The 144,179-nt window shown below is 40.2% G+C and overlaps 2 protein-coding genes across 2 annotated transcripts; both read left to right on the top strand.

Annotated features, from left to right (window-relative positions):
• The first annotated feature begins 37,969 nt into the window (after positions 1-37,969).
• LOC150088253 (uncharacterized) lies at positions 37,970-38,806 on the top strand. Its single transcript, XM_090370084.1, has one exon. It carries the CDS (start codon positions 37,970-37,972, stop codon positions 38,804-38,806), a length of 837 nt encoding a protein of 278 aa, XP_090226210.1.
• A 23,756-nt stretch (positions 38,807-62,562) lies between these two features.
• LOC150088252 (terminal nucleotidyltransferase 5C-like) lies at positions 62,563-143,561 on the top strand. The gene is made up of 2 exons (XM_090369406.1): positions 62,563-62,824; positions 141,173-143,561. Exons 1-2 carry the CDS (start codon positions 62,789-62,791, stop codon positions 142,397-142,399), a joined length of 1,263 nt encoding a protein of 420 aa, XP_090225532.1. The 5' UTR covers positions 62,563-62,788; the 3' UTR covers positions 142,400-143,561.
• Positions 143,562-144,179: the final 618 nt, after the last annotated feature.

Below are 144,179 nucleotides of genomic sequence, written 5' to 3'. Positions count from 1 at the left end.
ATAAAACCATCTACTATCACTCGCAAGTAAGCAGTCAGAGATAAAACTGGATGTCCAATAACAAAAATACATTTGTAAAACGATAAGATGGAAGCTTATTTAGAAGGTCGTTATGCGAAACACGATCAAAAGTCTGAAAAATTAAGAGCAACTGCTTGAGTTTCATCAAACTTTTCCATTGAATTTGTCCCCATTTGGATAACATAAACCACAATATCACCAGTAGATCAATATTGACGGAATCCATACTACCGATCGTTAATCGTATGGAAGGTTTCCAGATAGTTTAAGATTTGGCGGTTAACTGATTTCTCCATTACTTTAAAAAGAGTACAAGTGCAATAGGACGATAATTGGATGGGAGAGACTTGTCACCCTGTTTTAGGATCCTGCTGGATATGACCAAATTTCCAAGCAGAAGGAAACATATTTGGAATAAGAAAGCGAAAAAAAAAGGCGACACAGAATAGGAGTAGGTTCAGGAGCACACGGTTTAAGAACTAGTGGAAAAATACAATGGAGCTTTCTTAGCATCAAGATTGTTCAAAATTCTTCTTACATCCTTTTGATAGAAGGCCACAGGAGGCATTGAACAGAGTGTACCGAGAATGGTAGGAGGTGGTTGACCAAGATCATTAGTACACGAGTTGGAAGAAAAATAGGATGCTAGCAGGTCCGCTTTATCTTTGGCTGAAGTGGCAACAGAACCATCTGCTTTTGACAGAGGTGAGAACAAAGATGGACAAAAGTTGCGGCCAATAGTTTTGGCAGGAGACCGGAATGCTCCACTACCATTTAGGACAAGAAGCAAATTTTATACTCTTAGCCTGTTCAAAATCTAGTTTGGACTGACTAATAACTGCTCTACAATTGTTGCGAGCTATGGTGTAGGCAGAAAATGAACCTGAAGATTTGGAGGAAAGTCAGTTGCGATTTACAACATTCTTCATTTGACCAGCCTTAGCACATTTATTGGAAAACCAAGGTACAGGAAACGGTTACTGAATAGTGTTAGATAGATAAAGGACGAGATTTTCCGGTGGAATGTGGAATAAAGAATTTCAGCCCTACAAGAATAATTTCAGTGAGCAAACGTTGACATCAGAAGATTAAGTTCTGAACATTAAAATCACCAAGGAAAATTATCTCACTGTTAGCAAAGTTGGACTAGAGAAAGTCAAATTCCAAAGAGAGAAAGTCAAAGAGTTCCAAATGATTAGTGGAGTTGGGAGAAAGATAGAGGCAACACATGAATTTCAGCCAGAGAAGAACAAAAAGAGGAGATTCCAAATTACTGTCTCTAACATGGAATATCAGAACGGACATATGCACAAGTACCAACTTTGAAGCGAAAGGCGAAAGAAATCATACAGAGAATAATTCGGACACGGTCAAGGTATATTTGTTTAATTGCGGTCTCCAGGGTCTCCTCTATATACCGCTGGAGCATCTGAAAAGGCAAAAGGCCAAGGCCGGCAAGCGTGTGTATGTAGGTGTGAAAGTATGTGTGTTGTTATATTGAGTGTTGAGTGCCAGCACCTAGCAACTTCGCAGCTAGGGGACAGGGGACACCAGGTCCCCTACCCCTTGACTCCCAACCTTGGCTACGAGGAGGCGCGCCAGGGTCCACTTTATATCTGAGACACTTAATGGGGCTATCAGGTAAGCCTGGGAGCCCCGAATTTTGAACTGAAAGGAAGATAGGAAATAGAAGGTTTAGTTAGGGAAATGGGAGGGGAGGGAAAGCAGAGAGAAGGATGGGAAGAAAGAAGAAGACATCCCTGAAAATGAAGAAGTTAGACAAGAAAGTTTAAAGTACAAGACAGAGAAACAATCAAAATAATTATTTACATTGGCATCATTTCACACTTAAGTTTTTGTAAAAACAAAACAATACCATTAACACAGCAGGGCCCAACCAGTTTACCAATACACAGCAATTAGTCATAAAAAAAACAGTACATGCCAAATACATAACAATATTTACATTTATACAAGCATCATTAACACTTAGCAGAGTCAAAATCACAAACCCGCAGAACAGATAATTATACACCAAAGCAGTACACATAGTTGCAATAGGCACAGCGTAAAAAACAAAATGTAAAAAGAAAATAATAATAATAAAAATAATAAATAAAACTGTACATACCAAATACATAAAACTATTTACATTTATACAAGCATGATTAACACTCCGCGGAGTGAAAATTACCAACAGCCAAATCCACAGCCAAACCTACAATCTAGACGCTGGCCATAAGTAACAAAGCTCCATCATTTCGACAAACCCGCAGAACAGAAAGTTCTACACCATAACAGTATACTTAGTTGCAATAGGCACAGAGTGAAAAACAAAATGTCATTACACCAATGTGCTAATTGTCAATAACTTAGGTTTAGTTATTATGATTTCCGATATTCAGTAACCGTTTCCACCGCTTCAACAATTTCTCTGCGAAGTCAGAAAACGCCATGAAGTTCTCTACAAACAATAAACCTTGACACATTATCAGGCATGTAAATACTTGTTAACAATTGCAATTCATTCCTAATATCAGAATAAGTTACACAGTCGAAAATGAGGTGCTCCACCGTTTCAGGAGCACCACAATGACAAAGAGGAGAGTTAGCCAAACCTAATGAATATAATTTATAATTCAGGCTCCCGTGACCTGTAATTAGGAAGGTTACAAAAAGACCTGGATTAAACCAGACAAGCTGGTTTTCATATTCAGAGACAACAGGAAGAAATTTGTTGGTGATTCTACCAAGATTTGAATCAGTCCAAGAACTTTGCCATTCATTAACATATGCAATTCTTTTAATGTCCTCTTCCTCCTGCAGCTCCAAATTATGTGTATAATCACCCACACTAGCAGGGAGAGCTTTCCGACGATGATATAGTAAATATTGAAGAATTGCTTCAAACTGAATGGGAACTCTATGACATAGGACCTGCAATGCAGCGGTAGACACGGTTCTACATGATCGACTTACAGCAAGCAGGAAAAAACGCCGCGCGTGAACAAGATATTTTTGACCATATAATGATTAACTCTGGAGCCCCAAGCTCCAGCAGCATAACAAACAGTGGGCATAAAAATACATGAATAATACATTAAGTATGGAGGGTTTAATACCCCACACAGTGCCAGTAATTCTGATGATTTTGCTAGTCAGAATTTTAATTTTCCGTAAAACGTATTTGACATGCCCAATAAAGTTAATACAATGATGTATTAACTTTAATACATCATTGTATTAAAGCAAAAATAAACAAAGGTATTTATTTATAAGATTTTGTAATTTTGATTGACTCCCCCCCATCAAGTCATATAGTAGGAAGTCTGTTAAAATTTAATTGTCCCTTTAGTAACATCTGCTTAATCTTGTTAATAGATAATTTTAATTTGTGTATCCTACACCAGGAATTTAAATTGTAAAGGAACTCATTAGCTCTGCATTCCAACTCCAACCTGGATTGACCAGAAATCAACATAGCCACGTCATCGGCATAAGCGACCTGAAGAATATTGTCACAGTCCATAGCGAGCCAACCATCACGGACCACATTCCAGTACACAGAGCCAAGAACAGATCCCTGAGGGCAGTCCCTAGTAACGGACGTAGAGACCAAACAGAAACCAGAAGCGACTGAAGTAGAACGGTCACAGAAGTAATCTACTATAAGGTGGTAAATAGGAGCGGAAACCCCGGATTCTCGGAACCTGGCCAGGACACTCTGCCACCATACGGTGTCAAAGGCCCCTTTGAAGTCCACAAAGAGGCCTAGGACATATTTAGAAGTAGAAGAACCAACAGAGTCCAGAACCAAACGAATACATCTACAATAGACTTTACACGAGTGAAACTACACTGTGTATTTGCCTGTAGATTTTTAGAATGATAATAATTTTGAAACAGAGAAACAATTAATATTTCCAACACCTTCCCAATAATTGGAAGCAGAGCAATGGGTCTATAAGAAGATGGGTCATTTGTATGTTTAAATAATTCGGACAACTGAGTGAGTAGTGGTTGAATCCAGTAAAGTAAAGTGTGTTTGTGTCTTCTGGTTTACATCAGAAATGGTTTCTGGTTTACATTAGAAATGAAGACACGTTGCTATTTTGCTTCCAATCCTTTTCAGAAAATTTTGTGTTGACATTGAAAAAGTCACAATGTTTAGAAACGGTGCAATCCTAGCCATTCGACACCAGACGAGTGGCCAGTTTTGTGGTAACATCTTTGTTTTTTAAATATTGTAATTTTATTAATTTTTTATCTCATATTATACATATGTTTTGTTACCTTCAATCGCTATTTCTCTCATTTTTTTTTTGTTTTTTTCCCTTCCACTTTATATATAGATATATATATATATATTTTTTTTTTTTTTTTTTTTTTTTTCTTTCTGGTCCAGTTTTCTTTCTGGTCGCTCCCTGAAGGTAATGGTAGATGGCTCTCTGTTTTTTAACTTCTCCACTAATGCCGGTGTTCACCAACGTTCTTTACCCCACTCTTTTCCTCTTGTATATTAATGACCTTCTTCCATTGACTGGAAATCCTATCCATAGTTTTGCCGATGATAGCACATTGCATTCCACTTTCCATTTTGAGAAACCTTGCCCTGCTCAATCAGTGTCAACTTCCTTGCCCTGTGACAATCAGTGTCAACTTCTTGAATATCTGCTACCAATTCCTTAAATGCCGATCTCCAGGTAATTCTCCAGTGGGGCAAAGACAACTTAGTTGGTTTCAATCCTTCTAAAACTCAGCTTGTCTTATATCTCGCAAAAAGGATTCTTCTGCTCCTATGCTTATCTTTGGTGACACTCCAATTTCTAGGCAAGTTGATATATCTCTTTTGGGGATTACCCTGATTATCTTTCTTGGCACAAGCACATTACAAATATTGCTTCCTCTGCATCTAAAAAACTTGGTTTTCTCTTTCGCTGTCGGCGTCTTCCAAACAGCTGCTCACTCTGTAGAAATCGCAAATCCGCCCTGCCATGGAATATTGTTCCTACATCTGGGGTGGTGCCCCAAAACCTCTCTCGGGCTTCTTGATTCCATTCAGAAGAGGGCAGTTAGATTAATTAATGATTCATCTCTAACAGAGTCTCTCCACTCACTGTCTCATAGACGTACTGTTTCTGCTGCATGCCTTTTCTATAGATACTTCCATGGGCACAGTTCTTCTGAATTGGCTTCTTTAATTCCCGCTCTCTCTCTCTTTCAAAACAGTCCGAACACGTGCAGCCACCAGCCAACATCCATTTACTGTCCAACTTCAAACTCACAGAACCAACTTTTCAACTTCCTCGTCTATTCATTCAACTGCCGTTTTCTGGAACAACCTTCCTTCATACGTATTTCTTGAAAATTACAGTCTACAGAAGTTCAAGTCCAATGTCAACAAATATCTTCTTTCGTCTTCTCAACCTCCAACCCAAGCACGGTACTAAGTACTATCGGTTCTAATATCTCACGTGTTTGGGATTTACATAAAAAAAAACCGAAATTTTCTAGAATACAAAGAAAAATAACAGACGTGTTTGTGTAGCGTCAGCTACTAAGTAGTTCTCTCTAAAAACAACTTAGTAGCTGAATCTAAATATATATATTAGCATACATCTTCTCGTCTTAAAACCAACTTAGTAGCTGGAGCTAAACAAACACGTCTCTTATTTCTCCCTAAACTTGTATTAAGGAAAAGTTTCGTTAGCCCAGAAACGAGGAATGGGCAACATAATAATAATAATATTATTATTATTATTATTTCTCCCTGACTGGGGGTTCCACCCCGTGACTGGTACACCTACCATGTATACAAGGTGGGTGGTTGTTATTTCTGGTGTTACTGTCGGTCGAAGAACTCCCTGACTACGCTACAGATGTTCAGGATTGTGACCTTCTGGAGTTCCTTGTAGCTGTTCGCTGAGAGAGCTATTGCTGCTAGGCTGTTTTGTAGAGTCTTTGGCATCATACCTGTCAGAGCTGTGCCGATGGTGAGGCGAACGAGGCTCTTGCCTCAGATTAAAAGCCGAAAGGGGCGCCAAAAGAAATATTAAATAATTGCCAACGTTACCATGATTAACAATAGGGCACAATTTTTCATTCTTGCCTCAGGTACTAAAATGGCTTGGCACGGCCATGGTACACCACCGTCCCGACACGATGATCGGGACGGTCGTAACTTGTTGCATATGCCACATCTCTTTAACCTCCTGTCTTAGGTTCGTGTATTTCCTGATTTTGTTTCCCCATGGGTTTTCTGCAGGTTGCCAGTGGCCGGTGTTGGGTACCACTATATCAATCAGATAGGTAGACTTTTCCTTCTTGTGCACAAGAGTTATGTCCCGGACATAATAATCTGTTGTGCGGGATTGTCCTATCTGTTATTATGGCGCGGTCCCAGTACAGCTTGTGGGTTGGGATCTCTAGTACTGCCTGGGATTCGTACTTGTAGTACGGTACACTTTCTTCGATCAACTGGTAGGTATTATTATTATTATTTATTCTACTTAAGTTGAAATCATACATTACTATATCTTATTAAGCAAGACAAATCATACTATCATAAGGCAGCAGGATTGTATTGTTTACAATATGCATATTATTATTGTAATTAAAATTATTATTGTAATATTATGAATACTATTATTGTAATGCTTACAATAATAATATACTGCGTGCATAAGAATTGTAAAGATATTCTTATATATTATTAAAAAAAATTACAAAAAAATTATTCTTATAAACAAATTCTTATTGTAACATTTACTCGACTTCCACAGAAGCTACTAGAACCAAAGTTGGTGTAGCTTTCTCTTTCTTTCTTTCAAAGGGAGGTTGTGGATTGCCTTGATCCCAAATTCTTGCCTCCTTGGGTACTTAGATTGCCTGACAAACAAACTGTCATCATTCTTAGGTATGCAAATATATGCATACCTAAGAATTATATACACTCGAAATAATTCGAGTGTATCTCTAATTTGATCCCCGAGAGCAATTAATGCCACCCGTGTTGACATGCCTGGTCAAATTCAAGATTCGTTAGACAGGAATTACTTTTAGAATACTGTGCCAACCTTCCTAGGTAGTACTGGCACTCACAGAGCATCGATCGTACGAAATATGGGCTATAACGAAAAACAAGAAATTAAGAAAAACGGTTTGGAAATGCTTTTAGATAAATAACATCCCGATGTCCTTATCCAGAAACAAAAGTAACAGACGAGTGACGTCATAAAAATTATCAGTTGCTCTTGCAAACGTTCTATTATCTTATCTTATCCTTAAATGATGCCATCTCTTTTCGTTGGACGTTGCCATAATGTGCAACGGGTAATGGAACGAAGGGGCTAACATCTTAAACAGAAACTATTACAGATTCTTACTATTAGAAACACGGGTATAATATTATCACTCGTCACCCCCCAAAAAAGATATCCTAATCAATTTATCTTGCTACCCTTTATCAGTACACGAACAGCAATTTTCGATTTTTGCCGAAACACATCCACATACATCAAACTATTACAGAATTGCAATCCGTGTTAGAAGAGTGAGATGATACAAGTATATAGAATAAAACTGTCAGTCATATGTTCTTTATTAGACCTGACGTGGCCGAGCCGTCGGGTACAAGAGTGCAGGTACACAGGCTTTGAGTGGAAGGTGGTTCAAGCTAGCGTGGCTGCTAAATACAGTTGGCGATTGTATTTATGATTTTTTGTAAACCTCTGACGTAACGAAGTGTAAAGAATAACATTTACTCGGCTTCCACAGAAGCTACTAGAACCAAAGTTGGTGTAGCTTTCTCTTTCTTTCTTTCAAAGGGAGGTTGTGGATTGCTTGGATCCTAAATTCTTGCCTCCTTGGGTACTTTGATTGCCTGACAAACAAACTGTCATCAGTCTCATCTGAGTCTATCTTTTCTCTTCGATTAAGCTTCGACTGCTTTATTTTGCTATTTTGCATGGATGAAAACAGATGAGACTCATTTGTTTCTTGGGCATGTATTAATAATAACTATTTTCACTCGTATTCTCTTCCGGTAACTTCTATGACCTTCACCTTATATTATTTTTTTCTTTGAAGAATTTTTTCAAAATGCAAACTGTACAAATATTAATAAAATGTCCTAAAGCATAAATAAGGAATAAATACGAAGGGCAGGCAGTAAGAGTCACAAAGTAAGGAGAAAAAAGTAAGCAGGAAACTAATGTGAACGTGGCCCTTATTTTTAAACATAACGCAAAAATGCATACATTGTCTTATCGCTAATACCAATTTCTGGAAATTTCCTGCGCAAGGTGTCAACTGCTAACGTAAGCCGTGACATTATCTCACAGCATTTTCAAACGTCTAGCCAACAGAAAAAAGTCTGCCACCTAGCCGTTGATTACACCTGCAGCAGGTCTGGCAGTCCCGCTGCACAGCATCAACCAAAGGGGAAATCACTCGTAAATTCCTTCCGGACATCAACAAAGTATATCCCAAACACCCTCACTGGCTATCTCCAAGACTTCTGACAGTTCTTAGTAAGAATATTCCATTGTGCCACCTCTTTTTGCTTTTTTCTACCCTTTCCAACGGATCTATGTCCGTCCTAAATTAAAATTTTTAAACCTGTTTCTTGTTAGACTACATATGAAGTGTTTCATATGTAGTCTAACCATTGGCTTATCAAAAGGGAAATTCATATGTTTACCCCTGCTGTAAAAAGTTCTTGTTTATCATTGCCAAAGCCCCATCAGCTGTTCTGTTTAACTAATTAGTTAGATAACTAATTACTATTAATAAGATATATATATATATAACGAGTTATTATTAGTAAACTTAGACATCAAACCTGAAATTTCTACAGTAATATATTAATAAATATTAAAAACAGCAAGTGCGCGGTCAACACCGACCAGGAATTACGTTAGCCCATAAAGAACAGTGCCATTAACAACCATTCTCTCTATCTTACCACTGAACCAACCGTTTTTGCCTATAGTAGTAAGAGCGTTTGTTTATTATCATTATTATTATTATTATTATTATTATTAATAATAACAGCTACAAAAAAAAAACAATAAAACATGCCTGAGGGTGCAGCAGTACTGCAGCTACAGCTTTTGCCGCCCCTCTCAATACACACCTAAAATACTACAAAAAGTCAAAACGACGTATAGCGAAATAAATTAAAACACTATGTTTATTTTTGAAGTAAAACTTTAATTCCAACATTCTAAAATGTTATTTTTCTTGCTTTCTCTGTTGCTGAGACGCAGCCGCCAGGGTATAAGCAAAAAACCAATCGTCGTGCCATGCGTTTTATTGTTTTATTTTTAAGAATTTGAATTATAGTATAATAGGGAAATGTAACGGTTTTGTTATATTTATATTTTATTTATTTTAGTTGTAAGTATAGTTGTTAAAAACTAATTATTAATTAAGTAATAAAAATTACTAAGTTAACACAAATAAAAGAATCGTAGAAAAATAAAATTGTGTCTCACGCGAAAAGTGCCGCCCCCAAAAAAATGTCTCCCGGTGTGGAATTCCCCCCTCCCTAGCTACGCCACTGGGGTGCAGCTACAAATCATTATTACACAGCTCCAGAGCAGTATAAATTTCAACAATAAATGTGCATAAAGAGAACACCGAAGAGTAAATTGAAATCTACAGATAAAACTAAATAAATAAAAAGAGGTGAGATCAACCAGATTTAAGTGAACAGATAGGAGAAAGATTGAGCGCTGGTATTTCTTCACACACATTACAGAATCAATTTTAGAGCTTGCAAGAAGAGTCAATTTTAAGGTTCAGGTTACTGATGAGGTTAGCAATTTCATTTTTCCTCATGAAGTGTTCAGGGGTGTCACATATCTCCAGATTTGCTTTGTTGATTGACCCTGCAGTCTTGCTATAGAAGTTGTAGTATCCATAATTTGTTCTTGCATAGGATGGTTTTAGCAGTGGACGGTTTCTTAAAGCTGTTCACTGCTATTAACCCTGGAGACACTGCTGACTACACAGATGCCTTAATCCTGCAGAAAATCCAGAACCTCGAGGCCTTCCTCTCCGGTTTCGGCCTTCACATCAATCCTGAGAAGTCGAAACAGTTGACTTTATCGCTCAAACGGAACCCAACAATGGTGCAACCCAATCTAAGAGGATCTGCACTCTCTGCTGTTCAGCAACACACCCATCTGGGCATTATTTTTGACCAGAAGCTCTTCTTTCTACCACATATGGACCACCTACAAATAAAGTTCAGTCGACTCCGGTGGATGCTTAAGCAACAACTTATGCACGTCCACGACCAGGCTGTTGGGTGTAAATATATTAAGACATGTGTCTATCCGGTCATACTTTATGGCGCAGAAGTCTGGACCGCAATTGCCACAATGCATCTGAGAAGGATTTTCGCGAGCGAATTTTGACTACTGAAGTGGGGGCCATATGAAAATTTCGGCTTCCCCCTGCATCAAGGACCACCCAGATGGCGACAGCTCTAAACATCAGATATCTTCCTGCTATTATTCATGAGACAAGACTCGTCTTTGCTGTAAAAATGATGGTTGGCATTATTTCGGAACCCGACTTCTTGGCTAGCTGCGGATGAAGAATCCCGGTACCAAGCCTGAAGGTCAATCCAGTCCTTCAGGCCACCCCAAACCGTTTAAAGTTATCCGATCAGTTCTTACCGGTGCAAATGCTGCAGTTCGTACACTCCTTAGACGGCGACCTTTACAAGTTCACAGTCGATAAAAAATATAGACAGAAATTACTCCATCGACTTCCTTTTCAGGATCACGTCACAGCACATTAGAACCTGCTCCCGAGGACCTGTCCATCGCTGCCATGGATCCCTCACTACATTGTTCCAACTTTCTGACTACAGCACTGCAAAAGGATTGCTCCCTCGAGAAATAATTTAACTTGATAACATGCTGTTGTGAATATATTTTCATATGCAGATTTGCCATTTTTTTCTCTGATGTTTAATCCTACACTTGTATAATTAGTAATACTATTGTTTTTCCTCCCCTATCTGATCCTTGTTTTTTTTTTTAAATTGTACACTGGTGTGGAAAACTTAAGGACCAACACTATTTCTAAAGGTTACAACCACAAAATCTTTACTTAAGGTACTCTTTACTGATGAGAGTAGATTCAGTCTCACCAGCGATTCTGGACGTCAGCTAATCTGGCGAGAGGTTGGCACACGGTACCATCCCGTAAACATCACTGAAAGGGAGCGATATGGCAGTCGAGGTGACCTCGTCTGGGGAGGCGTTATCTTGGATGGACGTATACAACTCCAGATACTGGAAGGCAGTACTGTAACCGGTATACGCTACTGTACTGAGGTAATTCTTCCCCATATGCGTCCGTTCCGAGGTGCCATTGGCCCCGAATTCGTGTTTATGGATGATAACGCCACACCCCATCTCACTGCGACTGTAGATATGCTTTTGGAAAGTTAGGACATTGTTCGTATGAATTGGCCTGCCCGTTTCAACCGACCTAAATCCCATCTAACACATATGGGACGCTCTGGGGAGACGCCTAGCGGCACGTCCACATCCACCAGAAAATGTTCACCAGCTGAAGATGGCGTTGACAGAGGAATGGACGATGTTACCGCAAGAACTTATCAACAACATTGTTCTAAGTATGGACAGGCGGTGCAAAGCCTGCATTGACATTAGGAGTGGCCATATCTCTTACTGAGGACCAACTCTTCCACTTGTTCCATCTTTGGCAGTGACGCATCTTTATCATGGCAGCCAGTACTATGTTGCCCTTTTTGAATAAAGTCCCTCTGTACCATTTTGTTTCCGTTGTTGTGTCTGTGTTGTTTCCTTCATCATTTCTGTACTTCACGAGGGTCCTTTGATATGCTTTTCCCATATCCAGGTCACTCCTGTGAGAAGCTACAGGTGAAAACCTGACTGGTCCTTAAATTTTGCACACCAGTGTATTATCCTTTACTGCAAACCCCTGGCTTGTAGCCGTGACGGGCATTGCGTACAGCGTGTACCTGTTGTATGCAATAAAGAGTTCTTCTTCTTCTTCTTCTTCTGAAGCTCTTGTCGGTGCGTTGAAATTTGTTTGTGAGACGAAATGAGGACAATTCAGGGAACCATTTAACAGCTGGTTAAAAAGGAGTAAGTCGGCTTTACATTTTATTTCTTCGTGTTTCCAGTCCAAAGAATAAACACCACTCTTGGCAAGATTTCTCATTATATTCAAGGCCACTTTTAAAGCAAATGTACCGTATTGCTCTTTTTTGAATATTTTCAATTTCTAATATTTGGTAAGCTGCATGTGAGGACTAGACTTGTGAGGCAAATTCTGGGGGTGGCCTAATAGAAATTTTGTAGAGAAAGATGAAAAGTAGCAATTGATTGAAGTCTCGGTTAATTTTTTAAGGAAACCTAGTTTTAAGAGAAGTAACATGCTCTTAATACAATAACGCTGTAATTTACATAACATGTGGTAGAGAATCAAAAGCTTAAATGAAATCTATGAACATTAATCTATAAAAAAGTATTCGATTCAATTGCGTTTCGGTACCACTTTGGCGCCTATGGCACACTCGACCCTCATAGATGGGCTTAGCAAAGACAGACTGCAGTGGTTATAGTCCTCCATTCCTCCTAGAGAATAATAACCAGTTGAGCTGACACCAGCTGTATCGACTTATCTCTGGACTTCATACTTACTGCATTTCCCACACGCCCGGATGTGGCACCTACTAGATTGACCCTATCTCCGGACTTGCTTTCTTACTCCAGGAGTTGCAAACCACAAATCTCTGCTAACCCTGTTTCCCAGGATGGGATGTTGCTGACCCAGTCCTCGGACTTGGTAGGATCCGTGGCTTAAATCCACACCAACGCCAAAGCCAATCACATCCAGCACCCCCGTGTGTGGCTTTTCATCCCCTTCCCTGGGGTTACTCCCCTTTCGCCTGGTGGAGCTTATGTTTCACCTTTAATTAAGGAGTGCTGCCTTCATCTACATCTCCTCACTCTTATTGTCACCTCCCTTCCTGTGTTACACTCTACTCCCACACACTACCTCGCTCTCTCTCTTTTTTCTTTTTTTTTTTTAACTTGGTCTCCATCCAGAAAACTCAGGCAATTCTGGCGGAGGCCAGCCAGAGAATAATGGGCTGCCTAGCTTACCTCCTAGCAGTGTATATGTACGGACAACGTAAGGTTCCAACCAGGTGTCCTGCGGCCAAAAGCCTGAACACAACAACAGAACCCAACACAACATTTTGCATATACAACACACATCACTTTTCGCGCATTTACAGTGTCACTATTTCTTCACAAGACTACTTATGGCGCAGATGCAGGAAACCACTGGTGGTGCCTGACCCCCTAAAAACTATGACCAGTTGAGCTATTCGTTTTGGGATGTGGCCCCACACACCAATTCTGTTGAAACAAAGAGAATGAAACTGTCCACAACGCTAAAGTTGGTGATGGCGTTCATGGACCTCACACAACTACCAAAGTAAGATCCTAGGCCATACCATGAGAAACAGCACCACATCATTCTCCACCTTATCCAAACTTCAATATTACCACACAGTACAATCCAGCAGTAATTCTCCAGCCATGCTCCACGATCCCCATCTGAGGGAGATGGTGCATGGCCGAATTGAATACGTGCTAGCATTATGCTGAATAATGCTAGTACGTATTATTGTACAGTTAATTATTTAAGAATTGTACAATTGAATGGTCAAAAATTGAGAAATGTCATGGATGAAATAAAAGTTGGTATGATTGAAGGAGGTTATAGTACATTTGCACGCTCTTTTAAGGTCACTGGATTTCCAATAACTGGTCATGTTATACACAATACTGTGATTAAACTATTATGTAGGGTTTTTGGCACCATACCGATGGTTCGGGATGGTGGTTACTTGTTACATATGCACCATCTCTTTGATATCCTGTCTTAGGTTCGTGTATTTCCTGATCTTTTCCTGGTGGGTTTTCTGGAGGTTGCCAGTATTGGGAACCGCTATGTCAATCAGATAGGTAGCCTTTTTCTTTCTTATCGACAATGGTTATATCCGGTCTGTTGTGCGGGATTGTCTTGTCCGTTATTATGGCACGGTCTCTATAGAGCTTCTAGGTGGTCTCTAGTACTGCCTATGGTTCATGCTTGTAATACGGTACACTTTCTTCGATCAACTGGTATTTCCTTGCTAGCTTCTGATGTATTATCCTAGCAACCTGGTCGTGTTTATGAGTGTACTCAGTCTGGGTGATAACGCTGCATCTAGCGGCGATGTGTTGGATCGTTTCTGAGAGAAGGTAGCATCGACGACATGTGTCATCTGACACTCCGGGCTCCTTGGTGATGTATTTTTTTATAGTTTCAGGTGTCTGCTCGCGTAGCACAATGGTCGTCACCGTCTTCCCCACACCGGGTGGAAAAGGCTCGGGTTCGAATCCCGTCGATGACGCCAAGAACTTTAATGGGCTTTTTTCCCTCCGTGGCTGTGTTAGTCGGTCTCAGGCGTATATAGCAAGGTTTTCCCCCAGAAACTGGGATTTTTCGTTCAGTAAAACAGACAAATCGATCATAGAACACACGCAATTAACGGACATAAGATACAAAGCACGGCAGATGAATTTCATTATTCGAGTGGCCTAAAAATAATAGTTTAGTTTGTTTTTTTTTATAGTTTCTGGTGTTGATTACCTGGTCTTGGATGGCGAGCATGAATCGTTAAGTCTCGGGAAAGAGCGACCCCCTCGTGAGCCGTGCATTGGAACTTGGAAGTCATTTTATCTGTGACCTTGATGGAGGTCATTGTAATGTCTACTATGGAGTGTTTTCTTTGCCCATGATTCTCGCTTCATTAGTGGCGTCTGGGGGGGGGGGAGACTCCTCGCCTAGGTTGAGTGGGGTATGCCGCTTTTCTATCATCCTTATGGCCTGGAAGAGTACTGCTGTGTTTTTCTGGAAATAATTCTTTATGTTAACTATCGCTGAGGCCTATCGGCCCCCTTTCTCCCTCTTTCGAAACTATTGTCAGTTTCTCCACAGCTGACTTCGGATGCTGTTGGAGGCTCTTAGTCATCACTGTCCTTGTCTTTCTCATGATATCCTCCAGCTCAGTGTTAGTTCAATCTATGACCCCGAAGGAGTATGTTAGCACGGGGACTGCATAGGTGTTTATGGATTTAACTGTGTTCCCTCCGTTCGGCTTTGCTTTGAGCAGGCTTCTCATCATGGGTCTGTGATAGTATTTTTCGGTCAGGCAGGCCTTGATCCTGCCTGCATCATCCCTAGGTATTTGTAGGTCTCTCCTTCTGTCATAGCTTCGATCTCCTTACCAGTCTGCAGCTGGTAGTTCGCCGAATGATTTCCTCTGATGCAATCCATGGGTCTTCCATTTGTTTCGACAAAATTCCATCTGATATCATTGCTGAATCTTTCGGTGAGCAGAAGTTAGTTGCTGGAGTTGCTTCGAGGTTTCCGCGTAGAGCTTTGTGGAGGGGGAGGTCTTTTTTTTTGTTGTATTACTATTGATTTGTTTACTCAATTATATGAGATAATTAATAATAAAAAGAGAAGTGCCCTGAAACCTCTGATACCCACTTACGCTACCTGACTGCAGTATCTAAATCAGAATTTTCCCGGTCCAGAGGGCGTTGTGATTTCCCTCGGGCCTGATAGAACCTAATTATGTCGGCAAGCCAGTGTCTGAATCTATGAATAATTACAAACAATTATAATATCTTTGAAACAACTTTAATACACATGTCATAATATATACAAGTACACTATAATACATATTATAATTTCATAAGTATAATATCTACAATTTCTTCTCAAAGTGAAGACAGTTCAAACAGATTCTAATCTGGTTATAACATTGGGTTTACCTTCTCTTGGTGAACAACATAGGCATACTTTAACAATTCCACTATTTATTCTTGCCCTATTCAGGGCTACTTTACCTAATATACATATAATTCACTCTAACACTATGGGAATCTTCTACTCTTGAAGCCATTCCAATTCAGTTTAATACAAAACCCACTTATCCTATTTCTAAATACCCTTAAGATATTGGTTAGATGTGTGTAACGAGCCGTGATCTACACTAATTTCTACCTTCGGTACGAAATACATTCTATAAGTGTCAGGTTTCTTATTTTACGTAAAATTTCCCTGCTATAAAGCATTAACTGTCTCTGCTCTCCCTAACGTTTGTCGCAACTTTACCTTATCCTTTTAATTAACACAAATTCATTGGGTTATGCTCAGATGCCTCACATAACCTTCCCCTTTTTCATAGTAAATATCTTAGCTGTTCCACCTTATTTTAGGGTATGATGCCCTTTTGTGTAAACCTGGGTTTAATCGTTTTCTCTTAACATCTCATTCACCTAAAGCATTCAATCTATTACTCAGGGATACAAGAGCCCTAATATATGCATATATATAAACATACAAGTACTTTAGTTCTAGTGCATTCACTTATGCTGTCTTACAATTTCCATTTTCGCTGCCACACTCCTTTTTACTATACTGCCCAATTACAGGCCTACACACACACACACACACACACACACACACACACACACACACACACACACACACACACACACACACACATATATATGTACATTTATATATATATATATGCAATCCGTGGGTCTTGCATTTGTTTAGACCAAATTCCATCTGATATCATTGCTGAATCTTTCGGTGACCAGAAGAGATGGCCTTCATTCCAGTTTAGTAGGTTGTACTGCTGGCGGATTGTGGTAGACAAATAAGGGCCGAGTCCTCACTTCTCCCATGGATTCCATCTCTCCGTAGGGATATCACTTTACTTGGAGATTCTTTCTCACTGTAAGGCACATCATTATCTTAGCTTTACGCTCACTATCAATATGTTCGTTTACTTCTCTCGCATCACTGATCTTGTTCCGACCTACACTCAGACTACGACTTCGATTGCGCTCCGACTTCTCTATGTCTCTCCCTTTCTCTTTTTCCCCCAAAATCACATGTTAATTTCTCTCTCATCTATTCGTTCGTCAGTCCTCGCCTGATCTCTTCCACCAATCACGTCGAATTCCTTTTTCTTAACTTTTATTTCCCGCCTATTTTCTTGCAAAGAATAGCGTATTCTTTATTGCTATTTCTTATTGTTTTTAGAATTCTTTGCCCTACAGCCCTCTCAGAGAATCGCTTACAGCCGCCCTCTTCCAGAATTTGTCACGGGCCTTCACTTATTCGGCGTGACCTCTAAGCCTTTCCTGTTATGCCAGGCTCCTTACTTGCCCTGGTTTCTGACGTCCCTTTGTTAGTGTAAGGACCCTTTCCGTTGCCATTATCTAACACTGAGCTCTTAATCGTCCCTTTGTCAAACTTAGTGTTGTTCTAAGTGACACTGTCACTTAGAACAACACAAAATGTTAAATTAAACCTTCTTTATTTACACTTTCATTCGCCGAGACTCAATTACACTTAATCATGTAAGGTCTCTTACAACTTGATGTCATCAGTGCACATCAGGTGGGGGGAGGTGTACTGGAGTTCGCCACTTGTGGGACTTCCTTCTCAGTTACTAGGTAGCCAGGATAATAGAATCAGAAGTAAGCGAGGAAATACCACTTGATCTCGGTTATTATTATTATATGGAAAGAATTTATTATTATTATTGCTCTTATAGACTATAAGACAATATCAGATATAACCAAAACGATGTCAATTTAATTAATTAATTTAATTTAATTAATTTAACTACTTTGGTAGATAGCTATGTTAAAATAAATGCATTTGCACTAACCTACATATTGCTCTTATATTATTTCTCCCTGATTGGGGGTTCCACTTCGTGCCGAGTATCGCTACCAAGTTCATAGGGTGGTTGTTGTTCTGTCTGGTGTTACTGTTGGTTGAGAAACTTTGATTATCCTACAGGTATTGGGGATTGAGACTTTCTGGAGTTCCTTGTAGGTGTTCGCTGGGAGACCTATTGCTGCTAGGCTGTTATGTAGGGTCTTTGGCATCATACCTATGGTTGACACGATGATCGGGATGGTCGTTACTTGTTGCATATGCCACATCTCTTTGATCTCCTGTCTAAGGTTCGTGTACTTCCTGATTTTTTCCCCATGAGTTTTCTGCCACTGTTGGATACCGCTATGTCAATCAGATAGGTAGCCTTTTCCTTCTTATCCACAAGGGTTATGTCCGGTCTGTTGTGAGGAATTGTCCTATCCGTTATTATGGCGCGGTCCCAGTACAGATTGTGGGTTGGGGTCTCTAGTACTGCCTGGGGTTCTTACTTAGTGGTGTGGTACACTTTCTTCGATCAACTGGTATTTCCTCGCTAGCTTCTGATGTATTATCCTGGCTACCTGGTTGTGTCTATCAGTGTACTCAGTCTGGGTGATCACCTTGCAACTCGCGGTGATGTGTTGGATTGTTTCTGAGGCCAGGCGGCATCGTCGACATGTGTCATCGGACACTCCAGGCTGCTTGGCGATGTATTTTTTATAGTTCCTGGTGTTGATTACCTGGTCTTGGATGGCGAGCATGAATCCTTCAGTCTCGGGCAAGAGCGTCCCGCTCGCGAGTCATGCATTGAAAGCAATTTTATCTATGTGATCTTGATGGAGATCATTATTATTATTCAAAAGCGCGATGAATTTTCGTTAATTTTTAAAAGGCTTTTTTGCACAACGTGGCTGATTTTTTCGATTTTACATGAGGGTTGCTCGGTTTTATTTTCCAGAAATTCCGCTTTATCTTCCAACGAAGAGCAAAATCGACTACACGATACAAGCGACTTACAAACACAATATCTGAGGCATCACAGCCTTAGTTGCTTTGCCTCTTGACAGGTTTGAAATTTATGTCTTTAACGTAGTATGCTTTCTGGAAAATGTGAAAGCACCAGTGGAAGAGAACTAAAAATATGTGATTGTTTCGAAAAATACAGACAATGCTGAATGCTATATCGGCGAAACGGCATGACATTTAAGAGATATAGTGGGAATACTCCACTAATATCACTTTCTCCAATGTAACGGTGTTCGTTTTGTCCGCAAATGTGTGCATTCATTTGAAACCTGAAGAAAGTTATATTACAGACACATGTATATTCGATGGAGTAGTGGAAGAGACATTAGTTTAACCATTTTTATATTAGGGTGGAATATAGATGTAACAGGCACGGTGGAATTCGAATTCATCCAGTAGCTGAGAGTTTGAGATTCTGGTTGCATGAAAATTGAACCGACTTCATCTACTTCCCACTCTAGTGGGTATGTGATACGTTGTACATATTCGCATGGTTTAGCACGCAGTGAGCCTGTTTAGTAATGTGTAACGTGTACATAACTGAGGCCACTTTATTATGTATAACAGTTTTTTTTTTTTTTTTATAAGAACGCTGTGTCGGGGCCAATGTAATTTATTTATTTATTTATCGAATAAATAATAATAATAATAATAAATTGATTATGAGGAAGAGTGCATAACAACATCACTCAAAATCTTTATGTTCAAGTGATTTTAATTATTTATGCATACAATTTTGATTTATCACGTTTTACCAGCTTCATGTAAATATACTCGCAGTTTTAATGCAGTCTTCCTGATATTAACCATTTTATTTATGTAAATATAATTTTAGCTATTCAACGTTATCAGATTTATGTAAATACAGTTTTCATGGTTTATGTACAAGACTGGCGCATATTATTAAAGTACATAATATATTAAAACATTAAAATACATAATAAAACAAATTGAATATCATTCAGTTTGTGTTATTTTATGAAAACCACACTTCAAAGACGCATGTCCAAGATGTTATCATTAATACTATACTGTACTGTATATTATGAGCGGCCCAGATTCAGAGGCTTGTTTAACCACATTAATATTGGAACTGAATTGAAATAACGTCCTTGAAAGTACGAAAAATCTCAGAGATATTTTTCCTTTTGAATTGTGTGAGTAGAAAAAAGAATACTGGAAAAACTCGGTGGTCATTCACAACTGCTTACATATGGGATATTCGCACAACGAAAATGAATCATACCTTCCAGTCAAGCTGGATTCACAACGAAATTATTAAAAGCACAATTTGCCAGTAGGCTTTCTATCTCTAGAAATAAAAATAAGGAATTTCAATATGACTCTCTCTCAACACACACACACACACACACAAAATATCGTAGTAATATATAATTTCCTACGTTCAAAAAGCGTAGGTTACTTTTAGCTCTCTTTATATTTCTAAGAATAACAGCTTCCTTTATCAAGTCTCAGGCACTAATGCAACCGCAGAGTTGTAAACACACTATTGCCAGCCAGTAGTTCACTTCCGTAAACACTTTCTGCATACGATCTTTTTTATTTTCTTATTGTTTTTCCCCACTATGTTCAGATGAGTAAGCAGAGAATACGGAAAGCAATTAGGCTACTTACTCTAGACTTTTTAAAGATCTTTAAAAACTACAGAAAAGCGATGGATCGGGTACAGAGTACCCATCACAAAATGATAAGGAAACTTTTTTTTTTTTTTTTTTATCCGAAAGCTTTTTAGCGTACTGCTTACAAACAAGCTGTTTGAAATGCATGCTTTAATTAGCCAACATGTCTCTCAACTACTTCCATATCTGCTCTCTTAAAACTTGAAACAATCCCTTCAAAATGAATGGTAAACAAACAAGCTGAGCCAGAGAGGATGTCCCATGTTTCCTTGTATTCGGTATAGCCAAATATTCTGGGTAGAAACGATTCTCAAAATGATAGGCGAACTGATTTCTGTTAAAACAAATTCAGGCAGAGGTATAGCAGAGCACTGCTGAAGCTCAATCTGTCCTTTAGCTCAGTAGTTGCGCGCTTCGAATAGTACTTCAAGTGGGCTGCGGTGTTGTTGAGAAGAGGGGCATCAAGAGCTAACGCGTGTCACGGTAAAAAGTGCCCGACAGCCCCCGTGTTTGCAGGTGTAACACGGATGCAAAATGCAAAGGAATACTGGAAAAACTCGGTAGTCATTCACAACTGCTTACATATGGGATATTCGCACAACGAAAATGAATCATGTCTTCCAGTGTAGGTCAGCTGAACTCACAATGAAATTATTAAAACCACATTTTGCCAATAGGCTTGCTATCTCTAGATATAAAAATAGGGAATTTCAATATGATTCTCTCTCTCTCAACACACACTTGTGCTTGTATGCGTAACACGGATCGTGGTGCGTAATTTCCCGCTTGTGTTTTTTCGCGTTCTTGTGTTCAGCAAGAAAAAATAAATAAAAGAATTTTCATTATTTTTTCAGAATTTTTCAAATTTAATTTAATTACTTAAATGTAATATGTGTATGTTATGTCTGGGCAGCACCTGGAACGGTAGTTCAACTCAACCTCGTTTCACTGTTAAGATATACAGTACTTAAAAAGGCTAGATATAGGTGTAATGGGGTGTTTGTGTGAGTAGTGTATGTCACGTTGTTCTGACCATTTGGATACCCAGAAGTAGCGATCACCTGGATGGCCACTTCTGGTAGGTAGGCCAAGTCTACTATTTACAAAGCCGGTTGCAAAAGAGACGAGGACCCACACCCACTAGAGGAAGTGCAATACTGGTGGGTGCAGGAGGAATCCTTGGTGGCCTAAGTCAGGTAGAGAGAGGAAGAAAAAAAACTATAGCGGAGAAAATTCACTTACCAAAATTTTAGAAAACTATGAACACATATTTACATGCATGCAATTAAGCGAACATCAGATAAACACTAAAGTGAATTTCAACACCAGCTCAAAGTCATAATAATAATACACATTTTGTTGAAAAGCTAGAAGCCACAGTAGAGTGTAATGTAGAATCCCTGGAGTTAAAATTAAGGTTGATACTCGGCGCATGTAGAATATTTGATGATAAGATTACAGTTGAGAATAATTCCATATAAGCAGCAAGAGCGGCATGAGCGAAGAGAGGACAGTAAGAGCAGATGAAGTCAAGCTGCAGTTAAGTTTTTGGTAGCAACAGGTGAATCCGAAGATAAAACTCATTAAAGTATCAACATATTGTTAAAATATAAACATATGTACATCAATTTCACAAAGCAGTAACAAAAGAAAATCGCCAAAACATTTTTCATACTTTGAAGGTAGTAAAAAGTAATGGTGATTAGAACTAGAGTTAATAAGAAGTTTAAGTTAAAATTGCAAAGGAAACTGTTGAACAAGTTACTAGTATAGGTTACTGAGGTAGGTCTTAAATGTAATATTAAGGTCTATGCCAGCCCCTCGAAGAATTGAGGACGCGGGTATACTGTAGCCCCCTTATCATTTCCCCTCTCGTGGGCCTGGCTGAAAATCTTCATCAGTAAAAAATGGAGATTTCCACTCAGATATTCACATTCGTAAAAATCACGATTTTACTGATGTAAAAATCTGAGTGGAGAGTTGCCATTAATGGCTGTGTGAGTGTGGTGGATTAACACTTTTGGGGAACACTGATAAAAAAAGGGTCGGGTGTGTTCGGAATTTCTTCGAGTCAACTAAGTTTCGTGTCTATAAATTATGTGTAATCTACGGTCTGTTCGCTTGTTTGGATGAAAAACCTAGTTACCGAAAAAAGAAGTCATGCAATCCTCATCGGAGATCAACTAACTCAACTATAGAGTGAAAAATTTCATAAAAAACTTTCTCCTGTTCAGATGGCATTCGAAACCATCTATTTTCTAAATAGTGCCGAAGAACAGCGATTAGAATAACCATGTTAATCGCCAGGTTCAATGACAAATATAGTGCGCCTGCTGGGTTATTAAGGAAAAGAAGGAAATTAAAGTCCCACATCCTCACCTGAGATTGACTAATGCGGTATGAAGTGCTGCTTTTGTTAAAGCTACAACACTGGCAGCTTTTTTTCAAGCGTCAACATATGACAGCATGATTACATAAAATAAAAAGCAAATTATTTTTGGGGGACTTTAGCTCCCTCAGCTTTTCCACGATCGATGGATCAATGAACAGGCATTTTGTCTTAACGCGTCATTACCTAGTAAAATCTGGAGGCTGCAGAGAAGGCAAAGGAATTATCACGCAACGCCCACTATGTTTATAAGGAGAATTAAAGGAGTTTTCATTAATGTTTATTATTATTATTATTGATCTTATATTATTTCTCCCCGATTGAGGAATCCACCTCGTGACGGGTATTGCTACCAAGTACGCAGGGTGGTTATTGTTATGTCTGGTGCTACTGTTAGTCCAGGAACTCTCGGACTGTCCAACAGGTGTTCAGGATTGCGACTTTCTGGAGTTTCTTGTGGGTGTTCGCTGGAAGACCTATTGCTGCTAGGCTGTTATGTAGGGTCTTTGACACCATACTTGTGGTTGACACGATGATCGGGATGGTCGTTACTTGTTGCATATGCCACATCTCTTTGATCTCCTGTTTTAGGTTCGTGTAATTCCTGATTTTTTCCTCATGGGTTTTCTGCAGTTTGCCACTGTTGGGTACCGCTATGTCAATCAGATAGGTAGCCTTTTCCTTCTTGCCCACAAGGGTTATGTCCGGTCTGTTGTGCGAGATTGTCCTATACATTATTATGGCGCGGTCCCAGTACAGCTTGTGGGTTGGTGTCTCTAGTACTGACTGGGGTTCATACTTCTAGTACGGTACACTTTCTTCGATCAACTGGTATTTCCTTGTTCTGATGCATTATCCTGGCTACTTGGTCGTGTCTATGAGTGTACTCAGTCTGGGTGATCACCTTGCATCCCGCGGTGATGTGTTGGATCGTTTCTGAGGCCAGGTGGCATCGTCGACATGTGTCATCGAACACTCCGGGCTCCTTGGCGATATCCAGTTTCGGTTTGAGTGACACCCCTCTCTGCAATTGTGGACAGCCAGAGATGTGGGAGCACCTCATGTACCACTGCCAACTATGTTCACTATGGCCGTCATTCAGTGTAGCCACGTGTTCTGGGGCTCCTGAATGTTGAGTTATATTAATGTGTTTAAAGTATTTTCTTCCACTGGAAAAGTGTGCCAGCTAAAAGAACTTCGCAAGTGGATTAAGTGGGTAAAAAAAATTTTGTTATTACGAGGGTTATCTGGTCTGTACTCTCTCGTCATAGACCAAATCCCTTTAGGCTTAGCATTCTGCTAACGCTTTGCTGTAGTCAAACACGCATTGTTGGCAGTTAGGCCTAATGGATATTGCTGGGAATACGATACGTACAGTACATAAAGTTTTGGTATCAGTGGGTAGCTCTCTTCTCCAGCTTCTGAAACAAGTACCAACAGAAGACTGAAGCATACAGATGGTGTTGGAAGAAAGAGGAAATTGGACTGGATGTACAGGTGACCTTTTGTGACTTTTCGTTAACTATATTTAGAGATATGAACGTTTTTATGAAATTTTCCTATGTAAACCAGTACAGCAATATGCTGGCAGTATATGTTTAGAATAATCGTTTTGATTAGAGCGGACCAAATTTTGGAAGCCCTAAAAACCTACAAAATAATCTCTTTGACCTGTATGCGTGTAGCGGGTATTGTTCACCAGCATATTACAGCCACAAACTGATATAAAGATTGACAACCCCGATAATCCGCACGTCCGAATATCCGGAACCTTTGCTGATATGGATAGCAAAAATCACAAACTGAAAGAAACCCAGCCAAAAGGGCAGGACGACGAGATAACCCCCCTAGAACAACAAGAGAACACAGAAGACGCCTGTCCTGGGACCCCCCAAACACAAAGCAAGCGTAAAAACAAAAAGCTGTTAACAGCGAAAATAGAGCGGGGAACACGCTCCCAAACTGAGAATAAGGACACTCAGGAAAATGTCAATGCGAACGAAGAAACAAACAATGAAAAGCAGCAGGAATCTCCCCCCATAGATCCCTCCCTACCGGTGGGCACTGTCTATGAAAAGTCACTGGCACTCAAAACAGCACTGGAATCAATATTTAAAGAACCGAATAATAGAATAACCACCCTTGTGAGGTCGCAAATCGTCACAATCTTTAACAAGATGGAGACTATCCTTTTCAAGACATATGTTGAAAATGAAAAGGTCACCGCGAGGCTGCAGGCCTATAAAGAATGTGGGACAAATAAAATGCAACAGCGTGCTCCCACTTTTGCTGAAACGCTGAGGAGTAATCAAAATCAGGGAAAACAAACTCAGCCCGGGCCCCCAAAAAGGAAGCAACCTCTCTTGATGACACCCAACTTGGTTGTGCTTAGACCTGTGACCACAGATGGCCCCCAGGAAAAGAGAACTAGTGAAGAAATAAAGACAACTGTGATGAAGGAACTAAGGGATGACCTCAAAGCTACTAAGATAAAGTCCATTCGGAAAACGAGGAATGTAGGACTCGTTATTGAAACGGAGGGAAACGAAGACATACAGACGATAATGGATAACCCAAAAATTGCCACCTTGGGTTTGACTGCAGAATTGCCAAAAAAGAGAGGACCTGCTATCATTGTCTTTGACATTGACAAAGACCTAACCCCGGAACAGTTAGCCACAGAGATAATAAACAGAAATCTGAGACCGACCCCCCAGCAACTACAGGAACAGCGAACCCTGGTGCAGCCTAGGTACTCCACCAGATCTAGGGCAGGACCAAACAGAAACTGGGTTCTAGAGCTGGCCCCGACTGTCTGGCAGCAATTAAAGAATCAAGAGAGAATCTACATTGAATGGGGATCCCACCGATTCCGGGAGCATGTGGCAGTCCCGAAATGCTTCCGGTGTTGTAAATACGGCCACACAACTCATACATGTACACAAACAGAATCAACCTGCGGTCACTGCTCTGGCAGGGGACATGAATATAAAACATGTCCAAACAAGGAGCAAGATCCAATCTGTACAAACTGCAAGGCAGGGAAAATGGACCATTCGCATTCTATCAGAGACCCGAACTGTCCAGTTTATCTTAAAGTAAAAGGGTTATACCAGTCACGAACCGACTATGGAGAGACGCCCTAAAGAGTACAATAGATCCAAAATTGCAATAATACAGCATAACGCGCAGAGAGCTAGAGCAGTGGCCCAGCAACTTAGGGTCATAGCGGACGAGGAAGCAGCTGACGTCTTACTACTACAGGAACCATATACCCACTCAAAACGAGTGTGCGGATATCCGGCTGCATACAAAATAGTCCATGACGAGAGTGACACCCCTTGGGCTGCAGTTGTGGTGCGCAATCCCAATTATACTGTGACTAAAGTAACACAGCTTTGTGCACCCTGGGCGGCGTGTGCCCACATCTTAACGCCATTGGGCCAAATCTATGCTGTGGCCCTTTACAGCAGGCCGGGCGAGGACATCGCACCCATCACCAGGTACTTGCAGGCCTTGACCGACATGCTCCCTGATCAAAGGATCATAATTGGGGCAGATGTAAACTGCCGCTCACCAGCCTGGCACAGTCTGACCCCAGACAGGAGAGGTACCAGAAATGGACAGATTTTAGAGGACTTTCTCTCGAACTCCCGGTTCACTATCCTGAACAGACCACACCAGATGCCTACATTTTGTAATACCCTGTGGGAGGCGACTATTGATGTCACATTGTCCACGAGAAACCTTGCAGGTTACGTTGATGATTGGATCGTCAGAGACTCGTGGACGACTTCCGACCACAGGGTGATTACCTGCCAAATCAGAAGATCATTAAACAGGCTACTGATACCTAAACAAACACTAAATCGCTTCGCCATCCGCTGGGCGAACTGGGAAAGGTTCAGAGAGGTTTTAATGCCCGCTGCAGCCCTACACCTGGAAACAACAAACCAGAATGGGGATCCAGACGAGAATCAAAAGAGGGTAACGGAAATAATACTTGCGGCGAGTGAAGCATCAATGAAGAGGAGAAATCCCAAACCGGGAGCAGTCCCGTGGTGGACTCACGAGATCCAGCAACTCAGAAGGGAGACCATGAGAAGAAGAAAACTCTTTCAACGGGCAAGACGCACATGGCCTGCTGCTAAGGTCCAGATACTAAAGGAGCACTATAGAGAAGCAAGAAACAGATATACGGATGCGATAAATAAGAGCAAACAAAGAGCCTGGGAAAACTTGGCAGGCATAACAGGAAATAATGAGCCATGGGGGGTAGTCTATAGGATAATCACAAACAAACTCCCCAGGGGGGAAGTTATTTCTACCACATTGACACCACAGGGGAGCCAAACCACCACATGGCAACAGTCAATCACAAATATTCTGGGCACTATTTTCCCGGAGACTGCCATGCCTGCTTCACCTGAACAGCATAGAATATGTCAAGAAAATGACATATACACCACTGACTCCCGTGAACCACCGTTCACGCTAGATGACATCAAATCCGCGGCAAATCACGTAAGAAATAATACGTGCCCTGGCCTCGATTATCTCGAACCGGAAATTGTCAAAAAAGTAACGGATCTGACCCCCGAACTTCTTCTAAATCTGTTTAACAACTGTTTGCATCAAGGCATCTTCCCAAGAAACTGGAAGACTGCGGGACTGAAGCTGATCCCAAAAACACCCACGAAGCCTCCACAACAGCCAACCACTTACAGACCGATAGCTTTGCTACCAGTGATCAGCAAACTATTTGAGAGAATGCTATATGCCCGAATTGACACACATTACAAGAGTGCTGAACTGCACATGTCTACCCAGTTCGGCTTTAAGCCTGAGTCTTCGACAGTAGAGGCACTTAGACATCTGCTGCACGGTGTGGCCAGTTGCAACAGTAAATACTACCTAATCATCTCCATAGATTTTGCCGGGGCTTTCGACACCATTTGGTGGCCAAGTGTCCTGGCAAGGCTAAGGCGGGCCAACCTTCCCTGCAATTTGTATCTCACTATCAAGTCTTACCTTACCGACAGGAGTATTAGTGTCGTGGCACCCTATGGTAGGGTAAACCGCCGTGTCTGCAGGGGTTGCCCCCAGGGTTCTGTCCTGGGGCCGCTGTTGTGGAACATTGTCTTGGATGAGTTCCTGGCCATGGACCTTGGTGACGTCCAAACCCAAGCTTTTGCCGACGACTTAATCTTGAAAATTGCTGCCGACAATAGAACCCAGTTGGAGGTAAAAGCAAACCATGCCATCAGGATACTACAGGACTGGACCATCTTACACTGCCTAAAAATCTCACCAACTAAGACATCCTCAATCTTACTGAAAGGCTCCCTTGACCTGCACAGGCCACCTCAAATAAAGGTGAACAACACCACAGTGAAACTCCAAAGCCAGCTTAAGTACCTGGGGGTGATATTAGATTGTAATCTTTCCTTCAAGCAGCATCTCACACATTTAAGAACAAAGATAAGGAAGTACTCTGCACTGTTAGCACGTGTGGTTCGTCGGGACTGGGGACTTAAACGTCGCGTGCTCTCCTTATATTATAAAACGACATTCCTACCAGCTATAACATACGCCTCTGCGGTTTGGTATCACAAGGCATCAACCGCCGTAAATAGACGCATAATCGACTCAATCCATAGAACTATCCTGTTAACCATTACCAGAGCCTGTAGCACCACTAGCACTGTTGCCCTACAGGTCTTGGCCGGAGCCCTTCCCCTTGACCTGGACATCATACGTATTGGAATAGCCTATTATATAACCAAAGGAATGCCTTGCACCCACCAAGACTACACAGTGGATAACAATGCAACCCACAAGGCTGAAAAGAACAGGCTGCAGAAATACCTAAAAGAAACCTGGCAATACCGCTGGACAAACACAACAAAAGGGAACATCACCAAAAAGTTCATCCCGGACGTAGACAGAGTATACCCCATTCTTCCAACCTGGCTGCAACCCGGACTTTACACGACCTACCTCCTTATGGGTCATGGGGCTTTCAATGCAAAGCTTACAGCATTGGGAATAGTGGAGGATCCGCGTTGTACTTGCGGGGAATAAGAAAGCTGGGTGCACATTATGTTTGAGTGTGTCCAATACGAAGACCTTAGATGCAGACTAATAACTAGAGTTCACTATTTAAGTGTAAAGTGTAAAGTGTGTTTAGGGTCAAGCGGCACCAGGGGTTTCCCCCATCTCCGCGTAGGTTACATTGTATGTGAACCAGTTTACTGGAAAAGCCAGAGATTTAAAAGTGTATGGACTTTGTATATGTGTGATGCCTTGTACCGTTGTTCATCTGGTCATTTAGCCGCCAGACCTCTACTGAGGCCCGACGTTGCCCCACTTTCGCCCCGTGGAGGCAGACCAGGTATCCACTTGAATGTAGTTCACTCTGGCAGGTCCTGCCACCTAATTTCCTGAGATTTCAGTGGCTAGGACCTTAAAAAAAATAAATAAATAAATAAAAAAAAATAAATAAATAAAAATAAATGAAATAAAATAAAATAAAATAAAATAAATAAATAAAAATGTGATCACGTTGAGGAGGAAGTGCTAGGAGGTCAAAAGAAATGGTGGGCGAAATTTATTTTCACTTGTGGAATTTAGATTGTGTGGGGCGTTCACTAGCGTGCAGGTAGAGTGGGGAGGGAGACTGAAGACTGGGGGGGGAGATAGATAGAAGTATGGAGCCGATAGGGAAGACAACTCCAGTTTACAGTGGGGCATGCCCATGCCCCACCAGAAGGAAAAGAAGGGGTGGCGAGAAGGGGAGGTGACAGCAGGGCTGTCCCCTCATCCCCCGCCAGGGAAGGGTAGAAAGTAGGCCAGGCAAGGGAGCTGGCCTATTCGCCAACAGGGCATACATGTGGGGTGGCTTCAGTCGGGTGCCAAGGCGTCAGGGCTGCCCCATTTGATATTCCCAGGAGTGGAGTGAAGATATCTCTGTCCAGGTTTTCAGTCCAGGTCTGTCTGACATTTGTGCAGATCATGCTTGGTCTTTTATTAAGTAGTTACTCGTGGGATCCAGGTCCATCCACTGGTGGATATTCAGTAGGATAGGCTTCAGTCACAGTCAGGGTGGACTCCCGAAGGTCCGATTGTAGTCAATGCGTTTGGTTAACAGTTCTCAAATGGAATCGGTGTCCTCCATCGGTCAGTATTTGGGAGAGTGCAGTTCAGGCACAGTCCAGTTTTATCTTGGTTCATCATTTGTTGTGATTGTTGTTGTATTTATCCTAGTTGTCCTAGATTTTCCGGCAAAGGAAGAGTCTGGCGTCTTTCAAAGAGGCACTGAGCAAAGTTGGTTAGGGCATTGTAGGTTCCTTCGTCCTCCAGTAGGTAGTGCTCCTGATTTTTGGGGTTGAACTGGACTTGTGTGATGAGGTGTCCACGCAGATCTTCGTACAGTTCACACTCGTGTAGCAGGTGGTCCCAGGTCTCGAGGGAACCACATGCGCAGGCTGGGTTATCTGTCAGTCCAAAGAGGTTTAGCTTGTGGCGGATAGCTCCATGTCCTGTGAGAAGGTAGGTGACGTGGAGACCAGGGCAGAGCCATGTCGGATATTTTGGGTACACCTTTTGCAAGTTTGGAAAGAACCTTCGCGTGATGTCTCCTTTGTCAGAAATCGTCCAGCGTTATTGCCATATCGATGTCAAGTACGTTTGCAGCCTGTATTTCTCAACTTTACAGTTATTAGCCGGGTCCGTAGTGTGGTCCTGGAAGGTTGTGACTTTGCCACGTCTGAGTTGCTGAAGCATGCCATTGCGAATCACCTCAAGATCAAGAGGGAGAGCGCCCGTGATCACTTGTAGTGCATGAGTAGAGACTGTCTTGCATGCTCGGGTGAGGGTCAATAGGATGGGTCTATGTATGATATCCAGTCGTCTGCGGTTTACCGCTGTTGAGGCTTTGTGGAACCAGACACCGGAGGCGTATGCGATTGCCGGGATAATGGCTGCTTTATAAAGGATCGTAAGTGTGCGCCTTTTCAGGCCCCATTCGCAGCGTGTGACTCTGGCAAGCATGCCAGCGTATTTTTTCATCTTAGCCTGTATATATTTTAGGTGTGGGGTGAAAGACCGATTACGGTCCAGGATAACTCCCAGGTACTTTAGTTCTGTGACTAGCTTAATTGTCCTATTGTTGATTCTTATTTGCGGCGGTCTAGTTGGGGTTAGGTAGCCCTTAAGTAAGATGGATTTAGTCTTGGTGGCCGAAATGGTGAGCCGATGCCTTTCCGTCCATTCTTGCAGTGTGGTTACTGCTGCATTCGCGAGAGTTTCTAGTTGGGCTCTTGAATCTGCAGTAAGGGCTAGGGATAGGTCGTCTGCATAGGCCAATGCCTGTACACCCCCTAAGTCGAGGGAGAGGAACTCGTCCAGTACATAGTTCCACAGGAGGGGGCCTAATACTGAGCCCTGGGGGCATCCTCGGTGTATCTGTCGATCTACCTTGCAGTAAGGGGCCTGTACCAGGATCCGTCTGTTTGTTAGGTAGCTTCTTATGCAGCTGAATAGATTTGATGGCAGTTGGGCTGCTCTGAGTCTTGCGAGGACGCTCGGCCACCAGAGGGTGTCGAACGCCCCTGCAAAGTCTATAGAGATGAGGAGAAAGTATTTTTGTCGGCAGCTCTCCGCCATGTTAAGGATACATTCCAGTGCGTCGAGGGTTGAGTTTCCAGGTTTAAAGCCAAACTGTTTGTTTGCTGTTAAGCTAGCTGTGAGGTAGTGTGATTCAATCCTATGTCTGAGCAGCTGCTCCAACACTTTGCTGAGCACAGTCAGGAGTGCTATTGGCCGATAGGAGTCCGGCTTGTGCTGTGGTTTTGAAGGGTTTTTAAGGATCAATTTAATGTTTGCCACCTTCCAGTCCGTAGGGAACCAGCCTGAGTGGAGACAGTGGTTGTAAAGGTCCAGGAGCAGATTCGGGTGTACTCAGCCACTTTCCTTACTATTTCCGGCTCGAGCATATCTAATCCTGGGGTTTTCCTGTTTCTTATCTTGTTAATAGCAATTTGGAGTTCTACTTGGGTGAAGGGCTCCTCCGTCCTGGGGGATTTGTATGCATCGTTGGCTTGGCATAGCAGTTGCTGTTCAGGAGTGTTGTCTCCTTCAATGGATTTAAAAGTGGCGTCTAGTATATTGTTTACAGTATCGTGCCAGTTGTTGGTCATGGCACCCTGGGGAGTGATGGTGGAAGGGGTTACCTCCCCCCTTGGCAGCTTATTTGTGACTATCCGATAGATGATACTCCAGGGGTCAGAGTTGCCGACAGTAGAGACCAGATGCTCCCAGGACAGCTTTTTCCGCTGCCTGATCGTCGCAGTATAGGTGTTCCTGGCCTCCCTCTACTGTTGCCTGAGTGGTTCCACCTCAGGGGCCGGCCAGGTCCGTCTGGCTCTTTGGAAGGCGCGTCTCTTCTGGTTCATTTCTCTTCTTAAAATATCAAGTTCTTGCGACCACCACGGAACGGCTCCTGGCCGAGGGGTCCTTTTCCTGATTGCTTGATTAGCCGCATTTACAATGGCATTGGTGGCAGCGCGTTGGTGTTGGTCCGGAGTTTGTTTGTGGAGCTGGTTGGATGGCAAGTTTTGTGCATTTCTAGTGATGGCTTCTTTGAATTTTCCCCAGTCTGCTTTGTTGACAGCATATCTATTCTGTTTGTAACAGTTTATCTGAGTACGGTGGAGTGACCTATACATAGTAAAGGTGATAGCCCTGTGGTCGGAGGAGGTCCAATCCTCCTGCACTTTCCAGTCATTGAGGTGACCGGCTAGGGATCTAGTTGCCATGGTGGCATCTAGTGTGGCCTCCCAGAGAGTTGAACTGAATGTTGGTAGATTATTAGAGCGATTTATGACAACAAAGCTGCTATTGGCCAGGAACTCCTCCATGTGTTGCCCATTTCTGGAGCCTCTACGCTCTGGGGTCTCACTGTGCCACAAAGGTGAGCGGCAGTTTAAGTCGGCGGATACAAGGATCTTGGCTCCTGCTAGTTCAGTTTGCACTTTATGCAGATATTGAATGTACGGGAGGATATCTGCTTCTGGACGACAGTACAGGGAAATGATGTAGAGTTCCCCTAGAGATTTACCGAGGGATCTCGAGTCACATCTACTAGATACACAAGAAGAATATTTAGCCTTAACTGATTTTGCCCAGGGATTATTTAGCAGGCGCCAAACACTAGCCGCGATATACCGAAGACCTTAACGGAATGAGACAAAACAAAACTGCAAATAGCAGCGAGACGACACAGAGGAACCGACTATACAGACCTTGGACTGACTACAAAATGCACTAGGAAAAGACAAGTGACAATAGATTGTCGAACTACAAGAGTCATGATTACCGCCAATAGAAGCGAAAAAACACCTTTAAATAGCCGTGACATCAGAACAAAGGGACACTGCCCCAAGACCTTGCAGCATAGCCCCACTACATAATGACAAAAGGTAGTGTAAGGACTAGCAAACATCACGGAAGGGATAAAACCCAATAATGACAGCCAGTAGACTTGATTATGACCCCAAGATAATGACCAGAAAATAAGCCCCAGACCACATGCAGTCTGGAAGGATGACATCCAGATTTAACCCCCTATTAGTGTCCCACCTAGATGAGACTCAACGGCCAATTTTTTAGGGCCTGCAAACTGATGGAGACGACATACGTGGCACTCTTCCGCCGGAACAGCCTATTGGCGACCCAAATCCGCACTCTCTTGAGCGGATCTTTCTTTCCAAACTCCTGGGGAGGAGAGGCTTGCCTCTCCTTGCCTCCCCAATTTTTTCACTCTGGTGGGGCACGGGCATGCCTCACTACCTGCAGGGGCCATCTACTCTGTCGGCCCCTTATTTCCAATTTCTTCCCCCCAGTCTTCATCCTCCCCCCAAACTTTTGTCTTGCACAGCGTTTAGCCCTACATGTCAAAATCAAAAGAGAACATCAAAATTCTTGCCCGAACCTATTTGGTTTTTAAAACTCACTTTCACCGCACAGCCCCACGTCGCGCACTATTAATACTAACTTGTAAAGTATCACTAATATCAACCTCGATTTTTTTTTTTTTTTTTTTTTTTTGGTCCTAGCCACTAAAATCCCAGGAAAGTAAGTGGCAAGACCAGCCAGAGTACAAATATTGGTAACACCCGGCCGGCCTCCCTGTGGCAGGTATTGGTAACGTCGGGTCTCACTAGGGGCCCGGCGGCTAACAGGCCGGACGAACAATGGGCACAACAAACTACACAGTACATATCCCACACACTTTTAAATCTCTGGCTTGTCCGATACAGAGAACATACGCGGAGATGGGAGAAATCCCAGGTGCCGTCAGACCCCGAACATACCTAATACCTAATACCTAATATACGAAGACCTCCTACCCCCTCACACCTGTCTGGTTTTCACCAGGACTCTATGCAACCTACCTCCTCACTGGACATGGCTCCTTCCAGAAAAAACTACATGACTTCAGAATTTCAGACTCACCCCGCTGCCACTGTGGAGAGGATCAGACGTGGGAGCACCTTGCCCACAGCTGTGAAATCTACGAGGACTTCAGGGGGATCCTAATAACAAAACTACGCTTCAACTACCAAAATCAAGAACACCTCACCCTACAGAATGAAGAAACTTACCGAGCTCTGACTCAATTTGCAATGGACTTATTTACCAGGCAGAAAGCGCTACCACCACCTTAGTATCTGAATCAATAGGTCATAACAACCATGACTGCCAATTGTTGCTACGCATCATTGAGCCATGGATGCTAACGCCTTGGACCAACTTGCACAAGACTTGACCAGCAGTGCAATAAAAGACAGGGTCCGCACATACCTTGACAAATTCCTCATCATTGATTTCTGGACAAACTTCTCTCGACCAGATGTGACACATCTCATCAAGAAGAGGCCTAGCATCGACCCATGGACTTGACCATCAATCTTGGACTCCCGGTTTTGACCACCCCCACTGTTCGTTCTGATGGACTACTGGACCAGCCTTCACTCTGGATGCGACACAGACTCACCAAATGGAGTCCCAATGACGGCACCTGAACTAGACCTTACTGAACAGGACCCATCCACCATAGCAGCACTCACACTGCTGGATTTCCAGCAAGTTGTCGGCTCCAACTGACTGGCCGTGCTAGCTGTACCTACCCTGAACTTGCGGAGTATATCTCTCTCTCATTTTTTTTTTTTTTTTTTTTCGGCTTCTTTCTTCTGTTTCCTGCCATCCGTTCTTTTACTCCCCCATCCCTATTTTTCTCTTACAGAATGATTTTTTTTTTTTTTTTGTGGGGTGGTGGTTTTCGTCCACCCGCCACCCCACTCCTCTCTCTGGTGAGGCACTGGGCATGCCACACTGTCATCAGGGGCCATCTTCCCTATTGGCCCCTTTCTTCTGTTTCCTACCCTCCAGTCTTCTGCCTTCCTCCCTTACTTTTCTCTTGCACAACGTTTTTTTTTTTTTTTCTTTAATTTGTTTATATATATATGTGTGCGTGTGTGTGTATATACATATATTTATATATACACACACACACGCATTCCCCACAGGTCTAAATCTAAAAACATCAAAATTACTGCCCGACCTATTTGGCCCTAGAACAAGTTATCAGCGAACAACCCTACGCTCTGTTAAAATTACAACCGTTGCTCAAGAAACAGCGATCATCTCATTCTCAAATCTGGTCCTAGCCACTGAAATCCCAGGAAAGTAGGTGGCAGGACCTGCCAGAGTACTCTAGCTACAGTGGTACACCCGGTCAGCCTCCCCGCGGCATGGTGTGGTAACGTCGGGTCCCACTAGGGGCTCGGCGGCTAATAGACCGGAGGAACAAAGGGCACAACACAATATACAGCACATGACCCCCACACACTTCAAATCTCTGGCCCCGATACAATGTACACCCGCGGAGATGGGAGAAATCCCTGGAGCCGTTAGACACTAACATACCTTATACCTTATACCTTATATTATACGAAGACCTGATGTCGAATATGGCGGCCTTAGTGTCCGGGCACGTTTTATCGCGCTCCTGATTTTTAATGGAATTTAGTAGTTTAAAATGTGCATATAGTTCAAAAAAGTGTTCAAGCTGAAAGAACTTAATCGGAGGATTCCCTAGGTGAGACTATTTTTATATTCTACTGGGAATTTAGTAAACTACCAGCGTTTTTCATCTGTGTCCTTTGTTGCCAGACCTGCAATGGTCACCATGTGGCAGGCGGCAAGGCCATAGAGAGGCACTGATATAAAGCAGTGGCCACGTCGGTAGTTTGTACTTGACTGGGGAGGTTCCCAAACCGTGTTAAAACCGAGTAGGAAGTTTGCTCCACCAAACTGTGCTGATAACTGCTGTATGTACATTAAACCAAAAGTAATGAATTCAGTGACTCCCCCCCCTTGCCATAAACTTTGCCTGGCTGACTGTAAACTATTTACGTATGTATTCCACGGAATTACTAATTCCACTATTGCCTCCGGCGCCCCAGGAAGCCCTTATGAGAAGTAATCCTGCTCTTCTGGGAGCATTTTCACACTAGGCTATTCCCCCCCCCCTTCCTTAGTGACCGAAGGGGATAGCACAAAACTTCAATAACCACCTGTGTACCTTCAAATTCAACCACAGATTTGTGGAGGACATCGTCCGACAGCATTTTCAGTGCCCTACCAGATCAGCCCAACATACGCCCGATAAACCGAACTGTCCCGGTTATCCGGAATTCGCTAAATGGAAGGAAACACAGAAAAAATTATGGAATCCTTGATGCAGTCACAAAGTGACCACCTCGACATTATTGACGAGACAGAAGATATGGAGGACACCCGATCAGGGGCCTCTCAAGCCAAGCGAAAAAATAAGCGAGTGACCCGCTCCTAGACCGAGTCTAGAGAGCAGCCCGACCACACAGCATCTCAAAGGGAAACAAACAACGATGACAAACAACAGGAACCACCCGTGAACCACGCTCTTCCAGAGGGCTCCGTCTATGAGAAAACATTCATTTTAAAAACGGCCCTTGAAAATATATTCAAAGAGAACCCTAACAGGATCTCCTCCGGACTGAGGTCTCAAATTGTGACAATATTTCAGAAAATGGAGACAATTCTCCATGGTACATACTTATAAAGTGAGAGAATATCTACACGGCTACAAACCTATATGGAATGTGGGGCAAACAAAATGCCACAGCGCGCCCCCACATATGCCCAAGCGCTGAGGAATATACCAAACGAGGCAGAGAAAACAAACAAAGTGGAAATCCAACAAAAGAAAGTATTATTGAAAACCCCGATCATCGTCATACTGAGACCCACGGGAGAAGAGCGACCCTCCAGTGAACAAATAAAGCAAAAAGTCATAAACAATCTCAAAGAGGACTTCGAAGACACTAGGATAAAGTCTATCCGGAAAACAAGAAGTCCTTGTATCATAATTGAGACGGAAAGCAAGGAGGAAGCCGAGGGGATAATAACGAACCCCAAGCTAAATACCCTGGGACTCATGGCAGAGACCCCAAAAAAGAAAGGCCCATCAATAGTTATTTTCAATGTGGACCAAAATCTACAACCACAACAACTCACGGAAGAAATATATAGAAGAAACCTAAAAAGCCACCTACCGAATCAAGAAGGGGCTACACTGCTGACCCCAAAATACAGAACCCAGTCCAAACCATATGGAGGATATAACTGGACAGTTGAGCTGACTCCGCCTGCCTGGCAGGTCCTAAAAAAACCAAAGCAGGATTTTTGTCGAGTGGAGCTGCCTCCGTTTTAGAGAGCATGTGGCCATACCGACGTGCTTTAGATGTTGCAAATATGGCCACACCACTCACACCTGTGCCCAAAAGGAACTAACCTGCGGCCACTGCTCAGAGAGAGAACATGATTTTAATACCTGCCCCAACAAAACTAAGGAACCCATCTGCACCAATTGCAAAAGCCTCAGAATGGATCACAACCACTCCATCCGAGACTCAAACTGTCCCACTTACTTTCAGGGTAAAAGGCACCTACCAACAAAGAATTGATTATGGGAATACAACATAAAAAATACAATTGCGGCGTACTAAAGATACACCAACTAAACGCCCACCGAGCTCGAGCGGTTGTTGAGCAGGTACGACTCCAAGCAGATGAGGATAATGCCGACATTATCATAGTCCTAGAACCGTATACCAATCAGAAACAAGTAAGGGGATACCCGCTCAATTATAAAATTATTCAAAACAACGAAGACACCCCCTGGGCAGTAGTACTAGTAAGAAATCCAGAGATAACGGTTACAAAGATACCACAACTTTGCACGCCCTGGGCAGCCTGTGCCCGTATAATATGCTCCATAGGCAGTTACTACATAATAGCCCTCTACTGGAGTAGAAATCGACTTTGCCACAACATATCTACAATCAGTACAGACAACCCTGGTAGGGCGGACGTTAACTGCCGATCACCTGTCTGGTATAGTGCCAAACCGGACCGCAGGGGAACCTCAAACGGACGGAAACTAGAAGGCTTCCTAGCAAATTCAATATTTACAGTCATAAACCAGCCGTTCTGCCTCCCAACGTATTGTAACGTGCTATGGGAAGAAACGATCGACATAACTTTAACGTCCAGAAATATAGATACAAACGTAACCCACTGGACTGTGCAAAACGCGTGGACTACGTCTGACCACCGAACCATCACTTACAGCATACAAAGGAATCAGGCTAGAACAGTCGCCACTAAATACCCGCCAAACAGATTCGCAATCGGGAAAGCAAATTGGGACGCCTACTGCAATTTCTTATCCACCCAAGGGAGACAGTACATGGAGGACTTGGACAGACGGGAGACCGAAGGTGAAAGGATAGACCCCAGCTAGTTCGCACAAGATATAACCTGCATAATCACCAATGCAGCGGAAGCGTCCATGAAAAGGAAAACTCCGATGACGGGAGCAATGCCATGGTGGACCCCGGAGCTGCAAAGAATGAGAAGACAAGTACAGGATAAAAGAAAGCAGTATCAAAGGGCACGAAGAACATGGCCCCGGGCGGAAGTCGCGGAACTGAGACAACAGTATAGACAGATCCGAAACTTTTATACAGAAACTATTAAGAAAAACAAGAAAACATCCTGGGAACGACTTGTCCAAGTAACAGGAAATACTGAACCCTGGGGAGTGATGTATAAAGTCACCGCAAACAAGAGGCGAAGTGATGACCGCAACAAAGACGGCACAAGGAACACTCACTGCAACATGGCAGGACTCAATAAAGAACATACTCAGCAATCTAATCCAAGACCCACCAGGCATACTAACAGAGGACCAGAAAGCCATCTGCCAAGCAAACGAAGAATATGAGACCCAACAACTAGAACCCCCTTTCACAGCCAACGAACTACAAGAAGCGGTATCACAAACCAGGAACAAAAAGTGCCCTGGCCCCGATCTCATCGAGCCGGAAATGGACAAGAAAGCAGCGGAGGTTATGCCGGACCTCCTACTCCGACTGTACAACACCTGTATCAAAGAGGGCCAGTTTCCCACCAGCTGGAGGACGGCCAATCTAAAACTGATCCTCAAAAATCGAAACAGACACCAGGAAAATCCCAATTCATATAGACCCATAGCCTTATTGTCGACACTAAGCAAGCTTTACGAAAGATTATTACATAAAAGGATCTACAACCACTATAATGAGGCAAATCTGAATTCACCCAAGCAATACGGCTTCAAATCGGGATCTTCGACCATAGATGCCGTCCAAGGCCTAATCACCAAAGCGATGCAGTGTACCAAGAAATATTTCCTTGTCATAGCCGTCGACTTTGCTGGGACGTTCGACACCCTCTGGTGGCCGAGCGTCCTTTGCAGGCTCAGGGCAGCAAGAACACCAAGCAATTTGTACAGGAGCATCAAAACTTATCTCTCGGACAGAAACTTCCAAGTAATAACGCCCTACAAGAAGTTGACCTGGTCGGTCCGCAGGGGCTGCCCTCAGGGATCTGTCCTAGGGCCGCTCCTGTGGAATATAGTGTCTGACGAGTTCCTCACCATGGACCTGGGGGAGGTGGAGGCCCTTCGCAGACGACCTCGTACTGACGGTCGCGGCAGATTCCAGACAGAACCTTGAAACGCTTGCAAACCAAGCCCTTGAAACCTTGCAGGACTGAGCAAAACTACACACCTTAACAATCTCGCCAACGAAGACGGACTCAGTACTATTGAGAGGGAGGTTAAACCTTAGAAGACCACCACAAATCAAGCTGGCAGGACAAACAATCAAACTGTCAACGCAAATTAAATATCTGGGACTGATCATTGATCAGAACTTATCATTTAAACCGCACCTAATCTATCTAAAAGAGAAACTGCGGAAATACACAGCGCTCGTTGCCAGAGTTACACGCAGGGACTGGGGGCTAAACAGGAGAACCCTGTCCCTGTATTATAAAGCCATCTTCATCCCGATAATAACATATGGATCTCCCATATGGTACAAGAAAGCAGGAACAGCAGTGAATAAAAGGATACTGGACACGATCCAACGCAACATATTATTAACAATAACAAGAGCATGTAACACGGTTAGTACGAGTGCCCTACAGGTCCTTGCGGAGACCCTACCCTTGGATTTAGAGGTAACCCGCTGCGGACTTATGTATCTACTAGCCAAAGGAACCCATACCATCTACAACGGTTGTTGTTGTTGTTGTTGTTTGGGGTTTAATGGCGCAAGAGCAACTTCGGCTATATTGCGCCTGTTCAAGTTTTGTTATTTCCTGTTATATTGTTACTGATTTAACATATTAGATATGATTAGTTAAGTTTATTAAGCTGAGGTATGAAAAGAGTTCACTGACGTTTGCGTTTTCTCCCATAATGAGTTGAAGGCTTAATGGCTCATTTGAATGCGATTTGAAAGCTGATTGGCGGGCAATTTGGTATCGTGGACATTCTAAGATGATGTGCTTCACCGTTAGTGTGGTCAGACACTGAGGGCATTGTGGAGGATCGTCTTTCATTAGCAGGTAAGAGTGTGTTAAATATGTGTGTCCGATGCGAAGCCGGGCGAGGATAACCTCTTCGTGTCTGTTTGACCGGAAACTTGATTTCCAGGATTTCTGCTGTTGTTTGATTTGATATAATTTATTGTTTGTTTGAGATTTCCAGATCTGCGTCCATATATTTTCAGAGGCTTTTAGATTGATGTTTTTAAAGTCATTGAGCGGTATTTTATGCAAGTGAGAATTTTTGTTAGACGGATGTTTTGCAGCATCATCCGCAAGTTCATTGCCGAGTATTCCAGAATGTCCAGGAATCCAAGTGAATCTAACTCTTTGGTTGGTTTTTGTAAGGTGTGATAAGGAGGAAAGAATTTTTCTTACATACGGATGAGATGGACGATCTTGTGTCTGTAAGGCATATATTGCACTTAACGAGTCTGTGAAAATGATACTTTTTACGGGAGAAGTTTTGGCAATGTGATCTAGGGCGAGACTTATTGCAAACAGTTCAGCGCTAAAAATACTGCACTCTATGGGAAGAGACTGTGAGATTATGCTGTTTGGCAATACAACAGCAGCACCAACGTGTGTGGCCGTCTTGGATCCATCAGTGTACAGATGAGAATAGTCAGAGAATTGTGTTACATAGGAGGAATGTAGCTGTTTTATATTTTGACTTGGGATATTGTTCTGTTTCCATTTTATGAGGACCATGTCACAGTCAACTGAACTGATTTCCCAAGGTGGAAGGGCTGTGGGGGTATCTTGGTAGATTTTATCCATACTTAAGTTCAATTCTGAGAGTATTTCTTTTAGTCGGATGCCTGCAGGTTTACATATATTTGGTTTGTTCGTATATAAATTTTCCCATTTCGGTTTATAAAGATATTGCCATGTTGGATGTCCAGGAAGGCTTTGAACTTTCGCAGCATAGTTCATGAGAAGAACTTGTCTACGAAGACTGAGTGGGAGTTCATGGATCTCTGTGTATAGACTATACACAGGTGAGGTACGGAAGGCTCCTGAAACAACACGTAGTGCATTGTGATGAATTGGATCTAACCAGTTCAACACACTTTTCCTAGCTGAGGAGTAAATGGGAGAACCATAATCTAATTTAGATCTTATCATTGCACGATAAACGTGCAAAAGTGAGTAACGATCAGCTCCCCATGTCATGGCTGATACAGCTCGTAGAATGTTTAATTTCTTTAAGCACATTGTACGTAGATATTTTATGTGTTCTAGGAAATTTAATTTTTGATCCATGATTAGTCCTAGTAACCGGATGCTCTGTTTGAGTGGAATTTGTTGATTGCTTATCCTTAGTTCTGGATCAGGATGCATCTTTCGTTTTCTGCAGAAGTGTATTGCCACTGTCTTTTGTACTGAGATTCGATATCCATTATAGGTGGACCAGGACTCTATTTTGTTAATAGTACATTGGAGCTGCCTCTCGATTGTCCGCATATTCTGTGAGTGACATGATATTGTGAGGTCGTCGGCATATAGGTAGGTTTCAACTGTTGCTGGAATAACTTCTGTTACAGGGTTTATTTTGATAGCGAAAAGGGTTGCACTGAGGACTGAGCCTTGGGGGACCCCCTGTTCTTGATTGTATATTAGAGACAGAATATGATGATAACGGACTTGAAAAGTTCTTTTAGTCATGAAATTCTGAAGGAACTTTGGTAGATGGCCTCGAAGACCTAATTTGTACAATTCATGAAGGATACCATATCTCCACGTAGTATCGAACGCCTTTTCAATATCAAGGCATATCATTACAAGGTGTTAGTTTCGGAGAAAGGCATTGCGAATATTTGATTCAGCTTTTGTCATTATGTCTATTGTCGATCTATTTTTCCGGAAACCATATTGACTAGGACTAAGGAGGTTATGGAAGTCAAGAAACCATGTTAACCGAGCGTTCACCATTTTTTCTAAAATTTTACCTAGACAGCTAGTGAGCGCGATGGGACGATAATTATATGGATTTGAATGATCCTTCCCAGGTTTTGGAAAGGCCAGTACAAACGAATGTCGCCAAGAGTCTGGATATGTATCCTCAAGGTATATCCTATTATATAGCAGTAACAGCAGGCATAAAGAATTTTTAGGGAGGTGTTTAATCATTTGATAGTGGATTCCATCCGGACCTGCTGCGCTTTCTTTAGATTTGGTTAGGGCTTTATGCAATTCATTTATAGTGAAAGATTGATTGTATGAAATCTCATGAGCTGCATGGAAATTAATTTTGTATTTTTCGATTTGAGCTTTATATGTTTGAAAGATTGGTCTGTATGACGTTGTTGCTGACAATTCCTCAAATGTTTCTCCTAGTAGATTTGCAATTTTTTCTGGTTCAGTTATGTCATGACCTTTCCAGCTTATGATCGGTTTAGGGACGGTTATATATTTGCCTGAAATTTGTCTAATTTTATTCCATATTATTCTGCTGTCCGTATTTCTATTAATTTTGCTTGCAAAGGATATCCAGGATTCTTTCTGAGATTTCCGGCGTATATAGCGTGCTTTTGCTCTGGCTTTCTTATATTTTATGAGATTGGTGGTGGTGGGATACTTTCTGAATTGGTTCCAAGCCTTATTTTTTTCTTTCTTTGCTTCCAGGCATTCTTCATTCCACCACTGCTTGTAGTGTTTATGAGATTGGTTAGCTGTCTTTGGTATTGCAATGTTTGCTGCAGAAATTATTTGATTTGTGATATGAGTAACAGCATTATTGATATCAGTATGTCTTATGATTTTCTCATCTAAAGAAGCAGCATATTGGTATTTTTCCCAGTTTGCTTTGCAGAATTTCCATTTTATACCTCTTATAGGTTGCTGTACATCATTTGCTAGTAGGTGACAAACAACTGGGTAATGATCACTGCTATAAGGATCATCGGAAACAGACCAGTCAAGGAGAGGAAAGAGAGCTGGGGAACAGATGGTGAGATCAATTGCAGAGGTAGTCCCTGTTGGTAAGTGGACATGGGTGTGGGTACCTGTGTTTAAGAGTGTTAGGTTCCTATTATTTATAAGTTTTTCAATCATCTGTCCTCTTTTGTCTGTATGAAGCGATCCCCAGATGATATGATGCCCATTAAGGTCCCCCATCAAACAAAAAGGAGATGGTAATTGTTCAATTAAATCCTCAAATTCTTGCAGTGTATACGCATGATTAGGTGGAAGGTAGAGCGAAATCATAGTCAAGGTAATTCCAGTCACGATGCGTACCGCGACTGCTTCAAGGGGTGTTTGTAGTTGAATATGCTTGGATGGCACATTAGAGTCAACAAGAATGGCGACTCCTCCATGACCTGTATTGGTTTTTCGATCTTGCCTATATACATTGTAGTTCTTGATTGAGATACTTATGTGCGGAGTTAGGTTTGTTTCTTGCAAACAGATGCTTGCAGGAGCATATACGGAAATTAGATCTTTGATATCGCTTAGATTACTTCGAATGCCACGACAATTCCATTGTAGAAGTGTACGCATTATTTGGGTTTAGTACTTGATTCAGATGACTTACGATGAGTTGCCTGTTTTGATCGATCTGTTTTGATTTTTTCTTTTCTGGGGAAGCTTGGTCGGCCACCACTGTCCATGTCATCATTTGCGTAAAGTTCCAGAACTGGTTCATCTTCTTTCTCCTTTTCATCAATTTCCATAGTGTCAGTATTTTTTTGTGTTTTTTCAACAGGTTTGGTGGAATTTGTACTGCTTGTTGTTGTTGGATCTTTAGCATCTGGTGGGATTACAATGGGTGTATTAATTGCCTGATCAACTTTTTGTTTTGTTTGTAAAAGAATGTTACGTGCCCAATCTGCTATTGAGATGTTAGGCGGGATTGTGATGTCGGTCTGTATTGCAATTACCTTTGTTTTCTGTACTGTAGTTGCTGCTGTTGCTGCTGCTGCTGCATATGATCTCACTGCTGGAAATAGTGGTATCTGCTTTTTGGCTTCTTGATATGTTACCTTATGTTCAGTTTTATATTTTTGAACTTGCTTTTCTCTTTTCCATATATTACAGTCTCTGGAATAGGCAGGGTGGTCTCCTTTGCAGTTTGGGCAGAGAGGAGACTGTGTATTGCATTCTTTACAGGTATGTTCTTTTGAGCCGCAAGTGGCACAAATAGCTTGTCCTCTGCATACTGTTTGGGAATGGCCATATTTTTGACACTTGAAGCATCTTATTGGATTGGGGATATATGGCTTTACCTGGCAATTCAGGTACCCGGCTTTGACTGATGATGGTAGAGTTGGAGTACTGAAAGTAAGTATGATGGTGCGGGTTGGAACGAGGTTTCCATCCTTTTTAATAAAGATTCTTTTGGCATGTGTGACATTCTGGTTTTGTAGCTCTTGCACGATTTCTTCTTCAGAGCTATTTAGGAGGTCCCATTCCACGATAACCCCTTTAGATGAATTTAAAGTGGCATGTGGAGTGACTTTGATGGGAAACCCTCCAAAAGTTTTGGTTTCAAGAAGAAGCTCAGAATGTCGATGATTTGTCGTTTCTATCAGAAGGTCGCCTGATTTCAAGCGGCGAACCATTTTCGGTGGACCAGCTATATGTTCTAGACACCTCTGTATAACAAAGGGAGAAAGTTTACTAACTGGTTGGTCTGATAGGGAATGAACAATTAGAAAGAGTGGCGAGATGGTTTTGGTCACATCTTTCTTTTGTCTTTTGGCAGTAGATGGATTAAGATCATCTTGCTGCCGATTGTGATCAGTTTGATCCATAATTCCAGGAGAAGCCTGGTTTGTCAAGTCCATTGTTGCTCCTTTTAGCCCTGAAAGGATTATTTTTCCTTTCAGGTTTCCGGCCCCACCACGGGGAGGCAGGAGCAGTGCCACCTAGTGACCAAGCGGCTGGCGGATTAGTTTGTTAGTGAGAAAATGGATAATTATCCTAAAAAAGAAAGGTGATTTTCCTTCCTGGGTTCTACTTAAAATCTGCTAAGTGAAGAACCACTTACAATGAACTGAGAATAAGAGCGGCTAGAAATGAAAGAGAACAAAATCACTTGGAAGGATCACTTTATAATTCGCTTAAGAAAATCGCTTGGTCCCTATCGCTTGGCACTTGGGGCCTCTACAACGGTCTTACCATTGACATCACGAATAACAGGAAAAACGAGAAACAAAAAATAGTGGACCACCTCGTACAAATTTGGCAGAGAAGATGGACAGACGTGGAAAAAGGAGCGGTAACAAAAAAATTTATTCCACAAGTAACCAAGCTGTATCCCAAGGCTCCCGCATGGCTGTACCCAGGCCTAAACACTACTTTTCTACTCACCGGCCACGGGCCTTTCAAGGCCAAATTAAATGCCATGGGCATAATCGAGGAATCACACTGTCTCTGCGGCGAACTAGAAACATGGCATCACGTTATGCATCAGTGTGAAATATACGAAGACATCAGATGTCAAATGATCACGAGAATTAAATACATCCCTAACACCAGAATAATTTGCGGCCTTTCGTCACTTTGCCCAGGACGTCTTCTCCAGAAGAAAACTACAAATAGCCATCCACCAAGGCCAACAGGAGTAATGAAACCAAATATGGACACCGAGGAATACGAGAAACTAAGGACGGGGATATCAACCAATGATGATGACCATTGGAATAGGCCATCCAAAGTCGAAAACGGAACGCCACCCGTTTAAAATAACAGAACCCACTTGATAGGGAAGTAAAAAAAAAAAAGCTATCACACAATCAAAAGGATGCTGAACCAAAGAAAGAGGAACACAAGTATGCGGTTTGCCCCATGAGTGACAATGAAGAGAAACAGACGTGAGAAAAAGGCCATATTGGAGACTTGAAGAGGGCACTCTAGCCCTCTTCACCTATAATTACTAACTCCCCGGGAGGAGGGGACGGCCACACGGTCCCCCTTCTCCGCATCCCCTGTTTCCTCTCTGGTGGGGCATGGGCATGCCCCACTGAAACTGGGGCCGCCTTCTCTATTGGCTCCATACTCCTGCCTTTTCCCCCCAGTCTTCTGTCTCCCTCCCCTCTATCTTCACTCTAGCGAAGTCCCACACATCAAAATTAATACATCAAAACCGCCATACGCCCAGCATTCGGTCTAAGAAATTAAAGCGATAATATCCCCACGTCAACGCAAATAACAAAAATCACTTTATTTTATTTTCTTGATGACCATTGGAATATGTCACCCAAAGTTTTTTTTTTTTTTTTTTTTGGTCCTAGCCGCCGAAATCTCAGGAAACTAAGCGGCAGGACCTGCCAGAGTAAACTAAGTCTACGGAGTTCCTGGCCTGCCTCCATGGGGCGTAAGTGGGGCAACGTTGAATCCCAACAGTGGTCCAGCGGCTAAATGGCCAGAAGAACAACGGTACACGACATTACACGATCCAAGATCCATACACTTTTAAATCTCGGGCATTTAGAGTGCACTGTAATACACCACAACGTAAACAACGCGGAGATGGGGGAACCCCTGGTGCCGCTTGACCCTAAAAACACTTACACTTATACGAAGACCTTCGCTGCCTCTTAATAACCAGAATATGTTTCTCGCCAATAAACCAAGAACAATATCTGCTGGAAAGTGAAGACAATTATAAAGCCTTAACGCAGTTTGCACAGGATCTTTTTACTAGAAGAAGAACATACTCAACCAATCTACAAACCAACCAAGGCGCCTCCGTTGCCAGGTGGGAAGGAGCAGCAGTGCATAGCACACGCTTCTTGATTAGACCGGGGTTCGAGCCCGTTACCACCAAATACGGAGGATGCGGAAAGGTCAAGGGAATGACCACCGCATATCCCGGAGCAATATGGCCTTAGTTGCTAATGCTCCTAAAAAAAAACCAAATAACAATAACAAACAAACCAACCACTCCTCATCCAGAATAAAGATCCTTAGCTGTGTCAACCAAACAAAAACCTAACAGCTACAATCTGAAGAACAACTAATCATTAACTTAACCTCTAACTGACCACTGGCTTAAACTGGAGTCATTATCTGAACTTGACCACTTACAGGGACCGGACAATATGTCCCAGAAATGGCATACGAAAACCTGACAAAGACATCGTGCAGTTTGCTGCCGAAACGCGCCTCCGTAGCCAGGTGGGAAGGAGCAGCAGTGTGTAGCACACGCTTCTTGATTAGACCGGGGTTCGAGCCCGTCACCACCAAATACGGAGGGTGCGGAAAGGTCAGGGAATGACCACCGCATATTCCCGGAACAATATGGCCTTAGTTGCCAATGCTCATAAAAACCAAATAACAACAATAACAACAGCTGCCGAAACATCATTAGGCGATCTGAACCGGGTGCCCTCACTCGGTTCACTTTCCTTCCCTTCCCTTGGCAGGGGGATGGTTACTCTGTAGCCTACCCCCTGCTATCCCCTATGATTAATGGCCGTCATTCAGTGTAGCCACGTGTTCTGGAGCTCCTGAATGTTGAGTTATTTTAATGTGTTTAAAGTGTTTTCTTCCACTGGAAAAGTGTACCAGCTAAAAGAACTTCGCAAGTGGATTAAGTGAGTGAAAAAATTTTGTTATTACGAGGGTTATCTGGTCTGTACTCTCACGTCATAGACCTAATCCCTTTAGGCTTAGCATTCTGCTAACGCTTTGCTGTAGTCACACACGCATTGTTGACAGTTAGGCCTAGTGGATATTGCTGGGAATACGATACGTACAAATACTGTTTTGAATTGGAGCAAGTTCGTGCGCGTATAGTGTGTGGCAGCCTGCGAATGAGCTCCAAAGTCTCCAAAATAAGTGTATCAGCTTCCAAAAGAAGTCATCAGGTAAAGTTATTTTATTAATTTTAGATCTGCATAAGCAACCTTATTGACAAAAGATTTTCCAATACAAGTAATTCAGCTCGTACAAGAAGGGCCGATTAAGCTACCCCAAGGTCAAGTTAGCGCACATATTGGGGCGTACTTTTACCGTTTCCTCCTTGCCACTCCTCGCCATATTACTATTTAACCATCTGAGGTAAATACCTCAAGGGCAAAAACCCTTCAGGATGACAGAGGCTTTTAGTGAAGCTTTTAACTTGCCACGTGACAAAGGAGACTTCTCCATACTTGATCCCTCCCAAGAACAAACCCCCAACGTGGAAGAAAATACAGGCGCCACTAATTTGTCGGTAAACACCGATGAGTTTCCACCCCTCGTTTCTTCACAGGAACAAAGTAAGACAAGGGAAACTACAAGTGTAACCGCTCCTAAGGCTAAATCAGAACATCTTGAATCTTCAAGCAAAGTACCAAATTCTACGACCACAAATATCGTTACTGATTCTTCACAAATAAAACATTTTAGTCCGGACATGTTGACTAGGGCTGCTACTGCAACTGCCAGGAAAATTAAAATACCAAACGTCGGGACTATTTTACTTTCAGATCTTTCCCCTGTCGATGCACTTACTTTCCTGCGAGAAGAAATTGAAACTTATTTATTAAACGACAATAGTAAGGTTACAAAAACTGCCATCAAAGCTATTCTTCATTCTTGGAGCGGTCTTGAATTAGTTGTGAATGGCTTGATTACAGAAAACGAAGCTCTTAAGATGAAAATAAAGATGCGGCAGATAAGAAGTGATGACTCAAAAACTATGCCCACACCTCTCTCATATGCTTCTGTGGCAAAATCTTCAACTTCTACAGAATTAGTTGATACTTCTTTGAACGTAGTTTCTCCTGAAAACTTTTCTGAGGCTACTGCACAATCCCTTGCAAAAAATTCTATTAACCAAACAGACAGTCTGCAATCCGCTAATGTTAAAACTACTTCAACCAGAAAACCACATTTATTACTCCTAAAGGCATCCGAGAGTTCTACTCTTACTACGAGCACTGATGTTAAAGAACGTGTAGTTAAAACCTTAAAGCAAGAATTGAAAGAAGTCAAAGTTAAAGCTCTCCGTCTTATTAAAAACAAAGGCGTAATTTTAGAAACTGATTCACGTAAAGATTTGGATACCATCTCTTCCTCAAAAATCCTGTCTGATGTTGGAATCACCCCTGAGATACCTAAGAAATTGAATCCAACCTTACTGGTATATAATACTGATAATGATTTAACCAAAGAGGAAATACTTGATGATTTCTACTTCAAAAACCTGAAAGAATTTAAATTCACACGTGAAGAAATCTCACAAGAGATCACTTTCCGATTTAAAACTAGCTCCAAATCAAAGAATACTTCGAATTGGGTGTTTGACTTTACCCCACGTATTTTTTCGGCTATCTCTACTTTAGACAGGTTATTTATTGGGTGGACCTCTCACCGATTTAAGCCGTTCACTGTTGTGACGAAGTGCTATTGTTGTCTTGCTTTCGACACACTTCAAGTATGTGTAAACAAGAAAGACCTTCTTGTGGACATTGTGGCAAATTAGGCCATATCTTTGCTGAGTGCCCCAGCAAGGATCAACCGCCTGTCTGCATTAATTGCAAGAGGCACAAACATGATGCTAATCATTCGGTCAGAGATATCAACTGTCCTGAATACATAAAGGCTCAAGACACAGTAAGGCAACGAACAATTCCCTTTTAATATCACAGTCTTATCGAGTTCAAGCGCTTCCCAGCCAAATATTTCGACTGTAAACTTAAAATTTCTGCAAGCCAATGCTCACCATTCACGCACCGTGGCAGATGAGCTACGTCGTGTATCTGAGGAGGAACTCATTGACATTCTCATTCTTCAAGAACCATATCATAAAAAAGGACGAATTGTCGGATATCCTTGCTCTTCTCGGATTTTACAACCGACTCATACAGATCCTAAGGTAGCCATCGTAATATTTAATAAAAATGTTGACGTTTTACTCTTGTCCTGTTTAACATCACAGCATGCTATTTGCATTCAAGTCTTGAGTCCTAATCACTCGACTTATGTTATCTCAATGTATTGCCCCCCGTCATCTGACTTGACTCCTCACTTACACTATATTGATTCCGTATTCAGTTTATTAGGCCCTATTCCTCTGCTAATTTTACTCGACTCAAACTCCAAGTCTGCATTGTGGCATAGTTCTTTCACAGATGCGCGGGGATTACTGCTTGAGGATACCATCTTCTCCCATCAACTTACCGTCTTGAATCAACCAAACCAGCCATGTACCTTTTCCAATTCCCTGGGTGAATCAAACATAGACATCTCTCTGGCTACAGCCCGTATTGCTCCTTATATTATTGACTGGCACGTAGAAACTGACCTAACGACAAGTGACCATCGCTCCATCGTCTTCCTGCTGGGATCAACTCTTGCTCCTCAACAACCTCTTCGTAATCTCATACGTTACTCTCTTAGAAACATAAAATGGGAACGTTTTAATCGTTCCGTTCTCTCTCAATTGCCTGAAGACAACCTAGAAAATTTTAAATCTCTTACCACCGAACAACTAGCACTGCAGATTCAAAACATTATCATCACTGCAATTCAGAAATCTACGCATAAAAAGAAACTAAAAACTAACTGCACACCTTGGTGGAATAACGAACTATCCTCTACTCGGAAACTTGTACATAAAGCCAGAAGAAATTTTCAGCGTAAACGGCGTACTTGGCCTCAAGAAGAAGTCAACAGATTACATGAAGAATACAAAACTCTCAAAAGAAAATACGTAAAATTGATTTATGAAAGCAAATTGCAATCCTGGCACAATTTTGTCCGTACGTCTGGTAATAATAATCCTTGGGGCGTCATCTATAAAATTGCTAAAAATAAAATGATCTTGGGTGACATTTTTAACTCCGTTACCTCCAACAGTATGGAAACTATTACACTAACAGACTCCATAAATGCCATCTTGGACCAACTGCTGCCTAACGATGATCTCACTATTGACACTTCACACCATCTATCTATTCGTGATTTAAACCAAAAATACCTTCCTTTAGAAGAAACAAGTCCATTCACTGCAGAAGAACTTACTTCAATCTTGAATAAAATTCAGTCAAACAAATGTCCTGGCGATGACCTGATTGACAACATATTTATCAAACACTTTTATGACCTAAGGCCCAAAGTTCTACTTAAATTATTCAACAACTGCTTAAATACTGGAACGTTTCCCAAACCGTGGAAACACGCCATTCTTAAGATTTTACATAAACCTGGTAAGCCACTAGATAATGCGAGATCCTACCGCCCCATAGCCTTGCTCTCTCACCTGGGAAAAGTGTTAGAGAGATTAATTGCCAATAAAATAACCACACTGCAGGGAGCCACAAGCTCCACATCCTCTCTTCAATACGGATTTAGGCAAGGGCTTGGATGCGAAGACGCCTTATTAGAACTCCACCACCTCATTGACTGCTCCACTTCCAAGTACGTTATGGCAATCTTTATCGATTTTGAGGGCGCTTTTGATAATTTATGGTGGGAAAGTGCCCTCAGCAGACTCCGTTCCAATCACTGCTCTCTTCAGCTTTATAAACTTGTTAGAAACTATTTTGCTGATCGCACCGTCACCGTCATCACTAAAAGCACGAAGATTAACAGATCTGTCTCCCGTGGTTGCCCCCAAGGATCTATTTTAGGTCCCTTGATTTGGAACCTAGTTCTCGATGATTGGCTGCTTAGGACTCCTGAATTTCAAAATGTGCGACAACTTGCGTATGCAGATGACATTATCATTTTAGTGAATGGAAACTCAAGATCTGAATTAGAACTCTATGCCAATAAAGTACTCTTTGAACTATCGTCCTGGTCCTCTAAGAACAAATTAAAATTATCCCCAACAAAATCGAAGATCATGATTTTTAAACACAAATTAGACTATCGCAGACCACCAGTTGTAAAACTTGACAAGAAATCACTTCCACTTGTCCGAAGCACCAAATTTTTAGGAGTCATCATCGACGACCGCTTTTCCTTTACTGAGCATATTCAACATCTGTCTGTCAAAGTTAAGAGTTTTACCGCGATGCTGCTCCAAATTACCAGACATGACTGGGGACTGAACACTAAAACCCTACATCTATTTTACAATGCTGCCATAATCCCAATTACAACCTACGCTGCCAGCCTTTGGTTTAGACGTACTGCACTCAAAACAGTACAAACCAAGTTATCCACTATTCAACGTTGCTTTCTCCTCAGCCTACTTCACGTTTGCCGAACAGTATCAACTCCAGCTTTACAGACTCTTGCAGGCACCATACCACTTGACTTGCATGTTGTGTTTAGAGGGCTTTGCTTTTACATCCGCAAAGGCATTTCCGTGGAATTTCAGGGAATCATTGTTAACCCTCAGACTGATCCCAAAACTGAGCGAACCAGATGCTGGAATTTGTTAGTGAATACCTGGCAGAATAGATGGAATTCTACCGAAAAAGGAGCTATCACCAAAAACTTCGTTCCCGACGTAACTGCACTACTTGCATCATCCACCAGAAAATGGTTTTCACCCTCACTGTTTACCTCCTACATACTAACTGGGCATGGTTCGCTTAACGCAAAACTCTACCAATTCAGACTTTCCAATACAGTCTCCTGTCGATGTGGGCTACCGGAAGACTCTCCTCACGTACTTTTTGAATGCTCCATTTACGATGATCTAAGATCGGCTCTTAAGGCAACAGTACCAAACTTGTGTCCCGGAGGTGAGAAGATACTCATTTCTGTCAACAATTTCCAGGCCCTTCAAACCTTCTGCAATGCTGCTTTTAATCGCAGGAAGGCTCTCAACCTCAATGTTAATTCAAGAAATGAAACTGAAAATGCATCATAAATCATAATACAACTGTGCGCTGCCTCGTCGTCCTGATGACGTCATATACAAAATTGTTGTGGCTTTCAAGAACACACAAAGATTTTGACAGATGCTGCACTTCTCTGACTCATCCTTTATCAAGACTCTCTTCAACTAAACCTCTGCTCAGTGATACCGTCATCTACCAGAGACTTCTGACACCACTCCAGATTAACAGAATTCAGAATTATATCTAGAACTTGTTCCTGCCGATCATGATTGAATGACATTACAACTTCTGTTTGACAATACACCTTTTCTCTTTGTGGACCACTTTGGGCAGCACTGCATACAGATGTGGGCAAGAAATGGATAAAGATTTTATTTTTATTTTTTTTTTTTTTTTTTTTTTTTTACTTTATGCTATTCTCATCCTTATTTCTTCGTCTTCTGCTGTCCTTTCTCCTGGGAGTGTGTGTGTGTGTGTGTGTGTGTGTGTGTGTGTGTGTGTGTGTGTGTGTGTGTGCGTGCGTGCGCGCGCTGTTGCCGGCTTGCTGGCGCGGGGTTCTTTTGAATGGCTCCAAATCCTCTTTGGACATTCAGTACGTGACTGTTGAGGTTGGCCATGGTTCTTGCGCAGTTGTGGCCTACCTCCCCGTGGTGTAGACGGACACTGGGCAGGCTTTCCAGGTGATCGCCTGCCTGGTGACAAAATGGCCAGAAACAACTAAACAACACAACAACACACACACTGCACGAACATAACGTTACACACATTTCTGGCCTGTTACAGTGCTTTCTGTAACCATCACAGTGTACAAAGACGGAGATGAACTTTCGTTCAGGTGCCGTCCTACATAAGATACTATACATGTCTACATGTCTACATCCCCTATCTTCATCTGGTGAGGCATGGGCCTGCCCCACTGACTTTTGGGATTATCTTCACTATTGACCCCATGTTTCTGTCTTTCACCCCCCAGTCTTCAGTCTCCCTTCCCTCTCTAGCTATCTTGCAACTAGCGTTTGACCCCTGTCAAAACTACACAAGCCCCACACTAAAAAAAAAAAAAAAGGAAAAGGGAAAATTAACTCTACCCCCGCATAACTTATATATCTTTCGGCCTGACCCAATTTATAGCGTTTCTTCCCCCCCCCCCTTTTTTTTTAGGTCCTAGCCACTGAAATCTCAGGAAATTAGGTGCCAGGACCTGCCAGAATAAATAGTAAATCTCTAAAATACTGGTGTGCCTGGTCTGCCTCCACGAGGTATAGTGTGGGCAACGGTGGGTCTCATTTGAGACCCGACGGCTAAAAGACCAGATGAACAACGGTACAAAACATTACACACCACAATATCCATACACTTTTAAACCTCTGGCCTCCACAGTGTTCTGTATCACACCACAATGTATACTACGCGGAGATGGGGGAAACCCCTGGTGCCGTTAGACCCTAAACACACTATACACTATACTATACTGCAAATGGAAATCGTTGAGATTAGAATTGAGACCATGTATATTTGTGAAATGAATTAGGAAGTGTTTGAGAGGTTTAGATATTTTCGCAGATAAACTTACTCTATTAGTTTGACAATTTGTGGTGCATTCAATAGTAAGAAAACGTGGGGGGGGGGAGACATGCTGTATGAAGTAATGAAATATTTGAATATGGCGTATACGTGGTAAGAATATACCCAGATCCTTGACATAACGTGGCCTCGATAATGCCCCCTGCATACACAATACTCGGACTCCTTCCAGTCATTATCTGACAGACTAGAGGTAGCAAGATTATACACTAGCTGATCCGGAAGCCTCCTAAAAAGTTATCAATAGGTTAGGTCCGGTGTACTACCTAGCGGCCGGCCTGCGAACACCGTTTTAGAGCTGTACCCTCGAAATGTAAGGAAGATTGGATCTCGCCATGATGTCCATCATAGCCTGAGAGGATACCAGTCATATTGCATGATGGAAGAGATGGGGAAGGGTTGACCGGAACTTAGCTCTAGAGACTAAACATTGGTTCCATCACTTCAAGCCTCCAATAAGCAAAGTGGTCGTTTTGCACCGGTTGTTGAGAGTCAGCTACCACCTAGTATTGCCTGGTAACACAAAGGGGCGGCATTCCTTCATGTGGTGTGGACGCCACACCTCGACCTCTGCTTAAGTTGGGTGGTCACCCACAGTGTACTTGCGAATGGGATTTATACCCAGGATTACTAACAGTCCCACCATCGTGAAGGTGCAAGCAGAGGATTTGGCTGTCACAGACCGTCTGGACTTCACCGAAATTGGTCTACTTGACTTGAGTGTCACCAGAATATCAGTTCCATCAGCGTTTTAGACCCCCAGGTAGCAAGTACAACTTGTCTGGCATATCTGAGAGAATGTCTGTGACAATCTCAAGGACCAATCGTGACTTCGAAGAGTGCAGTTCGTGACTTTTAAAGAGAGAAGAAGGTATAGATGGGCAGAAGAGATTGTGATTAGCAGCGATGAAGAAATTTAAATTAACGTACATCATCTGACATATAAGCATCACAGTTTGTTCAGTTATTACTATTTAAGCTATTACTATTATAAAAATTAAGTTAAAATATTAAGTTTTTACTACTATAAAAATTAAGTTTCAGATAGTTATAAAAAAAATGGCGTATTTTTGTCAGCTTTTGGAACGTAACCCCTTTTTCGTTCTGGTTCTTAGTCCCGTATAATACGGTTTCGCATTACACGAGATTTTGTAGGAACCAAACTACCGTGTTATATAAAAAATAAATTTTCTGTTTATACTCCGGGACGACCAAACGGTCAGAGGAGTTTTTACAAGATACACAGAATACAAGAAACAGCGCCGTATTCAGCAGTCACGGGCTTGAACCCGGGTCACTCAAGGCACGTATACTTATGCACCCGCGCGCCTGACCACTAGGCTACGGCGGGTTACCTGTATGCTAAATCCTACATCGATGTTCTGCACAACTGAATGTTATGCAGAACTTGCCGACCTTGTACCTTTAACACAGTGTTCTGTAACACAAATCAAATATTGTGAAAGCGTGGTGTGAAGAGAATAACATCGGGATATCGCATAGTTAGCGCAGACCTCACCCTGACTGATTGAGCATCTTTGGGATGACTGGAATGTAGAATTAGAGCAAGCCCAAGTTAGTGTAATTCACGAATGGTTTAAAGGAGAAAATTGGAGCAACGGATAGAAAGTCTTACACGACGCGTGTTGAGGCAGTCATTACGGCAAAAGGTGGATTAACACGCTATTAATTTCTTTAAATTAGTACAAGTTATGTTCATAATTGCAAGTACCCATCACGAGATACTCATGATAGGATAATATAGTGTACATAGATAAGTTCTAAGTTTCTGATCAGTGCACAGACCTGCTGTTTGACCAAAAAGACTCGCGCGTACAGAGGAACATTGCGTTTCTGCGCATCCGCCGTATTGTCCATTCATTCCTCAAGTCAGCACACAGCGGCAATAACACTGTCAACTGCTTCAGTCGCTGTCAACCAACAAGCTTAAACTAAAATTCATTCCGATAAGCAGGCGGATTAGCACAACCAGCAGACGATAAGCAGGCGGATTAGCACAACCAGCAGACGATAAGCAGGCGGATTAGCACAACCAGCAGACGATAACCAGTCCTCACACGCAGTTACTGCGTGTGTTCTCATTGATTTACACGATTCATCTACTGCGTGACGGTACTGGTTCCCAGAAAGCGGACCACCTGCCTTCCACGTGTAAGCACCGTATGTGGTCCGTAGTCAGGTTAATGCAAGTTCCCGAGGCTGACAATATGAGCTGGTTAACCTGCTGTTCCTAACAGCAATAATTAAGTGTGTCACAGGAGAGACAACGCGTTATTAAAGTTGTAGGACGAGTGAAAGCTTCATTTTACACTGACATTTGTTTAGCGGCACTTGTTAATCTGTTTCAAATGCTGTACAGTATATGCAATAAAATATCTTTTTCACAAATTTTCCGTCTAAAACATGAGTGCATCTTATCATCCTGAAAATACGGTATTTTAATTTTGTTAAATTAATTAGAATCTCTAGTTCGGCGAAAAAATGTAAAATTAATTTAAATATGTATAATTTTGCCACCGCCTTGAATTATTCTGTGGACCAGCACTAAACATTGCCGTCCTCTGGCCAGAGGACGGCAATGTTTAGTGCTGGTCCACAGAATAATTCAAACAGCTAATTTTCATTTAGTTCTGCTGGAATGAAGGTCGGAATAGATGAGGTAATTAAAATTATATTAATCTTAATTACCTCATCTTTTAATTTAAAATTTTAACTTTAATTTACTTAAAAGGATGCATATACGAAAGGCTTTGTTTCCTTGCCCTAGTTAAAAACAATCTAGAATCGTGAAAAATAATTTGATTAATTCCAAATAATCTTTAGAATTATTATGCATGCAAATTGGAACAAATTGACTTTAAAAGGTAATATACATTAAAGAATAGCTTATTATAACTGGATAGGAATAACAGAGACGTATAAACATAAAATATTTATTCATTTTGAGTGACCATCAATCCATTCAAAGACCTCCCGATGAGGAATGGAGGCATGCTCATGTCAGGCCTGACGTAGCCCAGTGGTCACGAGCGAGAATGCATAGCACGCGTTCGTTGAGTTGACCGGGTTCAAACCCGTGACTACTAAATACGATAAATATTTGTATTGACGATTTATTGTAAACTCTACTGACTTGGTTGTCGTGCCGGAATATAAACAGAAAAAATTTATTCAAGAAATGTGCAGAACTAGCCTGGTAAAATTTTGCTATTTGAAAATTCATTTGCCTGTTCATAAGCAACACAAGGCATTAACGTGGACGCTGTCTAATTATCGTTAATACGCAGATGTCGGCTCAAATTTTTCTACGCTAGTACCCTGTATTTTTAATTAAAATATATATTAAGGCTAGGGCTTACAATACCGGTCAAAATCTTAATACCGGTATTTCGATATTTTTAATTTATGAAACCGGGATACCGGTATTCCAAAAACAAACGCTTTTCTCAATAAATTTTGACGACAATTAGGTGCAATAAAATAAGGAAAAAAACAAGTACTCTAATTACTTGAATTCATGTTTTAAATAAACTTTATTGCAATAATAAATATTCTGAAAAAAATCATTAAAATACAGTTAATCTAAAAACAACAAAAAAAAATACATATTGTTACTGCAAAGTTTAGTTATCCACACTACCTGTCCGAATAAAGGGAGCTCTTAAGAAACAAGCAATCAACAGTATGATCGTTTAAAATGGATCTAATTTTGGTACATACAGTATTTGATTAGCGGCAGAAAACGTCCTTTCGGATTCTATTCTGGTACTATTGTACTGAGATAATCGTAGACGATCTCAGTCCATATTTTCTAGGCTTTGAACTTTTTTAGCAAAAAATAGTTAAAAGTATTTCATTAATTTCCGACCCAAGTTCATCTTTTAAAATCTCATTGGAGTCAGGCAATTTCTTATTTTGGAAAGAATTTTCGGAACACTGATGTTCTGTTCAATGTTGGTCTTCCATGGTTGAATTACTTTCATCATTTTCTGAAGGAGAAAGAAGTTTTAGTAAGCGAAGTATAATTTTCACTGTAGTATCTTTACTGAGTCTGGAAGAGAGCAAAGAGTGGGGATAAGGAATAAAGAAGAGAGTAAAGAGTGCAGTTAAGGAATCCTTCACATATATAAATGCAAAGAAAAGAAGGACAAATCAGATTGGACCCTTATGTAATGGGCGTGGGATAGTATTAGATCAGTGGTTGTCAACCTTTTTTTAATAACGGCAACCCTAAATAATTTATTTTATTTTGCGGCACCCCTACTCAATTTTGTGCCTGTTAGATCCGATTCTCTCTCATTGTATATCCGTATATATATATATATATATATATATATAATATTAAAAAATATATATGTTATATGATAGTTATTACAATAATATAATTATAAAAATTACATTTCATAATCAAAATTATATATATACAGTATATAATTTTATTCTTTATATAGAGGTACTAAGTAAACGTCAATTATAGATCACCACAAAATTAATAAGATACTGTACACCTTTTTATAATGAAATAAATATATCAATTAAAAAATAATAAGTTTTAGTAACTTAAACCCAAATTACGTGGCACCCCTGGAATGTAAGGTGCCGCGGCACCCCGATTGAAAACCACTGCATTAGATGCTATAGCCGAAGTTGCAGATGAACTCAACAGTTACTTTGCATCGATATTTACATAAAAAAACCATTTGTGTCAATGAGATATTATGGAAGTGAAGTTGAAAAAAAAAAAATGTAATTAACGATGTTGAAATTTCAAATGGTTATTTAATGAGAAAACTTTCGCGCCTACAGGCGAGTAAGGCTTCTGTGGTTGATGGCATATACCCTATAATCTTAAGGGAGGCGGCAAGTGAGTGCATTGAACCATTAAGTCTAGTTATGGGAGCATCACTGGACAGGAGAGATTCCGTTGGATTGGTGTAAACTGGAACATAAAGGCTGTTCTAGGAGTGTAACGGGAAATTACCGACTGGCCAGTCTAACTTGAGTAATAGGGAAAATCATGGAGGCAATGATCAAGGGCGGAATTCAGGATCATTCAGATGGAAATGGAATTCTGTAGGATACACAACATGGTTTTGTAAAGGGAAAATAATGTTCAACAAATCTGGTTAGCCATTTTGACAGGTCACTCGTGAGCAGGATTTAGGGAATAATTTCGACATTATTTATTTGGATTTCAGCAAAGCATTTGACTCAGTCCCACATGAGTGGTTACTTTATAAGTTGGAACAGGCTGGAATCATAGGGAAAATCCTTAGATGGATAGCATGATGGCTTGAGGACACCAGACAGAGGGTTCCGATAAATGGTTATTCCTCAAATTGGGTTAATATAAATAGTGGGGTTCCCCAAGGATCAGTATTGGTACCACTGTTGTTTTTGATTATCTTAAATGACTTAAAAAGTGATGGAGGGCGTGAGGTCTAAGCTTGCAGATGATGTAAAGATCAGTAGAGTAGTTAATGATCGTCGCCAAGCAGAGCTTCTTCAGAGTGATCTAGATAGACGTCCGGGATGGTCAGAAAAGTTGCAGCTATATGCTTTAATTCAGCAAAATGCAAGGTCTTACACCTGGGGAACAGCAGCCCCAAAATAACTTATACACTTGGTGGAGTTGAACTAAAGTCAGTAGTGGAGGAACGGGATTTGGGAGTTACGATACGGTCAGACATGAAGTTGTCCGAGAATTGTGGTCAGGTTGCAATGTTCTATCGATGATTTATCGAACATTTGCTAGTAGAGATAACGACGTCATAATCACATAAAGGTGATTTTATAACCTTTATGTAATTAAATTATAAACAATTATTATTATTTTTTTTAAAATTAGTACCGAAAAACTGATATTTTTTGAATCAATACCGGAAAAAAATTGCTGGGATCTCGGTATTTGAGATCCCAGGGTTTCGGTATTGTAAGCTCTAATTAAGGCTATCAAATTTTGACCAGTGTTGAAATTAACCAAGCATGCAAGCACACACATATTTGCTTATTATTATTATTTTTTTAATTTTAATACTTTATTTTTAGATGTTCAGCCATATTGGTCTACGAAGGAAAAATGATTTATTAAATCATTTTTTCTTCGGTTTCTACGCTGTTCTGTTTTCGTCCATCCTACCGTTACTGTTTGATACTGATATTTTTTTCTCAATGTGCTTTAATTAAAAAGACTATTTTATTCAATTATATCCATTCCCTCTCCCTATTTTAGCGGTCCTGACCCTAATGTTTGTAATTTTATCTTTCGAAAAATATCCCTACATAAAAATAAAATTTTCTTCCACGGTCTCTTAAGGGACACACAAGTTCGGAGGCCGCGGGTTGCTCACCATTGCTTTAAACTTTTTTTTTTTTTTTTTTCAGTTTTTGTTTACCACAAATAAATAATATAACTAATATAACTAATTTTAAAAATATTCATAAATATTATTTTACTAGAATTAACATTTTTCACTTTTAGTTATGGGATTCAATCGTAAGCCACACCGGATAGACCGAACAGTCGTAGGATGGTCACCATTAGTCTGTACAATACATACATGACATTTAAAACCATGCGTAAGAAGTTTAATTTCATGCCAAAAATTGGTAAAATCTCTTTCTCTAAAAATTAATTTTAGTAATATTTTACAAACTCTTTTTCTTAATTAGAGATCTTAGAGGGATACTTTTTTTTTTTTTACATCCCATTCCTTCCGATGGTAGCTTCCTATTTCGGCTGGATTTTTGAACAGCATGGTCACGCCATTAATTAAACTGTTTTGCTTTTAGTTGTAATAATGATCTCCTGTGTCACTGCGCTACGTATACACACTAACAGGATGCGTGAAGCATTGCATATCGCTAGTGATAGTGAATTGGGGACGGAAGAGTAAATATTGATTCTGAACACTAGTAAGCAAAAATCAATTTTGTAGGCAATAATAACGCAGAGATCATTTCATTCTGCTCCTTCGGCTTTCTTTATTCATTAGTCACCTGGAGTGCGTGTCTGAATAAACTGCAAAATGCTCAAGCCACGCAGTACCCGTAGTTTTCGTCATCCCTTTACTACTGCGTATTCCTGCTATTTTCTCCATTGAAGTGAACACGTACTGTCTGACGTCACATCACCGTTGCCGTGGTTACCACGGTGAACTCCTGCTAACGTAGAACGACACAAGATTCGAGCCCCGGCACCGTCTTTATTGGGTATTTCTCGAGTGGCGCATGAGACCGGTGCAGTGACGTCACTGCGCGAGCTAGCAATCTATGTAACAGAATCTTGTCTCGCTCTCTCTTTTTCCGATGATCGCGACTCGTGGCCTTTCCCCCTCATTCCAAGTTCTCCGCAGATACGCAAAAACAGAGTCGCTGTCTACAGTTTAGAAAGTTGTGTGGAATTTAACGTTTTGTCCATATAATCGATCTGAGCTCAGATTCCAATACAGCCAAAAAAGGTACAGAGCGAAGTGAAACGCCTTCTTGACCTACCGAAAGCAAGGATAGCAAAAATGGTGTCCAACTTACACGACCTTCCTCTTATGCAGGTAAGTCGTACGCTCTTCAAATATGTTCGGGAAATAGCGGGCGTGACGCAATGTCGACGCTAGGGATTTTAAATATTCAAAAGTAGTAGAATTCCCGGCTGCTTTTTGTAGTCTCCTAAGCGAGGATGATGGATGCTGTTAACTTCTCACTATAGGCCATCTCTCCCTATAAGCTAATGAACCCACTGACCCATATTGCCTTTCCAGACAGATGCGGTTTCAACTGCGTAGACAGAAAGAGGGTAGGGCGACGTGCTGCTGCTGTAGCAATCGATCCCATTTAGAGAAGCGGTCAGATCGCAACTATCGCTGAATAATATATCTATAAGAAAATTCGTTTCTTAATTTTTAACAATTTCATTTTTTCTTTTGTATTAATATTGGTCGCTGTGTGTTCTGCCTGGGTCTTGACTTGTGTACCAAGAGATACATATTGCTAATAATGTAATGTTAAATCAAATCTGATGGCATTAATTCGTCCTGACAATTTTAATTTTCGGTTGTTTATATCATTTAGATATTAGAGATTTTATTTCTTTTGTGTATATATATATATATATATATATAGTGATATAAGTTGTAGTACATATTATACAAGCAGCATATGGCCGGGACTGAATTAATGAAAATCTGCACTGGTTAGGAGAACACAAATACGCAGATGCAGGTACATTCATTTGCGGGAAAAGAATTCTGAAACACTGCAGGCAGAAACAGTTATTCCCAATGAATAAATACTTGGATTGCAATCTGACTACAAATATCAGCCTGCAAAGAAAAGTGAGATCACATTTTTGCTTAAGCCGCATAGTCTCGCAGTTGTTTGTAACCCGGAGACCAATATTTTACTTTCCTGTCTCTTTAGTGTGCGTGTTTAAATGCAATATTTCCTGCTGTGTAGTGTTTTTCCTTCGTAGAGTATGAGTAACTTTACACCTACACATAAATCATTTCGATAATTCTGCATCAAATTGAGATTTAGTTATTCTTGGGTGAGTACGTAGCAAATAAATTTATTTAAGAACGAGAAACAAGCTTTAGCCCTTAAAGAACAGACCCCGATTAGAAAGTAGGAGAGAAGGAACTGTATAACTCTTAACTTATTATTAATTAATATAATCAATACAATAAATTATTATTAATTGACAACCGTTTCTACTTTGAATGGAACTGAATTAATAATAAATATAATAACTATGAATCCGAATATATAGGGCAGAGAGGCCTAACGGAATTGCATCGCTAAGGCATGAGATGAATAAAAAAATACATGTATTTATTCAATTAAAGGTAATTAAGATAGTTTTAATAATAATGCCTTGCATTAGTGAATCAGGTAACACTGATTACTGCATAATTACAAATTACAATGGTTTACTGATATATAACGTTTTCCCCGGCCTCACTCAAAGTTCAGATTCAGCCGCTGCAGTCTGTGATTAACTGTCCCTAGTACAGGCTTTATTGCTAGATTACTCTGATATATCTTTTATATCAGAGTAATACTTTATATCTTTATTGCTAGATTATTCTGAGTACCTTAATTTTTTTCAACAGGAGTCGTTCTGTTCCAGCTGCGTGTTTTCTTGACCAGGAAACGCATTTACAGAATTGCTAGATTTTCAGATGTATCTGCAAATGTAATGGACTGCTAAGTTATAACGTAAAAAGGTAAAGGTAAGCTGCAGCCATTATCAACCCTCTGCAGGATGGAAGCCTCCTCAACAACTCATGGTGAGGGAAATGGACCATAATCTGCCACGCTGGTTCAGTGCGGATTGGCAGACGACCGTATTTAGCAGTCAGGGGCTTGAACCCCGGTCTACTCAAAGAGCGTGTGCTACTGCACTCCCGCTCCTGACCACTCGGCTATGGGGACCGTTGAGTAGGCCAAGTCTCTTGACACACCGCTAGCAGGCACTACTGACTGGTAGTGTTTCGCATTCTGATCATTGCAACCGCCACTTCAAACAGTTAAAGATAGCTATCCATTATAACTTATTGGATGCAGCTCATCCTGAGTATCTCTTTAAAGAGAGAAAACCCGAACACAACTCAATGTGTGTGCTTATATATATATATATTCTCTCTCAGAGCGAACTGCTATTAATCCAGTTATTTTTGTGAAATGCATGTTTACCATTATGTTCATTCTTACTGCTGCACGTCACAAAAAAACTGGGGAAAAAAAATAAATAAATAACTTACAAAGTTGTTTCTCACATTGATACTGACGACAAATCCTCCTCTGTGAGTATGACTGTAGTGACCAGAGAAACATCCAAAGTGTTTTACTTTCAGTTAAGGTCAAATTAAAAATGAAAAAAAAAAATGATAAAATCAAACTACTCGACAGTACATGCTCCTAGGCAAAAAACACCGTTCTGTCTAGTCGATAAACTTTATTTCATTGCTGATACGCAATTTTAAATATGCACTTATATATTTGAAAAGCACGATACTTAAATATAAATAGCCAAAGTTCTTTTTGGCGATTTTACGAGCATTAAATTCAATGTATAAATGAAAGGGACATTTATAAATAAATCTGAGGATAATTAGTATTTTAAAATATAACTGATTTTAATTCATGGCATTATTTTTATCCTATGAAAAGTTTGCTTTTACCATCTTAAAAAAACAATTACCTAATTATTTTAGATTGCATTTCTTTTCATTTAACTTGATGAGAAATTGTTTGATTAATCTGCATAATTTGCAGATCACCCAAATTTTGGGTAATTTGGATAGTACAAGAAAATTCCAACTTTCAAAATGTAATAACCTGCACAAACCACAAATAAAATTTCAATATACATTTTTAGAGTCCGTAGTCTAACGAAGGAGCCTTATAATGTCACTGGTTTGTCTGTCCGTCCGTCCGTCCGCCTCTCACAGCATTGTATCTTTGGAACCACTCAACCTGTTGACTTGAAATTTTGCATGGGTTTGTATATCATGTGGACCAACATAACGCCATATTGATCGTTGTTGACAAAAATTTGTCTGAGAAATGGGGGGGGGGGGAATGTGGGAGGGACAAAAAATGTTGTCGACAACTTATAGCTTATTATGCACCGTTGGAAAGAGCTCAACGAGTAGGTTTAAAGTGTAATTTTAAAATATTTTTATTATTAAAAAAACGGCTCCATACGGGAAAATGCGAGTAATTTTTATGGCCCCCCCCCACCCTCTATTTCCGTCGTTAATGGAGCTAAAAATTTAAAAATCACATTACCTATGCGCATCAGCAGGGGTCCAGCGTCTAAATGCCAGATGAACAACGGTAACACGACACTACACTCCACAATATCCATACACTTTTAAATCTCTGGCCTTACTGTAACACATGACAATGTATACTACACGGAGATGGGGGAAACCCCTGGAGCCGTTAGACCCTAAACACACTTTACACTTTATTATCTATGCGTTATTCGATGCCTATCAAGGGAAAAAAAAAAACTATTCCGATTGAAATCTATCGTTTGCTTTGTGTTAAAATTAAAAAAAAAAAACTATTTTTATTGCACTTCGATAGCGCGCTTCTTTGTACTAATTAACTCTCCTTTTGCTGACAGAAAGGTTGCTAAATACTTAGTTAATAATTCTGTAAAGGTCATTTATAAATTTTACAACGAGAAGTATTTTTTAACAATTTTCAAAGCTGGAGTTGTCCCGGCAAGGAGGTACTCACAGAGCCAGTGTTGAGGCGGCGGTGGTGGGGAGGCGCCTGTGTGGAGTCTTGCACGGCCCTCACCTGCCAGTCTCTTTTCCCCCAAGACTTTAATCGCTTCTCCAGGAAGAAGTCGGAGTCGCTTCTCTCACCGTTGTCATTCACAACAACTGGAAATACTCAAATAGAACGTGTTTTAGTTTCTCAGGTTTAGGCCAAGCTGGGGGTACTAGATTTGTTTTTCAGTTGCCATAAAGCTCTCTATTTGAGATACTACACTAACGACCATTCATGACTACGGACCCTTCATCCTGAGTGTCCGGCACTAATAACAAAAGCAGTGATATGAGTTCTGAAAATATTGAAAGAAACGCATAAATGAAAAATATCATCTTTAAGATTATATTACAATGTTTAATACCATGTGAAATTAATAATATAGTTTATTAAGCTATTTGCCTATACATTAAGCTGACGTTTCAGGTATCTTACCGATACCCATCATCAGATCGTGCTACAAAAGACACTCTTCTTGCTGATGCTCCCAGAAACCTGACGTGCATACAGCTATAGAACTATATCAAATAGTATCTTCTTTCACAATTCTGCTTTATAGTGGTAATTACACATGCTGCTTTTGCTCATACAGTTAGAACTGTGCATTTGTCGGAATAGTTGCAAAGCAAGATGCAGAATTTGAGATTATTATTATTATTATTATTCAAGCATAACTTAAGTGTTGTTTTAGTCATGCTGAGGTTCCTGAAAGGCTATAACCCGATGAGTTATTAATAAAGGGAATATCCAAAAAAAGGGCAGTTACGATAATCTGGACAGTTCAATCATAAACAGTAATTTTGAACTAACTTCTGAACATGTGAAAAGCCATCCAGACCTGAACACTATCCGTTCAAAGCTATACCGTAGCCCAGTGGTCAGGCGCGAGGGTGCATAAGTATACGTGCCTTGAGTGACCTTGAGTATTTCAAGCCCGTGCATAAGTACACGAGGGTGCATAAGTACACGTGCCTTGAGTATTTCAAGCCCGTGACTGCTGAATACGGTGCTGTTTCTTGTATTCTATCTATCTTGTGAACTCCTCTGATCATTTGGTCGTCCCGGAGTATAAACAGAAAATTTATTTATTTAAACTTGCAATCAGGAGCGGATCTAGGTTCTTGGGCACAATACCTGGCGTTCTTAGTGTGTACCTTTTAGGCATTAGTATAATGTGCATGGCACAACCAGTTAAATCAATATGGTCACTTCCTAAATTGGTCAATTAAGCGCAGCTATTAGCTCCTCTCTCTCACTAATATTACTTTTTTTATTATTAGTAAAGATAACTCAATGTCGATATATAATATTTTAGGAACATAATTTAGAACGTTGTTCAAACATTAGTCTATGAAAAGTGAGATATTGGTTCTACCAGTGTCATGCAAACATCCACTGATTTTCTAATCGTGAAAAACTAGCGATTTGTAGAGGATTTTGGTGGAAAAGATGCTTCAAGGAAAGTCGTAATAATCGTTAATCATTTAAAAATTCGAATGTCATGAGTACTGGAAATAATAAATAAAAAACGTTTTACAAGTTAATAATAATACCCTAACACGCACAAAAAAAAAAAAAAAAAAAAAAAAACATTTGGACTCGAAGGGGTCAATGGCCCGTCCGTGTTTGCAACGCAAGATATCAGAAAATACAGATCACACTGAAGTAACGTGATGTTGTTGCATCTTGTGTATATTATACGCTGTATTTAATGATTAAATTCGATCCTAGAGTACTAAATTGTTCAAAATAATCCTTCTCTCCTAAATAAAACGAAAGAGTTCGCTTAAAAAAAATCTAATGTTTGATTGCCGTTTACTCCACAGACAGGAAATCTTATTTTATTAATAAGAATAACATTTTATAAATATGATTTAAATTCGCTGGTTTCCAGTTAAACGCGACGGAATACGTTCTTTCTATACTGTCCTAGTGCTGTGTACATATTGATCCATCACTGGTCCACTGTTTCCATAGCAATTGTTGTTATGGCGGAAGCGGAGCTTTGCTCTGGCATATTCGTCTGGCATTATTTGTGAAAGGCGAGATAATGCTACCGTTTCAATAAGTTGATTCATTATGTTTATTCTTTCAAGCGATCGCATCTTTTTTTAAATGACATTGGGTGTATTGCTGTAGAACTGATCATACGTTAACATTCACAATTGATCCACATTAACATTCACCACTTAAGATATTGGACTGCTTACTATGCCCATTCCCTTGGAGTGAAATGTGCTGAATAATCTTCCATCATCGCACTGGTAGGCATTAATAATGTATAGGTTAATTATAAAACTGGACATGAGCGTATGTGGTGCCTTGCCTAATTAGTGGCTTTTCAGTCCTCCTTAGCATTTCGAGTAACTTTTTATCCATAGTTCTATAAGCAGTATCGAAGGTACTTCCGATTTCTCTCACGTGGCTCGGTCATGTTTCTGCATGATAGAAGAATATTTAATCTAAGGCACGTTCGTTTTAGGTGACACTCATTAGTACTGATCTTGATTCTAGTGCAACTCATCATTGGAATCTTTGTAACGAGTGATTTCAATAACGCACAGTATTGAAATTGCCAGGGGTGGCTCGTCCATAGGCACCGCAGCACCCTTAGCTATTTAAATCTAGATATACAGTGAACAGAGTTGTATGAGATTTTGTGAAGAACAATGCAACACAATGAATATTTTTATTAATAGGAATAATAAACGAATAAAAACACTAAATCGTTTCCAACTTTGAAGTTTAATTTACCGTAGGCCTCGCTGTGCGCCAGGGAGTGACATATTTTGCATTCCAGTGAATGTCTAGTGGTTGGTTGCCATTGGCAACCATCATTTTGGCATCTTGCCAGTATACATTTTTTATAGATAAAGCGAATCCAAGTCACTGTAAAGCGTGCAGTGCAGATTTCATCGTTGACCATGATGGGTGTGTAGCCACAATGTCGGTGTCTTTTTGTTATTGGCTGAATTACCATTAAGTAACTAAATAATATCAGTGTTAAGTCAATACTCAACATTCAACAGCGTAATTGTGATTACAGCTGAATTGAGCTTGAACATGGTAAGTTGAAGTTATATTATGAGGTGATGTGTAAGTAAAATATTATTTCTACAACACGATTTTGCGAAATTTGATTCAATAATGGCCTCCATGCTTCCCCATGAAGTAAATCGCGTGACAGTGAATAAACTTCAGCAACTTAGTTTTTCACAATTATCTCTCCAAGGAAAAAAATGCGATTAAAAAGAAGGCCGCTTTACACCAAAGATTAAAATTTCTCAGCGAGGAATAAGTAATAATAAGAAATATATTCGCAGTTTTAAAGCTGAATGGTACCAAAGGAAAAGTTGGCTTTGTGGTTGTGAAGTTAAAAATGCATTTTTTTTTTTTTTTTTTTTTTTTTTTTTGTTGTTTTCCATGTTTACTGTTCGGAGGAGACTTAACGTGGACAAAAAGTGGCTTTACAAACATAAACAGAATGAAAGAAAAAACTCTAAAATATGAGTTCGAAGAAACATATTGATAATGTGATTTCACTATCGCTTTTAGGAAGCGTAATTAAATAACAGCTTAGTGAGGCCTACAGACTTTCGATCTGCAAACATAACAGAAAAGTTACCAAGAATCGTGAAGTATTATCTGAAATAATAGACTACATTAAATTTTGTGGACAGTTTGAAATTACTTTACGTGAATATAACGAAAAAGACGATTCTAAAAATCCAGGAGTATTCAGAGGATTAATAAATTTCGCCTATACCTTAGATTCCAATTTGAAGAACCATTTAGAAAGTAATGCAACATTTAAAGGCGAAATGCCTTTAAATGTTGCATTATAATTTCAATAACTGTTCAGAATGATATTCTTGACTGTTTGCTGCAAGTATGCCGGGATGAAATAAAAAGAAAAATTAAACAAGCTTCATTCGTAGCTGTCATGGCTGATGACACAACAGATGTTTCAGAACATATACAAATGGTAATTGTTCTGAGATATGAACTGAATGGAGACATTTTTGAGCGTTTTTGGGGTTTTTTCACTCCGGAAAACCAAACTGCAGACGGAATATCGAAGGGCATATTCTAGATCAGTTAGAAGGAAATACTCAAACTGGTTGCTCAGACATTTGATGACGCAAGTGTGATGAAAGACAAGAAAGGGGGAGTTCAGGCTAAAATAAAAGAAGTATACAAAAATGCACATTTTATTCACTGCTATGCACACCAACTGAATCTGATGATGAGAAATGCAGCAAGTAATACCCGAGATTCAAGAATATTCTTTTCGAAACTCATGTCGATACCAACATTTATCGAGATCGCCACAGCGTCTCTCTGTTCTCAGAAAGCATATGGACAGCCGTGTTGCCCGACCTTTCCCTACAAGATGGAACTTCAATATACGCACCGTAAAGAGCGTTTATGAACATTTTGAATCCTTAAAAAAGTGCATGGAGGAACTACAAGCGACAGCAAACACATAAGACGATTTCAGAAGCAACTGGAATTTTGCACATCTTGAGGAAAAAACACTCATGATTGAAGCTAAGGAAATATGCGACTATATAAGTGTTGACATAGGTGAGAGATATTCTTTTATAAAGCAATTCATTGATGCTAAATTGTTTAACAAGGAGAATTTTTTGTTATTTTTCGTACGAAAATGCCGGTGGACGAGGTACGGGAGACTACTGAGGCATATCCCATGATTGAAAGGGAAAAACTTCTTACGGAATTAAAGTTTTCTATAGCAGACATGATCTACACAATTATTGCAAATTAACTGACTTGCTTAAATTTATCTCAGAAAATAATCTAGCTGAAGTTCTTGGTGAACTTACAAAACTCATAAAAGTTCTTTTGACCATTCCGATGACTACTTCAAAGCCCGAACGCTGCCATTCGACATTAAAAAGAATAAAAACATTTTTAAGGAGCACTATCAATCAAGAAAGGCTAAATGCTCAAGCAATGCTTTCAAGAGAGAAAAGCTTGGTCAACATGTCACCAAACTTGAATGAAAAAGTTATTAATCTATTTTCAACAAATAAAAACTGAAGAATGGATTTTGTTTTCAAATAAAAGTTCAAGTCTGGTAATGGTAAATGTCTAGTTAATGTTTTGTAGCATTTTTGACTTGTTTATTATTATTACTGTACATGTCTTATAACCAAGGCAATTTAATGTAACTTTAGGATGCAGCAACCCCAAACAGAGTCATGAGCCGCCACTGGAAATCACTATAGCTTCAGCGGGCTATAGTGATTGCTAATGGTGGCCTATAGCTTCATAGGGCTCTGACGACAATGGAATGTAACGAAGAATAAAGGGGATTCCCCACAGCGCTCACTGAGTTTTCCAACTGTCATAATTGGCTAAAGCTTAATAGCATTAGCAAGGGCACATGATGCAGGAAAGCAAGCTTATATAGCATCAACCAAAAAAAAAAAAAAAAAAAACCACACACACCCCCTTCTCATTTCACCCATCCACTCGCTCCAAATGTTTGTCCAGTTTTGCCGTGAATCTGTTTAAGCTATCAACTCCTTCAACGACAGATGGAAGTTTGTTCCAGTGGCTAAAGGCAAACTTCCGCACATCCCTCCTACAACTGCCCTTCCTCAATTTGAATTTATGCCCTCTCAGGCGATTATTCTGAGCAAGAGGAAGAATCCCATCAGCATTGAGCATACTCAAACCATTCAAGGCTTTATACACCTCAATCAGATCACCACTCTGGTGCCTAGTCTCCAAACACTGTAATTTACAAAACTTAAGCCTTTCTTCGTAAGAGCAACCCTTTGTTCCATTCATTAATCTTGTTGCCCTTCTCTGTACTCGTTGATATCCTGTAATAGCTCAGGATATCAACACAACTAAGTACTTTTCATTCATAAATCCAATTTAACTGGAATCATAAAAGCTCCTCAATGTTGGAGTAATGAAAATTAAATTTCTGTCCGGAAAGATGTGAGAAAACATTAAACCCTCATAACAAGTTCTCACGAGGAAACGTGTGAAACAAAAATTTAAAAAAATCAGTGGAAAAATCACCTGCGTGCGCCACACAATTCCGGGTGTGGAGTTCTCTTTACGGAGTTTTTTTCTTAATTATTTTTCATAAGGTAATAGTAATAGCCATATGGTGCAAGGAGGCTTTTGCAGCACTGGCCGGAAAAAAAAAAGTAGATAAGAAAATACAAATTATTTGCTTCATTCCTAACATAGGTAACTATCCAGTTGCCCTCTGAATTTATTCAAACTGTCAGCCTCAACTACCCGCGATGGCTACCTGTTCCAGCGATCAACGATTCGATGGCTAAAAGAAAAACTATCTACGGTCTAGTCTAAATCTCTTCCCCTGTAATTTGAATTTATGCCCACTAGTTCTGGAATTCTCTAAAATAGTGAATATTGCGTCTTCGCTCATTTTACTAACCCTTGTCAGAGCCTTTTAACCTCGATCAAGTCAACTCTGAGGTGCCAAGTTTTGTAGGCCACATATTCGGATTCTTTTCTCATATGGTCGCCCATTTGCTGATATCACCATGACAGTTGCCCATCTTTGGACTCTTTCAAGAAGCTGTCTTTTTTTCAGATAGTCTCCATACTTGAACACAGTATTCCAAATGTGGTCTTGACTGAAGAAGACTTACGAAATTCCTCCAAACCAGACCTCTCCAAACAAGTGATGAAATCGCCATACTCTGACAAAGGACCGTTCTGCTATGCTTCCTTGAATGAGTGCAAGCTTTTGCTCGTTAACTTTGGTATTTTTATTTCGCTATTTCCATCAACTTTGTTTTTCAGGAATATTCAAGTTTGCTCCCATTCCAAGAAACGTTAATATGAAATTTTTTTTTTGTTTTTTTTTTTTGTGTGCCAAATATAACCTTTAGTATGTAAAAAAAAAAAAAAAAAATAGCCAACAACCGAAGACGACAAATGAAGGCAAGATAAACACAATGATAAAATTGAATATACTGAGTTATGCTAAGTCATTAGACAGAGACTCAGAGAGGACATAAGAAGATTTAACATAAGAAAGGTAGAACAAACATTAAGGGAAAACAAAGGACTTAAATCAGCAGCATATGAGAATCAACCGAAAGAGCAAGCTGGCTTTAGGACAGGATTCTCAACTATGGATCATTTTAAAGTAATATCACAGCTAATGGAGAAAGCAAATGAATATAAAACACCATTATGCCTGGCATTTGTGGATTATGAAAAGGCATTTGACTCCATACAGCATAAGGCAATGTTTCGGGCACCGGAAAGACAAGGCATAGATACCCCATATATTATAATTTTGAAGAAAATATGACAATGCTACCTCCTTTATTAGACTATACAAAGACAGTAGCAAATTTAAAATTGAGAAAGGAGTTCGACAATGTGACATATCTCCAAAGTTGTTTATTGCTGCCCTTGATGAAGCTTTCAGAAGATTGGACTGGTCGTAGAAAGGAGTTAATGTGAATGGAGAGTATTAAACCATTTATGATTTGCAGGTGATCATAAGCCACGATCCTGAAGAATTAGAGGAAAACCTTAATCAGTTATGCAGCGTTAGTAAGGATTTCGGACCATTGGCTAAAACAAAAGTAATGATGAACAAGTATGCAACAGAAAGGGATATAATCATTGAACGAGTAGTAATTGAAAAGGTGGATTCCTACACTTATCTGGGACAAGCCATTATGTAAATGGCTGGAAGTCAAGAGAAGAATAAATTTTTGATGGTAATATTCAGGATATATAATATATCACATACAAAGGAGAATTTCTCGATTTGTCTGAAACGTAAAATAATGAACCAATGTACACTCCCCACCATGACTTATGGCAGTGAAACTTGGGCACTCACCAAAAGAATGGAAGAGAAGCTGAGAACTATACAGCGAAGAATAGAACGAATTATATTAGGAATCAGACTGTTAGATAAGAGGAGAAACACGTGGGGTAGGCAGAAAACTCAATTAAAGTTTGTTGCCTAACAAACTTTATTGAGTTTGTCAAAACTAAAGAACTAAAATTGTCTTGGGCAGGACACATAGCTCGATGACAAATGGACTAAGAAAATAACAGAATGGTAGCCAAGAGGAGCTAGAAGAAAACCTGGAAGACAATGATGAAGATGGACAGATGAAATTCACGAGTTCGCTGTAGTAAATGGGTGGCCATTGCACAAAACAGAAGGTTGTTTGTTTGTTATTTGGTTTTTAGGAGCATTAGCAACTAAGGCCATATTGCTCCGGGATATGCGGTGGTCATTCCCTGACCTTTCCGCATCTTCCGTATTTGGTGGTGACGGGCTCGAACCCCGGTCTAATCAAGAAGCGTGTGCTACGCACTGCTGCTGCTCCTTCCCACCTGGCTACGGAGGCGCCACAAAACAGAAAGAACTGGAAAATTGCTGGAGAGGCCTTCATCCTGAAGTGAATTGAAAATGGCTGATGATGATGATGATGTAAATAATAATATTATATATATTTATAATTATATTAGTGATAAAAAAGGAAAGAAAGATAAAGCGACGTAACTAATATTTATGGGTCAATGCAGTTGCAAGCGATCATGCAATACACCCATAATGTCTATAGAATATTAAGGATAATATAAAATGATTAGAAAAAGTAAATCAATCCAATAATAATACCATCAGGGACCTAAGAAAACGCAAAAAAAAAAAAATCGCTTTTTACCGACAATCTAGATGACTTCAACTGGGGCCAACCATCCCGACTGAAGTCAAAAAACAAGAGGTTCTCTGTTTCTGTGATGATCAATATATGCTAAGTAATTTAAATCTAAACCAAATATAAACCAGTATAGGCCAAATATAAATCGAATGTAAATAAAAAGTTAAGAAATTTTAGAATTATTAGAATCAAATGTAAGAAATATAAGTAAAATATAAATGTAAGCCTATATTAATCATCGTTGACCCGAGAGAGAACGTAATTTAATGATTAAAATAAGCTTAAATATATGATATTATTGACCGTATCTAGGACATAATGTAATAGTCGTCAAAATAATATGTGGTGCCCCCTATGTGATGGATACGGTAAAAATAAATATAAATAAATAATTACATTTAAGTTAACGCGAAGAGAAACATGCAGATAGTAAAAAGAAAAAGTAAAGGAGTAGGAATAATAGAACCTGAACTCCACAAAGGCGAAAAATAGTGGTATAGATAAGAAATTGTTTCTCCTACGCCCTCGGATTGCCCTAATAATTTCGGAGAAATAAAAATAAAGAGTGTAGGACAGCTTAAAGACATTACAAGATATAAGTTGTGGCTCGGGTATCACATAGGGGGCACCACATTATTTTGACGACTATTACATTATGTCCTAGATACGGTCAATATGTAGTATGTATTATATATCTAATCTTATTTTAATCATTAAATTACGTTCTCTGTCGGGTCAACGATGATTAATATATGCTTACATTTATATTTTACTTATATTTCTTACATTTGATTCTAATAATTCTAAAATTTCTTAACTTTTTATTTACATTCGATTTATATTTGGCCTATACTGGTTTATATTTAAATTACTTAGCATATATTGATCATCACAGAAACAGAGACCCTGTTGTCGTTTTTTGACTTCAGTCGGGGTGGTTGGCCCCAGTTGAAGTCATCTAGATTGTCGGTAAAAAGCGATAATATTTTTTTATTTTTTTTTTTTTTTTGTGGTGTGATGGTATTATTATTGGATTGATGGATTAATCAATCCAATAATAATGATGGTATTATTATTGGATTGATTTACTTTTTCTAATAATTTGATATTATCCTTAATATTCTATATATATATGTATATATAAAGCTGTTTATACGCAGGGACGACCACATAGTATCATAGAAGTCTGCAAAGATATATTTTGTGTGATCACGTAAAGCCAGTACACATCACATGGCAATGAACTCCCTGCATCAATACCTCTGAAAAAGGTCGGAATCAGATTTAAAATTTTTCAATTTAGATAAAGATAAGCCTCATGTAAATCAGTTTATCTGAATTGAATTTTTTTTATTTAAATTTGTCAAACGCTTAACCAAAACTTTTGGAATCATCTAGGTTTGAATTTCCTTCAGAAAATAAAGTCACACAGTGACTTCATTTTCGACAAATGAAACTCTTATTGTGATGAGTCTAAAGTTCCGCACCACACATCGTATAAATCTTCTTTTTTTTTTTTTTTTTCTTTTTTTTCCGACCGGGCTATCCAGCTGGGTAAAAGTGCCTGCCTGGCAACCCAAAGGTCGCGGATTCGAATCTCACCTCGGGCTTGGATCAGAGTAGAGCAAAAACTTTGGGCGGTGCATTATGGCCACAGAAGTAGATGCGCAACAATTAACAAAAAAATATATATATAAATCTTTATCTTAAACCAATTCCTTAACTGCCATATAACATTTCTTTGCTTCTCGAGTGGCAGACGATAATGTTTACCCATTGCTATTCGCTTCTCTGTTCTTCCCCCCCCCTAACTGTTTTAATATTTAACATAAGTCGCACCGCTGCCAATATTTTTATCTCAATATTTATTCTCATCGAAAATCATCACAATTTTCCTTTAGCCTGTTAACTAATTTCTGAAATCTTTTCTCAGAATCTGCCACTAATGCCATATCACCTGCAACTAATATTCACAACAGTTCTCCCCTCCATCTTCGCTCTCATACAATTCTGTTATTACCTTATTTCCTCTACCAAATGCCTTACTAACGATTTCTTCTACATAAATGCAAGATTATTTTATTATTAATAAATTATAATATTAAATATGCTATATTTAATTATACGTTATAGTTAATAAGTATAATTGTGTATAATGATTATAATAAATTGTCATTTATAATCTACATTAATTTGTATATTCGTCGTTAAAATTACGGGGTACTGTCAAAGTTCTCAGACTCGCTATTAAACGCAGACACAATCGTTGTCTGAGCACTCATTGAGCAGTAATCCAGTTGCGGATAGCGTCGAGAGAGTATCGGAGTTGCATCAGTAATGTTGATGCAGAAGCGTCGGCCTCATTAAAGCGTTTTTGTAGAAAATATCGCAGGGTTGAAGTCGGGCGACTAAGAGGGGAATGTGATAACAGAACGGTATTGCGTTTAGCGATATTTTATTGCAACAATGAATGGAGTTGTTGCACGACGTGCAGTTCTGCAACTTCAAATTGCGGACTACCTGTCTTGTCCCAGCGGACGAAACACGTGTCTATCTTTCCTTAATCGTAGTGGCACCTGGAGGAATGAATTCATAGCGCACAATACCACTAGTCAATATAGTGGTATTAACGGCCCCGAGTGTGCGCTCATGACCGTAAGTGAAGCGCGTATGTTCACAGCCTAAATGGATATATGAGGACTGAGAGACCGAGGACAATTGACCAGGAAACCATGCCTGAGATCGGCTAAGTACAGCCTCGAATGGATACGATCACAATTCGTCGATGGAATCGAGACCTCTACAAACGAGTGCCAGGCGATGATGTATCATGCCGACTTGGTGACGAAGGGTTACCTAATCGGCATGATACATCATCGAACCACGATGGTTAAAAAAATCTTACATCACTTTCCCTTTCGACCTGTCCTGATTATTTATTTGGAGGAATGCCGTTGTATGAGATCGCTGCAAATTGTAATCCTCATTTCGCTGATCGTTGGCAAGCATTCTAGGCACCACGTGGGCGCAACCCGTCGCGTATTCAAATCATCGCATAAAATTCCACGACAGCTTCTTCGTGAAATGTGTAAAACTTCTGCACGATTTCGTTAAGCGTTCCCAAAATTTTATATTCCAAATTTAGCATTTTTCACTCAGAAATCATGAAAAAATAAATACACGCAAGCAGCGAAACCTGTACTGCATTAATTGCAAGCATCTGTATACGGGGGTGGGATGTAAACTGCGACTACCAATCTGACAACGCAGATTGGTAGTCTCAAGCAAATCGCACTGCAATTTATTAATTGTAGCGCTATGCGAGAACGTTGTGAGCGCGCGCACGCACGCTCACACACACACACACAAAACACTACATTTTCATCTGGAGCGGAGAGTCCGGTCCGGTAAGACAGTGTCAGATGAAATCGTCACGTCAGTTGCGTTCCTACCCGAAACTCCAAAATAAGAGGTTTCCAAAGGGTGACTCCCACTAGGAAGGGGGGGGGGGAACTATTGTTTTTATGATGCACTTTTTTAACCAACTATGGACAAAACTATCCCACTAATTGAAGTACGAGTGTATATTATTTAAATGTTTGAGATTAAGTTCATTAAATTACATCCTATTTTATAAGTTTATATATATATATATATATATATATATATATTTTGCACATTCTGGAAGATTGGTCATGAAATTTAAGAAATATTTTAAGGAGACGGCCACAAGGTACTTAGGCCTGACGCAGCCAAGTGGTCAGGAGCGAGAGTGTAATTCCCAGAAAGATCTTTAAACAAAGATGGCGTTGTTTCGCTTATTGTGATGACTTCGGGACTAAGCTAAAGTGATAATAACCGGCGAAACAAGAATGTAGCTCTTCAGCAATTTATTGATGAAGAGCTTAAATGTATACATAAGAAGGTGGTGGAAGTGGACAGAAATTAAAGTTTCAAAAATAAAGACATTAAAATCACGCAATATAAAATACTTTAACTTCACTGTCCACTATTACTTCTAGAAATTCATCAAGAAAAATGAAACTGTCACGTCTCTCCATTAAAAACAATTAAAGAAAATATTAAAATTAAGAAAAGGGTCAATGCTCCATTGTAAAATAGTGATTGGTAGGAGTACAGTCACAGTACTTTCTTACCGTGAACATCTGTGTTCCTCCCTCTTTCTTCCCTATGTATTAATATACGTCTGATCGCGACTATATAAATGATAACATTATCTGTGATATTAAAATGAGTGGCGTGCACTGCATTTGGAAACTTAGTGCACGGTAGAGGATGGGAATCGTATCCTCTTTCTGCTCGTTGCTATGCTTATGTTTCACCAATGTATAAGTTCTAAATATGGGCTGAACAATGGCAGCAGTCGTGAAATGGTCAGCGTTCTCGAGGACGTCAGTGTCGACCAATGTTCCTTCAAGAAACTCCTTACAATAACAGCATTAGCATCAAACATTCCATCTGCATTGTGGTTTGTCAACGATAGAACTGCATTTTTTGTGGTCTGCAGTTTCTTCGTGATTATTTTCTGTTTTTGCTTCACTGAACAGAAAGGTGTGGCCTTCACTGATTGCATGAATATCATGCAATCAGTGAAGGCCCGCGAATTGCAATGTATCGTGCAAGGATTGCAACTCTTCATACCAGGGATCTACTCCTTGTACACTCAATACGACAATGAAACAACATTTCATCGTCCATCCTTTCATCCCTCTCCTCTGCTTCGGAACTTGCATTCCATGCGATCAGTGAAGTCAACGCGTTTCTTTTCAACGAAGCAAAAATTCTCAGCATCCAACATGATTACACCAAACTATTAATTCGGAGACGCTTGAAATTAAATTACATCAAAATTTAGTCAATGTACGTCACCCCAATCCTGTCTCAGATTCATGGTCCTTCACACACATGCGCCAAGATTACAACTAATCTCCATGCTATAAATTCCGTTGCAATATCTGCGTTTTCACTTTTAGTTTCTTAATGTTTCACAGGATTCTTAATGTTGTTTGTTTTAATATTCGTGTTTAAAGCGTTAAAAGAATGGATTCACTACTTATTTGGTTTCAAAGCATTTAAATTATTTTAAAATACGGACTAATTACATTCTCTCACTCAAAGATTAGGGTTGGTGATTCAATTTATTTTGGGGTCGGGCTTGCAGTGCTGGCCTCCGATTCCATGGGATCGTTGATTTTTGTCTAAGAGGGTACGGAATACGTGTAAACTATTTGTATAGTTGATTCAAGAACGGAGAGTATCAGCGCAGACGTGTTCATAGAGGTAATTCCTCATTTTCTTAACTAAGTGATATATAACGTAGAACATTTTGATCCATTGCAGATCTGATATCGATAGCTCTTAATTATATTTTATCACACGACCAGAAAAGATTTCCAACCGTCATTTAAACCAGTCTCATTTAATTCTGTATCTGCTGATTAAGGTCGTGTTTGTTTTTTTTTCCCCATCTGCATCTAATATTAAATATATTTAGTGTAGTAATATAAAGTATGTGGTTTAAAAGGTATTTCTGAGTTTGATCAAAAATTTATCTACTGATGGAAAATATCATTGAACCCATAGCTCCAGGTACAAAATAAGTGTTAGGACAAAACTAGATTTTCCCTCATCACTTTGTCTCAGGCAAAAAAAAAAAAAAAAAAAAGAGTAAATAAGGATTATGGGATGAAACATGCTCATAACTTTTATAACCACTGATAAATGTTTGTTTTAAATTGATATTACTCTCCCTTGGATACAACTATTTCATACGTTTGTGCGCAATTTTATAACCTCTTCAAACTTTAATAATTGTCGCAATTATAAACGTAGTATCAAAGTTCGTTAAAATAAGTGCTACTACAGTAATTTTAATGAATTTCTCAGTCCTTCAGCTCTTATAATTTTACCATTGTAATTCGTGCTGTAGCTAAATATACTATATTGAGAAACGAGCGTTAGCCGCTAAAATATTTGTTGTACTATAATCATTTCTGTTGTTGCTAACTCCATTTCTAGCGGTATTTTATGAATATTGCAAAACCTTACAAGTGAGGAAACAGAAGAAGAATAAAACTTATTTGACTGAATAGTGATTTATTGCTACACGTGACAGAGAGAACATTCTTTTCAACCAACTATGAGAAAGGCACTGTTGAAATAAATTTCGAATCCTAGTTTTCTATATCCCTTAACCTCGATCATAAAGGATTTTGCAGTTATAAACCAAACAAAATCAGATGGTCCTATTGAAGTTTGGTTATAAATATTTCATTTTCAAGAAAGGCATTGTATCGTTTAATGGGGAAGGAAAATGTTTTAAAAGCTGTCCCCAAAGTTGTCAACATGCCGGAATTCAATGTTACAGCCACTCAAAGGGATTGTTCTACCAATAGTGGATTTATAATTCACCACTCTTTACAATCCATTTGAATCTGTGAATCTCTGTATATTGTAGGAAAAATACAGCATAATTTTAGAAATGCCTTTTATATAAACTAAAACTATATTTTACAGAATTATCTTGATAGGTGAAAAAAAAAAGGTTGATTAATTCTGTGGATCGAAGGAAACACTTCTAGTTTATCTACACTTTCGCATTTTCTTTAAAATTATTAATTCGGACTATGGACAAGTGCTTAATTCGGACAAGTGCTTAACTTTCATCTATTAACTTAACTCCCCCCCCCCCTCCTAGATTAAACAGAAACGTTAAACCACGATATGCTAAATTCTTACAGTGGTATATACCGATTTGAATATCCGTAAGTTTGAAAATTTATGAGTTTGAAATTACTGAGAAAATTAAAATTTTCTCAGTAATTTCCTTCTTTTTCCTCGATAAACATAAAATAAATTTTCTGTTTATACTCCGGCACGACAGCCAAGTCAGTAGAGTTTACAATAAATCGTCAATACAAATATTTATCGTATTTAGTAGTCACGGGCTTGAACCCCGGCCCACTCAAGGAGCGTGCTATGCACTCTCGCTCCTGACCACTCGGCTTCGTCAGGCCACAAGCCTCCATTTTTTTATGTTTTCAGACTTACAATTTAAATTATATATGTACTGTGTCTACTGTACAGAACTATACATATTTAGGTGTAAAATACTTCATATGTAATTAATCTTAAAAAGAACAATAAAAGAGTTCTAAACTGTGGGTAGAAGGCTACTTATACACCAAGAAGAGCTCAAACTGTACACGAATACGTTGGGAATGTTCTCAGAGGAATGCACCACCTCCAAATCTGTATGTGCTCATACAGATTTGGAGGTGAAGCAACTACTTTCTGTGACTGAACACAGCCACGACCCAGATCCTAACAAGGTTAAAGCAGCCAAAATAAAGAACACCATAAAGACAGCTGCTTTGACCAACAGGGCGAGACCTGCGCATATTGTTGCAGACGCCATATGTCAACAGCCACTTGAAGTCCGTTGTACCATTGGTTGACTTGACTCTTTGAAATGTAATGTTCGACGTCTACATAAAGGAGCATTGCCCAAGGACCCAACATCCCTACGAGAATTGTAGCATATCAGTGGTGAATGGTAACTACAGGAGCTCCAGAATATCCTCATTTATGACAATGGACCTGAGACGACAGAGGATTATAGTGCTTGCAACTAACAAGGCACTTGAACCACATGGTTTATGGATGTGACTTTTTCAACAGCTCGAAGACTGTTCCAGCAATTATGCATCATCCGAGCCCCTCTTGAGCTATCTGCTGTAATATGTGTGTACGCCTTTGTCTGCAAAGTCTCGATCAACCTATGAAGGAGTAACTCCTCCGGGCAATCTTGGATAAATGAGATCATCTAGGATTCAATCCAGATCTCGCCACTGTGATGACAGATTTTGAATGTGCAATGCTCAATGCTATTTCTACTCCTGGAACCACATGTCATATCATGGCTGTTTCTACAATCTGACCCAAAGTACATGGAGCGAGGTGCAAAGTTCGACTGAATGCGGCATACAGGAATGATGATCAAGTGAAATATGTTTGTGGAATGTTGGATGGACCTATAGACGAAGTGGCCAATGGGATGGATTATCTGATAGAGAATATACCTGATGTTAAAGGACTGCAAGGCCTGATGGACTATTTCAGTAGCGCCTGTGTTCAGCACTTGTCGTCGAATCCAGCCACCAGCTCTTCCTGAGGGATACTTCCTCCAGTACGCATGAGAATGATTCCTCCCCTGTTTCCACCACAGTTATGGAATGTCCATCAGGCATCCACTGATGAGGAGGATCGCACCAACCACTTATGCGAGAGTTGGAACTTGCTTTCCATGGGCTTGTGGGACATGACCACCCGACCAACTGAAGGCCATTGAAAGTATTAGAAAGGATCAGGCTCATGTATCAACAGCCCTGATTAATGGTTTTCGTGGTGAGCCTCCAAGAAAATGAGCCAAACGTGCCACAAAGGAGTATCAACAGCGTTTGAAGAACCTATATCTGGACTACGTGAATGAGAGGAAAACTCTGGAGAAATTTCTGAATGTCGTAGGTCAAAGCATTATGTGGAAGTAAAATGAACTTGACCTTAAACCCTTGGCCTTTTTGCCGTGAAGGGAAAGTGCAACACTATTTAACCAGTTACAATCAAAGGTTGTTGCAATAAATATTTTCTCTCTCTCTCTCTCTCTCTTTTATTATTATATGAAGCTTATTAAGTAACCTTAATGAACGTAAAATGAATCTTAACGCTTATGAGATTTTCAGTATTGTGCTTTATTTTGTTTGATTTTTCATAGATTCAGTGTGATGTTCCTTTTATTATGATCATTTTTGAGACTGTATAATTTTTTTTTTCTCCTGTAAAACAGTGAACTATCAATTTATAATGCAAGTGTTAATGCATTCTACAGTAAAATATTTATGCCTTCCCTATTGCAGGCTTATGTATAATGAATGTAATATTTTTCATCTCGGAGAAGTGTTCTTTAAGTGTTCATTCTTAAGAACCAAATAATGAGAATAAAATTGATGGTTTAAAAATTTCGTATCATTATTTGCTCTAGAGGGTTTTGTCCTACTTTGCACTTTAATTGAAGGGGTTTTGTCCAACATTCATATACATATGCTTGTTCTCTGTACAATGTTGTTTGCGGTTGTACAGAGAACAACATTGTACAGAGAACAAGCATATGTATATGCTTGTTCTCTGTACAATGTTGTTTGCGGTTGTGGCTTTTTACTTAACGGTGAATTTATTTTAAAACTGGGTTTGTGAAGTTGAAATACGGCGTTTATACGAGAAATTATCTATTCTACGTTATCGGAGTTTATTGTGTACTTTCATATTGTGCCTTAGAATTTTTTATAAATATGTTCTTCAAAATAAAAAAATAAAAGTGGAACCATGTCTGGTCGTCAGGCTGCAACTGCCAGCGAAAATGTGGCTAAAAGACTACGGATATCTATAACATTACAAGAAAAGACAGAAGTTATTAGAACAATGGAGGGTAGGCAATCAGACCTACTACTGTTTGTAGGGAACTGCATATCATTCCCTCCATTGTGACAAAAATCATGAAAAATAATGATAAAATTAAAAAGGCTATGGAAAACTGTACGAAGGAAAACTGCTAGAGCTCCTAGATACTCACGTGGTCCTGTGATTAGAGAAATGGAATAAACACAGCATGGGTTTGTTAAGGGGAAATATTATTTGCCCAATTCAATCGGTTGCTACAATGCGGTCACAAATGGGCTGGATGTGAAAAATAATTTTGATATCCTATACTAGATTTCAGAAAAAGCTTTTGATACTGATGCGTATAAAGACTGCTGTACAAATTAGAGCAGTGTGGCATTAAGAGCAAGTTGCTGCTATGGATAAAGGGATGGTAGAGTGGGAAAGACAGGGAGTGGTAATCAATGGACATTGCTCTTCATGGATTAATGTTATTAGTGGAATTCCCCAGGGTTCGCTTGTTTTCTATATTTATCAGTGATATTGATGAAAGCATATCAGGCTTAATGTCCAAGACTGCAGATGATAGAAGTTGGGAGTGGTTAACAGAGGCGGACTGGGTCAAAACATTCTTATCAGGAAAACTTTTAGCGGCCTCATGCTAGTGTCTATTTATGGCCATATTGTGTAAGGAAGTGTGTGTCGTATGGTGGGGGAAGGTACTACAAATAATTAGAGTAATTATCGATCATTAATTAAGACCGAGAAATCAACAAGCTTTCATTAAGGGAAACGTATGCCACAGCCACAATGGATAACTAAACTTGAATACAATACTGTATTCAAGTTTAGTTACCTAAATTTGCTTTTCCAACAGAATCAAAATTTATTAAAATACAACACTACTTTCAAAGATATGAAGATAGTACCTATATTTATTTCAATGTGAGCACTCTTACGTATCAGACTTTAACTTTACCCATCAACTGCTAAATTAAACTAAATTTTATAGTTTTCGGGTCTAAGCTTATATAGAATCTCGAATCCATGGGTGGTCCAATTAACAGGAATTAAGAACTAAAGGGATTAACATTCCACAATTCACTGGTGTCCATAAAACCTATACAACCGCCTCTCCCACATACTATACCGAGAAGTCGCACTTATCATAAAACCACACCACAGCCATATACTATCTTGTACGAATATGTATAGTAGCCGTTAATCGCAATGGCAACTTGGTGGTGCTGTTTTTATCAAATAAAACTAATAGCGTTGATGTGACTTCTATATAGGCAAACAAAACATTTACAAACGACTTGACTCATATATTACTGTCGATAAGGAGGATCCATATTTTTCTTATTACGATTTTTTGTGCATTTAGTTTTTGTATATTGGTCAACAAATAGAATGTATCGGAGGTTAGATCGTAATATTGAAAATCACACCGGCCGCCATCGGCCTCCGGGGTTTCCCCGGTAAGTCGTATGGACAGTTCGCCTCTGGAGTATGCTACTGCAAGAGGATCTAGAAAAGTTAAACAGGTGGTCTGAGAAATGGCAATTGAAGTTTAGCATTGATAAATGCAAAGTAGTACTGCATATGAGTAGCAATAACCTGAGAGTAACGTACCAACTGTGTGGTATTACACTCAGAGTAGTGGAAAATGAAAAGGACTGGGGGGGGGGAGAATCGTGCAGTCAGATATGAAGTTCTCTGAGCAATACAGACAGCCTGCCAGGGATAGCTCATGGGGGTCAATGATATACAGGGATTTTGCTGGCACGGATAAGGAGGTGATTATCCCATTGTATAAGGCAGTGGTCAGGCCACATCTTGAGTACTGCGTACAGGTCTATAGGCCCACTTTAGGAAGGTGTGGCGCTGCTGGAACGAGTACAGAAATGGACAATAAGACTGATGAGCGGAACAAAGTGGTGCTCTTACCAGGAAAGGCTTAAGTTCTGCAAATTGCAGTCTGGAGATTAGATACCTGCGAGGTGATATGATTTAGTTCTTTAATGTTTTGAACTGATAGAGCAAGCTCAATGCTGATGGATTCTTCCTCTTGCTCAGACCACACGCATGAAGGGGTACAAATTCAAATTGAGGAAAGACGGTTGCAGAATAATTGTGGGGAAGTTTGCCTTTACCCAACGGGTGATTGATTTTTGGAAGAAATTTCCATCTGTTGTTGTTGGAAGTTGATAGTTTAAATAAATTCGAGGAAGAACTAGACAAACTATTGGAAGGAATGAATAGGTGAAATGGGAGGATGGTTTTTTTTTTTTTTTTTTTTCTTTTGCTGATGCTATATAAGTTTACTTGCATCATTTTTCCACTGCTAATGCTATTCTCATTGTGGGTTGACGAATTAAATGAAAGAAATTCCTCTACACAATGGTTATTTGTGATAAAGCAAAGAGTTTGTTTAATGAGATAAAAGAAAAGGAAGGCATATTTCTTTCTTCCAAATGTACTAAGAAGAAAAGTGGTATTTTTTCGCTGTATAGTTTTCAACTAACTAATCGACCAATTTCGTTGCGGCTTCATTTCTGGGTTGAATTCTCCCCGAAATCAAAAACGAAACAGTTTTTACTAGTTTCATGTGGAGACAAAAAAGACAAACCAAAAAACAACGCATACATTGGCACCTTAGTTGTTTTTATTTCCATACTGATTTGCCAGTCCTAAATTTTGTATTTTCTTAAAACATGATTGTTCCAGACAAAAGCTGCAACCAATTATTGATGAATTTGGCCAGATCGTTAATAAGAATGGTTTCTCATGGTATGCAACCACCAATTTTCGAGAAAATTCTAAACGAGGTTTCGACACTTTTTTTTCTTTCTTTTTTTTTCACCCACTAATTACAACGGTTTGTATGTTTCTTCTGTTTTGTCAACTTGGTTTTGTTTTAGAGCGGAATGAATTAATTTCGATTTCATTTTACTTTTTCTCAAGAACTTACACGTTATTTGTTTTCTTCTTGACAATGTTTTTCGTTTCCCGTTTAAGGAGCATTTTTTTTTTTTTTATTGAACTGTCATTTGATGGTCGTATCAGAATAATTACTGCATTAGGCTCTCCACTTTCCCCATAATTGCTTATCTCTCAATAATCTTTCAACTGAAAATCGCTAGATATCCCATGAATTCCCAAGTGAACAACAAAACAAACACACTAACACGGTACAAAGATTAAAAAGTAATCCGAAACCATGAGTCACCAGGATTATAATATCTTGAAGGGCAACAATATCGATGCTGCTTGGAGAGAGGTCACATCAACTGTATGAATGGAGTGTGGCGGAAAGGTGTCGTCTGAGTGTGTGTGAACATGATTTCAGGGGATTTGAGGAAGTGCCACAGATTGCAAATGAAATCCTGAAATGTTTCAGGAGGTTGGGCTTAAATCTACCTGAAGAGTCTCAAGAGCGAAATTCAAGAATCCGCTGGCAAAACAGGATCAGTCATTCCAGGACATGGTAGATGTCTATGAAACATTTACAGATATTTCATAGAATTGATAGGGGTGTTAGGCAAGGATGTTCCATGTGCCCTTTACTGTTTAATATATATGCAGAAGCATTGATGAACGAGTACAAAGAAGAGAAGAAAGGAAGTGTAAAAGTAGGAGGGGAGAAGATAAAGACAATAAGATTTGCAGACGACCAGATATTGATTGCCAATAATGAGAAATAATTATAGAGCTCCTTGGATATCTAGAACAGCAAAGTAAAGGAAGTACAATTTGAAGATTAACAACAAGGAAATCAAGACCATGTTAATTTCAAAGTGGCCAGGAAGAAGAATCAATGTAACATTTGAACAGCTGGATAGATACAGATTCTTGGGAACCATAATGATGGAAAAAGCATGGAGGAAATAAAAACAAGAATTGCAATGGGCAAACAGGCATTTTGTAATAGAAAAGAACTGTTGAGAAGAAACTTCGAGAAGGAATTAAGAAAGCAAATGGCGAAAACATTAATATGGACTGTTGTACTACGTGGATTAGAGACATGGGTACTGGCAAGAGAAGAGATTAGGCGGCTAGCAGCTTTCGAGATGTTAAGAAGAATGAAAAGGGTGAAGCGGGTGGACAGAGTGAGCAATGAGGAAGTCTTGAGGAAAGTAGAAGAGAGAACTTTAGTAAAAGAACTAAGAAGAAGACAGAAGAACTTTATAGGACATGTATTGAGAAGAGAAGCATGTTGAGGAAAGTGATTGAGAATATAAGGTATAAGGTATGCTAGTGTCTAACGGCTCCTGGGATTTCTCCCATCTCCGCGGGTGTACATTGTATCGGGGCCAGAGATTTGAAGTGTGTGGGGGGTCATGTGCTGTATATTGTGTTGTGCCCTTTGTTCCTCCGGTCTATTAGCCGCCGAGCCCCTAGTGGGACCCGACGTTACCACACCATGCCACGGGGAGGCTGACCGGGTGTACCACTGTAGCTAGAGTACTCTGGCGGGTCCTGCCACCTGGGATTTCAGTGGCTAGGACCAGATTTGAGAATGAGATGATCGCTGTTTCTTGAGCAACGGTTATAATTTTAACAGAGCGTAGGGTTGTTCGCTGATAACTTGTTCTAGGGCCAAATAGGTCGGGCAGTAATTTTGATGTTTTTAGATTTATACCTGTGGGGAATGCGTGTGTGTGTGTATATATAAATATATGTATATACACACACACGCACATATATATATATATATATATATATATATATATAACTAAATAAAAAAAAATAAAAACAAAAAACGTTGTGCAAGAGAAAAGTAAGGGAGGAAGGCAGAAGACTGGAGGGTAGGAAACAGAAGAAAGGGGCCAATAGGGAAGATGGCCCCTGATGACAGTGTGGCATGCCCAGTGCCTCACCAGAGAGAGGAGTGATTGAGAATATGTGCGGAAGAGAGCTGTAGGGAGAAGGAGAATTGGAACGTTGGATTGAATGTGAAGAGGAAATTATGCAGATATTAAAAGGAGCCGCAAGATAGGCATACCGAAGGTATGCCTAAGTGATTCTCAAAAGATAATTAAAATTAATTAGTTTCAGTTTTTTTTTTTTTTTTTTTTTTTTGTCGATCATAATTATTTTTATGAAATTTATACATCGGGATTTTGATGATGCTAATAAATTTATAGGATTTTAAATGAAAAAGAATTACTTTTTGTTTTCTTTCTTTTCAAAATCTCATATCTATTTCATTCATTAGAAAGACATTTAATGTAGTTCATTGTATACCCAGCTAACTGGTAAGGCTGTTCAGTAGAGACTGTTTCTAATCACAATGTGAAAAATCTAACGAAAATGCCAAATATTTTATCACTCTTGGCTCACTGCCAACCCTTTGCACAATGGGCACCTATTTAATGTTCTGACGTTGGCCTTTTACTTCGTAAACGTGAGGTCCGTAGCCTCCTAGATGCTCCATAAGGCTCTGGTGAGGTCACGCGGTGACGTCAGGTATGCGACATTTGAAGGGTGCCTAGCAGTATTAGCTTATAGTATACAGCCTTACTCGGCCGCAATACAGACTAATTCCATTACATATTGAAGTAATTATAATAATTTTAAGTACGCTAACGGCAATTTTTTTATAATTATTTCAAAATTTGTAGAAGAAAAAGAAAAATTTAGCTCAATATGATACTCTCCAGAAATTAAAATATTTCTGGAGAATATATGGAAAGCGTTTAGCACCATATTGAGGTAAATTTCTCGTATTCTTCTACAAGTATTGATATCAACGTAGAACGTATTGAGCATCATTGCTCTGTTATATACTATCAATTATTTCAAAGCATTAGCGACTATGTAAACTAGCGTCTCACTGATATCTCTAGTATATTTCTGCGGTTTCTGTAAGCATTTTCTTCCCCCAACACAGTTTAATATGATATGATTTCGAAGCATAAGTTAAGAGTGACAAATCCTCCAACGAGAGAGAGAGAGAAGGGGCGACTAGCCAAAGAATGAAAACGGTGTCAGTTGCTGGAGTACTTAACAACGTTAGATAATTAATAAAAAAAAAAAAAAAAAACACCGAATGAAGAGTGATATTTCTGTTCATTTGCTGGTCAATAGTCGTTCAAGCATAGCCCAGTTAACAAGTGTCTTTTTTTTTTTTTTTTTTTATTAGTCTGCTTTGTAATTTGGCATTTCAATATACCCTCGAATTCCTCCCACCCCAACTATTTCTTGATTCTTTTGAGAGAGAAAAGTTTGAGAGAAGTGATATATAAATGAGAGATATTGAATTGAAAGTGGTGGGGGAGCATTCCACAGGAAACAAAATTTACTGATTAAATTTAAAAAACAAAACAAAAAAACTGGCCACTTGATATTAAACTGGAACCTTATTTTTGACCTTTATTCATTCTCCACGGCATCCTTTTGAGTCGCAGAATCTGTTATATCATCGGTTAAAGTAAAATAACTACTTTGCATATTTGTATGCATTTACAAATATGCACTAAATGTATAACCATAGTGCTAACTATGTTTATAACACTCGTTCTCAATATTTCAAAATAGTCGACTTTTCAAAAACATTTATTTGCTAAATTAAACCGTCATTCACTGTTCGGCAAGCAGTACTTGAAATCTCGCCCTGTGGTACGCTGTTAAGTCAACTTGAGTAATATTTTGGGTAATGAAGTTGAAGTTTAGGTAAATCGCTCATCGGGATTAAAGAATGTGGCATTATCGCGTGGAGGATTTATAAATAAAACAATTTTTACTGATTTGTATTTTTATGTGTTCACTTTGCCTTAAGAGGAATTTGATATTCATTTGAAAAATAAATTTAACAAATAAAAATACCACGATCTAACTTCCCTCCATAAACATAAAATATAAAGAAATGGTGTTCAAGTAGCGAAAATATGCGGCTTGACAACCCCTGTACCTGTTGGTGTTCGTCGAATTTCTTAATTCTAAAAGGACTAAGCAATCTGTAACCTCCCGTAGAAGTTTATTTTTAATTTTTTTTTTTTTCGGAAAAAGAACAGGTTGGGTAACCAACTGATTGATATCAGAAACTCGAACTTTGATATTTAGGCAACATTCCGTTATGTGAGTTAAGTAACTCGTGAAAAACGCATGCGACATCTCTACTGCCGTTGTTTTGGAGAAAGGGGGGGGGGCGGTACCACGGTGAACAGCATAAAAGCAGGCGTATTACAACAGCAAATAATAAAAGAGAACAACAATATCACCATTATTGATTTCGTTCCTGCCCTACACGGTTACACCAAACTTCTCTTTATAAAGACTATATTTAGGTCTGGAATGTTCAGAACACGAGGCACCACATCGCTATTCGGTTGCTATGGAGCTGTGAGTAGACTGCCGTTGCGAGCTCGTGGAGGCGTAAGTCTTACGATGCCATTGCCAAGCGCCACTGAGCCCGACAGACAAAATTTCTGGGCTGTAGAAATTGGCAGCTGACACAAACCGGGGAGAACCGTCCGACCTCAGATGAATTTGAAAGGTCGTAGAGTCACCTGATATGGCAATGCGTCACTTCGCGATTCAATGGGAATTCAAAATGGCGACCAGAAAGCAGTATTTCAACGATATATATATCTTATTATTTTTTTCCCTCTGTTTTTTTTTCGCCATCACCGATACGAATCTATTCTGCTGCAGGTGTGAATTTTGGCCCATTCTCAATTCGGTAGGAGCACGTGTATTCTTTCTCGCCAAATTTTTTTTTTTTGTGCTGAACAGAACATGGAAAATACGGGCGGGAGAGTTATATCTTAAGTACACTGTATTAAATTTCATAATCTTCAAGCAACTTTTTCTCCTATGGAAACACGTGACGTGATTGCGTAAATGAAGCTTCAATATAGTCCCAGTGTTCTGCGCTCGCTTATCACCAAGATGTTGCTCCCTTTGTGTAGGTGACAGTCAGGCGCCGATGCATTGAAGTAGTTTCGTAATTAGGTGTTTATCTCCCTCCCCCCACTCAGCTTACTTCAGTGCAGATAAAAACATTGACGTCAATAACATGCGCGAAGGTCCTGGACTTATCACTTACTGATAAGTCATAATCTGATTTGTCTCTAACATTGAAGTATGATTAACAATCATATGATTATCGAGCTTACTTATTAAGTAAGCTCGATAATCATATGATTGTTAATCATACATATCCTGCCATTTTTAAAGAGTATCCCTTGTAATTATTTTCTAGTAATCTCAGAACTATATTGCGCATTCATAAAACATGCTTTCGAACAAACGAAAATTGAGTATAATCGTTTAATATTCACATACTTGCGAAATAATTCGATATTTACCTACATCCAAAATTAAATATAAATAAATAAATTTTCTGTTTATACTCCGGCACGACAACCAAGTCAGTAGAGTTTACAATAAATCGACAATACAAATATTTATCGTATTTAGTAGTCACGGGCTTGAACCCCGGTCCACTCAAGGAACGCGTGCTATGCACTCTCGCTCCTGACCACTGGGCTACGTCATGCAGAGCACAAAACAGCACTTTCAGGCCCCAGGGCTGCATTCAGTTTTTGCGACCCTATACTGCACTAATAAGTAAGTAAATTGTAATATGAGTAAGTGTGGGACTCCGAGCTCCCATTAAATTGGCTCTGTGAACATACTACGGCCACAGTGGTGGTGGCTATAAGAAAGTAATGGTCGCGACCTGCGGTTTGATTTTTGGAATCACATTGTATCTACCGGGTACTTTATTGTTTTAAAACTAAAGTATACCCTGTTTCAACTTCAGTTGACATCACTGAGAAAGGTACAGGATCTCCTCAAAAAGCATGTGACAATGTATTAAAATGCCACGACTTTTTTGACAGTTTATAACAACAATAAATTTTAAAAATATGTGTGTATATATATATTTAAAAAATAAATATTAATGTACGTTATCACTTGTAATTTTTGATAAAAAAAAAAAAGTGTGGCTTAGGTGCCTTTCTGTTAATTTTATTAGCAACGGAATTCGGCATTTCTTCTCAAAGTTTTGAATATGCATTCATATTTTGTTTAACTACTCTTCAATGGTTTACCCGTTTATTTTGGAAAAACAGAATTTTCAGACTGCGGCGTTGACGGCGAATATGAGTTGCCATCCATGGCGAAAAAAAAAGTTCATTCTGTCCTCCCACAGGTTAAAGAGAGACATCCTTCACGGGAATGATGTCACTTTTACATACGAGTCGATATAAAATAAAATTAGTTGAAAAAAAAACTAATGTTTGTTTCAGTTCTTCAATAAAAATGTTTATACCTAAATTTTAATAAGGTTAGGTTGTTAATACCACTGAATCATTTTTTTTTTTTTACGCAGGAATATTACATAACAGGTGCAAACTAGTTAAGAGATAGGCTTTCCTTTGGTGTCAACCTACAGTAAAACATAATACATTTTCAAAAAGCTGTCTGTTGTAATCAAAACGTGTGTAAGTAAAGAAAACGCGTTCACTTGTCTGGGCGTGCTTGCATGTAAAACGCAGGTCAAGAGGCATGTATTTTCCTCGTTGGCAACAAGCTAAAATCTGCTTGCTGGCTCTGGACACAGAAAACAAGTTAACCAGCAAGAATTTTCGGTATTGTCGTCACTATTAGTTAAGCTACTAGGAAGCACAGAGCTGGATTTGGTGTTCGTAGGCCCTAGGCACTTTTATTCCGAAATGTAATAAAAAAGGGGGGGGGGAGGGGATGTTTCTTCTGTTTTAAACACTTTGACTGCGAATCACGTCAATCATTGACTCAAGTTTAAACTATAATAAATGTTAAACCACCTCAATTGAGGGTGCGACCATCACCTCGAGTCTGCTAGTTTCGAGAACAATAGCTATATAGCGTATGCGTTTTGAATTGAAGCTCCTAGAGTTGATTGTAAATATCACGCGGAGGAATGGGTCTCGAAAACTTTTTTTTTTTTTTTTTTTTAATTTTTCCCTTCCCTTCGTACGTCCTATGCACTGTACCAATGGTGCCTAATATAAAATCCGGCCCCCAGGAAGCATACTAAAACCAGAAAGCAAGCCAGTCTTTATGTGCGAATTGAGAATGTACAGATACCTCTTCTGGTTCTAATTTCAACCTTAAAGAAAAATCCTAATTGAGGAAAAGGAAATGCATTTAAAAAATACCAAAATAAAGCATAAATAAACAACTAATATTTAAAAAAATTTAGTACAAATTTATTAATAGTTGTCAAATAAATCCAACTTTAGTTGATTGCATAATCTTATAGTTAGCATTAGCAAAGGCACGTGATGCAAGAAAGCAAGCTTATACAGGGTGTCTCAAAAATATTGGTACAAACGTTTAGGGGAGATAGGTAACATCTAAAGGAATGTGAATCGCACTCTCTACCGCACCCTCAGATGTCTGAGTGGAAAGACTAAATTGACTAGTGACAACATCAAGAATGCTGATGGGACCTTCGTGCGATCACCATCCGAACGCCTGCAACGGTGGAGTGAATTCTTCAAAGCTCTGTATAATCACGACCCACCTCAGGGACCGCCAGCAACAGCACTCTCGATCGACCCCCTTGAGGTCTCCATGGTCGATGTTGAGCCTACAGTAGAAGAAGTGAAAGCAGCCATACAATCCCTGAAGAATGGCAAGGCACCAGGAGTGGACCAAGTCACCACAGAAGCGATCAAAGCCGGGGGAGATGTACTGCTTCGCCGACTACACTCACTCCTCAAAACCATCTGGTGCACTGAACAAATTCCGTTAACATGGAGGAAAGCCATTATCGTACCAATCCACAAGAAAGGTGATAACCGGGACTGCAAGAACTACCGTGGCATCAGCCTCCTTTCCATCATTGGAAAGGTCTTTATGAAGATTATCCAGTCAAGACTGCAGAAACATCGCGAGCAAACCAGTCGAGAAGAACAGTCAGGATTTAGACCCGGGCGAGGATGCTGTGATCAAATCTTTGCCATTCGTCAGCTGATGGAGGAGAGGATCCGGTGTGGACAGCGAACCGTCATTGTTTTCATTGACTTTAAGTCTGCTTTCGACTGTGTCCACCGGCCTGCCTTATGGAAACTACTAGAGGTTGAACATGTACCTCGAAAAGTCATCACACTCCTCCAAACTGCATACAACGGTTTAACCAGCCAGGTGCGCATCCAGAACGATTTATCTGAGGAATTTACCATCCAAACTGGAGTCCGCCAAGGGGATGTAGCCTCCCCGTTGCTTTTCAACATCGTGGTCGACGCCATTATGAGGCAAGCATTCAGAAACAGACAGGGCATACAATATGACAAGGATCACTATGTGACTGACCTGATGTTTGCTGATGATAGTGCTATCCTTGCCGGTAACGACGCTGAAGCCACGGAAATCCTCTACGACATTGCCCGCATTGCCCGGCCATACGGTTTGAAGATCAATGCTGGTAAGACAAAGGCCCTGACAACAGATGGGTCGCAAGCCACCATCTATCTCGAAGGCGTCCAGATCGAGCAAGTGCAGGACTTTAAATACCTTGGGTCGCTGGTCCAGGAGAAGAAAGTTGCATCCACCATGGAAATTCACAGCAGAATTGGACAGGCGGCCACTGCGTTCGCCTCGCTCAAATGGTGTCTGTGGAAGAGGACCAACATTTCCACAAAGACTAAAATCCGACTCTTCCGGACTTTGATCCTGCCCATTCTTCTTTACGGATCGGAAACATGGATTTGTCTCAAGTTAGATTTGAACAAACTTGAGGTATTCCAAATGCGATGCCTGCGGCAGATCTTGGGCATCTCTCTTCGCGACCGCATCACTAATGATACCATCCGCGCCAGATGCCAACAGCAACCAACCATTGCCGACCAAATCCAGAAGCGAAGGCTCAGATGGTTTGGCCACGTATGTAGAATGGGCACGAACAGAATACCATCCACACTCCTTTGGAGACAACGACCCACCCAATGGAGCATCCAACGGACCGCGCCTAGGAAAACGTGGGCCAAGCAAGTGGAAGATGACTTGAAGAGCCGACGTCTCGACCTTAACCAGGCCAGGACTGAAGCTATGGATCGTAAGGTATGGAAGAACATCACAGAGCAAGTCCGAAACCCTGCGGCACCTACAGCAGCATACTGGTTGCGTGGCCAACCGCCTCCCCCAGCTGCCAGCTAAGGACCAAAGAAGAAGAAGAAGAATCGCATAGGAACCCATAACCGGAAACGTCACGGGAAAGTAGTAGCAGAGGCACAAGAAGCAGAAATGACACAAGACAGTAATTAGTGGCAAACATTTATTTGACATAATATTAACAATGGAGTACGAGATGGATGCATTTCATGATGTTACAACAGATGCCTGAAGGTTCCACCATGAGACGCAATGCATGCGTGACACCAATGCAGCATGGATTGGCGGACACAGTCGAACACACCTGGAGTTTCTTTGACAGTAGCAGCAGCGCAGACGAGTCTCGCCAAGAGATCCATTTCTGTCTCCACAGGCGATTCATACACGATAGATTTGAGGGCCCCCACAGAAAGAAATCAAGCCTCGATAAATCAGGTGAGCGTGGGGGCCAGGCAACGGGTTCACCACGGCGAATCCATTGACGCCCATAACGCCTGTTCGAATGGTCATGAACACACCTTCCATAATGGGCAAGCGCCCCGTCATGTTGAAACCAAATGTTGCATCTCGCATTTGCTGGAACATCGTCAAGTAACCCTGGTAGAACTTGTTCAAGAAAGATCCGATATTTACCGGAGTTCATGCGGGATGATAACAGGTATGGGCCGACCAAGTAGTCACCGACCATACCTGCCAACACATTTTATTATTATTATTAGCCATATGGTACAAGGAAGCCTGAGGCTTATGCTGCACCAGCCAAAAAAAAAAAATCACGAGTAACCCCCTGTGAGAGAGAGAGAGAGAGAGAGAGAGAGAGAGAGGCATCACCAAGAAAGAGAAAAATTATGATATCCAGCTCAGGACCCTGGGTTTGCCAAGCCCATACTCACCAGATGTGAGCCCCCGGGATGTTGTACTGTATGGGGGCGTACCCTATGTGGGCCCTCTACTAATCCATACACTAGGTGCATGTCTGCCAGCTCACAGTTCGTATATCGATGCATGCTTTTCGTGCAGCGATTACTGCTTGAATGAGTAAACCAGAAATTTTCCCTCTCGCGAACTGATGAACAGCGCCGTGGACCGACTTACGGTGACGTTTCCAGTTATGGGTTCCTATGCGATTCACATTCCTTTAGATGTTACCTACCTCACCTAAACGTTTGTACCAATGTTTTTGAGACACCGTATATAGCAATAGCCAAAAAAAAAAAAAAACAAATTTCACCCATCCACTCGCTCCAAATGTTTGTCTAGTTCTGCCTTGAATTTGCGCCCTCAGGTGATTATTCTGAGCAAGAGGAAGAATCCCATCAGCATTGAACATACTCTAACCATTCAAGGCTTTATACACCTCAATGAGATCACCTCGCAGGTGCCTACTCTCCAGACACTGTAATTTGCAAAGCCGACCGGGCTAGCCGAGTGGGTAAAGTACCTGCCCGGCAACCCAAAGGTCGCGGGTTCGATTCTCGCCTCGGGCTTGGATCAAAGTACTGCAAAAACCTTGGGAGGTGCAATATGGCCACAGAAGTCGATGCGCCAACAACTACCAAATCAAAAAAAAAAAAAAAAAAAAAAATTTGCAAAACATAGATCTCCCAATGCTTAAGTCACACCAAACTGACTCGACACTGCATTGTCCAGCAATGTCGAGATTATTCTGAGCAAGAGGAAGAATCCCATCAGCATTGAACATACTCCAACCATTCGAGGCTTTATACACCTCAATCTCAATGAGATCACCTCACAGGTGCCTACTCTCCAGACACTGTAATTTGCAAAACATAAGCCTTTCTTCGTAAGAGCAACCCTTTGTTCCATTCACTACGCTTGTTGCCCTTCTCTGCATTTCTCCCAGCAGCTCTACATCCTTCATAAAATGAAGCCTCCAGAGCTCTGCATACAGTACTCAAGGAGGGGCCTGACCCTTATACAAGGGCATAATCATCTCCTTGTCCCTGCTAGAAACGTTCCTGTATATCATTGACAAGACACCATGAGCTAATCGTGCAAACCGTCTGCACTGCTCAGAAAATTCATATCTGCCTACAAAATTACCCCCATGTCTTTTTCATTCTCTACCACTGTCAGTACTACACAGTTGATACGTTAATCTGGGGTTACTGTTTCCCATATGCAGTACTTTACATTTGTCAATGTTAATCTTCGTTTGCCACCTCTCAGCCCATCTGCTCAATTTTTCTAGATCCTGTTGTAGGAGCGTACTGTCATTAACAAACCTGCCAACCTCCGTATCGTCTGCAAACTTGGAAATTAACCCTGATATACCATTATTAATAAATACAGAAAATAACATTGAACCCTGAGGGACTCCATTAATAACATTAGTCCACGAAGTGTCCATTGATTACCACTGTCTTCTCCCACTCAACCATCCCTTTATCCATAGCAGTAATTTGCCTCCAATGCCACACTGCTCCAATTTGTGCAGCAGTCTTCCACGTGTAACAGTATCAAAAGCCTTTCTAAGATCCAAATATATGATATCAAAGTTATTCCATGTATCCAGTTCCTTCGTGACCACATCATAGTATCCAATCAAATTGGTGAGACACGACTTCCTCTTAACAAACCCATGCTGTGTCAGAGTTATAACTGAAGTCTTGTCTAGACGATGCTGCAGTCCTTCTTTAATCAGTGCCTCCATTAATTTCCCTGGAACAGAAGTTAAACTAACAGGTCTATAATTGTGTCGCCTTTTGATTCTCCTTTGCGAATTGGGGTCACATTTGCACAACTCCGGTCTATGGGTACTCCTCTGAATCCAAGGAAGCTTTTATAATTATGGCTAAGGGTTTGCTTACTTCTTTTGCTGCTTCTTTTAATATAACTGGATAGATCCCATCAACCTCAGGTGCCTTTCTTATGTTTATCTTCAACAATTTCTCCTCTACTTTGCTCTCAGTTATTACAAAATCATCTAGCTCACTACCAGAGTTTAATTCACCTCTGACATTCCCCTCCCTGAATAACACCTCGTATGGGTGCAGAATACTCGTTTAATTTGTTAGCTACTTGAGCGTGATCATCAATAGTGAACCCATCTATGTTAAATGGTCCAATCTGATTATCCCTTTCCTTCTAGAGTTTACATAAGTAAAGAACTCGTTGCTGTTTTTATTTGCATCTTTTGCCAAAGATTTCTCGTAATCTGTCTTTGCCTGCCTAACCTCCTTTGTGACTTGGTTACAGACCAGCTTATATCTATTATAGCCTTTCGTGTCACCCATTAATTTATATGCATACCATGCATTTTTCTTCTTTGCTACATGTCTCAGTAGTTCATCTGACATCCATTTAGGCCTAAACCTTGAACTATATTTCTTAGTTGGTATGAAAGGCCTAGTTGCTTCCAAGATTCATTATTTGAATTCTTTCCATTTTGAATTTGCTGTTGGTTACATCATCAGTTGGACCCACCGTATAGAATTTAAATACTGTCTCAGACCACCGTACTCGACTTTACCAAAGCAAAAACCCTTCCCTTTACCCACGATGGTAGTTACCTCTTTGTGTAATTCCCACTTCAGTACACTGTGATCACCGCCACCTAGTGGTTCCTTTGTCTGCAGATTCTTAATGCATGAAGAATCACTACTGATAATCAGGTCAAGAATATTACTCCCTCTAGTTGCCTCCCGATTATGCTGCTGTAGAAAACGATCATCGACAAAAGCCTTACAAATTCCAGTCAATATCTGGGAAATTAAAATCCCCCATTATAAGACTCTCTGATTTACTGTCCCACTCTATTTCCCTGTACAGTTTCTTATTATACTGATCAGAGTCATTGGGCCTATAACACACTCCAACTCTCAATTTTGATCTCCCAATGCTTATGTCACACCAAACTGACTCGACACTGCACTGTCCGGCCATGTCGACTGGCTATACTTCCTTGGATTTTATGTATTTCTAACCCTTCATCATAACCACTCATCCTTTCCTCTTCTGTCTATCCTTCCTGTACACATTGTACCCCCGAAATTCCATTTCTGCATTCCACGTCTCTGATATCCCAACAATATCTGCCTTTGATGTTTTGACCAACACCTCAAATTGATCAAATTTATTTATCAAACTCCTAGTATTGGTGTACACGCAAGTATACATGCACCTGTTCCTATTCTTAACTACCCTAACAGAGCCCATGTGCTTACTTGTACCGCAATGACTCCCAGCAGTCTCTGAAATCCCCTCCATCTTGTTTTCCAGGCTGCTGCTCATTCCAATAGGAGTGCAAGAATCACTTTAACCTCTGCCAGCGGCTACTATTAATCTGCACAATGCTGCCACTTTATTAGGTACACCCGAGCTGTGCACACAAATAGTTGTGGACATGTGTATATGTAAGGGCAGCACCTAGAACGTTTGTTCAACTCCGCCTTGTGTCTCTATGAAGAACAGTATCACTACAAATGTGCCAGATATGTGTGTGACGTACGTATGTGTGTGTTCTGTTATGTTCTGGCCACTTGGCTACCCAGAAGCATCAGTCGCCTGGACAGATGATTCTGGGTACTCGTCCACACCACGGGAAGGAGGGCCAGTCCCAGAAAAACACGTACTGACTCAAGAGAGACTGACCACCTAGTGTTGCCAGAAGGTGGAACAGATTCCTCTGGTGGCCCATTCCAGAGGGAGGAGATAAAGACAGAAGAGCCCAAAAAAAAAAAAAAAAAAAAAAAAAACCACCCGTGGTGCAGTTAGGAAAAAGAAAAAAAAACGAGTAAAACAATAATAAATTAATTAATAAAAATATATATATTAAATAATAATAATAAAAAATAGGGAAAGAAGAAGGAAAAAAAAACAATTTAAATAAATTGGCTGCACTAGAGTGGGAACTCAAGGCAGAGCACGTGAAAAGAAAAAAAAAAATTAATTAAAAAATATATATAATAAAAAAAAAATAGGAATAGAAATAATAAAATAAAAAATAAAAATAGAAATAAAAATAATAAAATAAAATAAATAAATAAATTGGCTTAACTAAAGTGGGAACTCGAAGCAGAGCACGTGAAGAAAAAAAAAATAGATATAAAATAAGTAAATAAATTGGCTGCGCTAGAGTGGGATCTCAAGGCAGAGCGCGTGAAGAACAAATTAAATAAATAAGAAAAATAATAATTTAATAAAAATAAAGAAAAGAATAATTTGATTTAGAAAATAAAGAAGAGAAAAATAAATAAATAAATGAATGAAATGAAATAAAAATGAATGAATAAATAAACTGGCTGCACTAGAGTGGGAACTCCAGACAGCACGTGGAGAAGAAAAAAAAAAAAAAAAATTGAAGAAGATGGCGGCATGCGAATATAGAACTCTTTAAGTCACTGAAGAGGTATTGTTAGGTGCAGTAACAACTATGTAGCTCTGCTTCCTGCGCTCAAAGACTTCGGATGCATAGGATTGGAATGCCTTTAGATTGTCAGGTGTTTGGAGTAGAGGCTCTGGTTGCTGTTCACAGCCTGCAGCAGGGTCGTTCTTAAGTCATCGTACAACCTGCATTCGAAAAGAAGATGTTTCCAATTCTCTGAACTGCCGCAGAAACAGCGATCTGTTGGTAGCAAACCCAGTAGATGTAACTGTTCGTTGAGGGACCCGTGTCCGGTAACCAAGTAGGAGGATTCCAAGGTGAGAGAAAGCCATCTTTACCGTTTTCAGGGTTGTGAAAGTAACATCAGGGAGGAATTTTCTGGTAACGGAGCCTGTGTGTGAGGTGTTCCATCTATACTGCCAAATGTTGACAAATAGTTGTCCCACAAAGTTGCAAGTCACATGACCACAGTTGTAGATATAAGTGCAGTAGAACAACTTTCTAGTATCAGTTAAGCGTACAAACCGCAGCAAGAATGGGGAAAATGAATGATCTAACGGACTTTGAACGGGGCATGGTTGTAGGTGAAAGACGTGCTGGACAAAGCATATCTGAAACGGCAGTTCTCCTGAACTTTTCACGCACCACAGTATCAAGAGTGTATCGAGAATGGTGCAACGTACAAAGAACATCCTCTCAACGGCACTCCTGTGGAAGAAAATTGCTTGTTGATGACAAAATACAAAGTATGTTGAGGGTCAAACGGCACCAGGAATTTCTCCCATCTCCGCGAGTGTTCGCTGTATCGAGGGACAGTACTTTGTCAAGGCCAGAGATTTAAAAGTGTGTGGATCATGGGTTGTGTAGTATGTTGTGCCCATTGTTCTTCTGGCATATTGGCCGTCGAGCCCCTGATGGGACCCGGCGTTGTCCGTACTATGCCAACGAGGAGGCTGGCCAGGTGTACCTCGAAATTTATTATACTCTGGCAGGTCCCGCCGCCTAATTTCCTGGGATTTCAGCGGCTGGGTCCTATAGAAAAAAAAAAAAAAAAAAATGATCTCGGTGGTATAGTTGCAAAATCGCTATTACGAGATAGTATGTGGGGTTTGTTCCCCGAAATTACCATGGGGTTGTACGCTAAAATGACAAGTTCTAGAGGCCTAATGGGGCGGGCAATAATTTTGGTGCTAATTTAAATTTGGATGCTTGGGGCTTGTTGATGACATAGTGTTTTTTGTTATGCGGTTCCCGTGGTTTCCCACAAATCCGCGTTAAATACTCTGTTAACATAGCAAAGCCGGTCAATGTGGGTTATGTGTGAGTAGTGTGTTGTTTGTGTTGTTTGACTGGCTCTTCGTTACTGGGAGGCGCGATCACCATGAAGGAGCCTCCCAGCATCCGTCCACTGGCACGAGGAGCCGGACCAGGAGTAAAGACATCCGACGGGCCGTCCACACTCTTGCAGGAGCGAGAGTGGGGAGGGCCAAGGAAAGAGCGGAGAAGAGACAGGAAAGTGGAAGACAGACAAGATAGCGAGGATGACAGAGCGTAGGCATCCTCCCAGGCGAAACGGAGCAGGAAGAGTGCTAGGTTCAGTTGTGGGAGTCATGGAGAAAGACTGTGGGTAGGAAGAAGAGAATAGCTTGTTGATGACAGAGGTCAGAGGAGGGTGGCTAGAATTCTGCAAGCAAACAGACGGGTCAGAATGTCGCACATCACGTCAGAATACGATCTTGTTGCGCAGAACAAAATATCGCAACGGACCACTTGTCGCACTTTGTTGCGAATGGGCTACGACAGCCAACGGCCACATCGTGTACCTTTTGTAATCAATGAAGAACAAGACAGCACGCCTCCTGTGGGCACACCAACACCAGCACTGGACTATCGAGGATTGGAAAACAGTTGCTTGGTCTGACGAGTCGGAGTTTCTGGTGCATCATGTTGATGGAAGGCTCAGAATTTGGCGAAAACAACATGAATCCATGGACCCGTCATGTCTGACGACTACCGTGCAAGGGTGGTCGTCAGAGGTGTCCCGCACAAGGTGGGGGTAGTGTTATGGTGTGGGGAATGTTTTCTTGATACCCATAGATTCATGTCTGAATGCCACATCGTTGCTGACCAAGTGCATCCGTTCACGTTGACAATTTATCCTCAGTCAGATGGTTACTTCCAGCAGGATAATGCACCGGTGCACAAAGCTCGAATCACTATGGAATGGTTCGAGGAACATGACAATGGCCTTTCTTTGCTGCAGTGGCCCGCTAAGTTCCCTGGATCTCAATCCTGTTGAACATCTTTGGGATGAGCTGGAAAGGGCTGTTCGCTACAGCTTCGTCGAATCTCAAGGAACTGCGTGACACACATGTCTGCATGATAATCCATTCCTGCACAACTTTTTCAGCATCTTATTGAATTCAGGCTGTTTTGACGTCAAAATGAGGCTCAACACGCTGCTAGGTAGGTGTACCTACTAAAGTGGCAGCACAATGTATTAGTCTATGCAATCCCCCAAGCTAGCAGTTTTCCGACCCACCTAACTCTGCCTCGATAGCACCAGCAAATATTCTTGCACTCTTTCTATTTAAGTGTACTCCATCCCTGTAGAAGCCGTCTCTCCTGTTAACAAGCACAGCCCAGGCTGAGAAAAATTATTTTGTTGTCATTTATCTCGCCACTTTTCTAGTTGGGGTTTGGTGGTTGTGGTAAAGTTTGTCGCTTGGCATATACGGCCTGGGCAAAGTCTGAGAAGGCTCTAAGTCTTGGCACCCTCCAAAAGGTGGTGTTCATTTCGGGATGAATTGAATTTTGGTGATTAATACTAATCTGAGGTCTTCGTAGTGTTGGTTTTCGTGCACCATGTGGTCCCAGGTCTCAGGGGACCCGCAGGCACACAGGGGGTTGTCCTCTAGTCGAAAGGTGGCCAGTTTACTTCTGATGGCGCCATGTCCTGTCATCAGATATGTAACATGAAGACCTAGGGAAAACCAGGTCGGTAGCGTTGGGTAGACTGTATTTAGGGATGAATTTTTTTGTTATTTGTCCCTTTGTTGTTTGGGACCAGCGTTGTTGCCATATCCAAAGGAGGCTTTGTATGTGGTGCTTTTGCCCCGACCAAGCTGGAAATTCATCCTAGCTCGACCCACCTCAAGGTCAAGGGGCAGGCTTCCTGTCATCACTTGTAGTGCTGGGGTGGAGACTGAGTGGCAAGCTCTTGTCATGGTGAGCTGCCGGTCTTTGGATGGTGAAAAGCTTTTTAGAATTTACCACAGTCGTGGCTTTGTTGTACCAGACTCCAGAGGCATAAGTCACCGCAGGGATGAATACAGCTTTGTATAAGAGGGCAAGGGTGCTCCTCTTCAGCCCCCCCCCCCCCAGTCTTTTCTTGCCACTCTATTTATCATCGCTGCGTATGTTTTCATTTTCTTTTGTAGATTTTTTAGGTGTGGTAGGAATGTGAGGTTTCTGTCCAGGGTGATGCCCAGGTATTTTAGTTCGGTCGTTAATTTAATGGTTTTATCCTGTGTTTTGATTAGCGGCGGTCTCGTTGGGGCAAGGTGCCCTTTTAGCAAGATGGATTGAGTTTTGATCGGCGATATTTGTAGACTATGTAGCTTGGTCCAGTGTTGCAGAACAATCAGAGAGTTGTTGTCAGCAGTTTCAATCTGCGCCCTAGAGTTTCCAGCTGTGAGCAAGGTGAGATCGTCCGCAAAGGCCTGCGCTCGGATATCCCCCAGATCCATGGCCAGAAATTCATCCAGCACATAGTTCCAGAGAAGAGGTCCAAGCACAGAGCCCTGTGGGCAACCCCTATGTATTTGTCGTTCAAGTTTGGCAAAGGGTGTCTTAACGACAACTCTTCTATTTGAGAGGTAGCTTTTGATGCAAGAATATAGGTTTTGAGGCAGTTCCGCCCTCCTCAGCGGTGCGAGGACGCTCAGCGACCAAAGGGTGTCGAACGCCCCAGCGAAATCAACGGAGATAAGCAGCAAGTATTTGCTCTGACAGTTTTGAAGTGCCAGAGCAATGTTTTCTAGTGCGTCGGTTGTGCTTCTTTGTGCCCTGAAACCATATTAAACTAATAGTAATATTGGTTTGGCGCTGGAAGTTGTACCAAGTTGTAATACTTTTCTATTCTTTCTCGAAGGAGTTGCTCAAAGACTTTGCTCAACACAGAGAGCAAGGCAATGGGTCGATATGACTACGGTAGGTGCGGTGGTTTTCTGGGGTTTTTGATTAGATGCTTAATAACAGCTTTATTCTAATCTGTTGGGAATTGTCCCGTTGCCAAACTGTGATTATAGAAGTTTAGTAAAAGGACTGGAGCAAACTCTAGTACCTTTTTTGCAATCTCAGGTTCAATCATGTCTTCTCCAGGCATTTTCCTATTTCTCAGTTTGCTGATGACTAGGTGCAAGTCCGGTATTGTGGGGGGCTCCTGGGCAGAATTGCAGATACTTTCAAATTCAACCATAAATAAGGACTTTGTTTCAACATTGACCGGTACTTGTTAAGTAATTCCACCAGTCTCCTACTCTTAATATCATTAGTGCCAACGTGTATAGCAGTACAGTATCACCTTTTGTGCCCTTAAAAGATTATATCTACTCTACAATGTCATCAAACTTTGCTCCCGACAGACATATCCTGGTCCTGTTCCACCTATCCCTTTTGCACTATATGTTCCTCGTTTCCCTGACAATAGAGTTACCGACAACTACTAGTTCCTGTGGGACCAGCGCATTCTGCCTTGGGGGTTGCCACTGTGTTGCGTGATGCTCAAGTGCAAGCTCTGGCGTTGATTGGGCAGCTGAGAGCTTGATGGGCCCCTCAATTTAGATCCTTCGAGGACATCCACCCTGTCCTTCAAGCTCTCATGTAGGCCGATAACAACGCTGAGTTGTCGCCTGATTTCCTCACACTCCTTACATCGCGCGCACACAGAGACATTCCCCTTGGCAATATCATGTTCCGTCCCTGATTGATTCACAAACATCAAACAAACAGTACATTTTAAAAGGCTGTGCCTTTTAACAGCTCTCCCCCCCACTCAGTTCTCCCTTGAGCCACAGCACTCCCATTAGCTTGAGCCTTTTGCTTTGCTGTTCTGGTTTTTCAGATTCAAATGGATTATAAATTAATTCTAATTGAATATTGGTAGACCAGTCATTTGAAATGTTCCAGTTAAAAACACTGGATTACGGAAATTGTAGCAAGATCTTTTAAGTAATCCTAGATAATTACTTAAAAGTAATACAGTAAATACATTTTCTGTTTATACTCCAGGACGACCACACGGTCAGAGGAGTTCACAAGATCGAGAGAATACAAGAAACAGCACCGTATTTAGCAGTCACAGGCTTAGAAACAGTTACTTAGAGCAGCGTACTTACGTACCCCTCGTGCCTGACAACTCTGCTACGGCGACCTAAATCTTTTAATTAATCCCCATGGCTTTCTTATGAGTATATTTAATTATTTTTATAACTGCCAGTATAAAAAAAAAAAAAAATTACACCCAAATCACAAATTAAATTATCTCTGGGCATCGGAGTAGTATCAAGGGCATAGTCATATTTTAAGTACGTTGAAATATGAAATTACAGTAAACTTTACAGAATTTAGTTTTAAATTATTGTTATGCAGCCATTCATCTAAATTCATCTAATTGCTAAATATTTATTTAGCAGTAAACAATCACCGACAGAGTATACATTTTTATATTATCTGCCATAGGTCAGTACTTTTATATCGAGGTGCTTTATAATTTATGATATCATTCAAATAAACGGAGAATAAAAGAGGTCCCAGAACATTTTATAATATTTGACATTTTATAAATGAAGCATGTTGAATGTTTAATTTTATACTATTATTAACGGTTTAATAAAAATAAATAAATAAAACTATTAATCCAGTTAAGTGCTATCCTTCAAATGCAATAAAAATGTAATTTTTCTTATAATATGGTGTGATTTTATAGAATCGAAAGTTTTATAAATATCAAGATAAACAGCATCTTGTTACAGACCTTTAGACCGTTGTCCATCTGCTCTTAAATCAATTTAATTTTAAATGATTTCTCAATGTGGATCTAGCCATGTATAACGATGTGATGTTCTTCATAAATTAAGTGTGAGATCGAGAAATAATAGAAAAATATGATTTTTCTATTTAACCAGTGTATGATTTGTTCAAATGGGGGCAACAACTGGAGACGTTAACTGGCTGGTTCTGATTTATCACCCCCCCCCTTTTAAAATTTTTTTTTACAAATTAGAATAAGAAAGTTGTTAAACAGACTTTTTGGTATAGTTCCTGTGCTGAAATATAAATTAATGCTGAAATTAAATATAAATTAAAAAAGGATGAGCAGTAAACTCGATGAAAGATTGCTTTCAAAAACTATTGGAATTTAATAATGCCCATGATCATAACGCACAGGAATTGAGATCCTTTACAGGTTATCGTAATCTTTATCCCATTTAGACGAAAATATCAACCTTTCTCAAGAATAATTCCATCAATACTTTCACTGCTTCCGACGAAGAAAATAACTCTTGAAAGGTAAGCTACGGAAAGACTTGTAGAAATAATAAGTTATAACAGAAATAATAAGACCAGAATCCATATTTTATATGGATTTTTTTTAAGCTTTTTTTTTAAGCTTTTTTTTGTCAGTTTTCTTAAGGCTTTGAAGTGATTGGATTGCAGTCAATTATTTTGTATTATTTTATTTATTTATTTTTTTTTTTGTGTACCTATTTCTTCGAATCAACTTTAGTTGGGTTTTGAGAACCAACGAGGAAATAAGTTTTGAGTTTGGGTTTTTGCAATGGGAACTTTAAAAGTTTTATAACTGCATTAATATTATTTATTAGACACATAAATGTCAGCATTATAAAATGGCATCCAATTTGTTCTTTTTAAGTTACTCTTCGCTATATTCCAGTGATGTTTACAGTGATTCTTATGACTGTAAGTTCAAATAATAAGGGAGTATGATTTAAACCCAATAAGAGTAGAGTTGTTTAGAGTTCATTCAAATTTTGAATGAGGAGTTCTGACTGCTTGTCGGGAAAATTGCATCGTGGTTTTTTATGTTCTAACAAAATAGAATTTAATAAATGAATATTATCACTAATTAATTCCTTTTTAGATCTTCATATATTTCGTACTTAGTCAACTTGAAATCCTGCAGGCAACAAGTATGCAATGAACGATGTTCCACTGCAAATTCTTTCTTAAGTTTATTTTAACGGATGGAGGAAAATATAGCAAAATGATAATTCATAGCCTAGTTACATCTGAATTAAAATGCATAGGCCTTAGATGTCATAAAGATTGAGTAATTTTCTTATTTTAATCTGTAAGGAATCCTTTCATATAACGGTTTCTCTCCAATATGTTTTGTTTTCTCTTATCTTTTCTCAGAATATCATAACCATAAAGAACAACTAATGCAGTTTATTCAAGTAAACGACCACGTCTCAGCAAGTAAAAGATATCACATTGTACTAAATATGTATAGCTACAAGTAAATGAAAACTCAAAGCTTTCCAGCAATACTTTTTGACGTAGCCGAGTGGTCTGAGAAAGAGTGCAGTAACACGCGCTCTTTGAGTAGACCAGGGTTCAAGCCATAACTGCTAAATACGATTAACAGTTTGTATTGATTGATTTTTTGTAAACTCCACTGACCTTGTGGTCGAGGCGGAGTATAAACAAGAACTTTTTTTTTTTTTTTTTTTTGAAATTTGATAATAGCAAAGTTAAGTCATCGTTTTCTTATATGACATGTAGTCTATAAAAAGAGTTTAGGCCATGACCCAAAAACATGATCGCCATGAGCTTCCTGACCGAAGGATGTCTTGAATTTTGTGAGTGACGGAACCCATAGTGTTTCCACTGCATGGACACCAATGATGATTTAACGTTTCATCAACAGTTACAAGTCTTTAAAGAAACCATTGTTGATCTGCACCAAGCATGTGTAAAACTTCCTCTGAAATTTTAGCGCCGCCGGACATTCTTGATAACCAGCAGAAGTAACCTCTGATCACGGAGGTTACTTCTGGAGTTACTTCACGGAGAATGGTTATTACCGCCATCTCGAAATATTACATTCTCCAGCAATCATAGACACTTTACATGTCTGTGACTGCCAGAAATTTGAAATGATTACGTTAAATTTTATTTGGTATTCAAAAGGGCAGTATCGCCATGCACTGTTTTTGGTCCATTCCCTTCTTTTGTCAAAATTGTGATTATCGAATTGGATGGCATCCATGTTTTCCTTTGAAAAACAAGAGGCTGCTTTAAATATTTTCTGTTCTCCCCTAATTTTCTACACTGAGCTGGATATGTGCAAATAAAATAGCAATTTATAGGAGTGTAATAAAAATTGATTTATATATAAAGGAATACTTATAGTCACGGTAGATTGGTTACGTACTGATCACTTCTCGTATATACACTTATTGAGCAAAAACATTATGACCACTTACCTAACAGCGCGTTGGGCCGCCTTTCGCCGTATGTTCGATGGAACTGGTGTTGGGTGGATTTGGCGGCCAGGGAAGCACGCTAATGTTTGGACATTGCTCCTCGAACCATTCATGCGCAATGCGGGCCTCGTGACACGAACCTTGTCTTGTTGAAAGGGTCCAGTGCCATCTGGATAGACGGTCACCATGCAGGGCAAAACTTAGTTCGAAATAATGTCGAGGTAGAACCTGGCGGTGAGGGTGTGTTCAATGGGCATGAGACAGTTCAGTCATGTTCACGGAAACATTCCCCTTCCCCAACCATAATATCGCTGCCTTCCCGTGTTTTTTTTTTTTTTTTTTCTCGAACAGTGCAGCCTGGTTGCAGCTGTTCATCCGCTCACAGTTGAATACGCACCCATCCATCGTCATGATGGATGGCGCCTCCGTAGCCAGGTGGGAAGGAGCAGCAGTGCGTAGCACACGCTTCTTGATTGGACCGGGGTTCGAGCCCGTCACCACCAAATACGGAGGATGCGGAAAGGTCAGGGAATGACCACCGCATATCCCGGAGCAATATGGCCTTAGTTGCTAATGCTCCTAAAAGCCAAATAACAAACAAACAAACAATCGTCATGATGGAGCTCGAACCTGGATTCATCAGACCAGGCGACTCTTTTCCAGTCTTCCAAATTCCAGGAACGGTGCTCTCGGGCCCACTGCAGGAGAAGATGTCCTCACGGTCGGTCAACATGGACACACGGATAGTTCACCTACTCCGTAGAACTATCAGCAGAAGCGAATGGATGGCGTGCTCGGAAACGTTTCCTGTGCGTCCTGGTTGTCTGCCGTTAATTGAGGGATGGTGAGTGGTCTGTTGTCCCGGATAGTGCGATGCCAACCGCCGTTTACGTCGACTGTCCACCGTGGCACATTGAGTGGTTGTGTATCCCTCTTCGGACCATTCTCGCCAACGTTTCAACTACGGTGACCCTCGGACAGCCACCCGAGAATATCTACGGCTGTTGAGATGCAGACCGCCGCCTTCCTAAAGCAGCAAATCATTCCCCGTTCAAACTTCGTCAGGACCTTCCCTTTCTCTATTGTACGGGCTTCGTACTAACGAAATGACAGGCACTACCGAGGCGTCACTATATGGTGTGGGGTCATAATGTTCTGGCTCATGAATATACTGTACCAGCTTCACTAGATTAAAGAAAAGGAAAAAAACGAAAGACAGGTTGTGCAAGCCTGCACTCTAGTGACAAGCTCTCCCCTATGTATTGTAAATTAGAACATTTTAAATTAAGAAGAGGTTAGCAGAATGGATACACCAAGCAAGGTGTGAAAATAACTAAAATCAGTAGCATACATGCAGGAAAAATCGTTGGATAGAAGCTGAATTAACAGAAAGGGTGTTGCAAAAGGAACATATGTAATAATCATTTAAAAATTCTTTTATGTTTAATTAAAAAGCCAATACAGCGAAATGACGAGCCAATTAAGGATAAAGTTAGACCAGAGCTGAATGTCGTGAATCACTACTAAATTATACTAAAACCCACCACAACAACGTACCAAATGTTTGAAACAAAAATAAAATAAAACGCCGATCACTGAGTCCCATTTTGGAATCACTGCATTTCGAACATTACATTAAATAAATGTATTAGCTTAATTGCGCATAAACGAATCAGTTCCCATGCAAAAAGATTTGAATAAAGGTGATCTTTAAGCAGTGAAAATTTGAAACACAGCAGCTAAAAGTATCTGCACAGAAAATGAAATATTGTTTCTTTCATTCTAAGGCTCGAAGTGACAGTACATTAAAAACTTTACAAAGAAAAAAAAATTAAGAATTGTTCAATTATAAAAAAAAAAACTGATTACAACACTTACAGAATTTAATTACTTTTATCTCTTCGAGATGGCCCTGGTTGTAAGGGGGTAAAGAGAAGAGATCCCGTCAAAGTGCGTATCATTTATAAACAGAGCCGTCAGTGTGTGCCATCGCACATGAACGCTAGAGAGCACGCGGATGTCAAGTGATTAGGTGCAAAGTGCTTTCCACTCGGTTTTTTTTTAAATTTTTTTTATTTATTTATTTTTTTAAATAGATAAAAGTGGAGGATGGCAGCATTTGTAAGACAAACCGAATAAGACCCTGGGAATTCTTCCTTTTGCACTTAGTGTGGTTTTTTTTTTTTTTTATTATAGGATTTTATTAATTTTTATAATTCTTGATTCGATTTATAATGTACTGATTACACTACCCTGCAAGAATGGAATAGTTGTATCAGTGTAAACTTATTTTATGCTTAGAGCCACTTCTAAAATTTATATAAATAAAATCCATAAAAGTAAACCAGAAAGTATGGAAAGCGAATTAAACGAATTATTTGTGAAAAAGAGAAATTTGTCGAAATACGAAATCAGCAGTTTATTAAAAGTTTTTAAGCCTATTTTAATCTATGTATTTTCAAAGCTGGGTCATCATCACTTCGCTTTTTCTGTAGAGGATCCTCTGGTTTGCAGATTTCCATTCAAAATCCCACACGGTTTCCTCTTGGTGGGTTCAACATTTTCCATCGCACAAAAAATTAATGTTAAAAGAACAATGCGTTGTATATCAGATATGATATATCAACAGTGTGCTGAGCGAAGGGAGGAATTTTCCTAAAGCGTTAGTTACCTCCAACTGGCATGACGCCGTGCAAAAAATCATGAGGGTTGATTCACACATTACAGCACAAATAGCCAATCCAGGGCGCCCGTGCCACTCGTTTTCCCACGTTAAAAATACTGTATAACGTAAAAAAAAAAAATTATAAAAACGATTTGTAAACTCGGAAATGAAGCTAAACACATACAACACCTTTCCAAAGTGGATGTGCCCTTAAGCCCTTTGGGACATAACGAGAGTCAATGCTGATGTAATGCCAATTATGGTATTATAAGCATTGATTCTCATTCCTTTTCACCGCATATACTGATATAATTGACTAAAATACAATTACTGATTAATACATACTTACGTCATTCATTTTTTCATACTTGAAGACCGAATGTTATAATACAACTATAATTTCATTTGTTTAATTCAATAAATTTTTAATTTAAATTCTTCAATAATGATAATTCTCATACCAGAAATGTCGAATGATGTATACTTATTGTCCATATTCTTTGTGATGAGGCCATTTTGTCCCCAGATTTGAAGGAGAAATTATGGTAACCTTATCACCAAAGGCCTCAATCGGAGCTGTAGTTTGCCAATCTATCGCGGATGGAGTAGGGTTCCTTCCCCTGTCAGATATTCCGGATTTTTCAGTCCTCGCATAATTCGAGACTAAACACCTATAGCACTATATAGCCATAGATGCTGATGCACTGTGTACATAACGAACAACATCTATTCAATATCTACTATTCCAAGCTTTGGAAAAATACAAGAGAAGCATGAAACGTAAAGCAACAAGCATTTGTGTTAAAGAAACATTTAAAGTTTCTCAACTCAGACGGAGGGTCCATTTCGTGGCCGGACAAACTGTAGATAGTCATATTTATAGAGTTTGTCTGGGATATGTAAATAAGGTAACCTTGTTACACCAATTAATGTGATTTACACAAATAATGAATTTATTTATTGATTTTGATTAGCAAGTTGATCTTAAATAGTCAGTAACTGCGTTTATGAAAACTGCTATTTTGATTCAGTAACTGAGCGGTCAACTCGACAGTACAGAAGTACACCTGCTTTGACTGTTCATAGTTCAAATTCGCTTTACTACTAAATACGTCAATGTTCTTATATTTCTCTATCTGTTGAACTCCTCTGATCTGTGGAGATAAAGAGAATAATTATTTTTTATTATTTATTCGCGCATTCGTGTCCAAGTTTTCTCCAAGTTTCTATCGACGTACTTAGGATACAACACATAATACGGTTCTGAATTAGCCAGTTCAATTTTCTTACCATCCATGATTATAATAGAATAATTAAGCAACGTTAAATAATAGTAATTTAACAAAATACTAAAACTTCAGTTAAACAATTCAATCTAAATAATTAAGCAGAATAATTTAACAAAATAACTCCTAGGGAAAATAAAGTGCACTTTCAATTTCTCTGAAGGACTTTGCCAGACGGTGCACTCTAGGCCATAGATGCCAATGTCTGTAGTGTAGTCACACTTAAAAAAAAAATATCGTTGCTGACGACAACTGAAAGCACGGCACGGATACTGACCGTCGCGATGCCACCGTACTGGCACTGCACCGGAAATGTGTAAATACATGCGTTGTAATATCCAAATATATATTACATTGGATAATATTAAAATCACTGACTGCACTAATGCAGTACAATAACGGGTGAAGGTCGCTGCACATATAACCATACAGCGTTCACAGCGTCTCAGTACCTTCCGCGTTCTCTCCAACATGAATATTCACAGTTTACCGCATTACAGCGGCCATACCGAATCAATACCAGCGGTGCTTTTTCCGATGTACGTGATTCGGCCTGCAATTTTTGTAGTGTCTCTATTTACACGAGTGTAATAGTTCTGCATTGAGTGTGTACCAGTATCTTTTGCATCCTGATGAAAATTGGCCACATTTTTAAAAATAAAGCTTGTTATGATTGCTTTTGGACAAAGAGGATACTAAAAAGAAGCACACTTTGGTTGATTTGTGCATTTAAAAGATCATTTTGTATCCAGAAAAGCTACATTATTAAAACCATAATTTCTGATTTAAATAACTAGTCAATGGCACTCTTATTAACATTTCTGACGAGAATTTCAGTAGGCGGAATATTTAAATCAATCGTTCCTTTTTTTTTAATCGCCGAAGTCTAGTATCTTTGATTTATTTGAGTTATAAGGTGTGTTTTTTTTTTTTTTTTAAACTAGAAGAATTTGAGATTCTATTATTTACTGTAATCTGGCGAAATTTGTCGATATATGACTATGAGATGCACGACTTGATCTTGCTAGAGTCTTCAGACTTTTTTTTTTTTTTTTTTATGAAAACCCCAAACGCGAGAGGTATTAGAACCTATAGTACTTAGTACCGTGATAGGGTTGGAGGTTGAGAAGACGAAAGAAGATATTTGTTGACATTGGACTTGAACTTCTGGAGATTGTAATTTTCAGGAAATACGTATGAAGGAAGGTTGTTCCAGAAAACGGCTGTTGAATGAATAAACGAGGAAGATGAAAAGTTGGTTCCGTGAGTTTGAAGTTGGACAGTAAATGGATGTTGGCTGGTGGCGGCACGTGTTCGGACTGTTTTGAAAGAGAGAGAGCGAGAATTAAAAAAGCCGATTCAGAAGAACAGTGCCCATGGAAGTATCTGCAGAAAAGGCATTCAGCAGAAACAGTACGTCTATGAGACAGCGAGTGGAGAGACTCTGTTAGAGATGAATCATTAATTAACCTAATTGCCCTCTTCTGAATGGAATCTAGAAGCCAGAGAGAAGTTTCGGGGGCACCACCCCCAGCTTTGGGAACAATATTCCATGGTAGGGCGGATTTGCGATTTGTGCAGACTGAACAGCTGTTTGGAAGAAAAGTAACGCCGAGACTGAAAGAGAAAACCAAGTTTTTTAGATGCAGAGAAAGCAATATTTGTAATGTGCTTGTGCCAAGAAAGATAGTCAGGGTAATCCCCAAAAGAGATATATCAACTTGCCTAGAAATTGGAGTGTCACCAAAAATAAGCATAGGAGCAGAAGAATCCTTTTTGCGAGATATAAGACAAGCTGAGTTTTAGAAGGATTGAAACCAACTAAGTTGTCTTTGCCCCACTGGAGAATTACTTGGAGATCGGCATTTAAGGAATTAGTAGCGGATTTTCAAGAAGTTTAGGCTGATTGAGAAGGGCAAGGATTCTCAAACTGGAAAGTAGAATGCAATGTGCTATCATCGGCAAAACTATGGATAGGATTTCCAGTCAATTGGAAGAAGGTCATTAATATACAAGAGGAAAAGAGTGGGGGAAAGAATTGAACCTTGGAGAACACTGGCATTAGTGGTGAAGTTAGAAGACAAACTCACCAGGAGACTTTTTTTTTTTTTTTATCTTAGCAACTGTAGCATAAACAGTGGATGCATCCAATAATCCACCCAGGTGCAAACCCTCCGTAAATGTTACTCAGATCCTGTAAGCCCAGGATTTGGAATTTGGAATGTCTTGTTCATTAGTATTAACGCCAGTATTGACTGTACCAAGCAGTTGAGGTGGTTATTTCTTCCATTCCTGAGCCCGTTTCACCTTTACCACCACCAACCAAAAGAGCTCTAGAGGTTTAGGAGTTTTGAACTCTTTGGCTGGTTTGGATATTTCTGAGAATTTCCCTTTTTTGTAGTCAAGTCAATTAACCGAGAACCAGAGTCTGAATTCTCCTCTTCAGAATTCTGGGTTATATTCTTATCCTGACCAGAATCCATTTCAAACCCTTTATCAACGCCGGGCTGTGAAGGATCCCACAGCCAAAAGTGTTAAGTGTAAAGTGTGTTTAGGGTCAAACGCACCAGGGGGTTCCCCCATCTCCGCGTAGTTTACATTGTGGTGTGATACAGTTACTGTAAAGGCCAGAGATTTAAAAGTATATGGATCTTGAGGTGTGTGATGTCGTGTACCATTGTTCTTCTGGCCATTTAGCCGCCAGACCCCTGCTGAGGCCCGACGTTGCCCACACTTCGCCTCGTGGAGGCAGACCAGGTACACCAGTATTACAGTTATTTACTCTGGCAGGCCCTGCTACCTAGTTTCTTGAGATTTCAATGGCTAGGACCTAAAAAAAAAAATAAAATAAATGACTTTTGCGTGGGTTGATCGCTAGATTGAAAGACCGAAATATGAGCGAACTTAATTTGTAACTATTAAATTTTGACCTGTGGAGTATACGCTGGCGAGCAGATAGAGAGGGAGAGGAGACTGAAGACTGGGGGGTGGGGGAAAGACAGAATAAATGGGATCAAGAGAGAAGACGACCCCATTATAAGTCAGTGGGGGGACGCAGCTTGGAGGTCTCGGCATGCAGACGCAATAATTCGAGCTCCTGATACTTTGTTTAATTTAAGTGCTTAAAGGGCCCTATACTTCTGGAATTATGTTCTCCATAGACAAGTTTAGAAGAGGATTCCGTTGGTGAGATTTTTTTGGTGTTTTCTGGGATCTTTCTGCTAAATCTTAACGTTAATTATTCAACGTCTTTGTCAACGGTTAGGTCGCCATGCCGCCATTGGCAGGAAATTGAAGAGAGCAGTTTTCGGTCTTTTCGGAGCTGCCACGCTAATGTCTAGCAAATTGTGACTGGGGAGGGGACCACCCGCTGTGTGTCAGCAAATGTCTGCTTAAGTTGCTTAGTAATTGTTGCTTAACAAAGTCAAGAATAACGTCACGTGGCGACAAGGTTAGGGATTATATCTCTTCCACCCTAATTGTACTTTTCTCCTCTTATGCTCACAGGCACAACGTCGCTGAAACTTTTCGCCTGATTTAAACTAACTTTACCATGTTTTCTGTGTGCTCCCCATATTTCTACAAACTTTCTGTGAAAAATGTGAAACTTCCCCCTGGCTTATCCTGAAAGAAAATGAAGACTGTCATCTCATTTATCGTTCCCAAAAACTTCTAATAATAAAAAAAAAAAAAAAAAAACCTTTTTCTGTTCATTTAGAGGTATTTCCGCTTGAGCTTTTCCTATATTTCTCACGTGACCAGAAGGCTATAGCCCAATGCCCGGTTCCTGTTTATCACACAAACTTGTTTCGACCATCATTTTGCTACTTTTTAGGAGAATACTAACGGCGACCCGATTATCTGGAAACCCCTGTTTTCCGTTTTTCGAAAATCATGTCCACTGCAGACTATAATATCATTGATGAATGCCAGGAAATTACTCCTGAAACTATCCAAACTCTAGGCCTACGGGGTGATACTGAGGCCTCCAGGCCTACTCCAGCCTCCAAGAAGCGCCGAAATCAGAAATGGAAACCAGATCCCAAAGTGAACGAAAGGAACTACAAGCCCGATCTTCCCAGCAAGGGGAAAATGATGATGAACGGACACCACTGGATTCTACTCTGCCTGAGGGTACCGTTTTAGAGCAGGTTCTCTACCTGAGAACTGTACTAGAAACTTTAATGAAGACAACCAACGTGCCACCAAGCACCCCAGAGCAAATACTACTATGTGAGGAAAACAGCACATACACCACGGCCCAAGTGGAAGACAGCTTCACCAAGGAAGAACTGGACACCGCTGCAGCAAAAAAAAAAAAAAAAAAAAACAAGAAATCTCCAGGAGAAGATATGCTGGAGCCCGAGATCGTAAAGAAGGCTGTTGAAACCATCCCAAATGAGATCCTAAACCTCTTCAACCATTGCCTTGAGGCAGGCCATTTCCCAGCAGTATGGAGATCGGCAAAATTAAGGCTTATTCTCAAGAATCCGACAAAACCACAAGACCTTCCGGAGTCATACCGGCCCATCGCTCTTCTATCCATACTAAGCAAACTCCTAGAACATCTTCTAAGCAATAGAATAGAAATTCAATACTCCAAGGCTGGCCTTCACTCTGACAACCAATACGGCTTTAGAAGGGGATGCTCCACCGTGGACGCCTTAGAGAATATCGTCAAAGCAGCTACCACTACCAGCCATAAATACTTCCTTGTCATTTCAGTGGATTTTGCCGGGGCGTTTGACTCCCTCTGGTGGCCAAGCGTCCTCGGCAGACTCCGGAAAGCAAAACTACCAGCTAATTTGTACAATTGTATAAAAACCTATCTTGCAAACAGAACAGTAACCGTCAGTGCTCCGTACTGTTCAGTCACACGACCAGTCTATAGAGGATGCCCACAAGGCTCAGTACTTGGCCGACTTCTCTGGAACGTGGTGCTCGACAGCTTTCTAAACCTCGACCTTGGTAATGTGAGGTCACAGGCCTATGCGGATGACCTGATCCTGATGCTGGCGGCAGACTCAAGAACTCAACTAGAGATCTCTGCAAACCGTGCTATAAATATCCTACAAGACTGGGCCACCCAAAACCACTTAAAGATATCCCCTTAAAGAACAAAAACCTGGTCCATCCTACTTAAAGGTTCTCTCAATATCAGAAGGCCTCTCCAGATAAAGATTCAGGAAACAACAATTAAGCTTTCCACTGAACTTAAATATCTTGGTATTCTGCTGGATAAAAATATGTCATTCACACCCCATCTTACTTACCTCCGAAGCAAAATCAAAAAATACTCCGCACTAATAGCTAGAGTCATTCGTCGCGACTGGGGGCTTAAGAAGAGGACCCTAGCCCTCTTCTATAAGGCAGTCTTCTTACCAGCAATAGAGATCTCTGCAAACCGTGCTATAAATATCCTACAAGACTGGGCCACCCAAAACCACTTAAAGATATCCCCTTAAAGAACAAAAACCTGGTCCATCCTACTTAAAGGTTCTCTCAATATCAGAAGGCCTCTCCAGATAAAGGATCAGGAGTCTGATCAGGAGTCTGGTTCCACAAGGCGGTAACAGCAGTAAACAAAAGGGAGCTAGAGACCATTCAACGTTCAGTCCTACTGACAATCTCGAGAGCCTGCTGTACTGTAAGCACCCACGCCCTTCAGGTCCTCTTGGGCGCTCTCCCCTGGACCTGGAGATCGTCCGCTGTGGGTTGCTTTATCAACTATCCAAAGGCAAAGCAATCACCTGCCTAGACTACACAACTGATCCGGTGAACGATCGTAAACTCGAGAAAAAACGCCTTCTCACCCACCTCCAGCAGGCCTTATCCTGAAAGAGGCCTCTGAGGTCGGGAAAACTCATGTCTAAAAATATATATAAATTCATACACCGACCATTGAATAAAATTTAAAATTTAATATGACTACAATCTTTACACAAAAATATTTACAATAAACTATTGCGGAATGCTAAAAACTGTAATAAAAGATCATTTACAATAAAATTTAAAATTTACAATAAAATACAGCTACAGCAGGCCTGGCAAACCCGCTGGACGACTTCGACAAAAGGGGAAGTCACCCGAAGATTCATACCGGATAATCAACTAGTGTTTCCCAAAAGCCCAAACTGGTTTTCACCGGGACTGCTGACATCTTACCTGCTCACGGGACATGGTACAATAAGAGCAAAACTCTCCAGTTTCGGTTTGAGTGACACCCCTCTCTGTCATTGTGTACAGCCAGAGACGTGGGAGCACCTCATGCACCACTGCCAACTATACGAAGACCTCCGCTGCCTCTTAATAACTAAATACGTTTCTCGCCAATAAACCAAGAACAATATCTCCTGGAGAGCAAGGAAAACTATAAAGCCTTAACGCAGTTTGCGCAGGATCTTTTTACTAGAAGAAGAACATACCCACAACCTTAGCAGGAATTTTCCCACAAACTAACCACTCGTCATCCATAATAAAGATCCTTAGATGTGTCAACCAAACAATAACTTAACAGCTACAATCTGAAAAACTAATCATTAACTTAACCTGGATCTGACCACTGGCTTGAACTGGAGTCATTATCTGGACTTGACCACTCACACGGACGGGACAACATGTCCCAGGAATGGCATACGAAGACCTGACAAAGACATTCTGCAGTTTGCTGCAGAAACATCATTAGGCGACCTGAACCGGGTACCCTCACTCGGTTCACTTTCTTTCCCTTCCCTTGACAGGGGATGGTTACTCTATACCCTCCCCCCTGCGATCCCCTATCTTCCCCTGGTGAGGCATGGGCCTGCACCGCCGACTTTTGGGGTTATCTTCACTATTGACCCCATATTTCTGTCTTTCACCCCCAGTCTTGTCTCCCTTCCCTCTCTAACTATCTTGTGACTAGCGTTTGACCCTTGCAAAACTACACAAGCCCCACACTAAAATAAAAAAAATTAAAAAAAAACTGTAACCTGTATAACTTATCTCTTTTGGCCTGACCCAATTTCTAGCGTTTCTCCCCCCCCTCCAATTTTTTTTTTTTTTTTTTTTTTTAAGGTCCTAGCCACTGAAATCTCAGGAAATTAGGTGGCAGGACCTGCCACAGTAAATAGTAAATTTCTAAAATAGTGGTGTACCTGGTTTGCCTCCAGGAGGTATAGTGTGGGCAACGGTGGGTCTCATTTGAGACCCAACGGCTAAAAGACCAGATGAACAATGGTACAAAACATTACACACCACAATATCCACACACTTTTAAACCTCTGGCCTCTGCAGTGTTCTGTGTCACACCAGAATGTATATTACGCGGAAATGGGGGAAACCCCTTGTGCCGTTAGACCCTAAATACACTATAAGTCAGTGGGGCATGCCCATGCCCCACCAGGAGGAAATCTGGGTTGGCGAGTAGGGGGAGGCAGGAGGGACAACCTCCTGCCTCCTCCCCTACCGCCGAGGGAGGGGGAAAGAAAGATGGGTCCAGCAAGAGCGCCGGAACCGATTGCCATTATGGCTGGCATATGCAGAAAGCTCTGCGGTCTCATTGGGATAGTTGGAATTCAGCTGAGTAGAAAGTCACTCATGAGGCTGGTCCCGCCCGGGGGAGGTCCACATATCGGGTGTGCACTTTTCGTGGGTTAGGTCCGGTTCGTGTGATTAGTTTATCATGGTTTTTTTTTTTTTTTTTTTTCTGAGGCAGTTAGTTATTGTTTTGTATTGTTTGCTGTCATAGGTTATTCATTTCATGGTTGTTGTTGTGGTGGATGCGGGAGAGTCCGCCTTCTTGTGAAGAGGTCTTGCGCATATTGAGTGAAGGCACTATAAGTATCTTTTTCAGTTAGTATCAGATATCCCACAGCAAAGTCTATGATCGTCACCTGCACTTCTGGCTCACTACAGTAGGCTTGCACTCCACTCACGAATAGATTTCTTCCCAAGCAGATGCTCGCCGCCCTGAACTGTGCAGATACTGACTTTCATAGCCCGATAAAGAACAAGAAAGACAGATTCAACTTCATCAAGTCTTTCGTCTCTCATGATCCCTGACCTTTTAGAAGAGAATTGCGATGCTCCCGTTTTTTCCCATCCCTAGGATCTCTGAACATAAATCAAACTGATATTTAGCACTTTTCTATACTCCTTAATGTATTCATTATTTTGTATTTGTATGCTGAACTTTGTTTTGTGTTTGTATGCTATATTTTGTAGTCTGTTTATTCAAGCCCTTATATATGAACCCCTGTCGCTGGTCGCCGTGATAGGATATTGTGTTGTATGTAATTCTGTACTTCACAATAAAGATTTATTTATTTATTACATAAATGAGAGCTTACATATGCTCAATTTTTCCTACGTTCTATTAATATTTTGGAAATAAACAAGGAGTTACCTTTTATTCAGTCCGTAGGATTTCTTCTTTCCCAAATCTGCTTATACGAATAAATTACGAAATGATACTTAAAACAAAATTACATAATTAAAATAATTTAAAACTATAATGTATTCCTCACTATTGACACACGGACAGTCCAAAACCCCAGGATCACAGTGGTGAACCGCACCCCGACCCCAGAAATATTAAACCCCCCACAACGTCTAGTGAAGGAAGACATTTTGTCATAAACGCAAAATTGGAATAGAAAATAAAATACTATTAAAATAAGATAAAAGTACGATAAAACCATGCAAATAAAAATTCCTCACTGGAATAAAACAAAGAAATTAAAGGATTCCTCCCTTGGAGTAATCCTTTAATTTCCTTGTTTTATCGCATTTTATTCGTATTCCAGTGAGGAATTTTTAATACAAATTCAAATTTGTATTCAGATATTTGCAAACAAATTTGTTTGCAAATGTCTGATTATGTCGCGTTACAGGCCCCTTGAAACTGAAAAAAATAACATCTTCATACACAAGGCATTTTATGATTTTTACAGCACTGTATACGAATAGTAGTTGGGTATGCTCTGAAATTTTACTCTCATTCCTTTTGCATCTTATTGAAAGACACTGTTAAATAGCTTCGCACTACTCGTGTAGAGGGTTACCACTCTTAAGGACCGTTCATTTGACGACATTTTATTATAATGAACACTTAGAAATAACCACCAATATTTCGGTTTGAGACATTCCTCATCCGCATCATAGAGATATCTAAAATAATTTTTTTGGAAATATTAAGAAGTGAGTCGGGAAAATAGCATCCCTTCCTTCCATAGCCCTTTTGAAATGGGTCCAAAACACTCATGAAAATACTAAGCGGATAGAAGGAATCATAATATGACTGGAGTTGGCGAAACCTACTTTTATTAAAAATTAATGGATTCACATTGTGAAAGTTTTACTACCAAAGAAATATTGAACTTGGCAATCAAAGAAGGCAAGATAAGGTTGAAGAAACGGTAACGCTACCGTTCAAAAATTAATAATAACCATAGCACGTCAGAAGCCTTTACTCATGCGTAATCTGCAGTGACACAGAGGAGCAGCAGCTAAAAGGGTCATAAAGCATACGCCAATGATACCAGCTATTGCACAAATAGAAACAAGAGTACTGTACGTAGATTTTGGTAGATATAGTTTGAAACTGCTCAACCACCTATATCTACAACAAAGTTTCATTGTCTATGACCCACTAATATTAAAAAAAAAAAAGTAAGAAGCATCGGCGACTAAAGCCATATTGCTCCGTGTAAATTGTCTATAAATTTCATGTGTTCTGTGGTCGATTTTCTGTTTCCTGGACGGAAAACCAGAGTTTGCGGGAGAAAAAGCCATGCTGTCCTCGCCTGAGACCGACTAACTCAGCCACGTTGTGAAAAATGTCCCATAAAAATTAATCGCGTCATCGACGGGATTCGAACTCGGGTCTTTTCCACCGGGTGTGGGGAGAACCGCGATCCTTCCAACTGTGCTACCCACGAGGGCAAAAAAAGTTTCTATTCTATAAGTTTTCGTTTTTCATGTTAAATAAACTAACGATCCACTGAAGTTTAAATGAAGCGGTCGTTATTACATCAGATATTTAATACATCGTGTAATCAAAAATTTACTATTTTTCGATTCAAGGAACGCATCTATCATTGTAACATGGGATCATATGGGAAATTATTATTCAGTTAATGACTTGTTTTCGAGAAATCTAAACCTATCTTTAAGCGAGGTATATTTGTACGATGGAACGGATGTGGATTTAAAGGAACGACGCAGTTGATCTCTGTCTTCTTTTGCAACGTTGTGTTCGCTAGCATACCCGAAGGGCAAAACACGCAAAAATTTACAGAATTTTTTTTAAAACCTTTCGATTTTAACTTTTCTTTTTTGCAAAAAAAAAAAAAAAAATGCTACGACAGCGATTCAGAGGGAACGTATAAGAGGATGATGCCTTCTTCATTCTTTTCGCAATTACCAAATTTAACACTTACGAAACAAGTTTAGCGGGAGCCAAAGAACTGTTGCTAATATTTTATTACATATTGCGCACTGTGTATCAGGAGCATCTTTATTTCCAACACATGTAAAGCCGAAATTCAAATAACTGTACTTTCGTTTTGGTCGTTTATTAGTTGGTTCCTGTTTTTTCACTTCCGATTTTTTGGGAACAAAAGACTGCGATTGTTCAACCTCACTTTGAAGTGTGACAATATTGAGTTCGTTTACATCGACCACAGTTGCAATACTAGAATTACTTGCTTCTCGTTTTAAAGTTCCTCTTTTCAACCACAAATCCATGGTCATTTATTTTAATAATATTTAATATCGAATTACTGTTGCACAGAGCGAAACGGATACAGAATAAATTGACAAGTTTAATGATAGGAAAATACATACATATATTTGATTAGATAAAAAGCTTTCGGTTGTTTTTGTCAACCTTCCTCAGTCAAACTGACAGTGAACAGTGGAACATGAGGGTGTGTACTGCCAATCATGTACATGAACTGCGTGATTAATTGTTGGATGTTGAAGCCTGTGTACGTTGCCAACGTTTGTCGTTAGTCAGAATTGTTGTTTTGATGATAGGGTGGACCCGACATCCACTGCTCCTGTTGACCGAGGTATTGGAGCATGTGATGTTCAACGACTCCAACCGGGCGCGTCGTCGATAGTGGCGGGACCTATCCACAATCACGACATCGTGGTGTGGGTCAATATCGTGGTGGGTTGCCCAAACAGCTGAGTGCTCTACATCCGCTAAGCGGATTGCTCTTTCGTGTTCGGAAAGACATTTTTCGAGTCGTCTCCCAGTTTCCCCAATGTAACAGTTAGTGCAGTCATGGCAAGAGATGCGATAGATCAGAACACTTTGTAGTAAAGTGGGGACCGTTTTTTTTCACTTTAGAGATGAGGGATCGTAACTTTCTGCCAAGGAGTTGTACGCATTTTATCGCATGCGTTTTAGGACCTGTTGTGATAAACAGTTGATAAACCTGTTGTGATAGGTTTGGGTAATATGGGATAAAGGCGCTCGCGGTTGAGCCATTACCTTGGATGTTTCTGTTGGTCGCTACGTGGTCATGTGTCTGTAGGTCACACCTGTCAAGGGTATTGATGGGATAGCCACACCTCGTGAGATCTGCCTTGACTTTAACAATTTCGGTGTGCCTCTCATCTACAGAACTAGAGTGGGTCCAGGCACGAGTTAGCAAAGTTCCTGCAGTGGCAAGAAGATGGCTACGCGCGTGTGCTGACCGGAAGTTGGTAAATTGGCCAGTACACATTGGTTTACGATGGACAGTTGTCTTCAAGTGCATGCCCTCGCGTCGGACAAGAGTGTCTAAGTATGGTATGGTGTTGTTCGATTCTAGCACCACCACGCCCTCAGACTGTGCTTAACAGGTGGTGCAATTATGTTCAACGACTCCATTTACCAACAGGTACACGGCAAAGTGTGGCCTCCGTAGCCGAGTGAGCAGGAGCGGGAGTGCAGTAGCACACGCTCTTTGAGCAGACCGGGGTTCAAGTCCCTGACTGCTGAATACGGTCGATCTGCCAACCCGCACTGGACCAGCGTGGCAGATTATGGTCCATTTCCCTCAACATGAATTGTTGAGGAGGCTTCCATCCTGCAGTGGGTTGATAAAGGCTGCACTTTACTTTTTTTTTTTTTTACACGGCAAAGCTATAGGTTCCCCGGTTAGTTCAGTCACGGCAAATATCGCGATGGAGGAATTAGAGGGTCGTGCATTTATGAATGTACCAGATTCCATTACCTTTTGGTGTCGCTACGTAGATGATGTATTCGTGGTTATCCCCAGAAATTCAGGTGACCAACGCTTAGACTACCTCAATTCTCTGACGCCTTTCATAAAATTCACCATCGAGCTAGAATGCCAAAAGGTGATGTTACACACCACTAATACCCTGACAGGCCAATCAACATACACTAAATAATATATTTTTTTCCAAAGGATAACCAAGCTCTCACCTCTGAACAATCCTACATTTACAATAAAAATGAGCCATATGCACCTTCTGATAAAGAACTCTCCCTTCACAATAGAAGAACTAAACGACGCGATTTGCAGAACAAAAGAAAAGAAATGTCCTGGCCACAATCTCCTAGAACCTGAAATGGTAAAAACCTTAGCTAAAGCCAATCTCACCACTTGCTTCAACTGTATAACGACTGTCTAAACAAAGGAGTATTTCTTAGCTCGTGGAAATTAGCTAATCTTACATTAATTATAAAGAATCTGGAAAAACCTCCCAAAGAACTGAAGTCATACAGGCCATAGCCTTGTTTCCAATACTGGGCAAGATATTGGAAAGAGATAACTCTTCAGCTCAGAAACACACTACCTAAATGCAAACCTACAGTCCGACAAACAGTTTGAATCCAAACTGTTTGTCGGACTGTAGGTTTGGATTTTCAACTGAGGATGCAATGAATAAATTAATGACAGCATCGCAAACTGTACTAAAAAAATTACATGATGGCTATTTCAATCGATTTTGCTGGTGCCTTTGATACTTTATGGTGGATACTTTGCTACTCAGGAGAATGTTGGTTCTCATGGTGGAATGTGGTATTCCACCATGTTGGAATACCACAGAATTTATACAACTGTATTTAAGGATTATCTCAATAATAGGAAACTTGCTATGACAACCAAATATCAACGCATACAACGGAATGTTACCCGTGGATGTCCGAAGGGTTCAGTGGTGGGTTCCTGTTTTTGTGCTGGACAAGTTCCTTGCAGCAGACACAGGCCAGGCGAACAGGTTCGCCTTTGCTGATGAACTTATTCTCCTTGTGAAGGGTAACACTAGAAAGGCCCTAGAAGACAATGGAAACCATGCCCTGAACCTTCTACAGGACTGTACAAAAACTCACAAGCTGATAGTTTTTGATGAATTCCTGGCACTCGACTTGGGTGATGTCAACGCACAAACTTTCGCGGATGATCTCGTCCTAACGGTGGCAGCGAGCTCTAGATCACAGTTAGAACTGGAGATTTCCCCGAACAAAACGAACTCGATTCTCCTGAGAGGAACACTCAACATCAGACGGCCGCCCCTGATAAAATTAAGGGAAGCACAATCAAACTAGCAAAACAGATGAAATACCTAGGTATTATCCTAGATTCCAACCTGTCCTTTAAACAACACCTCTTATATCTGAAGGAGAAGCTGAGAAAATACGCAGCACTAGTAGTCAGAGTAACACGCAGAGACTGGGGACTAAACAAAAGAACATTATTCCTCTATTATAAAGCGATTTTCGTCCCAGCAATTACTTATGGAGCCCCAATATGGTACGCCAAAGCAAGAACTGCAGTAAATAAAAGAATCCTCGAAACAATACAGCGAAAAATAATCCTCACCATCACCAGGGCGTGTAACATGGTGTGTACCTGTGCGCTGCAGGTCCTGGCGGGAACTCTCCCTCTGGAGGTGGCGAGATGTGGGTTGATGTACTACCTGGCAAAGGGAACACCGACCACGTTTGACACTTTTACACTGGACCCTACAAACAACCACCGAACGGAAAAACAGAAAATCATGGAACACCTGAAAGAAACTTGGCAGAGGAGATGGCAAGAGACGACCAAGGGTGAAGTCGCACGGAAATTTATACCCTACGTAAACAAGACCTATCCAAAAGCCCCCAAATGGTTACCCAGGACTGAACACCACCTTCTTCCTGACGGGCCATGGGCCCTTTAACGCAAAACTGAATGCACTCGGACTGACCGAGGACCCAACTTGCACCTGTGGCAATATGGAGACGTGGCAACATATCATGCACAAATGTGAATGCTATGAGGAACAAAGATCAGTACTCATCACCAGTATAAAGTTTGTACCAAAAGACAATGAGCATCACCTCCTGGATTCGGAAGACGAGTACATCGAGTTCAGCCGCTACGCCCAGGACATCTTTAACAGAAGGAGAATGGAAATCGCTATCCGCAACAATATGGAAACATCTAAATAGAAGAACTCCATTGAAACTAACCAAGGAGGAGACATTCAAGACTACAGCACGAACATACCGCATGACTACAACCGATCAGAAGAAATTACCAACCAAGATAACTCTCCATCCATGACCTGGTGCAAATGGCCAGGACTGATGCTCTCAACGAATATGACTACCTGAATTGACATCAAAGCAGTACTACAAACTGACCAGAGTCATCACTCCTCTTCCTGACTCCATAAGACGAACACGAGACAAGTGAGACTGAACCATGACCTACCTGACGTGACACTGAACTGAACATCCAAAAACCATGACTGTGACCGCAGCTACGCTGTTGCCTCGCCTTTTGGCGGTCTGGGTTGGACACCTAGTCTGGCTCACTTTTTCTCCATATCCTGGCGGGGGGAGGGGCCAGGACCGTCCCCTCCCCACCGTCCCCCCGTTTACTTCTCCTGGTGCGGCATGGGCATGCCACACTGATATCTGGGGTCGTCTACCCTACTGGCCTCATACTTCTGTCTTTCCCCCCACTCTCTCTATACATCACAATGTACGCCCCACACGACAAAAACTTAAACTTCCAAATTATAACAGCCAAATTGTGCATCAATTCCGAAACTTAACCTCATTAGCGAACCGCCCCTTAAAATCGCGTTATTATTATTATTTTTATTTATTTATTATTATTTTTTTTTAATTTTTTTTAAAAAATTTATTTTTATTTTTTTTTAATTTTATTTTATTATTTTATTTTTTTTTAAGGCCCTAGCCACTGAAATCTCAGGAAATTAGGTGGCAGGGCCTGCCAGAGTAAATAATTATGCTGGGTGTACCTGGTCTGCCTCCACGGGGCTGAGTGTGGGCAATGTTGGGCCCCAGCAGGGTTCTAGCGGCTAAATGGCCAGAGGAACGACGATACACAACACAATACTTCCAAATCCCATATACACTTTTAAATCTCTGGCCTTAACAGTGATTTGTTACACCCACAAAGAAAACCACGCGGAGATGGGGGAAACCCCTGGTGCCGTTTGACACTTCACACTTACACAAACTAACACAAATACTTACGCTATCTCTGGCCTTTACAGAGTTTGTACTGCGTCACAAAGCATACTCCATGGTTTGTAAGGGAAACCCCCAGCGTCGCTAGACAAGAAACACTATACACTATGATCAAGGGATGATCAGCGGTCTTTTCAAGACCACGATTCAATGAAACCCCCTTCTCTACAGTCCGCCAGAGTAGGCGCCCGGTTAAGGTACCCCTTGCTTACGGCCACCCGCTGCTAACGACGCCTAAAGTTTGCATATGAACGACGTCATCGGATTATTTACGACTGGAAAAAAGTTCTCCTCCTCTTCGCCGTATTTTATCGCTGAATACTCTCCATTTACTATTGGACGATAGATGGAGAGTATACGGCGATAAACTGCGAAGAGGAATCACTTCGATATTCTGGTCCAATAGAAATGGGCAGGTGGCAGCAGCGTTATCGTATGGAGGATGTTTTCCTGGGAATCTCTCTAAACCTCTCTTTGGAACGAGTACAGAGAAGGGCAACAAGATTAGTGAATGGAACAAAGGGGTGCTCTTACGAAGAAAGGCATAAGTTTTGCAAATTACAGTGTCTGGAGACTAGGCACCAGCGAGGTGATCTGATAGAGGTGTATAAAGCCTTGAATGGTTTGAGCATGCTCAATGCTGATGGGATTCTTCCTCTAGCTCAGAATAATCACCTGAGAGGGCATAAATTCAAATTGAGGAAAGACAGATGTAGGATAGACGTGCGGAAATTTGCCTTTAGCCAGCGGGTGGTTGGTTGGTGGAACAGCCTTCCATCCCTTGTAGTGGAGGTTGATAGCCTAAATAAATTTAAGGCTCAGCTGGACAGGTATTTTGAACGAACAGAGGGGTGAAGTGGAAGTGGGTTTTTTTTTTTTTGGCTGATGCTGCATAAGCTTGCTTTCTTGCATCAAATGCCTCTACTAATGCTAAACCTCATATCAATACTGAAAACAACCAATCCATTGTGGCTGATCAGGCACCTTCATCGTGACTGTCTTACATGGCACAGGTGTGTTTCAGCAGGATAACTTGCCCTGCCAGGTTACCAATATTGTTCGAGACTGGTTTGCCGAATACGAAAATGACTTCCAGGTGTTTCTTAGGACACCGAATTGCTTTGATCTAAATCTCATAAAACATCACTGTGATTACGTGAATCGACAGATCCGGCGTTTCGATCCTCCGCCACGTACTATCGCAGATCTGCTGCATGCAGTCCTGGCACAAAATATCTCGTGTACTGTTCAGAAGCCTTACAGCGTCTATGCATCGCCATGTGACCGCTGTACTGGCGGCAAGGGGACAAAAACCACTATTAGGAAGGTCGTCATAATGTTCTGCTGGAGAGTGTATATACAGGAAGAGAAGTGATTAGACGAGCTGCAATAAGACATTGCAATTCCTCGGTATTGGCTTTGATAACACGAGTTCGAAATTAATTTTTTATAACATTTGTTGTTTTTGATTTCGTAATCGAATAATTTGAAAAATTAACTGATTAATAATTGATTATTTTTAAATGATTAATACTTAAATTGATTAATACCGACTTAAATTTTTTGATTATTGAAATAATCGAATTTGCTTCACTATAAATTAAGATGTCGTGTGCATGATGTATTCAACCTCTTCAACATTTTTCAGATCTAGGAAATTCCACTCTTCCCCCTTCTCGAACTTTTTGCCACAAACTATAACAGTAATTATTAATGAGGGGGAGGGTGAGAAACGAAACGAATTCTTTACACATTTCTGTTTAACTGAATTTACTAAGCGGTAACCAAGTCCATATACAGTACTGTAATTCGTCACCGTGCTCTGAGTGGAACGAACGTGTCAGCAATGGCATTCAGTCACAGTTATTTCTACTGCTGTTATAAACTATCATTGGAATGCACCGGATTGCTGTTCTGGTTCGTCATAGTCATCGCATATTTCAAGTACCTGCTCACTTTATTAAAAATATGATAACTTGTTAAGGAGTCTTCCAGTTAGTAATATTTTCCAGTTCAAAATATGATTATCAGATGGATCAATTAAATTCTCACACAAATAGATGCTACTTTAGAATCGTCGCCCCTTACTCTAAAAGTCCTGAGAAAAACTCTAAGAAAGGACAGAACAGAACAAAAAGGGCATGTGTTACAGTTTGTGCTTCTAAGTTTTTTTTCTCTCTATCTGAGAAGCGATTGGCTTTTCTAAAGAGAAATTCTTGTAGTGTAACAAATTTCCTTTACGACATAAATAGCCTGGAAGTAAAAGATACAACAAAGATTGTCCATTCCCTGGATGGAGACTTTATTAGGTCAGTGCTAACAACGAGTGTCATCCACCCACCAAACTTTAGCGCTCAAAACAGACTGGATTATTGCTTTCATGAGCTCCTTTAAGTCCATCAGACGAAGAATCCAAGTGTGGTAATCGTGCTAAAGGATGCTGGAATAGAGGTGTGGAAGGCATGCCAAAGGAGGCTGTTTCATGTTGACTCAAATGCTTCCCACAGTTATTTATTGGCCGACCGGGCTAGCCGGCTGGGTAAAGTGCCTGCCTGGCAACCCAAAGGTCGCGGGTTCGAATCCCGCCTCGGGCTTGGATCAAAGTACTGCAAAAACCTTGGGAGGTGCATTATGGCCACAGAAGCCGATGCGCCAACAACTACCAAAAATAAATAAAATAAAAAAAATTTTTAAAAAAAGTTATTTATTGAATGCTTGCTGAACTCTATCCCAAAGAACTCGTTTCACTTGATTTCAAGGGTGTTCAGTTGGATTGAGACCTGGTGATGGGGAACTAGTTTTGTCCACACTAGCGTTGTGACATGGCGCGTTATCCTGTTGGGGGAATCTGAAATCCGCGAACTGATCTGAAACAATTTTCGGATAACTTCTGTGGCATCTAAACGTTGCACCACTTTGTACATTCAGTTCAAGGAACTCAATTATTAATTGCCTCCAAGAATTGCATGCGAGCTGAAAAACAATGAATAATTGTGGGGGGGGGGGGGCAACACCCTCTGTCTAATATCGGCTAGCTGCAGACAGAAAAGGAGACTATAAATTTCTCCAGTCTTCGACGAGCAGCAACCTAGGTTTCTCCAAACGAGTGGCAAGTATCATGGGGGATGTTGGCTCAATTTGAATGAAAGCCAAATAATGTTCTGCATTAGTGTGTGCGTGCAAACCAGACTCTGATGCATGAATCATGGGGCGCTTAAAAAAGAACTTAATCTGGACAAAAAACATAACGGTTTACTGAAATTGGCGTTTTCAATAAAATAAACGGATAGAAATAAGCAGCAGGTACTATATTAACACTAGATTGTGGATGACTTTCAACAGGTGCAATACCACCACTTTGCTAACTGCAGCCTGAAGGTGGTGAAACCCATGTTTAGTCTCTAGGGCAAAGGTTCCGGTATCCCTCCTCACACCCCTATCTCTTTCAACTCGTGCGCGGTACTATTAGTAGTACCGTGCATGGTACCACTACTAATACAGTATAATATAATAATAATATGATATTAACACTAGGTGTTAAATGACTCATCAACCGGTGGAATACCAACACTGCTTACTGGAGGCTCGAAGCCCATGTTCAATCTCCATAGCAAAGTTTCCGGCATCTTAAACTCATGCACGGTGCTGGGTACTATATATACCTTTCGTGTTTGTGATTTCATAAATATACATAAAATTTCAGCACCTTCAAATATCAAATTTAACACTTTGATCAAGTAGTTTTTTCGAATGAATGCAGATTATCGTTGGTTAGGAATATCTTAATTTTAATTCCTCATTGTTCACATTTAGTAAAAGATTTTATGCTTTCTTCAAGATCTTGCTTTTATAATTCCCTTTCCCCTCTTTCTTTCTTTCTCTCTCTCTCACACAAATACTTTTCCCAGAATGGCACTGGGGTGTGCTTTTCATTACTTTCTTTTTCGTTTCCTATACCAGAACCACTACAACGAGTACTGAAAAATTTCCGTTCGCTGACCTCCTTAAATGACGTCACTTAAACAGTAACTGATATACATGTAGCAGGAACAGGGAGTTCAAAGTACACTAAAAAGGGGTCAAGAAGTTACGCGAGCGCACTTTCATCAAGGTCGCCAGAAGTGTGTGCAGATTCTAGTAACAGTCAGACTAAAATTTCTTGAGTAAATTTGCGCTTGTAACTAAAGCTCAAGGATTACAGTTGAGGCGGGAGGAGGCAATATCGCTACAAATGCGAATAAAAGTTTTTTTTTTTTTAAGAATTCTCTAATCCCTTCCTTTATAGGTAGAGAAATAATGTGAATATCGACGCTCTAAATCAGCGAATCTCAATTTTTTTTTTTTTTTTTTTTTTTTTTGCCATGGAACCCTATCGTAAATCAATATTTTGTGGAACTATTATCTTTTAAACAAGTTTTTAAACTGCAAGGTTGCCCACATCCCCTCCCCAACTCCTTCAATCCATGCACGGTACTGTACTATAGATTCTGATACCTTTCGTGTTTGCGGGTTTAATAAAGACAAAATAATAAATAAATAAAATAAAATAATGATAGGAAAAAATTAACTAAACATTTGCAGAGCGCCAAGCTGTTCACTCAGTGTAAATGAATACGTGGAATTAATGATAATTTTGTACCGCTGATCAAGCTCTGAAAATACTCTAAACTGCTTTGAACTAGAATATTTCTTAATTCACACGCACACACATTGGTGTTCAAAGAAAGTGAATAACCTAGGAATTTCACATTTCTAACCCTTTTTCGCGATGGTATGTTACCTTAATAACTAGCGTCACAAATATAAATATAAACAAAAGATATTTATTAATAGTTAAGGCAAAGGTAAGTAATATTTGACAGGTGCTCTCAAAATATTCCAAAATGAGCAATTGCAACCCTTACACAACAATTTTGGTAAACACCGCAATTATGACTGAAATGTTATCAGAAGCCCACAATTTGCTTCAGTTTATCATTTTAAATGGAAAACAAATTGAAAAGAAAGTTCACCAGGTGCAACTAACATTTAGTTGAACCGCCTCTGGCCCTGATGATAGCAGCACACCGTCGAGGCATTGACAAGATCAATTTCTGAAGATAATCAACTGATAGTTCGTGGTTCCAAACACGAATTATGAAGTTCACGAAGGGTCTTTGGTTTCTTTCTGGCAACTGCAGATTCTATAAGATTCAGGGCCGGCCGGGCTGTTTGCTGGCCAGCTAAGAGTTGTAATGGACCGTTCTTCCAACCATTTTTTTTCACCTGTGACAAATGTAAACACATTACTGTCGAACCTCTAATGCAGAAATGAAGCTAAAATAACTACAGAAGTGCCTACTTACACTTTTCGCCCGATGACAAGGAGTAGAGTCGTCCTGAAAGATGCAGTTACTTGTCAGGTTGAAATGGTCTCTAATGGTTGGCAGCAATTTGCCTTCCAATATAGTCAGGTATCTATTGGCATTTACGGAACCTTTTTATAAACACCAAGTGACCTACTCCGCGATACGAAATGCACCCCCATGTTATTATTATTTTTTTATTAACTGAAGGTTCACCCCCTGTACAGCTAATGGGCTATTTCAAAATACAAATTTTGAAATATACAATATACACAAATTTTCAGATCTTTACGATATAATTATTGTATTGTAATAATTATTGAATAGATATATACATTTACTTAATTGTATTCACTTTGAAATAACATAATCTTAATAATTGAAGAGTTAAATACACAGGTTGACTTTATCTTTTCTTCAGTAACTAACATAACAGGTTTATTTATTTTTCATTATATTATTGCATTTAATTGTCCATATCATACAAATTTCTGATAAAAACTGTTCAATTTTCACAGCAATCCTGGTGATTTAGTCCAGATTTTGTCTATAATTTGGCTTCTGTAGGTTTTATTGACTTCAAACTTTACCGGATCAATGGAGAAGGTGTTGAAGTGTTCAATGGTGTTACATGGGAACATTCTTTTTAGGGAGTCGAAGTTTGATAGCTTCATCCTAAGTGGGGGAGGGCATCATTTGTCTGGTAGGGAATTTCACTGTAGATACCATACAGTCTGGATGGTATTCTTCACCACGTCTACGGCGAATCGTTTGTCTCCCATCAGAGCCATGGAAGTTGAATTTCTTCTCATCCGAGAAAATAACTGACTTCCACTGCTCGGGGGACCCCTTTGACATGCTCCTTATACCAAATCAATCGGGCCTTTTTTAATTTTTTGTGTGAGGAGGGGCTTCTTCTTAGGACGACGGGCTACAAGTCTATTTTGAAGAGGCGTCTTCTGACTGTTACTGCACTTGCTACCACTCCGGTATGTTCTTCCCATTCTCTTTTTAGCTCAGGCGCAGAAGCTTTGCTATTTTTAAGGCACATGCGCTTCAAAACGAGGTCCTGTTTTGTCGTAGAGACTCGTTTGCGTCCGGTTCCTTTTTTTTCTATCAGCAGAACCAGTATTCCACCTTAACAGTTTTGAAACTTCAATGTTATATCATGTCAGCTTACTTGTAAATACGTATGTTCATATATTTTTTAAAATTATATATTATATAATTATCTATTATATAATTTGAATATTTGTTATGTACACTCCTCTAGCCGAACCAGGCCGTTCCGGGGGTACCCACTGATGTGGAAATAAAAAGATGTTAATAATATTGTTAATAATAACATGTTCCGAAATGTTCTTAAACAACTTAAAAATGTTCCGAAAGAGAAAAGTCGATTTGGAGTGTCGTGTTTTTAATCAAAGGTGGATTGAAGACTATTTCTTCATTGAGTACGACGAAAAAGCAGCTTGTTCATTGTGTAAGGATAGTGCGTTGCTTTTTAAAGAATATAAAACGACACTACGATTCTAAGCATAAATCTTATTATCAACATAAAGTAGTTCGCGGAAAGAAGAGTATTCAAGATATTGGAAAAAATTTGTTAGAAGAATTTTTGGAAAACATAAAACAAATGAAATATTTTTGTATGGCATTGGATGACAGCATTGATGTACACTGAAAGGACGACAGAATTCATGGGATACCTGGTTCCTGTTAACCCTCTCCCTAGTGGACGAAGCTACCGCTTGGCAAGTATATAGGTACACTGCATTCACGTAGACGATAATTCGATGTCAGTAAGGATAAACGTCGTGAGTTAACCGACTTTTAAAAAGGGATTATGGTGGGTGCCCGACGCATGGGCCACTCTATCGCGGAGATGGTACAGAAATTGCACTATACCCGTTCGACAGTATCAAGAGTGTATCGAGACTATGCCATTTCCGGAATAACGTCTCATTGTGGGCGGAGAAAGGTTGAGGATGAACGTGTCCGTCTACGTCTGTCTCGCATTGTCCAGTGCCGATGTTCTGTCTCGCAGAACATCGGCACTGGACAATGCGAGATTGGAAGTGTTCAGGCAAGTGGACGGTCGGTAATTGTTTGGGCCCTCTGGGGAGTGTTCAACTGGCTGACATTGGACCTCTTCAGACGCATCTCTGAACGGTCTAGGTTACATAACCATCCTTGCAGACCATCTGCATCCCTTCATGGTTATCGTGCACCCACAGGGAAATGGACTCTTCCAGCAGGACAACGCTCCTCCCCACAGCTGTGGTGACTAGAACATAGTTCGAAGAGCTTTCCGTAATTACCACCGTGGAATGGCCTCCCCGTTCACCTGACATGAACCCTGTGGAGCATCTTTGGGATGCTGTGGAAAGGTCCGTTCGAGCTTTCGATCCTCCACCCAGGAATGCGACGGAATTATGGACAGTGCAGCTAGCATGATGGAAATACCTGTGGAATGCTTTCGTGAACTAGTGGACTCAATGCCTCGCCGTGTGACTGCCGTTATCTGGGCGAAAGGTGGGTCTACCCGTTACTAGGTAGGTATTGTTGTTGTTATTTGGTTTTTAGGAGCATTAGCAACTAAGGCCATATTGCTCCGGGATATGCGGTGGTCATTCCCTGACCTTTCCGCATCCTCCGTATTTGGTGGTCACGGGCTTGAACCCCGGTCTAATCAAGAAGCGTGCGCTACGCACTGCTGATCCTGCCCACCTGGCTACAGAGGCGCCACTAGGTAGGTATAGCACGATTTCTGTCCACTCAGTGTAAATGACATAGCCCAACTCTTTATCTTCATACGTGGAATTAATGATAATTTTGTACCAGTTGAAGATTTAGCTGATGTACAGAGTATGCACGGAACAACTACAGGTGAAAATCGTTTTGAAAATTTTTGCCAATCTATTGAAAAGTTGGGATTAAATATTAAAACCCTGGTAGGAGTCACACCTGAATGTGCAAAAACATGATTGGTTAAAAGATTGGGCGTATGGGTAGAATAACCAAGAAAATTATAGATATCGGAGCTGAACCTCAAGATTGGAATTCATTTGTGCATCAAGAAGCTCTGTGTGGGACTGTATTGGATCTCCAACACGTAATGAATGTGGTTAATTCAACTGTAAATTTTATAATATTACATGGCCTTAATCACCGCATGTCTCAACAGTTAGAAATTGAAGTTGAATACGAAGATGTAATTTTACAGAGTGCAGTGAGATGGTTTAGTCGTGGCAAGGTGTAATATCGTTTCTTTAAACTGCGTCATGAAATTGATATTTTTATGACAGGAAAAAGGAAAATAACTATCAAATATGGGGTGACTGTTTGATCTTGCAATTCTTACAGGCATTTCTAGTCATTTAAATGATCTTAATTGAAAACTACAAAAGAAAGGAAAATTGGTCTGTTTGGTGAAATCAAATCGTTTCAGAATAAGTTGTTATTATTTAAATCCGAAATTGAGCAAGATAATTTAGTTCGCTTTGAAGATTGTATCGAGCTAAAAGAGAAAGATATGTTTTGGAAGGAGCGTTGTCTCTCGTTATTACAATTACTTTTTGACGAGTTCGACAAGTCGATTTGCTGATATAAGATCCCATGAAAAAGACATCAGCTTGTTTGAGAACCATTTACTTCTTTGGCTGAAAACTACAATCCCAACTTGAACTTATTGATCTTCAAGCCAAAACATGGTTCAAATATAAGTATATGGACTGCGAAAATAAACTACTTGTACTTTAATTCTACAAGGCTTTCCCATCTGAAGATTTTCCGCTAATAAAAGAAAATGTCATGAAAATGACTGCTTTGTTCAGATCAACGTATGTTTGCCAGCAAATTGTTTCACGCGTGGAATCAAATGAATACAGCATTTAAAAAGAAACAGAATAACAGATGAGCATCTTCATTCTGTCACTAAATGTTAAGTTTTGTTCAATAAATGTTACTGTATTTGTGCTTAATGAAATTTTCGATTTTAGGTGTGTTGTTATTTTTATTTATTCACCTTAATATTGAAAAGCTGTGATCCTTTTCAGTAAATTTTCTAAAGTGAGAATTTAAAAGCAAAACTAAGGCATTTTTTAAAAAAACAAAAGTAAAGTACTGTATTTTTTTAAAACAAAAGTAAGTCATTTTTATAATTTTAATAAAATCTACAAAATAAATCACTGACATACATTTGTTGCACATAAAAGTGTTGGGAATTTGCATTATTTATATATAGCCTGAAAACAAGAAACGGTAACATGAAAATAGAAACCTCCTTTTACATGTAACAAAATATAAAAAGTGTAATTCAGTACGCTAATTTTTCTCGAATCACTCAGTACGGCCCCCGAAACAAATCTAACTTTCAATTTCCCTTGTACTGGAAAAGGTTGGACACCACTGTTTAGTTGAATGAGCTTCTATTAATTGTCTTCTGAAAGGTATACGCATGTATTTTCAGTTTAGCACCCATTTGTAAAAACAGCAATATGAATTCTAAAGCGTTTTATAGAAATGTATTCTAAGGTTCTTTCGAATGTTGATAGAGGGCGCCACTGTGCCGAAAAGCAGTTTATTTCGTTCTGTAAATAAGGCATAATCACAGCTTATGTAACAGTTTCAAACATAATTCCGAGAGTAGTTCCAGGCGAGGGAGGGAGGAAGAGAAAGAAAGAGATCAGCACTATATTAATTAATAGTGAATAGTTAGGAATGAAGAAAGAAAAAGTACTAGTTTTACATTCACCACAAAAATCTATGTTACGTAATTCTGCAAATCATGCAGAAAAGTCTCAAATAAGAACGGAGTGGTGATAATACTCTATATATGTATCGCCCTCTTTTCTCCACTAAAAAAGATTCCAAGATATCCTTAAATGTACAATTTCTTTAATATCCAAATGTTCATACTGATGATGACAAAGCAGCGATTGCACCACTCTGTGTGGTGCAATTTATACTCGTCCTATCGTATACTTGTTGACGAAATTAATTCATGGTGAATTACTTTCGTCAACGAGTATAGGATAGGAAACGTCTGTTTCGAAAGGTTTCTGTTGATGCAGTAAATCCATTTATAAATGGCCATGTTGCGTATCAAAGCCCATAAAACTTGGAAATACCAAATTTAAGGAGATTTCGTTCTGATTTTTTTATTTCCAACAGCAGTCACTTTTGCTCGATATGTTGGTTCAAAGATGAAAACCAACATATCGAGCGGATGTCTCGGATCGGCGATAGCTGTGCAGCGTCTGACGTCTTCGTTGATAGGCAACGGAGTGTAGCACTCTCCACACTTCGCTTAAGTGCGGAGGTACACATAGAGATAAGTTCGCTATTTAAAAATCACAGAAAACAACATTTTAGTCCTTAATTAAACAAAAGTACTGCAAGTAGTACGAAAGTACTATAGTACTTCAAAAGTGCAATAGTTTCCGGGCTTTTTTTGAACAAAACCTTTCGGGTTGGCTGTTTAATTTGCACTATTTTTTTAACTGCCGCAGTGATTCATGACGTAAGAGGTGTGAAAAGGTAAGTGACAGCAAAAGTAGTCTGTAGGAGTAGTGGAAGCTCAGAACAGCGTGTAGCTGTGCGGGCACTTGTTAAGTGGGGGTACTAGTGATTGCATTTCATTTCGTTGTACCGCTGATACAGTTTTTTTCTTTTCTTTCTCTGTAGTCCACGAAGCTAGACGCTGTTCCAGAGCGTCTTCGTCAACGACTGAGCATGGAGGGATTAGGCACAACGGCCGCCGACGGACAGCGGTTCGCCGTACTCAGTTACGAGCAAGTGAAGAAACTCGACGGTGTCATGGACGAGGTGGTTCCCATCCATGGCAGAGGAAATTTCCCGACGCTCGAGATCAAACTGAAAGACCTTGTTCAAGTCGTCCGTGCCAAGTTGGAGAAAGATAGTGTAAAAGTGCGCGACATTCGTCTCAACGGTGGAGCTGCAAGTCACATACTTAACCAGGAACATTCTTCTTACAATGATTTGGATTTAATCTTCGCAGTGGATCTCTCCAACCAGCGAAATTTCGACAAAGTGAAGTCTGCTGTGCTCGATTCTCTCTTGGACTTTCTTCCAGGCGGCGTGATTAAAAAACGCATCAGCAGTTGTAGTCTGAAGGAAGCTTACGTGCACAAGATGGTAAAAGTAAACAACGGAGACAGATGGAGTCTCATCTCCCTTAGCAACAATCGTGGGAAAAATGTGGAACTGAAGTTCGTAGACACGATGCGCCGTCAATTCGAATTCAGCGTTGATTCTTTCCAGATCATCTTGGACTCACTACTATTATTTTACGAGTGTGCTGAGATGCCGATGAGCGAAAACTTCTATCCCACAGTAGTTGGAGAAAGCGTATATGGAGACTTTCAAGAAGCCCTTTACCACTTACACAAAAAACTCATTGCCACCCGGAATCCAGAAGAAATCAGAGGCGGTGGACTGCTAAAATATTGCAACCTTTTAGTTCGAGATTATAAACCAGCAAAAGCCGATGAAATCAAAAACTTGGAAAGGTACATGTGCTCTCGATTCTTCATCGATTTTAGTGATATTAACCAACAAAAAAGCAAGTTAGAAGGCTACGTGGCGAATCACTTCATTGGTGAAGAACAGTATAGTAAATACGAATATCTTATGGTCCTTCATCGGGTCGTAGATGAGAGCACGGTGTGCCTTATGGGTCATGAGCGGCGACAGTCTCTAGGGCTTATCGAAGCACTTGCTTGTAACATGGTAGTTCCAGAGGATCAGCTATATATCAAGCATCCACAGCCATATGAGTTACATCCCCATTCGCCTTATGTGTTTAGCAGTGGTTTCTTCTACACGCCTTACATGCCGGCCCAGACAGCTGCCTACGCTCCTTGCACTTGCACTTGGATGCCATGTGCGTGAGAATCCTGAGGAGATTCGCGAGTGTCCAAACCTGCGTCGCTTCCTTCCGGATGGTGTTATCCGTCGAAGACAGAACAGGATCAGGTGTGCTAAGTCAGAGTAATTTGTTTATCGTTGCTTCAGTGAGCCAAGTGTGCAGCATTAAAAAATTTAAATAAATATATATAGTGATGCCATTATCTGTGGAACAGATTTCCGGTTTTTTTTCCCTTTTTATAATTTTTAAATTCGTTCTTTTGTTTGGTAAATTGACAGAAGAAATCAAATAATTTTTAGTGGCTTTATCGAAAATTTGAAGAGACTATTGGATGCAGCACTCAATGTGTGTTTGTGCGTTGTGTGTGTGTATCGTCATGGATTTAAGTCTACCTGAATATATGTTTTGCTTTCGGATATGTGTAGACGGCAAGAACTTCTGATTGCAAATATCGCCATATATATATATAGTCGGAAGATTTCCGGACCATTTGATCAGGTAGACATTTTAGGCTTAGCCTTGCGTTTCAAAGTAAACTTTAACTTTTTAACGTCACCTTCCAGTTAATGTCCTTTATTATTATTATTATCATTATTATTATTATTTGTGAGTCAATCAACAGTTCGTTAATTTTGGGGTTTGCCATAATTCATCAGTCGGTTGCAAAATAACCCCATCAGCATGACACGCTATTATTTCGGGTCCATAATACAGCTTTGTTTGAGTCTTAATAATTTTCCAAGTGTGTGTTTATGTATGTATATATATATATGTAAGTGCATATACAGACATACATATCCACACGTTATATAAATATATAATCTAGCCATATTAAGATCTGGTATTTTTTAATACATTAGGTCTAGTTAGTTTTGTGTGCCCTTTGTTATGGCGTCATTGAACTTTGATTTAACAAATGAATTATATTTGTTCGCTGAAGATCATATCTGAGGCCCAGACGATTGCCAACTTGGCTACAATTTGATATGTGATAACGTTATTTTCTCACAGAAAAAAAAAAAAAATAATAATTAATCAAACATTCCTTATGCAACTACTTGTGTTAATATCGCAATTTAACTACGTCCCGGATTGGATGTACATATGTATAAGTTTCTGTGGTACAGATAATCTATTTGAACGGGAAAAATGAATGTTATATCTGAAAACAGGGGAAAATAAAAACAGTTCTATGTATAACTGTTGTGTTGTTTTATTTCGAGAATTGTTTTTTTATTTTTTGCAGGTTTCTTGGATGCGTTTTTGACGCAAATGAGCGGTAATAAGGTTCTACTCAATAAACTTTTTTTTTTTATTTAATTTTATTTTCAATTCTCTTAAAAAGGTGTCTGCCTTCTCCCAGCAACATATTATGTCGAAAACTTTAGGATGGAAACTGAACTCATTTAACAAATCATCTAGATTCTAGATGATTTGTTGAATGAGTGACTTTTACAAGCATACAATGGTTCTAGATTCTAGAACCATTCTATGCTTGTAAGAAACTAAAGTTACACTTTTCATATTATTGAAAACGCATCTATTTAATATGAGAGGGAGCGCACGAGTTACTGACTGCCAATTTTTGTTTTGCTGATTAATTTAATTACTAACCTGCTCGCCCTATTTTCGCAAATTGTACTGCAAAATCAGTTTAATGTTCTTGCCTTTACACGATATCGGAAAAAAAAGCAGAAAATTGCGAACTTGGGTGACTTTTCCATGCATTCTGCTTTGAACATTTTTTGGCTAAATCAGACGAAAATGATAATTTCTTCATTTCACCTTGAAATCGGCGAAGTG

Source organism: Mastigoproctus giganteus, chromosome 3 (assembly GCF_048544385.1).
Source record: "Mastigoproctus giganteus isolate SK-2022 chromosome 3, ASM4854438v1, whole genome shotgun sequence".
NCBI classification, from domain to species: domain Eukaryota; kingdom Metazoa; phylum Arthropoda; class Arachnida; order Uropygi; family Thelyphonidae; genus Mastigoproctus; species Mastigoproctus giganteus.
This window is presented reverse-complemented; position numbering and strand designations above follow the sequence as displayed.

Excerpts from the sequence above, each read along its gene's own strand:
- LOC150088253 (XM_090370084.1), top strand. The coding sequence starts at position 37,970 with ATGGGAATACAACATAAAAAATACAATTGCGGCGTACTAAAGATACAC.
- LOC150088252 (XM_090369406.1), top strand. The coding sequence starts at position 62,789 with ATGGTGTCCAACTTACACGACCTTCCTCTTATGCAG. Across the intron at positions 62,825-141,172 it reads ACGACCTTCCTCTTATGCAG|TCCACGAAGCTAGACGCTGT; the intron begins GTAAGTCGTACG and ends CTTTCTCTGTAG.